The sequence below is a fragment of the Astatotilapia calliptera genome, chromosome 7, assembly GCF_964374335.1.
Source record: "Astatotilapia calliptera chromosome 7, fAstCal68.1, whole genome shotgun sequence".
Taxonomy (NCBI): domain Eukaryota; kingdom Metazoa; phylum Chordata; class Actinopteri; order Cichliformes; family Cichlidae; genus Astatotilapia; species Astatotilapia calliptera.
In genome coordinates this window covers 15,996,077-16,118,594 of record NC_137428.1, presented here as the reverse complement: position 1 = coordinate 16,118,594, position 122,518 = coordinate 15,996,077, and the positions used below count along the sequence as shown (strand labels likewise).

Genomic DNA, 122,518 nt, shown 5'->3' with positions numbered 1-122,518 from the left:
CGGCTCCCTACTTTCCTGTAAAATTCACGAGTGCGCCGTTGGTCACAAGACATTTAATTAGTCACTGTAATGTTTCAAAACACAGCAATCGGTCTGTCCGCTGGTGAATGAGAAGTGAGACACACGCCACACAGCATTCACTCTAAATGTCTCTAGAACTTGCCCAATCTTTCTTTCGTCACATGCCTGTCTGAGTGAGTGGAGGGCATGTGATTTATTTATACTAGTTGTTCGGCTCTGTTTCTTTATTTGTATGTGTTGCAAATTAACCCGGCAAGGTCTAATGTAGGTACGCCTCGATATCTTCTGCTCCCCCCCCCCCCCCCCCCCCCTCCGCTCCCTAGACATCAGGCTTTAGACCACAACCCCATTCCAGATAAGATGTTGTCAGCAGGAACCACATTTGAGAGGATGTTTATTGTTGTGATGTAGTCTAAATGGTGGAAAAATGTTATGTTGTCATTAAAAAGTAGCTGACTTTCTCCATAAACTGAAGCACTGTTTGGGTTTCTTTTCGCCTCATTGTATTACATCCCTGTTTCCATAATATATTACTCCATATCCTCGTATGGATTTGGATGCCAGTTGAACATTTCAAAGTCACACATGTTGATAGTTCACATTTTATTTCCATCAAACTTTCTTTTAACAGCTCTCTGGGAGCATGTAGGAACTCAGGACCTATTGACATAGTTCTGAAAAAAGAGTATTTTGTGTACTTCGTTTATTCTATGATTGTGCTGCTGTTTTTCAGACCGCTAAGATCATCTTTATTTTACGTGCCAAATGTTCTCAGGAGGGCAGCAGGGTTCTTTGAGTCCCGTCCATCATGCAGAGCATGCTTTGGCTGAAATGAGCGAGCCGTCTTTGAGAAAGATGATGGATAATAGCATATGCTGCTACAAAACCTGTATGTATCATTTCGTATTAACTCCGTATTAAATGTTTCCTTTACCTTATCTTTGCCTATATTTCCTTACTGCCTCACAAATGCTTGCTTTTAAACTACAAGCTGATAAAAAAAAAAAACCTGATTGTCCATAGGAAGCAGTGTCCATGATATCTAAAAACTATTTCAAATTTTCACAGTCCACAGGACAGTTTTCGACATCAGCCTACTTAAAATAAGATGCTTAGAGAAGGCTCCAGCTCTTCTTGAGCTAACTTAATGTGTTTTATTTCTCTTCTTATATTGCAGAGTTCTAATTTGCATTCTCAGACGCAGCATTTGTTCATTTCCACCACTGTTCCTGAGCCCATGCAGACTGCAGAGTCACCCAGAGCTATGCAGGTCTGCTTTTCAGCCTTTTCCCTCGCATACAAGGATTTCTTTTCATTCTCTAAATCTTATGGTTGACTTTACATGACAAAAATTGCCACAAAACTATTTCAGTTTGATTTTATTTATATAGCAGACAACAGTCACCTCAAGGTGCTTTATATTGTAAGGTATAAAGCAACAATCAGATGACCCCCATAAGCAAGCAGTTGGCAACAGTGGGAAGGAAAAGCTCCCTTTTAACAGGAAGAACCAAGCTGGTGGGGGGCTGCGTGTGCAGGATTGAAGATACACTATGAAAGACATCAAGAGTTTAATAATAACTAACAATTAAATGCAAAGTGGTGTATGCACACATGGCAAAAAGAGGTGAGTAAGAATAAACTATTTGCTGGCCAAGTCTTTTGGTTAACCCCTCCCCAGCTTTACTTCTCAAAGATTCATCCTCTGTGGTATGCTCTTTTATTCCCAGTCATTTTACTAATTAGTTGGGGGGGGGGGAATTCCACCAGATGTTTTCTTCAGCGTTCCATAACTTTTCCAAGCGTTGAGTCCTTATCCTATTATGATGTGCAAATAAATAATTACTAGTAAAATTTCCATGTGACAGTGCATCTGATCTTTTTGTAAACAACCGTTAAACTGTAGGTTTAATAGACCTTCTGATTAATCATCAGAAATAAGAGCGAGTCCACTTCAGTGCTCTGCACGCATGGAGGGTGTCACACTTTGGGATCACTCATTTCTTCACTTGAGTTCCAACTTGTTGCACATTAGCCGGTTGTTACTAGTGAGTTACACATTACATACCCAGGTTAATGTAGCTGGAGTGTGATGCCACTCCACGCTGATCAAAGTCTCGTGGCGTGATGATTTGCAGACTTCTGAGAAACTCCCTCTGCTTGCATGGAACAGTGTTACACACTTCACCCAGTAACAACACACGATCTTCAGCGAGCAACGCAGTGAAATGCGTTAAAATGTTGCTGTTTTGCTTTGCTTTGAAAAGCTTCGCAATTTCCTCCTTCATTATTATTCTAAGGGACGGGTTGTGATTGGCTCGCAGTCTGACGTCACGCGAAGTGCTCGAAGCATGAAAAAAAGGAAAAGCTCCTCGCTGGTGCTCAGACCGTGTCTGTTTCTCCTCTCTCAGGAAAAATCCGTAAAGTTTAAACACTAAAAGAAAAAAGAAGAGTTAAACTCATGAAAGAAACCGGGCGAAGGAGCGAGCGTAGGTCGAACTCGTGTCACTGTTTTCTTTTTCGCTGTATGTGTGGGGTTTTTTAAAGACTTCAGAGTAGTTTGGGTTTTGTAAAGCGACTTTCCAGCTCTCTGGGATTGTCTCTCAACGCGAAGCTCCCGAGATGAACTTCGATCCGGTGGTCGGGAAACTTCATGTAAGTAAACACGACACTTGCTTTCTAAATACGCTCTTTGTTGAATGCCTACCACTCTGTTTGCGTGTGTCCAGTGGATTGTTGATTCATTGACGCTCCTAACTTGATAGTTTCTATAAAAATCATTTACCAAAGTAGCCTCTTAATTCAAGCTGCCGCTAAACGTTTATAATCTAAAAGTATATATTTTTTAAGAAAAGGCTTCTGTCTCATTAAGTTAAAGCGAAGAGCCGACACAGATAAGAGTGTCGTGGAAGCTGAAATCACGTCCAGGCCTGTGAACTTGAAGATGAAACAAGTCCGTGCATTGTCCCAGGCACAGGAAGCAACACTGTGTTTATTGTTGTTAATTATTAAAGTGTTTATTTCTGGAGAAAATGCAGAAATACTTTGGTTTTTGTGTCTTTGCTCTCTTCAGTGCATGTGCTGGATCATTCACTCGCTCGCCCCCCTCTCTCTTCCAACACTACAGCCACCATCTGTGTTGGACATCATGCGGTCACACTCCTCAGACATTCAGCATATGACGGCTCTCGGTCTGTCGCAGCGGATGTAGCTGGCCCTCTAGCCGCTATTAATGAGAGCTGTGCGGCCGTGGGCCTGCTGCCTCAAACGAGCTTTAAATCAAATTGTGTAGAATGTGAGAAGCATGACTGAATGTGTAATCAGAAAGCTAAGAATTCACCTTATCAGTTAGTCCATAACAACTCTCAGCTATTTCTCTCTTAGAGTTTATTCCACTCAGACCTTCACAGAGACGTCTTTTCATTCCTCCCCTGTTGTTTTTTCCAACTGTGCCGCCTATACTACCAGCACTGTGAGCAGACTGGAAGCCTTTGTCCTGCATTAAAAGTACTTTGATTAATGCAAAATACGCATTTGAATTAGAGGAGATCTACTTCCTTTGTCACAGTTTACTGGATTACACCAGGATAACGCTACACGAGATAAGATGTGGAAAATGATATGAGTTCCTAATGACGGAACAAATCAAGCGTTGGCATCTTGTTTAGCTGATGAGGGTAGTGGCGTTTGTCAGTGGCATTTCATCACACATGCCCACTGTCGCTCTGCTCACTGTACATGGAGCTGTTTAAAAGTAAATGTAATATCTTCTGATGGGCCTGGAGCTCCAGTGTTTGTTTTCCCAGTTGTCTGATCTGCGTTTTAAGTCATGCAGTGTTCCATTACTGAAATCCGATTTACTTCTCCGGGTGGCAAAGTCAATGTTTATCTCTTTTGTAAACCACAGTACATTCTGGAGGCCTCGCCAGCAGGCCTTGTTGCTAAGGGACTATGAGGAAACTTCAGCCCCTCCTCATCTCCTCCTCCCCACCTCTCTAATCCCCCCCTACACACACACACACACACCACCCCTCCAAATTGCCCGAGTGTACGTGCCTGGCCGTCCAGTAAACTTCCTGTCTTGAGTATACAGATTTGCTGATATTAGTGGCATCAATTTACTTCTTAGAATTGTCATGCCCATGCAAATGTACACTAGATTTTTATCTGTGATTGTTTACTGTGTGTCTGGGTGTTGGTTCACACAGGAAATAGTCCTCTCCGTCTCTGTGGACTACACAGACAAGGGCAGGACAGGCATCTGGGACAAGCGGAGGCCAAACTATGACACTGGGGACAAGCAGTGGTCGGCAACGCTAGTGTTCCTAATACTGTAGACACTGCTTGTTGCCGCTCTGCTCGGTGACCATGTGAACAGTTATAACCATGCCTGTGGCTTAGAGAAGCTGTAGAGAGGCCGAATGATGCAATGCAGCGCAACTCAGTGTCTGATACCAGGTGGCGTCTGTGCCTTTTAGTGTGGGCTCTTCAGAGAGCCCAGGATGTTTTATTGTTAGTCAATTGATTATCCTGTGTGGACCTGCAGTTGCTAAGGTGAATCACCCTAGTCTTATCAAAGGACTCGCTGACTCATGGAGGGAGTGCCACCTGTTCAGGTGCTGTCTACCCACGTGATGCATACCAACAGAGACGAGTCACCGCTCACATCTGGTCCCGAATTGAAGTAAGTGGAGATAATTGACTCCGTGTCAAACATCCCCACTATCAAGATAAACAGAATAACCTCATCTAGTTTCAGTTTGCTATGTTAGCTACTAATTACATCTTTCATACATGGAAAACATTCCTTTGGCTAACCCTGTGTCACATTGTGAGTGCTAAAAGGTAATCTTTACTGGAAGTCACTTTTTTTCATGTCAGAAAGTGCTACGAAGGATTGTTGTGGACATAGAAGCCTGTTTCTAGACTTTACCTGATATAGGTGCCCATTAAAACAGTTCATTTTTATTTATATAGCAAGAAATCACAACAACAGATCCCTACAATAGACCCTAAGATAATACAGAGAAAAACCCAGCAATCAGACGAGCGCGCACTTGGTGACGGTGGGAAAGACAAACTATTTTTTTAACAGGACGAAACCTCCAGCAGAACCAGGCTCAGAGACAGGCCGCTATTTGCCACCATATCCATGTGATGTTTAGTTATGCCTGTTTGAGAATAGCACATGTAATGGCCCAATGAATGCACAGAGACAAAGTTTTATTATGGATAACCTGTGTCATCTACGGAGGCAGTCAAAACAAAACGCAGTGTTTCATTAGTAAGGATAACCCTGGAAAAGGCTATGTCAGGACACCTGCAGGACACCGGCCCTCATGGACTGGGATTGGGGACCCCTGGGCTATGTCCTGCTGCATATTAGAAAAGGCAATGTCCTCATCTGAGTCTAATAACTGTCTGGAGTTCAAGTGAGAACATGGCTTAAAATAGCTAAAAGAGTAGAGTGTGTTGTATGAGCACATGGCACATAAGTAGCTGTTCATATATACAAGAACATCATGAAGTGAAAGCAGCACTGTGATGTGTCTCTCTCCAAATGTTGCTAACACAAATTTGGAATTTTCATTATGGATAACTCAGTCATGCAGTTACTCCTCCACTGTTTTATTGCTCTTTTCAGTCACTTTTTAAACACAGCTCCACATGGTCCCTGATCCTAGCTTCTGTGGCGTGACGGACAGTTTGGTATTACTGATTAGTGATTCCTTTTGGTTTTGTACTGGTTTAAATAAAGCTCGAAAATTGCTATACTTCTATTTTCAATTTTCGGCTTCCACCGAGTATAAAGAATCATTGTGCACTATTCTATTTTTTAATAGTGCCACTGTTGGTCTCGTGTTAAAAATTTTTACACTGTAATTATTTTTTGAATTTCAGAGAAATCCCCGAGTAAAATTATTTATTAATTTTTTTTAAAGAAAATCCCGACTGATCGAACTCATATTTTTATTTCTGTTTGTTTACTATGTTTCTGTTGCTATTTCTTTACTTCTTTTACTTGTTTGCCGATAAGCCAATATCAAGGTTGATATCAGCTGACAGCATTCCTTTTGATTATTGAATTATTCCATGATTTCCTTTCCTTAATAGTCAATAATAATCGATTAACGTAGTCAAAAGTACAGTCCTGGCCTAAAGGCACCTTTCAAACCTGACATACCATGAAGCCAGATCAGGAAAAGGTTTTGCAGCGGTGCTGTATCTTCTGATTTCCTGCTCTCCTGGAATGAATGAGCAGATTATAATAAAAGTGTTGAGTCTCGGAACAAGCTCAACCTTTGTCTAGAAAATGGAAGTCTGTTTACAAAGACATAAATCTGGTGCAAATTCCAACCATTGATGGTCACTTAAGTCCTTCTTGACCCGCTACACCAGTCACATATTCTACATTTTTTGTAGCGGTGTGTTTATAGAGAACTCAATAAACCGCCAGCACTTCAAACTGCCCCCCTCCCTTTTACACAAAGATGAGCTTTAGGGAAGCTAATGTGATTGTCTTTAAAGCGAGGTGATGGATTCCTGCTCATTCTTAAATCTGTTAGTCATCCTTTCTTTGCTCTCTTTTTTTTTAATTCCCTCCCTGCAGGAGTTGTCTTGTGATTCACCGCTTAGCTTTCCTGTGACAGGCCTAATCACGATTTGAAAAGGCCAAGTTAATCGCCCGGCAGCACACAAATGTGATTTGTGGATTGACATTCAAATTGGATGTCCGTAACGTTCTGTATGAGTTACAATGACGTGGAGTACACGTACGAGCAGTCAACCTTTACAGACCACCGAGACCACATCGACCTGGCAACAAAATGATTCGAACGAAAAACTAAAGAAGCGCCACGCTGCACCTGCTTACAACTGCGTGGAACCTTTTGAACTTTCAGCAACCCACTTTGTTTCACTCATCAAAACAATGCAGCCATTCTTTTGCGGTAAACATCAACGTCAGGGTATCAGTAATTTTGACAACTTGTGGTCAAGAGTCTCTCAGGAAATTCAATACAGCTGTCGTCATCGCGGATCATCGTTCTTTTTCCTTTTTTTTTTTTTCTTTTTCCCCTGGTAAATGTCACCAAACCTGCTTGTGACACACTGTCACCCTCATCTAATCAGTGGAGTGCACCTCCTGAGGAAACTCAAGAATTTGTGCTATGGAGCAGCAGCTTCCCTGAGTTATAAATATCCAACCTAGCGGATATGCTGTGGGTCTAATCGGGAGCTGGGCCTGCTCTAAGGCAGGCTGCTGTGCAGGGAACAGTTTGGAGCTGAACCCTGCATGAAGCCTCTGTATTGTCTCGAGCTTCCTGTGCTCCCTGAGAGGAGGGGGCAGCCGCTTTTCACACGCTCCCCACACATGCACTCTATGTGTGCTTGTGTGCTATATTATATGTGTGTGTGTCTGTGTGTGTGTGTGTGCGTGCGTGCGTGCGTGCGTGCACTGCGTATGCGACCTAACAATGTGGTTTTGAAACTGTTAGCGCCTTCTTGTTCTTAACTGTACTGCACTGACACGGGAGCCATTCTCTTTATTTTCTATCATTCAGCTTTATAATGATGAATGTGTGCGAGCTTGGCTGAACTTTGAATTTATTTACAGCCATGCAGCGAGTGTCAGACTTATTTCTCCTGACAGAAGCTGGGCTGTACTTGTCTTCATAATCTAACCCAAAATGTCAGCGTAATTTATCACTCAAGGAAAGTTGTGCATGATCAACCCCCTTTCTCCAGGCAATGCCAGGATTTATCTGTAAAGCACAGAGCGTTCACTGTCATGTCAAGGTCAGTCGTGGGGGATTTGAGCTGTACAATACAAAACAGTTTCATTAAGACCCAGAACCCCTTATTGTAACATGTAAAACATATTAAATAAAGTTTAATTTAGGACAGAGTATACGTGAAGATTCATCTTAAATTAGGAAATGAAATCACATTAAACATATTTTGAGTGATAATTATCAATTATATACTCATGACATTACAAAAGAAATCAGTATTTCAGTTCTTAAATGACTACATGATGACAGAGTAACACCAGACATCATGAATTACACAATCTCTTGATCTGGTAGATCACATGTTTTTGAGTTCATCGCCATTAACTAAATAAAAGCACTTTTCAAGTTCTTCTGCATGAGCTAAACAAAAGTGCAACTCGTCATACAGTAAGGACAGCGCTCTAGACGCAGCAGAGGTGCATCGCAGGGCAACTGACGGACAAAGCTACAAGCAACGAGCTACATGCAGAGACCTCCACTTCCAGTCAGAATATTAAGACAGGAATCGGAGCCAAAAATAAGCCTGAAGCTAAAGCAGAAGTAGGTCTCTGGCACACATTTGACTCCTTCCAAAGTTAATTGAGCAGATAGAAAAAGCCTTAAGAGGTCAACAGTCGCACCATATAGAACAACAAGGCGAAACATGCGCCATGTTGTGCTCCGAGTCTAGCTGGAGCTTTGTCCTCTTAAGCCTTGAGCCAAAATGACAAGCTTTTTAGTAAGGCAACCCTATGCACAGCTAATCATGTGATCTCATGAGTTCAGCTAAATCTGTGGGGAAAATTGTGGTTCTATCCCCCCAAAAATTGTCATATGATCTTTTGGCCGGTTTGGTCATCACTGTAATAAATTATTCCTTCAGAAATATGTTTAAAACATACGAGACAGTGAATCGGTTAGCTTGAACTCTTAACCCCATTTTATTGTTTTGGGGGTTTTTTCTAGTTGTTTGTTTTTTTCTTTTGCAGTCATATTGAAACCAACTACAGAGCTAGGAAAATTAATCACTTAATTTGAATAAATTGGGGAAAAAACAACCAGAAGTAGTTGAATCATCATAAATCTGACTGATATTCTTTGTGGTAAATGGAGTGGCTTGTTAAGTAGTGGATGATGGTAAAGGGCAGAAGAAGCCACGTGTTGAAATATGAAATTAAATTAATGTTTGAGTCAATTTTGATGTGCTGCAGAGCCTCGGCTGTCGCGTGCTGAGGTTCTCAAACGTTGTCAGGGTGAAATGAGTAAATTCCTGCATTCAACATGGAAATAAAGGAGTGGTGGTTGATAATCAGTGTTGGTTTACTTAGTTGCTCAGAGCCTCCGGCTGCTGAGCGTCGATAATCCAATCAGATGATTAGGCTGCTATCAGATCGAATAGAATAACCTTTTATTGTCATTTTACATGAACAACGAAGTTGTGGGTGCTTCACACCAACTGTGCAGGAATAAAGTAGAAATAGAATGACAGTAGAAATAAATGGCAAACAGGAGAACAAGTAGAGAACACAATAGAGAACAAGTTGCAAAGTGCTTGGAAGAAGTGCGATAGACTCGATCTGAGAATTACTCAAACCATCAGGCAGCCATGGGGTGTGTGTGTGTGTGTGTGTGTGGGGGGGGGGGGGGGGGGGGCGGGTGTTAACTGTCAAAGTCTAAGGAGAAAAAGCAGATCAACAAATCAGTGCAAGTTACTGTAAAAAAAACAACAACAACTTTCGATTGAAGTGATATGAAGTGACAACTACAACTGGTTTCCTTTAGACTACACCAAAGAAAAGTGTAGGCGGCTGAGTTAAAGGTGTGTGTTTTATGAGTAACAACATAACTGTGCTTTTTAATCTCAACTCTTTTCCTCGTCAGCCGTATTTTGTGCATGTAGTGTCCCTTAATTGATGAAAGAAATTTATTTTCTAATAAGAAAAGCATGATATGGAAAATCAGGTCCTGCTCTGGATGCAGGACTATAATGAGGTGCATGATGTCTTTGCTTATCAGTTGGCTATGATTGAAATCATCTGTCCGATATGAAATGAAGACGCTATCTTAGTTTGTTTGTACGTATTGTGCATGTCTGCGTGAGAGACGGGGCGAGAGAGAGACCCTCGCATTTTCTGTTTCTGCCCATCTTTATTTCTTTAATAAAGGGGCTTACTGTAATTTCCTCAGGAATACAGGGTGATCACAGCCGTCTAAATGGCCCATTGATAACCTGGGTCAAAACTGAAAGGATGTCCTGTCATTTAGTCACAAACGCATTCTCAGTGTACATGGCATGTGCAGAGTTTGTGCCAAGGCAATTTGGAGGAACCCGGGTGCTTAGAGGAAGTGGAGTGTTGCTCCTGTTGTCGATGCACAGAAAGTCCCTTATTATTGTATTGCTACTTATTAGTTTAACTTGCATCCACCCATGTAGAGTATTAACTTATCATACATGCAGACTGTATAACAATAGGACACTGTTTTAGCAAATTATCTGTAGCCAAGCTCTCTCATTTGGCAGGGGAGAGAGAAGGACTGGGCCACTTCTGCTGAAGTTGGAGTGTTTCCAGGAATTGGAGGGTTTGGAGGGCTTGCTACGCTGAGGTTACGGTCACTCCACTATTCCTCCTCACTTGGTTTGTGGAGGTTAAACCAAGCCACATTGTGGCTGCCCATAGTGTTTGTATATGCTCTACTTTTGTGCCAGCGTAGTTCAGAAGCCTTAGGATATTAGTGTGGACGTGTGGCCTTGTTTCTTTTCCTTGTGTGCAAGTAAGGCTGTGTTCAAGAAATACCACAAGACTCATGGTGCTGTGCTTGTAGTCCTGTAGGTGCAACGCTCTGTAGGTCCATGTTTGCACGTTGGAGCTTTCTGCTGTCACTTGGGTTGCTATGAAAGTTATGCGTTTGTGTTGTTGCCGGTCCTTTAGCTTGCAGCAGAGAAGATAGCAGTCATAATAGACAAAGAACATCTTTGTAGTGTGGACTAAAAAAAAGTGTTAAACACTAAAAACTGCTTTTCTTTGGTATTTGATGTTCCTTTATGCATTTCTTCCTCCTCATGGTGAACTCCACTATGGTTTCCTTTCCTGGTAAAGCTAACTTTTAAACCAGTCAATATTTGACTGACGCACTGCACCATCACTGTTGGGACTGCGCATGTACTGTAAGTGCATGTTAGCAGCTTCTGTATTATCTGAAACCCCACAATTGCACCAGTGCAGGGCCATAGATCCAACTTTAGAGAAAAGATTATATTTTTGATTCCGTCATTTAAACCCTTTATGGTTTGCTGAGCAACAATCAGTGAATAAATGTATTTGTTAGAGCTACTTCAGTGTAAGAGTTAGCTATTTTCTCGGTTTTACGCAACTGCGATCAGACCAGTAAGACAAAGAAGCAAGGTAAAGAAGCAAGACATTTGTTTGGACTGTGAAATTAAATGAAGTGGCAGAGTCAACAGTTTAAAAAAAGAAATGTTGCATCTTTTCTTGTCGTAACCTTGCCGATCATAACAGGTTAGCTACTGAGAACGGCTGCACCTGGGAGTGTTTGGAATCGCAGGCCTTGAAACGAACAAAGCCTGGAAATGATGTAATATCAGCACTGTCCGTTCATGTTTACTGTCAGAGAGGCACCCTTCAATGGGCTGTGCTCTGTAAAGACACTCTATTAAAGATATTCCTGAATACCGAGCACAGCTTCACAGTCTGTGCCTGCGTTGTGGGGTATAAGATTACCTTTAGCGCAGCTCCTTCATTTCTTTAGTTTCCTGTTTTCTTTCCACTGTTTTTGTCTGTAGCGTGCGCTTGTGCACAGATTTTCTCCGTCTCTCCACATCCCCACCCAGCCCACAGTCTTACACACAGTATATTCAAGTCTAAAGACTCACCCTGTGTCATGCAAGCTGTTAGTTCCCCCCCTCTCACTTTCTCTCCCTCTCTCTTCTGCCTCCCCCGTTCCCCAGAATGTTTGGATAGATGTAAATGGTGTGATTGTGACTGCTCTGCCGGCCGTCTGTAACTCCACGTCTGCTTCTCAGCGTCTTTGGAAAGTCTGACGTGAGCAGAGGGAGAGGAAGAAGGGAAAAGGCAGAGGGAAAGAGAGAGGGAGGAAAGTTCCTTTGAACAACAAGGCATGGCGGCCCTCCAGAGAGTCAAGTCTAGCGTCAGGAGTCGGTCTCTTCCCCGTTCCTCTTTCTCTACCTCTGCCTATGTGCTCTCAGCTTTTATTCCCCTCATTCTCCCACACTGTCCTTTTTAGAGTGCCTATTCCCTGTAGAACATCCCATCTTCAACCTGCTGTCTACAGTTTCTGCCCCTTCCCCCCCCCCCTTTCACTACTCAGCCCTTTCCACCCAGCCTGTCCCATATTCTCTCTCCTGCTTTAACAGAGGTCGGGGTGGGGTGGTTGTGGGGGTGTGCACACGGGAGAAGACAAAACCTCCAAATCTAGGACTTTCATTTACCCACGAGGTGTCGTGTTGCATTCGAGGCGCTTCATGTCGGTGTCGCATGTCCCGGCATTCAAAGAGTCTGGCTTTAAGAATGTGGGTCATTTGAAGTAGAGGCACTAAAGTGCGTTGTTTGCCAGTGAATGGGGCCTTCTCACGTTGACACGGTGAAAAGCGTGTGAATAAACACCATCGCCCGGGGGCCGCACTAAAGTGTTTCGGCTGTATTCTTCTCAGTACCCCACCTATACAAGCCTGTTATTATCCAGCCCATGAATGGATTTCTGAACCCGCATTTGATATGGGCATCATGCTGCTGTTAGTTAAGATACCTTATCAAACTCTGTCTTTTACATCCACAGCAGAGGAAGCAGATTCTCTGCCTTTTTTTCCCCTCCTTTTTTTTGAACTAGAGGAAAACCAGATCAAGGCCTAATTAAGTTTGGCTGCCTGTTGCGCTGCATGTAGTTAACGTGTAGCTCTGCATCCTGCACACACGAGTTTGTGTTGCCTCTAGTTCTGACCGGCTGCACAGCTCCCTTAATTGCTTCCCACGGCAGATGTTGAGATCAGATGGTTCAAATTAAGATGTAGATTGCTCACACAAGGTTTCCTATGAAGATAGATTCTCCTCTTTGCTTTCCTTTATCTTATGAGTTTGATTGCGGGTTAGTCGGCCTACTGTGGATGCACAAAAATAACCCGAATCTCATCTTTTCTTCTTCCTCCCTGTTTGTCTCCCAGACCTTGACGATGCAGGTGAAGGTGGCAGCACTCTTCATCTGGGTTGTGTGTCGTGCAGCAGAACCTCCAGCAGCTCAGTGGTCCAATGAAGCATACGTAAACCGAACACTTCGACTACACAAATCCTGCGTGGAGAATGAACAGTACTTGCACCAGGGACTCTGCTGCCTCAATTGCAATGCTGGTAAGGCGGATAAGAGGAGTTACACTCCCGTGTCACTATATCTACAAAAATGATACAAACATAAGACAAACTGACACGAGGGCAGTTTGTAGCCAACGTTTAGATTGGCATGGTGTCTTCTTTGTTTTTGTTTCTAACTCAAGGTAAATGTCAAAGCCATAAGCTGAATTTGATCCCAAACTAGTTTTTAAAATATTCCCCCAGCCTGATCTGGAAAGAATGTGTGAACCGCTCCGTCTCAGCAGATGAGAGTGAAGCAAAACGTGAAGTGAAATGTGCGGGGTGTGACGCAGAGGTTATTTTTAAAGCTGTAGTCCTTAAAAGCACTAATCCTTTTAATTTATTATGAAAAAAATTCAATAAAGCCGTTTTTTTTGTTGTCGTTTTTTTGTTTCTTTTTAAGTCTGAGCGTTTAGCTGAGACACAAGCACCGCATGGTTCTGCTAACTGATTGAATTATTTTATTTGCCACAGTGGATTCTAAGAAATGCCTTTTTTTTTTAAATATTCGATCAACTCCAGTTTTTGTTTATTTACATGAACTTAGAGATTCACAAATGATTACTTGTGAAAAAGCTGCAAATGTAATCATCACTGCCTGCCACTTTGAAGTAAGAGTTAATAGATTATCAGTTCACAGTTAATTAATATAGTAATAAGAGGTCGTCATTGTTTGACACTGTTCGGCTTGCTTGTGTTTGGTTCAATAATGTGTGATGTTCCTTCCTCATGCATTATTGTGTTTTCTCCTCTTTATCCCAGTTGCTCAGCTGTTACCACATGTTTTAAAGCCACAGTAACCATTTAATGGTGTGGAATGATAGCTTTCTGCTTCTTCTTGTCAGTATAAACTTTTATTTACGAGTAGGGCTGCCACAAACGATTATTTTGATAGTCGACTAGTCACCAATTATTTATGCGATTAGTCGACTAATCAGATCATCATCCACTGGACGTAAAACTACAGCTTATTGCACCAGCAGCATCTGCTCTTATATAACTATCATTAGCTTACAGCTTTAAGCTTTTAAGGTGCTAACTAAAAATAAAGACAAGATGATAGTTTATTCAATTTTAATGAAATTTGCAGATTGTTTCGGTAAAGTTTAATAAACTCCTTGCTATCTAAAATATAACAGGACACCGGAGTATATTCTCCAGCATCTCACACTTCTGATAATCAGCTGTCTGCTTGACGTTTATTCAGCTGTGTAAAAACTATAACTTTAATCTCAGCCAAACCGATTTACTCAGGAACAAATAAAATACTAAAAAAAAGCCAAACAATAACATTTTTAATTTATCTAAGTGACTCATATATATTTAACCTGAGTCGCGAAAGACGGCGGTGGGTTTGAAAACAATTTGCCGGGAGTCCGGTGTTCTCACGGCGCTTGTGACCTAGCCCCCGGCTAGCTATCAGCTAGTGGGTAACAGACGTCTCCGAAAACGTCGGAGCGCTTTTGAAAATATGTGGTGTCCTGATAAACTGAGCCGATATTTGAGGTTTACACAGCTACATTCTCTCCTGAAAATATGTTAAACGTTTATTTTGTGACCCAGAAAGAATAATAAGAGTAATATTAAAACTAACTAGCTACCGCCATTGTTGGAAACTAAGCTGGGCCGCGCTATGAATTCTGGGACACAGCTGCTTCTTCTTCTTCGGGGTTTAACGGCAGCTGGCATCCTTGTACATGCTGTGCTGCCATCTTCTGTTTCAGTCCGTTATTACACTCTTAAATCCTGCTATTATTCCTGTGTCTTTTGCGATCTTACAAAGCTTCAAACGACACGTCGACTATTAAATCAGTCGTCGACGATTTTGATAGTCGACGTAATCGTGACTAGTCGACAAATCGTGGCAGCCCTATTTACGAGCAAATAGATTTTTTTTTAAATCAAAAATTAGTTTTGGATCCAGTTAAGTATGGGTGAAACGGACTGCACTGTCTCTAAACCTAAGCACAATACAACGGCTTTATTTACTAGATGCTTAGAAAGTCCAACCACAGATGTTTTTTACTTTTTTTTAATTGATTTTTTTTCCTCCTGCTGTTTTTTTGCCATTCATGCAGCAAACAAATCCTGAAAACACATGAGAATCAAGTGGTCGTACTCACAGCGTGCATGAATCAAGTCTAAAACTGCAAAGCGTGACAGTGTGCGAGTAAAGGAGATCGACTTGATTCGCTGCAGTTCAGCAAATCTGTTCTCCTCCGAATTCCAGGAAAAAATGATGCAGAAATGTAAAATAGTGATAATCAGTCTCTGGGGCTTGGGTCAAGCTCTTTTTGTTTTTTTCTAAGACGATGCCTCCTTTGGTTTGCAGCTTTATGAACCTAACGCGTTGCTTTGTTCTGCTCTGACGTCGGCAGGAAACGCAGTGCGCCACTAAAAGTTGGCATTCACATATTAAATATGCTGTTTATATGGGCATGCAAAGCGTTTATGTTTTGGGCTAGTTATGTGATGTTTTTCTCCTTTATTTGCAGGAACATATGTGCATCAGCCCTGTGAAAGAGACCTAGAACTCGGGATCTGTCTTCCATGTGAACATGGACAGACCCACACAGAGCACAACAATGGGATGTTCCGCTGCTTGCCGTGTACTCACTGCCGCTCAGGTAATGAGACTCTCCTCCCCTGATAAATCAATAGTGAGGTCATTACTTGTATATAGACTATAAGTATACTTTGTATATAGATTGGTTTTTTTGGTCTACACTGTTTTCCCACATAGATGTTTTACATATTGTAAAAATTTCATAATATTAATTGCAGTATTATAATACTGAATGCTTAGACAATGTTATTGGTCAACTACAATATTGATCCTGGGCCAACATTATTATGATGGTATAGGAACAACACCAACACGGGCATATATATGTCTGTATGTACCTGTAAATATCACAAAATACTCAACTATTATTGACTGAGACGTTTTACTAATCATTTGCTTGACCGTTTATCCGCTTATCTAAGACATGTTTATCAGCAGCTGCACACAGTCATGACGTCAGGTCGGGTACCAGGAAATGGAATAGTCAAATCTGAGTACTGACAATAAATCTGAGGTTATAAATAAATACAGAAGGCTTTTTTTTTTAACCTTAAAACAAACATAAAAGTCGAGTGTTCTGTAATCCAGTTGGTCGGATATATCATTTTAGGAAATTTAATACCTTTTTGTCTGCGCCCCCGCCTTTCAGAGCCACTCATGACAATGTGATCTTATGATGTTACACCAAGTGGCAGGGCGTGTCTTTGTTGTTTTTGTTTTCGTGGGCTGAATGTGAGTGTGTTCCACGTCTCAGGAGATTTGCCTGTGTGTCTGTCTTACCTGACTGAGCTGGGTGTGGCTGCATCTCATTGTCTCCCACACTGCTGTCTTTGTGTCCAATGAAAGGCAGGAGCTGCAGAAAAGAGACTTCTGTTACATAGGATGTGCTTTGTGCTCATTCATTGCGGTTTTAGGAGAGTTTTTTTAATATGTGTGGGTGTGGATGGGTTTGTTTTGCTCTAGTTTTAACTTATTTATGACCATGTAACAATTAAAAGGAACACGCCAAAGGAAATGTGAATGAAATTTTTAAAAGATGCCTATTGTTGGACTACTTTTACTTAAAATGAACTGCAGTGTTATCTGGAACGCTTTAGAACTTGCTGGTCGGAAAATATTTCATATTGACAAGGCTGCTGTTGGTTCAGTGAATCATTTATGGAGTAAGATGGAACTTAAGTTGCTTGGAGCGGAGGCCGCAGTTTGGTTTTTTGTCTGTAAAAGTTATCGCACAAGTAAAAGATGTTATGCAATCGTTTAAATCAGGGGTTATCAAACTTTTTTATAGGGCCAAGCATCCTCTACAGGCAAAAAATGGCTTAAATGGCCACATTTTTGCACCGTTTTATAATTTATAGCAAATTGACCGTGTGTCCTTGACCCTTCCCTTTGTAGGGTAAGCTTTTAATAGTCAGTTTGGACCCATGTCTCTATCTGACTTTGTGGCGCAGACTCACACAAATGGTTACCAGTTTAATGAATTAACCAAAATCGAGAAATCACCAGCCTCTTGGTCTATTTTAGGCTTGGAATATCTCCTCGTATCTCCTTTGTATGTGATGATCTGTCACTATGCCGAGGTACTACAACACCATTGTTGTATGGAAAAAATTAGCCACAGCAACAGCGACTGCTATGTAAGGCTGCCACAAACGATTATTTTGATAGTCAACTAGTCACCGATTATTTTTGCCATTAGTCGACTAATCAGATCATGCATCTATTGGATGTAAAACGTACAGCTTACTGCACCAGCAGCATCTGCTCTTATATAACTATCATTAGCTTACAGCTTGAAGTGTTTAAGGTATGTGCTAACTAAAAATAAAGACAAGCTGATAGTTTATTAAAGTTTAATGAAATCTGCAGATTGTTTCGGTGGAGTTTAATAAACTCAGTCTCGTCTGCTCCTTGCTATCTAAAATATAACAGGACACCGGAGTATATTCTCGAGCATCTCACACTTTTGATAATCAGCTGTCTGTTTGAGGTTTATTCAGCTGTGTAAAAACTATAACTTTAATCTCAGCCAAACTGATTTACTCAGGAACAAATAAAATACAAAAAAAAAAAAGCCAAACAATAACATTTTTAATTTATCTAAGTGACTTATATTACATGTTTAATCTGATTAGCGAAAGACGATTTGCCGGGAGTCCGGTGTTCTCACCGGCTCTAGTGAGCCTTGAACCCTGGCTAACTATCGAGCTAGTGGGTAACAGACGTCTCTGAAAACGTCGGAGCGCTTTTGAAAATATGTGGTGGCTTGATAAACTGAGCAGATATTTGAGGTTTACACAGCTACATTCTCGTCTGAAAATATGTTAAACTTTATTTTGTGACCCAAAAAGAATAATAAGAGTAATATTAAAACTAACTAGGTGCGCCATTGTTGCCAACTGCTCTGGGCCGCGCTATGAATTCTGGGACACAGCTTCTTCTTCGGGGTTTAATGGCAGCTGGCATCCTTGTACATGCAGTGCTGCCATCTTCTGTTTCAGTCCGTTATTACACTCTTAAATCCTACTACTTATTCCTGCGTCTTTTGGGATCTTATAAAGCTTCAAACGACACGTCGACTATTAAATTAGTCGTCAGCGATTTTAATAGTCGACGTAATCGTGACTAGTCGACTAATCGTGGCAGCCCTAATGCTCTGTTGTCAGCCACATATAAAGTGTAATATCAGATAAAATCCCCATCACCAACTTGTTTAAAGTGCAACAAAGTCAATTTTGGTAAAGTGGCAATAGACAGGCTTTTTAATACCTTGTTTTGGTTGTGCAGTTGGGCTTTCACAGCTGATAGTTGTGTCACTCTTTGTGCAATTATGACACTTCACTCCGACAAGAAACACAGATAAATTTTCACCATTTTAAGCTGCTTTTGTATTTCAACTCATTTTAAAACTTCTCTTCTTTAACAGGAAAAGGTTAAGACCGTAAAAATCTTTGATAGTTCTTTTTATGCTACATAATTTCACAGTTAATCCCTTTTAAATATTTGTGTGCTCTGCCAGAATCAAAGCTTCTAGTGTGCCGTGGGGTTTAGTGTTTAACAAGCGTGCAGCAAATGATATCCTACCAGTGTCTTTTTCGTGCCCTGCCTTTAGAAAGGAATGAAACAGAACCCGTGTCGCTCTGTATTGGAAAATTGTAATTTAATTTTGATTGTTACATGTCATTAACATAATAACAGTGAAGCCTGTTGTCCCACATACTTGGAATAAGTAAGAGTAGATGTACTAAACTAAAATAGCAGCCTGTTTGTGTTCAGACTCTAATCAGAGAAATGCTTAAAATACAAAAAAGCTGTTTGTTGGTTTGGAAATCCAAACCTCGACTGAGAGCTTTACTTTTCCAACTTGTCTTGCATAAATGGAAAAAAATACGTGAAGCAAACAATCCAAGTTGTTGCATTGAGCCATCGACTCATCGACGACAGCAACTTGGTGCATTTAGGCATGTAGACGCGGTCAATAAGACCTGTTGAAGGTCAAAGTGAGCATCTAAATGGGGGAAAAAATGAAATCTGTGTGACTTTAAACATGTCATGGTTGTTACTGCCAGACAAAGCCGATTGGAGTATTTCAGAAACTGCTGATCTGCTGTGATTTTCCCGCTCAACCATCTCTAGTACGCCCCCCCCCCCCCCAAAAAAAAATCCCAATGCAAACCTGCATTGTCAGATTACATCGAGCTGATAGGAAAGCAAGGGTAGCTCAAACAAGGACTCATACAATCATTAAACAGGGGTTTCTGCAGTAACTGTGTGATGCAGTCATGTCAACATGGACCAAAATCTCAGAGAAATCTTTCCAGCGCCTTCTTAAATCGATGCCATGAAGAATTAAGTCAGTTCTGAAAGCAAAAGAGGGTCCAAACTAGTAATTCAATGAAATTCAGTTTTATTTATATAGCGCCAAATCACGACAGTAGTCGCCTCAAGGCGCTTAATATTGTACAGTAGATCGTACAATAATAGTACTACTAAGTTATTACTAATGAAATGGGAAATGAGTGCAGTCTTGCATCAGGGTAAGGTAATTTTTTTTTCTTGCCTAATCACATGGAGATCATTATGATCTTTACACTGATCATCATTAACACTTACGGCAGAACGCACATTTGCCTCTATGGGCAGTGTTGAAGCAAACAGAAAATAATTGTGCCATTTCAACTCCAGCTTAGATTAGTCACGATTGTTTAGTATTCTGTGATTTAAATAACTGCAACTAAATGCACCAGCAGAAACATCATCAGTGACCTGATGAAGGTGGCAGTTGTCACCTGTGGGAAAGTCGCCTTTATTTGGATCACATTAAAATATGCAGTGAATACGAAAAAAAATCGTCCTTACTTAGTTCTATAAAACTCTTTAAAATATCCATAGCTTGCTATAGAATGAGCTTAATCGCCTGTATAAAACGATAGGAAGGTTAGTGTGAAAGACAGTGTGCACACATTTTGCAAACCAACCTAACAAAGCCATTTTTCTTTAATTGGCAAGCATGAACATGAGATTTTATATGAAAGGGCATCCTGTGGAGTTGGACCGCTGGCTATTAATTATTATTAATTTTGATCGTATCCTAAAGGCCAGGGCTACCATCTATTTAGGTCTCATTTTAAGAAATGAACCGTGGCAGATTCTCCGTTCCTTATTATCCCGTTAAAGTGAAGCAAAATATGTCTCAGAGGGAGATAAAATTAGTAACCTAATTATCTAACATATCTTTTTTTTTTCTTTGCAAAAGATTGCCACATAATTGCCAGTGTCCAACCAATTAGTTGAAGGTCTTCTATTTGTTCCATCATGTAATGCATGCTGATGGTCGTGGGAATACGTTTTTTTAGAAGTTCACTTGTTAAAGTCTGTAGCTGTTTACGCAGTTTGCAACATTCAGAGTTGAGCTTTGCTAAATAAAAGCAGACATGATGCCATGTCTTGAATTTCTTTTTTTAATTGTTTTTTTTTAGCTGTTTATTTCCCATCGTGTCCTGTTAGGCACTTTTTGACTTTGTTCTGAAAGGTGCTACAGAAGCCTCTTTGTCTCACAACTTTCCTAACTGTCCACAGATCAGGAGGAAATTGCTTCCTGCACCACAACTGCAGACACCAAGTGCCAGTGCAAACCGAATACCTTCTGTGTTCCGGACCAGGCCTGCGAAGTCTGCAAGCGCTGTGTCAAGTGAGTGTCACTTACCTGTTTCCTGAAATTATTCTGGATTGTTTTTGCGTCTGCGTTTACCCTACACTCAAAATTTGGGACTCTGTTTTACTGTTACTTAAAATGTTTCTGTGCTTCAAAACTGCAGGTGTAAACCTCATGAGGAGGAGGTAAAAAAGTGCACACCGTTTTCTAACACAGTGTGCCGAAAACGCCCTCTGTCCCCCACACGAATCACTCCGTCCCTTTCGCCCACGTTGGATCCTCCGGCGAGCATCGGTAAGTTTCACTATCAGTTTCAGATTCTGCTGCTGAAAGTTTTTTAGCTATCATTGCTTAAATTAAATTTTTTGTGTTCGTTGCATTTGTTGTTGTTTCTTTCAGTTGTACCTCTGTGCATTTTCCTGGCCATCGTTATCATCATCATTATCGCACTGGCTCTGTGGTGGTTCATTTTCAAGCAGCGTTCATGTGAAATACCATGTGAGTTGATATCAAGTAATGTGCGTCTGCAGTTAATGTTTTGCTCATCAGATGTGTTCCTAATGCTATTTTCCTGCTTCCAAAATAGGCTTGAAGCTCCAGTGCGAGTCCAGTGAAATTGTCAAGATTCCCATTGTAAGTTGTTTGTTGTTATTTTACATGTTTAATTCAAACCATTTCAAATGGACATTGAACAAAGTGCTGTGCTGCTGAAGGAAGAAAAAGCAGATGGATCTGCTCAGTGTACCTCAGTGATCTCGCATGAATAGAGCAGGTTACAAGATCAGGGAGTTAAAGTGGTGCCACTCCACTCAGTGACTTAAAAACAAATATTGAAATCAATTCTAAAACTGAATGGGAGCCAACAAGGAAAAGCTAACGTAGTTGATCTCTCTTATAAGTGCCTGTTAAGAGTGCGAGGGGGTGATTTGGACCATTTCCAGTCAAGAACGTAAAGACAGGCTGACACCTGAAAAATGACAACAATAAAGTAATCAAATAGACATAAAATAAAAGCATGAATTGTGTCTTAAAGTCAGTGAAGAAAAAAGAGAGAAATGCTTTAACACTGTTTTATATGTTTTCATAACAAGATTCACAAGTGTTTCACATTAGCAGATTTTTACTTCACAAAACTTATCAAAGATTTGGGGGGGGGGGGCTTAATTCTGCCTGTGAAATCTATCTACAGAACACACTCATGGAAAAGTAAAATGAGTCATTATTATTAGTATTATGGCATGATAAAGCCTGGGCCAAGCATGGACCCCTGAGGCACGCCTCATGTAAGGAGATTTGATAATACGATAGTACACCCTGTGTCTGTCAGTGAAATGAGATTTAAAGCATTTATTGGAGTTAAATACCAGTCGAGCTTTTCATCCACTAATCAAAACTTTGATGCGTCAATCTTCAACTCTGTCCATTTATTACACTGTTTGGACAACATATACCATTGTTGTGTTCACGTTTTCTATACATTTCCTTTTTCCTGCTCAGGATGAGAGTGGAGCCACAGCAGAGGAGCGACAGAATGATCAAAACGCGGGTCTAGAAGGCGAGGAGTCCCGTCCAGACTCAAGGCCGCTCCTGCAGGAGACCCAGGCTGGGATGACCAAGGCCTCCCCGCCCCTCGAAGATGAAGACCGAGGATTAGGGGACAGCTTGCCCAACACCACTAGTTCCTCTCAAACTAGCCTGTCAGCCCTTCCCACGGCGGTTTCCAACACCCCACACCAGAGCCCCGCTACCTTCAGACAGCTGCCTGCAGATCTGGTGAGGAGTAGAGTCAGAATGAGCTCAAATGGGTCACACTGTATTTTAAAATTTTCATCACGCCTTAAACTTTCTATTTTGTCTCGTGTTGCAGGATGATCCTCTGCGATGTCGACTGGTGCCACTACAAGGTAAGATTCACACAGAGTCTTGTGTGTGTGGAGGGGGGAAGGGGGGTGTCCACTTTAAGAAACATTTTCACAGAGCTCTTTTGAATTTGAATAGCCTTTATTGTCATTGTACAAAGTACAACGAAATTGGAGTGCCACTCCCTTGGTGCAAAATGCAATAATAAATATAAATGTAAGTATAAAAAGTTCAATAAAACAACCGAAGTACTCAGACAATAATAAGTACGATATATACAGGATAGCAGCATTAATATAATGATAGTATGAATAGCAGCATAATATAGTGACAATGGCAAGTATGGTATAGTTAAGCAGGTTCAATTGTTTTGTGCTTATTTACTACAGTGATAGCTCTGGGAAAGAAGCTATCCCTGAATCTGTTTGTCCTGGTTTTATATGAACTATTACCGTCGGCCTGACGGTAATAGTTCAAACAGTTGATTACTGGGGTGAGAGTGGTCCTTGATGATATTGCCAGCTCTGCTGAGGTACCGAGAGTTTGCAATGGCCTCCAGACTGGGCAGAGAGCAGCCAGTGATCTTCTGGGCTGTGTTGATGACCCTCTGCAGTACTTTTTTTTCCCCACTTGATTTACCCTAAGAGCCAGACAGCTTTACATAAAAACAGTACAGTTTAATGCTGTTCATGGCAATCCAAAGGGAAGTCACAAAATCTCCTCCAGAGCTCATCTTTGCTGCTTGATAGATTTATAATCTCATGATAGTCAGGCCATATCTGAGCCTCTAGGGCTTCGGAACATGCAGCCTTTTTTACTGTTGTTTTGTTCTCATGGTGAATTAAAGAGGACACGGCTTAACTGATTTGTTTGATCCTCTGTTAATAGTATTATACATGCCTCCCCTGACAGAAAATGTATTGAAACTTGCTGCTTGTTCCTTTTGTTGGAACAATGCCTATACTGTTATGATTTGCACGCTAGTGTTCACAGTCTGTTAGGAGCAGTCTGTAAAATAACAAGATGCACATGCATTTTACACGTTGTGGCTTTCTGTTTTCACAGTCGAAATTCTTCCCTGTCTCATCTGTGTGTTTTGTTTGGTTTTTTTCCCCCAAAAGGTTCTGAAAAATCCCTGAGGAAGAGCTTCGATTTGTTCGACGAGTACTTGGACGTGCGGATCCACAACAAGTTCTTCAGAATGATTGGAGTCAGTGACAACCACATTCGGCTTGCGGAGAGCGGCACTTCCAGCGATAAAGTGTATGAACTGCTGAAGAACTGGATGCAGAGGCAGGGACTCCGAGCCGACATCAACGACCTGCTAAACACTTTGCTGACTATGGACCAGCGACGTTCAGCCGAGAGCATCGCCTCCGAAGCCCTCCGAAGGGGCTACTACAAACACGCAGACACGCCCTGAAAAGCAGCGGGGACTTCAAATGAAGTAAACACAAAGTACTTAATACAAAAAGACAGCACACAGACACTGCCAGTGGACGTTGTGTCTCATGAACAGGCTTACCTCTTTTGTGGCTGATCGGCCACGTATTCAAAAGCCAGTAGTTTAAAAAAAAAAAAAAAAAAAACAAGACAAAAAAGATAAAAGCAAAAAAGGGGAAAGTCAAGCTGTTTTGATGAACGGTCTGAGGATGCTAACCTCTTGCCAAATGCTGAAGCGTAACCATGGAAACAAAAAGCCTGGTGTAACAATTTAAATTTTTTCTTTTTTTTTAAAAAGAGCACAAGAACATGAAGTTGTCATCTTCCGCAGGCGCTGCGGCTGCATGGTTTAAGCTGTAGAGAAGCGTAGCCAAGTACTGAAAGCTAAGACGTTTCTGGCTTTGTGTTGGTCATCCGCCCGGATGCTAACACACTAGCGCGAGACAAGGATATATACACTGGTTTGTAGGAGTGGCATTAGCTATGTCACAAATACTGTGCCGTATCGATGCACTGACCTCAGGCACATGTAGGATTTAAAGCAAAAAAGTCACGCTCTGTCAGTTGTGCTGATTTCAACTTCTGTATATTAGTCCATGAACACTTTTCCGACTAATGATTGGAAGATAGCCTCCGTTTGTTATAACAAAGGTTAACTTGCATCCTTACTAATCACAAGCTTGACCTTTGCTGCGCTGTTTGAATACCTACATTTACTTAGGTGTCTTTTTGTTATTGTTTTCTACGACCTGGTCACATCACAAATGGCCTTCCTCGTCATTCAGTCCTGTTCGGTGTTACTACTCACACATAACGCTGAAGAAGGAGTTTCACCAGCTCTTTCTGCTGGGACGACGACGAGTAGCTTAGTAAAAAAAAAAAGTGTGTCCTTGTAACTTGGAGAATTTCAAAAGGTCATTTTATTTATTGATATATTTATTGTAATAAATAAATAGTTATCTCTTGTTGTTTAATGCCATTGCCAAAGTGACCCCTGGAATACACACGCAGTATTAGTGCTGTCGGGGTTTGTAGCACCAGGGCAAAAGGACTGAAAACAAATGTTTCAGGTTGTAGTTTCAGCTCGTAGTGTTTTCTTAGAATCCGTTCGGCTGCGGGCGTGTCAGTGATTCGGTGCCATTTCTTCCACCGAGACCGCGTTGGGCACGTTGTCGAAGCGTCCGTGATGCCCAACGCTGAATGCGTCTTTTCAAAGTGAGCCGACTGACCAAATAGTCCCTTCATATCAGCAGTGACGCAGGGTGCAGGTACGGATTGTTTTGTCTCACAAGATGAAGGAAACCTTTTCTGGTTTCAAAAAGAAGACTCCTCCCCCCCAATTTTCTCGCATGTATATGTGTAGAGAGCATAGAAGTCTCACAAACTATATATATGTATATATGCAACTATATTAACAGACTAAAATGAATATAGTGACGTATGAAGTTATTGAGGATAAAAAAAATATTTTTAACTAGATTTTGTTTCGCCCATTTTTCTGCAGTTCCTCATGTATAAAGAAAAGAGTTACAGAGTTATATATTGTTGCTAAAGAATGATGCTACAGTGCTGGCACTGCCATCTACTGAAAGACAATGAAAATACAGCCTGCATCAATTTCTAGGGACCCTGTACGCCCTTTTCATGCTCCATTTGGATCCAGTTTTTTCACCTGATAACATTTTAGTTCTTTTTTTAATCCCCCTCAGCCTTTCCTGGTGTTGTATAGCAGTGAATAGGCTTCAGTGGATGTTCTGTTTACTAAGACAAATCATGTTTTTGTAATATTTCTGTGGTTTTACATATTTCATTGCAATTCCTAAGCTGTTCACAAAACTTCCTTGTATAAAAAACCATTCTGTTCATGATTTCCATTAAGCCATGTCTCCTTAGTTATTGTTTGCTCGTCGTGGATTTCAGATATGAATGATGCAAATACATCAAAGCTGTTTTTATGTCTATTTCAAATAAATGTTTTGTACAGACATTGAAATGATGTTTTCATTGTTTTGTTTTGTTTTTACAGCAATGGCTCAGTGTGGCTTTCGGGGATCTGCATGTTTTTTTTTATTTTTATTTTTTTATTATGAGTCATTCATTGATTGTGTAAATTCTGTCTTCATCATTTTTACTTTTTCTGATCTGACGATACATTACTTTAAAGAGCTCTAGTCTCACGGGTCATTCACTAAAGTTGTGCTGTTTCCTAAACACCCAGTGCAAGCCGTTTCATTAACAAGCTCAAAAAGTAAGGCGTTAAAGATCGGTGTAACTGGCAGCGAACTGTGTGTAACAAACAGTAAATACATTTTTGCACTTGATTTAAACATTATCTTCCCGATACTGCGCCATACTTTGTGCCTTGACAAAGGAAATACGTATGCACCGGGGTCAGTGGCAAAAAGTTCCCACCTCTTACTGCACTCTTTTTGTAAATACCCTCAGTCCTTTTTATTTAACCCAAAATTCACCCTATGTTGGTGAATCAGGCTCATAATGTCACAACTTAAAATTTTTATGTTACATTTTTCAAGTCATAATACAGCATTTACATATAAATCCTGGCTTCAGACTATGGTCACCTAGCACACTCTGGCAAACAATTACCAGTATTTCAGCTTACAAGCATCGTGTGCTTCCCCCTCATCATGCTTCCAGAGGACAGCCAATCAGAAGAAAGTGGGCTTTTAGCCCTCTGGAGTCTATACGTCTGTAATTTAGGATGACCTAGCAGCAAGACGCAGCTGCTGAGTGTCAAAAGTGTTGATTTCAAACTATGTTAGAATTAAAATCTAGTACAATCTAGTTATGTGGATTTTATCAATAGTGTGATGCATGTAAGTCCTAAACACTTTTATTTTAAAATAAAGCGCTAGACATGACCCTGGAGGTAGCCCTCTTTAAATACTACATTGACTGAATATGATCAGCCTGAATTTATGCATTATCATTAACTCATTAATCCAAAATAGAAATGTTTGTAGTCATCATGCAGCAGTGAAACAACATGATAGTTATTTTTTATGGACAGTTTGACTAGGAGATACACAACACCATTAAAGACGCCCGACCATTAAGGTGTTTCATTTCGCCAACCAGGTGAGAGTGAAATAGAAATACAGTACTTAAAAGACATTAAGGTTTTCTTAGTCATGTACAGATGTTAAGGCCGATATTAAATCTTTTTCTTGTTGTAATCACGCCTCCTGTTCATAGATCTTCTTTAACACACTTTCAGTAAAAAACATGAAGGACACGCAACATTACAAATACATTTGTGAATCCTAAGACAGCGTTTACGAGCTGAGTGAGCAGTTAAAGGGGGGGGCAAATTATTATTAGAAAGGCTGTAGTTTTTAATTACTTCATTGTAGTCAAATTACTGACACTCATGGCTTTAAATTGTTTAAATTAACAAACTCGCAGTTCACAGAAAAATCTCCAAATTCAGCCAACAAATACTAGAAATATCCAGTCTAGACAATTTATACACAGTAATTGTTTTATTTTGTGTTCCCACTTTCCCAGTACATTCAATCACTACAGGTAAAATATCAAAACCACAAGTCATGTACAAAGGCTGTGGTGAAAATAAATGCTCTGTTTAGTTCTGCTAAACAGAAAGGCTGATTAATTATATTATATGAATTAGAATTACTCTGTGAAGTCTTTTATAATACATAGTGCAAACTTCAGGCCCTCTTGGCTTGTGCACAATTAAGTGCATCAAGTCAAAATGTGAACACGTTTAGGCAAATCTCTCTACATTCTTATAAGTTATATTCAGAGGTAGGAAATACATTTTTTAACCAGTAAAATTCAGGTTCACAGTATCTTCACTGTGAACTTCACTTTCTGTCCTGTTAGTTCCTCAGACTGTCAGTAATTAACTGGATATAAAGAGAAGTTTTGAATGATCCAGCATACTTGCTTTCCACTTGCTGTCCTGTGGATAAAGCTCTTGTTATTGCATACTTTTTCGTTCAGGTCCTTTGGTCACCTTGTGGATTTCACTTATTTTCAGACACTACTGATCATGTCTCTAGAAATCATCTTCAGCACCTAATCTTTTGAAGTCACTGACCCCTATTCCTTAACGTAAGTCGCAGAATATAACTGAGAAGATTTTCACGAGTGTCTCTTTTTTGTCTCTCTGCGGGAACGCCACTCTTGTAGTGAGGGTAAAAATTGTTTTGAACTCTTTTGAGAACTCCATCAAAATAATAGAAGTGTTCGTTTTCTTCATCATTACGTCGGCTGTTGTCATCGTCTCTGATAGGGTCTGTCTGCAGTTCACCTGGAACCATAGGATGCCTTGAAGCAAACATCTTTGTTCCTCCGAGTCTCTCTTTGCAGTGTTTCCAGCCAGCTTTCGTGCGATGTATTAAACCTGTGCAGAGCGGCACAGTGTCCCCTGAAATCTGTTGAGAAGATCTTTCATCAGCACCGTCATTGTTGTTCATCGTGTTATACTCAAAACAAAATGAATGCCCAAAATAGTGAGTTTAAGACATTTGAGTACATGTAAATTTTCGATGCAACGTTATTACATAAGTACAATGTAAAATCTTAAATATAATTCAATCCAGTCAAATTAAATTCACTTGACTGATATACATTCAGTTTATACAAACCACATTTTCCTCAATGATTAATTATTTAAATAAATAAATCTTTCAGTTGCATTTTACTCAAAACTATTACTTACAACTTTATCAGGGCTAATAATCATTTTTGGCCAAGTATTTTCCAACCCCATTTTTTTCTTTCAAAGGTAAACATTTACTTGGAAAATACTATATAATGCAATAAGCTATCTATTTGATGGCCTTCCTGTCCTGAAGGCTCACCTATCACTTCATTGCACTGCAAACCAAAATAAATTTGCAGGCCTTAAAAAATTTATGCAACTGAATGCCTTATTTTTCTTAAGTTGTAGAACTTAAAAGTTGAAATACTGTTGGATTAGTATGTTTAAGTACTATAATCGCAATTTTTTTTTAGTTAAGGTTACTTAGTATTCGTTCACCTCTCAAATTGGATTAACTCTAACTTTTCATTTCTGCAAATATCTGTGAATAAAATCATCATTAACCCATCAACCCACTGCACCCCTGGTGTCACTGCTTCCTCTGGCATGGAAGTAAATAAAACAAATTCTCAGCCTCTAAAAAAAAAAAAAAATTGAGCAACTCAGTACGAGATGTCGGGGGGACGACAGTAAAAGCCAACATTAATAGTTAATGGTTAAAAATAGTTAACCCTTGAACTCAAATGATTTGTTGAGTTATTAAGACATTGTTTTCTCCTGAAAAACCTGATGTTTACAATCAAACTCATGAGGCCCTATGTGAGCAATAAATTGCACAAAAATATCAGATGTAGCAAAAACAATACAAATTAAAACGTATTTGCAATTCTAGAAATTTTTCTTTGTTTAATTACTTCATGGTTCAGGCATTACAGTGTTAATCAAAAATCAAAAGGGCGAATATCTCATAGGAACTCAAAATATTTCAATTGGTTGGATTTGAAAAGAAAAGGAAATTTCAACCCCAAAATTTGGGTTTAAAATGATTGTTTTCAACATTTCTGTTTTAATATAGTATTTCATTACTCATGAAATGTAACTAATTTAAATGATAGTTATATGAATCTAACAGTCAAACGGGACATATACTTCCGCAAACATTCAACTATTTATTTAATTGAATCTTGAAGAAATACTTACTTTTGCATGCTTGTGTGTGGGCTCCACTCGTGGATGATTTTGATCTTCCTTTCTTTCAGTTTCTGTCCTGCTTTTTAAAGCTTCTTCTTCACTCTGTGCGTCTTTCAGAAATTTGGTTCGATTTTCTAGGACGTCTTCTCTCATCCTGAGGCTCGAGAATGGCTTCACGGTCGTTGCTTGCGTAGTTTCTGTTTCATTCTTCAAAAATCCTGGCTCAGTGTGTGCCTCGGGCTCTGGACTCGCTCCAGTTGTTGGTCTCCTCTCTGCGCTTGGCTGTCCATCATCTTTGTGTGTGCTGCTTTGAGTGATGACTTCCGTACTTATTGTTGTGTCTTTAATCTTTGTGTTTGCTGTAGTTGTGTCTGTTATGTGTTCTGTTGTTATCATTTTGAGCGGGCGAGGTGAGGGTACGACTGTCTCCTCTGGTTTCAGATTTCCTTCGTGTTCAGTGTGGTTTATTCTTGTTGTTTCATCGTATATATTAGTTGTTTGTGAGTTCTCTGGTTTTTCTGTGGTTTCCTTGACTTGTTCCTTTATAGTTTTTCCACGTTTCACTGCTTTCCTATCTAAGCTCTCTATTACGAAGATTTCTAATAAACATATTCTTCCTTTCAAACATTTACATTTTGAGTCGTATTGTTTAATAGCGATGTCCTTTAAAGCTTTAGTGATGGGTGGCAGGTCACCCAGCTCAGGAATATTCACTTTCCATCTAAAGTCTGTGTTGGAAATAAGCTTTCTTTCAGATCTTGGATCCGTTTGTATCTCCATCACTGCTTCTGGCAGGAAAAACATGATTAAGGCTTCTTCTCCCACATCAGACAGCATTTGTTTTTCATTGAAATCATGAATATCTGTTTTATGCGTGGAGCGTGTTCGTAGGACGTATGCAAATCTCTTTTGGTTTCCATTTTCCATAGGATTCATATTTTGTTCTGCTTTACTCTCTCCTACTGGGTGTCTGAGCTCTGGTTGTTTTGTGATCATTTTCCAGCTAAATAATTCATTATTATCATCCTGAGTGGGCCTCGTCTTATTCAGTGGTCTATTTCTGAATCCTTTCTTCTCCTTCGATACTAAGAGGGGTTGCCTCGTAACATCAAATCCACCATCATCCACACCAGATGCTGCTTTTAAAGAAAGTTGTTTCTGAAAACTTCTTTGGTTAGTGGAGTCTTCATTCAAGTTCAAAAGTTGCTTTTGCTTCACTAGAATGTTTTCATGTCCTTGTGTCTTTAACTGTGACACATCTGACGTTTTCCTTGAAGAGGTGCCAGAGTGCAGAGTAGCTGCATGGAAAATGTCACGTTGACCGACTGAAGCTCTCAGAGATCCTCTTTGATTGTGCTGCATGAGAATTTTAATGTCCTTTGGTGCATTTAGTTTTGTCTGTAGTGGTTCAGACTCTTCCTTTGAGGTCCTCCTGATGTTCATTTCTGCAATTTCACTAAGTTTTGGACAGCAGGAAACAATCATAATTGTAGTCACACAGATTTGCTCCATCTGCATTTTCTGCAAATGAGCAGTGACGGTGGCTGCCCAGCCCTCGGGTTTCTCCAGTAAGAGAGCCTGAAGGTTTTGTCCTGAGACAATGGAGCGGTGGAGCACTAACAATGAAGGTCTAGAATCAGGGCTATCTTTAATTATATCCATGGCAATGTGACTGGTTTGACTAACAGTCTTAGTTCTTGGAGTATCGCTAATATGAAACAGGGCTGTGTTTGACTTCATCGTGAAAGCTGGAACAAGTTTTCTTTCACCACAATGAAGAATGGCCTAAAGTGACAAGAGAGGAAGACTGAATTAGTTATAAAAATGTTTCCAGATAAATGCGTGAGCCATAAAAACAACTTCCATCACCATGACTGCAGTCCAGATGGAAATATCCATCTTGGAGACTTGGACACTTTGGGCACTTGTTCTTCTGAATGAGACTTTGTTAGTGAGGGGCAACTCTGACAGACCGCAAACACTGCACACGCATAGAACAATTACCATGTCGGATCAAATAAGACTTGAAAATGTAAGCTGCTCAAAAAAGTAACACTTTTTGATCAGAGTATAGCATTAAGACAGTACATACGTAGCAGAGGGGGTTGTTGTTTCAGCTGCTTTTGGAGTTAATGAAACAGATGCACTAAAGGGGCAACAATGACACAACCCCCAACACAGGAATGGTTTTACAGACGGAAGCCACTGACATTTTTTTCCTTTTCATCTTTTCCAACAGTTTTTTCTCTAGTTTTGCATTTGGCCAGGGTCAGTGTCACTACTGGTAGCATGACGCGATACCTGGACCCTACAGGGGTTGCACAGGTAGTCCTAATCCTCCAGGATGGCTCATGAGTATGTGCCACTGCCAGAATGTTTGCTGTCTTTTTTACTTTGATTTCTGAGGTGTCTTTGAAGTCAACCCTCACTAGTTTGATTATTTTCTTTTCCAACAAACTGTCATGGGCTTGTTGTGTGGCAGTCAGTGAGAGGACCAAAAATAAAGGACCTGGCAGACAGGCTTAACTTAAGGCAAATGGCTGATTGAACAATATAAGAAGCAGAGCTGAACTGGAGTAAACTAACTGAAACCACAAACCTTGAGTAACAGACATGACAAGGAACAGATGAAAACTAAGGACCTAATTACACAGGATCACGAGAGGATGGGCAACAGGTGGAAAACACAGCTGAAACAAAATCTGACTGACCAAACAGAGGAAGCAAAGTTAAACGTAATGCACATGAGACTAGGGACTGTCAAAATAAAACAGGAAGTAACAAGCACTCAGAGAGTCACGTGACATGCCAAAACATGTAAACTTGACACTTGGACAGGGGATAATAGATATGGAAACAGACCGGGGAGAGAAAACAGACTGGACCAAGTCCATAACAGCATAGAAATCTACCATGATTTTTTTCCTCACTGAGATCTGCTTTCTTTACCATAAAGTGCATTTGTGTTTTTTGCAGCACTGCAAACACACAAATATGCTCCAAGCACACGCCCGACTGTGCAGCACATCCATTGTTAACTGAGCAAGTAGAGGGAGAACAACTGTTCGAACTGTTCTTCCATGAAATCTATTTTTAATATGCCTGTTTAACCCAGTTGGTCACAAATTGTGGGGCAGGCCCCACTGGTGGGTTAGATGGAGCACACATAAGGAGGCAAAAAATATTAAATAAGATTAATTAAATTTGAAGGGGAAATAAACCAACAAGCATTTATTTATGTAAACCTCAGTTTGGAACATTTTTATTGTAAATGGTCGAGTGGCGTTACGAGTAAAATTTTGACATCTGAAGTGGGGCACACGTCTTCTATTTGATAAATGTGCAGATTCTCTGGAGTAAATATTAAAATCACATGCTGAGTCTGTCACGGTGTCACGCTTAGTTAAAAGCATTACCCGAAAAGGCTTTTTCTCTCTAATAAATATTGTTATCTGGCACAAAAACACGCCACATGTCAGATATTCTTATTATCAGCAGCATGAAATGGGTGTAAAAATAAAGCAGCTTGTGACTGAGTCATCAGCTTCGTGCTTTTTAGGTAGTGTAATGTGGGAGACTCTTGGCTGCTTTGCAAAATGTGACATTCCCACCTGGTATGCTGATAATTCATGCACAGAGGAGCAGCATAAGAGGGAACATGTATAAATTAAAAACAAATACAGTTGATGGTGGGAGTAGTTTTCCTAATGAAGAACAAGACATAAAAAGGAAACCTTTTTTTAACAGCATTACTGAATAAAATAAGCATACCAATACAGGAATCTGGTCCCTTTGCATTATTCTTCTCAAGTCTTTGAAAGACAGAGTGTGTCCATGGTCACTGTGGACTGTGAACGGCCAGCAGAAGGAGTAGCTCCTCTGTTTGTGTAGCAAAACAGCATACATGTAGTTTCTTTTGAAGCATGTAGACTCAGTTTGGCTCCGAAGTATCTTCAGCCCTTTGGGAGCCATCTGTCCACCGAGGATCAGTTTTCTGCACAAAGTCCAGCTGAAGTAATCCATAACCCAGTTCCCGTCTCCTGGGGGAGTCAGGTCAGAGACGAGCAGAGACAGCAGCAGCCAGGGCCTCATTGTGCTGAAAATAAGTGCTGGAAGGCAGCCTGAAGCCAGCAGTTATGCTTTTATCTTTCCTGCATTTCTCTACTTTGTGTATGCAAAACACAGAGCAAATAAAAGATTCTGTTCTGTCTCTAACAATAGGCTGTAATTACACAAAGGCAAGTTTTCATCGTCTCACACTTGTAGAAGTGTCAGGTTATTAAACCTTAGTGGAAACTGTAAGCAGTTCTGTAGTTTCACAAATAAAGTGGTGCTGGCTATTTTTGCATATATGCACTCAGATAGATGTAATACTCTTTGTTATATGTATCGTTATATCTACCACATTGCAGCAATAGAGGTCTGAGGATAAGTCTGTTATTCTAGATTTCTTCCAGTGTTCAAAGCCCACTGTGAAGTAAACCTACTGTTTATTTCTCTGCATCTAAGACCTGACAGAACTAATTCCTGTGCAGTGCCAGCCTACATCGTTCTCCTACTTTCGTCATTCTACTTTTGGACTAGACTAAAATGTTAAGTGGAACTTGTGATTGCTATTGCATAATTGTCGTTTAGTTTACATTTTTCACATAAAAAAAGCTGAAAAAGCTTTTTTTTTGTATGTGCCACTTTAGTCTTGGATTATGAAAACATTACACCCGGTGCTTCTAATCTTTAAAAGCATACAGTACGTTACCTCATGTTCATGTCTTTTCATCTTTTTGCATATTATCAGACTTTGTCCGTAAGACACGCACAGCTCAGGTGAGCAGCTACAGTAACAGCTCATTATTGTCACCTGTCCTTCACTGAATCAGCAGGTAAGAACTCAGTCTATATTTGATTTGCTTAAGAAACTGCAGAGGATAGCTTATTTTGGTGCCTAAATTGAAAGCACTTGAGCATTTTTAAATGTATGAAGTTAAAACAGTTAAAGCATTCCTGGCTGTCATACCAGAGATAGTGAAATAAGCGTAAGTGAAGAGACATATCATAGAGACTCAGAGTGCAATAAAGAACTACAGTTAGAATAATTGTCAAACTGTTATGTTTAAACAGTTATTGTGAAAGGAAAAAAAATATTATTATATCCATCTTAATAAGGTCGCATAGATGTGCAAATTTTGATAGACTTAGGGTTAGGTTTATTTTTTTTTTCTTGTAAGCTAGTAAGGGAGAACAGTCTTTATTGTGTTTATATTGGTAAAATAAAAAGAGGAGAGCATCAGTCATGGATGTCACAATGAATAAAGATGTAAAAATGTCAAGATTAATCCACTCCATAATACCAACAATACTAAAATGTCATTACCTAGTGCTTCAGTTACTTAGAGCATAATATTTTATTAGGTTCCTGTAAGAACTTGACCTATTTCTGGTGTGTCTATCTTTAATTATGTGTAGGCAAATATAATTACATTCTAATTTCGAATAAAATACATTTAAATTCTGTTTAATTACAGGGGAATTGTGGTCTTGGTCATGGGACATATTGTGAAGTGTTAAAGTATTATGAAGTTTTTGATCACAAGCTTAATTTGTTTAAAAAAAACATATTTAGGAACAAAAATGAAATATAAAGAATGAAATATGGATCAATACTCCCCACACATGTGGGTTTTTAGATAATGAGATGCTCAGAATTTAAGCAATATGTCTGTCTCAGCTTCCACTCAGCCTCCTGACTAATCACACCTTTGGAAAAATGGGCAACATCAGCACTGCGTGTCAGTTGAGCAACAACAGCAAGAGGAACGTTCGAGTGTTCATCACAGGGAAGGCTGTGGAGATTGATGCCTTCATCGTTTCCCAGTCTGATGACGATGCCGATAAGGAGACGACTCCCTCCGTGGTGAAGTTCACCTTCAAGAAAGACATCGACTGCATCCGTGTGCTGGCATCCGAGACCAAGGAGGTGCCCTGGAGCCCTCAGCACTTTCTGTCTGTCCTCGTGGAGGATGAAGACGATGAAAAAATTTGTTCTAAACAAATCATTCTAAGCAAGGCGTTGAGCGCTCCGGTCGCCGTGCTGCTTTATGACGTGTAGACTTCTATTCATTACCGTCTGCACGCATACAGATAATGGCTTAAATGCAGAATTGTCATGTTGTTGTCACAAGAAAGTCAAATTGAATAAAGAAAATATCAAATTCTGCTGTTAACACGTCTCTTGTGATGCCTTCAATAAAAATGCCACTCAGCTTCATACTCTTCTGGCCTTTTGTCATTGCAAAGGAAGATGAGCTCATTTTGTGTCAGTCTGCTTGCATGACTGGTCCTCTGTGATCATCTGCTTCAGTCCAAGCCGCAGGATCGTTTCTACACTGCAAAGGCTTTATTCATTTTGGAGTCCCATGCTAATTAAAATGGCATGTCACACACTCTGTCACAGTCATATTGGTTTTTTTTAATTTGTTTCAGTCAACAAGTTCAAGTTCTAAAAGTGCACAAATATCAACATGTTTTAGATGCTGGGTGTTATAAATAACAAGTAGCTCTTGACTGTATACTTGCTTGATGATGCATCATAAATCATTCTCAACTCGAAGACGTTAATTATTGTGCTTGTGATTTGCTGCAAAAAGAAAACAAAAGTGAGTTCAAATTGTATGGCAACTGATTCGACATCAGTTCATGTGAGTAAAGTGTTCACAGAAAAAACTGAAACAAGTTCTCAGCCGTGGAGAAGTAATTCCCAGAATGCATTTCCTCCTTATACCCAGCAGGCCCAGTCTCTGTTCCTTCCCTCCCTCTCGCTCTGCCCTTCTCTTTTCCTGTCAGGCTTCCATCATCTCATTGCTGCTTTGTACTGTCTCTTACCTCCATTTTCTGCTGAATTGCTGTCACTCCTGTGATGTCTACTTTCTACGTTTTGTCCTCTTTTCCTAGTTTCTCTATGGTGTGTGTGGCAGTCAGGGTGCCATTGTCTACCCTGTAGAGGTCTGTGTGTCCCTCCATGGATATGCCTCTCCAGACAATCACTGATCCCATCACCAAACCAAACTGGTCATGCTGAATAATGTTATTGGCAGCATAACGTTCTCCACGGCTTCAACAGAGTTTTTCAAGTCTGTCACATGTTCAGGGTAAACCTGCTCTCATCTGTGAAAAGCACAGAGCACCAGTGGTAGACCTGCCAATTCTGGTATTCTGTGGTAAGTCAGACTTCATAGTGCCCAGCAGTGAGCACGGGGCCCAGCAGAGGAAGGGGGCTCTCAGGCCACCCTCATGAAGTCTGTTTGTGACTGTTTGTCAGAGAGATTCACACCACTGTCCTGCTCATCAGATCATTTCGTAGCTCGGGCAGAGCTCATTCTGTTCCTTCTTGCGCAAAGGAGCAGATAGCACTCCTGCTGGTGGGTTAAGGACCTTCTATCCAGCAGAGTCCTAGAGTAACTGCCTGTCTCCTGGAATCTCGCCCATGCTTTTGAGACTGTTAAGAGACATATCAAAACTTCTGGCTATTCTGTATTGATCTGGCATCCTTTTTTTTCTTTTTTTTTTCTTTTTGCCTGTCCTGTTTGGCTCTTTTGCCATCAGAATTGTTGTCTAAAGGCAAAGAAAGATGCCCAACGGATTTACTTTACCAAATTGACCATCCCAGCCTTGCCGTAATGGTCCATTTGATTCACCTTTTATTGTTATTTTTATTTTCACTTGCTGAATACGGGACAGACTTGACTGGGGGAAAGAAGGGGAGAAAGAAAGAGAAACAGCTGAGAAGAGGGACGGGGGAGAAGGGCAAAAGACAAAAACCAACAGAATGAGCAGAAAAAAAAGAAAAAAAGAAAAACAAATGCATATATCAATCACCTGGATCACCTGCTGAGAAAGAAAAAAGAAAACAAGCAGAAGAGAACAAGAGTAATAGAATAAACAACATCACAATGATATATGGGAATATGACAGTAAATACTAAATATTAAACATTATTGTGCAGCACATAAGATCAACAGAACACAGTGTGCTTTGAGGTAGGAGCCAAAAAGGGTGTAGTTTGTGGGTGTGATCACCCGTGTGTACACCTGTCAGCATGGACGCGCTTGTTTTGTTTTTTTAAAGGTTCCTTCATGTAATGATCTGCTAGAGGGTGTGGGGGGCCACAGCCCCGTCCTCCAGGGCATGAAGCAGGTATGGAGGAGATCAAAACTCCAGACATCCAGAGGCCCCCAGAACACAAGAGACCAAGGAAGACCAACAGAGGGGCAGCCGCGCCACTGTCCCAGAAAGAGCTGAGGAGAGTCCCAGATGAGGGCTCACTCAGCAGCCGCGGAGCAGAAGCCAGGGGGAGTTGCAGTGACGCGCCCGTGAGCTCCGCCGGCAGCCAGCCGTGCCTGAGTGACCGAGCCCCAGGCCGAGAGGCCGGGGGCACCCCACCTCCGAAGTGGCCCGAGCGAGCCCCAGGCTCCAGGCCCCGATAAGCGGCCGCCAAGGAGTGAGCCGGTGTGTACCTGGATGCCCATCCCCAGACACAAAGAACCACCAACGCACCGATGTCTGAGGGGGTCCGCCACTGGCAGGGGAAGTGGTGGTAGGGGGAGATAGGCCTCCAAACCTTGGAGGGCCTGAGATGTCCCCAGAGAGGTGGCGCCTGACACCCAACCTGACATATAGACACAGACATACAGGCACACACAGATACAAACATCCATTCCCACCCTCATGCTCTCATATGCACTTACTCCACACTCAACCAACGTGGAGACAGACATATAGAGACGTTGTACACACGATCACACTCCCCAAGCGTACTCTACAAACCGGGTCTAGGTACCCCCGCCCCTGGAGGGGGGAACTGCACCCAGACCCAGGTGGTGTTACCCTTTTCCCTGCGGTGGGGGGAGGCAGACCGCCCCGACTCCGCAGCAGCAGGGAGGCCCCACACTCCAGACCGCAGTCGGACAGCCAACTCCTCCTCCTAGTCCTAGCCCCCCCACTCCAGCAGGCCGCAGAGAACGGAGGTGAGAGAAGACTCCGAACCTCCCTCCACCCGCTCATTGTAATGTTGATGCATGTGTGTTCTAAGGTGCATTTAAAACCCAGGAGGGCTTGGAGCTACCTGCCAGAGAGCAGCAGGTAAGCGCATGGTCCCTCCTGCTAGCCCTCAATGTTTACGTGTATTTAAAATTGAGAGGTGGGCAACGACCCCAGGGGTGAGGTGTACACCCTGATGGTAATTTGGACTCCGTGATTGTGCCCTATATGATCCTATATGTATGTGTAATGAGAGTGTGAATAATGTGAATGTCTAAGTTGTGGGATAAAATTGAGGCAGAGGCAGCCAGAAGGGGACAGAGGGGGGGGGGGGGGGGGTAGCCTCCTCTGCACCCTGGTGACATACCCCTACTCCAAGGTCCTGCATATGTGGGTGGTTGTGGTGGAGCGGGAAGAGGGAGGCAGCTGGAGATGTGGAGGGAAGGAAGGGAGGGGCAAGTGACCCCTCCCTGGGGCCAGCTCCCCCGCTGACCCCAGTAGGCACCCCCATACTCCGCGACCCGCCAGGGAAAGGGGGCCCAGGCCCATCCAGACCGGGGCCCAGTGCAGCAGCGCCTCCCGGCCCCACAGAGCCCGGGACAGTCCACCCAACCCCACCACAGAGAAAACTGCACCCACCCCACCATCCATTCATCTTCCAGACTACATAAGACAATAAACACCCAGGCTGAGATCTTCCTCCACCTCTCCTGTATCTCCCCCTCCTGCAGAGAGAGCTCCTGAAGAGAGGAAAGCTCCTGCAAGATGTAACAATCTCCCCCACCAGTTGAAGAGCCCCCCAGGTGGCTCGATGCACCGGCGGCACCCTGCTCCAGGGCTGGGCCCCCATGCACCCACCCGCCCACAACCCCGGCAACACACCAACCAGGACCCAAGCCCCCGAGGCCCGGCCCGGGCCCCAGCCCAGAGACGGAGCTCCCCCAGAACCTCACGCCCATCCCGGACCCACCCATCTGGCATCCTGAAGGAGTTTGACTACCTGTGCAGGTATCTCCTCATTCTATGAGTATTAACACTAATCCTAGCCAAAAAAAGAGGAAAAAAAACAGTCAGAAAATATGATGAGGGAAAAATGTCAGTGACCTCCACCTGTAAACCCATTCCTGTTTTGGGGGGTGTCTCATTTTTGCCCCTCTAGTTCTGCTACTGTTTCTGTATTTAACACCAAAGTGGCTGAAACTTATTAACAACTGCCTCTTTCTTAACTAACTATACTGTCCTGTTCCAGGTCTCACTCACTGTGGGGTCTCCTTTACCAAAGAGTCCTCAGAGTGGCCCCTATAAATAATCCTACTCTTGCTTACCAACTCCAAATTCTTGTTGAAGTTCTCATGTTCCTAATAAAGACTATTAAACTTGTGACTGTGTCTGGGTCTTGATGTTCTGGTCTTTATGACTATGGATAATTTGAAAAGTGGTGGTTCATACAAAATCTTGTATTTGTTTGCAAAAACTAAAGTTCTTTGTCAGTGAACAGTTTATTGAGCGCAAAAGGAAAACTTAATTTGAAATTATGTGAAGCAGATCAAACTGGTATGGTCTTTGGTCAGAATAACAGCTGATTTGAAGTGTGTCCTCATCTTTAATTTCCTTGCCTGACGTGACTTCACTGACACTGAACGGCCACTGTATCAAAGTCTGTTCTGTAACAACGTGAACATGACTCAGCTGCTTATGTCAATAGCACAAGGTTCTGCAAAACACTGGCTTTTGCATGAATTGTGATGGTGGAGAGCATTTTTGGTCACACAACTAAAGTAAAAGAAAAATTACTGCAGAGAAGAAAACATGTAACACCAAATAGTGCATAGTGTGCAAAATGAGCCTAATAACAAAACAGTGCTGAGAATTGTTCGATATCCTTTCACTTCTGTGCCTTATTTTGTTTTCTGTTGACACCACAAGTGTTTCCATGAACACAACTGTTGTAACTTTGTCACGCTAAGGCTCTTTAAATATGTTTTGCAATAGTCATAACTAACAGCAGTACACTTGGCAAGTTTGATAACAATGGGGAGTATTATTGTGCATGTGAAGATTTACAAAGTGAAAGGATGCTGGCATGTTTTGATCTATTCTAAATAAGTGGAGGCAATATACAAGGAAACTTTATTCAAATTGTTCACCCTTGCGCTTAGTCATTCATGTTATCTTGTGTCCATAGGAACTCCACAGGACATAAACTCTATATATACACCGATCAGGGATAACATTATGACCACAGGCCTAATATTGTGTTGGCCCCCTTTATGCTATCTGGCACCAAGATGTTAGCAGCACATCCTTTAAGAGGTGGGGCTTCCAGGGATCAGACTTGTTTGCCCAGAGCATCCCACAGATGCTCAATTGGACTGAGATCTGAGGAATTTGGAGGCCCAGTCAACACCTCAAACTCATTGTTGTGCTCCTCAAACCATTCATTTTTGCTTCGTGGCAAGGCACTGTATGCTGCTGACAGAGGGCACAGCCATCAGGGAATACCGTAATTAATGAAAGGGTGTACATAGTCTTCAGCAAGGCTTAGGTAGGTGGAACTTGTCAAAGTAACATCCACATGGATGGCAGGACTCAAGGTTTCCCAGCAGAACATTCTCCAAAGCATTCCTCTAACACAGGGGATCATGGTGCCAGTATTCACCTTGTCAAATCCTTATGCTTGCTCATTTTTCCTGCTTCTATCTCATCAACTGTGAGAACAAAATATCCACTTGTTCCACAATATATCCCACAAACTAACAGGTGCCATGATCAAGAGATCATCAGTGTCATTCACTTCTGTCTGTGGTCACGATGTTATGCCTGATCGATGTATATATGCTACATAACCATTATCAGTGAGAAACTGCGCAGTAAATGCTCATGCATTCACTTGATGACAGCACAGTGCCTTCTTTTTTTAAGAGGAAAACTGACTAAATCTCATATCATCTTATTTGACACTGGAATTGTTGCTCTATAAATCAGAATGCTGACAAATTTGTAGCTTTTCTGCAGCTCAGCTTCTCCGTTTGCTGCATGCAGATGAAAACACTGGTGCTGCTTACAAGCCGTGCCCGTGGAAGCAAAACTAACAAATTTCTATTGCTATTTCAACACAGCAGAGGTTATGGCCGAATGTAATGCCTCTTCTCACCGCTAGATGTCAGTGACGTTTATCATTAATATCACGTTTTATCTATTTATTCGCGGTTTGGATTAGGAATAAAACATATGGTAATATAAATTAAATTGTCTAAAGTACAACTTATCAACGGTGACGAAAAGAAAAGATTCTCTGTTGTTGTAACGCCCATCTCGCACTATTGGAGGCAGTATAACATGTCAGGGGTGTCCATCCTGTCCCTAAATGACATGACGAAGAAGAAACTGCCTGTCACATAAGCAGCTAGCAGAGTGGCTAATATCACCCTGATTAGGCTGTTTTCACTGTCAAAATGGATGTAAATCAGGCGAAACAGGAGCACCTGCTCGCATTAAAAGGTATTTTACTGTTAACATATATGTTGTGACTACAGAGGTTGTCTTCATGGTTAGATGTGTCAGTGTATCGCGCTGTTGTCATTTGCTGCTGCTTCAAGTTGCTAGTGGCGCTAGCTAATGCAATATCATGCATTTACTTTTGTGAAGGTGTAAACAAGGCTGATGGCCAGTGGTGCGACTTTAAAGACTTTTCTTTTCGTTTGGGGCGCTTAAAACATATATTAAAGACCCTGTTTAGCAAAGTGTAGCTTAAGGAACTGTGTCATAGTGTAAGCTAACTCTCTCTTGTGCTCTTAGTTGTTGCAGCTAATTTATTTATTGCACTAATTCGTTTTTTGTTTGTTTGCTTGGGTTGGACTTTTTTTCTCGAGGTAACATTTTTTTTTTGCTTCTACTTCCTCTAATCTGAATCTGAATCGGACTCAAAGAAAGAACTCTGGGAAGTTAAAGTGTTCATTTTCCTGTTTCTTTTTGTTAGCTTTCAGCTCACCACCCGCAAAAAGAAATTCTGAGCATAAGTGATATCCTGCAAACTGTGCAGCAGTCAGAATACTAACGGTATTACTCAAGTATTAGCTACTACAGCTACAGGTTTTATGCAGTAGCGAAGGGAAGATTTTATTCCCTGTTTTTAGAGCACTTCATGGACCTGGGCTTTGACATTTGTGTGAGGACTGCAGAACATTTTATCTGTTAGGCAGTTACAATTTTTTATCAGTGAACAGCGTGTAAGAAATGCATCTTACAACAGTTTTGAGACTATTAAACAAACTTCTGGAACTTTAGGCTTACTGCATTTACCTAGAGAGGGAGTTGTAAAAGTTGCATTCAGATAAGGTAACATATAGTTGTCCTTCACACAAAACCTGTATAATTTGTGCGTTTTAATTTTAATGTCAGACCACCACTTTCCCACTCAGAACTTCTCTTTGTCAGCAGATTCTTTGTTGAAATAATCTTTAGATACACCCCTGTTGTGAGTGATTTCAGTAACTGGTAAGCATTCATTCTTGAATGCAGGCTCCTGAATCCATGTGAAAATATCAGCTTGGTCACTAATTGGCTGCTAACCAGTGTCACTTTACTTTACAGTGATGCGCTTAACGAAGCCCACTCTCTTCACAAACCTGCCGGTGACGTGCGAGGATCGAGATCTGCCAGGTGAGCCTGTTTAAACTTGCAGACAGAGTTCCACCCACCGAGCCTGAAATGAATTTCACTCCATATTCTTTAGCAGAGCTGTAGCAAATGAGAACAACAGGGGTCAGGTCTGTGAGACTGAGCATCATGATATTATCAGGGAATCCAATTAGCTCAGTTGATGTTAATCAATCCAGTGCAGGACGTGGGATAGTAGGAGGAAACCACAATGGCTGAGCCACTGTACCACCACTCATAGTAATGACAGTTTATTAGTCAGAGGTCTCATACTCATGTTTATCAGGACGCAGAAGATCAAATAAGACAAGAACAGTAAAACAACAGCCTTGTGTCCATGGTATAATCCCTTGCCTGTGGGTTGTTTTTGTTTTTAAATTGGTAGTCTAATGCTTTTGTTTGCATTGTGTAAAATGGAAAAGTTAATTCAAGGAGAAATCTGTTTGAACGCTTAAAAGCTTCTTGTTCATTAAATCTCCACCTTTTTACATGCATATACAACAATCTGAGAGATTTTTCCCAACCTCTGTGAATTCATGATCGTGTTCGAGAAGCTCACAGTCAAGCATTGTGAAGCTGAATGATAAGTGGGTTTTTTTTGTTGTTGATGTTTTATTTTTTTTAATGCTGTTGTTTTTCAGAGGTCCACGTCAGCATTGCACTCCACTACAGGAAATAACACAAGTATTGAGGCCAAACTTGGTCAGGCAGCTTCCTCAATTTTTTTTTTTACACTCATTTAAACATCCTCTGTGGTTGCACCAGGAAATCCCACTCAAGTCAGCTTACAAACGAAAACAAGATACTGTGTCTGCAATAGAGTCCTTGTTGGGCAAGAAAAAAAAAGTTAATATTTTCATGTTATCAAGCTTGTCCAAATGCTATAAAACAGAGGTAGACACATTAAAGTTGTTGTTGTTGTTGTTAATTTATTTCAAACATGGAAACGATATACAGTTACATTTAGTAAAGAAAATAAGAGAGAGAGAAAAAATACTATACAAAAGTCAATACATTTCAATATAGCTACCGTTCTGATTCATTTACATGTTGAAAGGGAGTGGGAAGAAGTACACACTTATTTAATCCCACACCATTGCCATAAGTTATCAGTTAATATTTAGTCAGTTCATTACTGATATAATATGTAATAAAAATAGTGAACAGATTTCTGATATATCAGAAGTTTCTGTTGTTGTTTTATTATTCCCTATCAGCCACTGAGTTATGTTTTCTGAGTTTGCCCATACAGTGGATATAAAAAGTGCTAGGTTTTTGTAATGTTAAAAAATGAGACCACAGTCATCCAGTCCAGCTCTTTGCAGTGTCACTGTCATCCCATATTTTCTTCACTTTTTTGATGACGCAGTCTTTACTGTGCTCTGTGTTGTGGTATTTTCAATGCCGTGGAATTTATTTCTGTAAACGTTTGGCGACTGATAAGATCAGTGTGATGCTTTGCAAGCTCTCTGCGAGGGTGCCAACCTTTTCCTGTAGCAGGCAAGTGAGTAAATGTCAGGCGAATCCTACTAGAACGCTTGAACTTTACCTGGGGGCTAATCAGTCTCTTTAACTGATGTCGAGTGTGTACCCAAGAAAACTGAACGCTGTGATTCAATAACGTGAAGTAGTTATGAGAGTGCACACTGTTTTCTTTTTTATTTTTTTATTTCTCCTCGAACAGATTTGTTTCTTTTTTCAAATGATTGTGCAGGTTAAGGTGGGAGCATTTTGAAATCATTTATTGTTGTCTAATTAACATCACAAAAACCTGGAATATTAACAGGTGTGTCTGTGTTGGGGTGGGTGTAGTAGTTAATAGTTAATTTGCTAATTATGTCAAAATTTTTTGCAAAAATGTCTAAAAGGATAAAAGTGACAACTACAAGGTCAAAGGTTAGCTTTGTAGCTTTGCAAAAATTTAGCCAGATGTTATATTTGTGACAATAATCTTCCATCTTTAAACTACAGTTATTTAAGACCTTTTCTGCTGCTGGGTTAAAAATGTGTGTGCTACGCATCTGTTTCTGGCATTTTTGTAGCAACATCCATATTTGAAGGATTGCCTGCTGTCATTAGTTAAACCTTTATTGGCCAAACATCAGTATAGTTTATATCTTCTTATTAAACCTCTTCAGAATCATCATTATATTTATTAAGTGAGTTACTGACTGGCTGGCAGAGGCATTCAACAGCTAAGCAGTAATTCTAGTTCCTTCTGGTTGAATGCAGCACAGAGCAGTGCAGTGGTAACTGAAGTCCATATAAATCAAAAATGTGCTGACGAGTCTAGGTTGGACACCTATTTCTGTAAGTAGTAGGGAAGTTATAGTTTATTTTTAAAGAGATTTAAAGATGAATTGCATTCGTATAAAAACATCCCTTTTTCTTGGAAACTTGGTGGGTCAATTGAAAAATCAATCGGTACCTTCAGCTGACCCTTTTAAAATTAGCAGGATTTTTTCTGGGACCATAACTTTAGTATATTAAGTAAAAATTTACCTCAATATTATAAATAAGTCTTTTTACAACTGCAGCTATTGCCATCTGGTGGCCTTCAGATAGAATACAGGGTTAAGGTACTTCTGCATTGGCTTCAGTGAAGTAGCATCTGTATGATGTCTAATGTTGACAGAAACACATATTGGTACTCTCAATGTTTAATCTATTTATTAAATTTCACTGGAGGAAAAACTTGAAAAAATGTTTTTGAGCATATTTTGGAAGGGTCAAAAACCCATGTGGAATAATGGTTGCTCAAAAAAAAGTAACAGTGTATGAAAGATCTCATCTGTTAGGCTCGTTTTGACACCAGGCTCGTCTTCTAGCTGTTGCTTTCTGGTCCATATTTATATTGTATTATCTTACATTATACATATGGACCAACAGGCGACTGTTGTTGTGATTTGCTGCTATATAAATAAAATTGAATTGTAAATTTAATCAAATTATTTCTGTATTATAATCACTTTCTAATCTAGTCCTTTTCTAACACACATAAATGTATCCTATAGCTGTGAAATGGAGAAACACACTGTTCTATGTAATAGTTTAGTTTAACTCTCTTTCTTTCTTTTTTTAAATCCAATATGAACACACACATCACTGGGTGATCTGAGTATCAGCAAGGGACACTGAACTGAACACAGGGGCTGGATGTCCCCATTCAGAGTTGAGTGAAGTGAATATGCCAAAAAAAAAACATTGTCACAAACTGTGAGTCCACTGAAACCCGAGACCCTCTGTGATCAAGCATGTAGGAGTTGATGTGAAACTGATTTGGTTACAGTCTTAAAATGTATTTTTCAGTCCTTTTAGAAGTTATGACAGTTTAAAAAAAAAAAAAAACTGTACTCAAAACATATTAATAATATTCAGGGTAGAATCTTGCATGTCTTTATTAAATACATTAAAGTTAATGAAGAGAAAATTATTCTCAGGGCATCAGGTGGAAACTTATATTAAGATGTTAGAACCTGTCATAAAACTAACCACAGTACATATTATTCAGTGAATTGAACACAAGATGTTTGAGGCGGAGTTATTAGAAGGAGACGTTGAAACCTAATGGTTTTACCTTTCAGGTTCAGTCTGCTTTGAAACTTCATCTTCAAAGCGTCTTTCTTTAGCTTTCTCATTCTCCTTGCAGCAAACTGAGCGCTCACCTTGTGCAGCGCTGCCTTACAGCATCAGAAGAGCATCTGCCTGTTAGATATCCATACATTATGTTTCTCCAAAGCCAATTCTGTTAGTGTGCAGGTAGATGTATATCTTATTGTTTTCATATCACTTATCCTCTAAATAGTAAATCTTTAGTGAGGACTCAAATTTCATGTGCGGGAGCCAAATTTTGGACTACATTATACATATCCATGACACCTACCTACCCATGTTTTTGTCTCCACAGGGGACTTGTTTGGTCAGCTTATGAGGCAGGATCCCTCCACCATCAAAGGCGCAGAGACCTTAATGCTGGGAGAGATGCTCACATTACCACAGAACTTTGGGTAAAACACCAATCAGCTGTAACTCTTTAAAGTTAAAAACAGCAGCAAGTGCTTTTTAAAAAAAACAAAAAACGAATTCTTGTCTTCACATCATACAGAAATATATTCCTCGGCGAGACCTTCTCCAGTTACATAAGCGTGCATAATGACAGCAGCCAAGTTGTTAAAGACATTCTGGTGAAGGTACTGTAAAGAAGGAATACCTGCTCAGTTCAGATTGTGCGCTTTGTCTTCCATTCGCACGTAATCACGATGTGGTTCCCTATGTAGGCTGATCTACAGACGAGCTCGCAGAGGCTGAATCTCTCCGCATCAAACTCGGCAGTCGCAGAGCTCAAACCCGAATGCTGCATCGATGATGTCATTCACCACGAAGTCAAAGAAATTGGGACACACATGTGAGTGTTCCCACTCCCGAAATGTTTTCCCAACTCACCAGTAATAAAAAAAATAAAATAAATAATAATAATCCTGTTTGTTTGTTGCTGTTTTCACATTTCCAGCTTAGTTTGTGCAGTCAGTTACACCACCCAGCAAGGGGAGAAGCTCTATTTTAGGAAGTTCTTCAAGTTCCAGGTAAGTTATGGCTCAGTGTTCTAATTAGGAGATGGTTGTAAAGTCACGAGTAAGCTTAGAGATGAGTGGAGAAATGCCACAGAGCTACAACAGATTGCCTTCCTCTGTGTGGGTTTGGTGTCAGGCAATCTTCTGCCCTCAGTTCAATAACCAGCTGTAGCCTTGCTGCCTTTCCTTTAGATGAATTTCTGTCACTCTGATTCCCACTTTCAGTAAAACTCCAGTTGGACTAAACAGTGCTGCATGGAAATATTATTTTCAGCTCGATGGCGGTATCTTATGAGAAAACTTCAGTGTTCAGCTTGCAATCTATTTTTAATCAGGTTTTGAAGCCGCTGGATGTGAAGACGAAGTTCTACAACGCAGAGGTAAATTAGCTCTTCTCAAGCAGCATTGCGAAGCTCTTATTTCATTTTATAGTCAGGAACATTTACAATAGAGGCAGTTAGCATTAGTTAGGCCTCCATGAAAACCTGTGTGCCTCCAGGTGAATAAATGATCCTGGAGATAAGTGGTTTTCCTGGATAAAGGCATTAAGCTCCCCCCCCCTTTTTAAATTTTTTTTTAATACTCATTTTCATATCAGTAGCTTCGTGTATTGCAAATATTCATTGTCATCAACATTGGCATGTAACTCCATTTGTTTACTGTGTCTTGTCTTGTATTTTATTTTCTCCATTAGAGCGACCTCAGTTCTGTGGTAACTGTTTCTTCTGTTATCATCACTGAACATTAGCTTCTACTAATCATTTCTGGCGATGGACACTCTCTTTCTTTCTGAGCTCATACAAAGGTGCAAAGTAAAAGAATGGAAGAAAGTCTGAATATAGAAAAGATCTTCAGTGACTCAGTTGTTTGTTACCCCTTGACATAAACTTCCATTCTTTTTCTTTTGCCCTCTCTTTGTTTCCTCTTCTTTCAAACTGATCCTGCACGGTGTTTGTGGTGTCACATTGTTGTGAGTGGGTATGGCATTGATTGCGGTTAGCATCACAGAAGGTGCTATGATTAATCTCGTATCTATTCGTCTATATGTGAATGATTATGTAGTAGCGCAAGTTCAGCGCTGCTCGTTTTTAAAGTGGACCTATTACTCTTCATATGCTGTTCCTGTTAAACACCAACAAAAAACCTCTGCAAAAGCACACACAACGGTAAACGGCTAATAGCAAGCATGTATCTACACTATGATATGAATCATGTGATTAAAGCGCACGTTACTTTACAGTGTTTTTTCTGTTAGCTGGTGTTTCCTTAAGTTGCACTCCATTTGACCTTTCAGGGCTGCCAGTGTTCAAAGATCACAGGCTTTAACCTGCTTCAGTTTCACACAGGTTTTTTTCCTTTGTCATAGAGAGTGGACATCCCTAATGTGGCCATCTAATCAAACAGCTCAGACTATAAGCGCGGAAGCCCCACCCACCTGCTCTCCAACCTTCTGTTTGCAAGGGTCAGCCAATCAGAACAAAGTTACTTAATTTGTGCTGTGAATCACGAAACGCTGCCCTAGTGCAGTCTGAGAATAAAATATTGAGCTACAAAAAGCAATTTAATAGGTCCACTTTAACTTTTGTATCACTACAATTATGCTCTTAATAGTTAAACAGCCAACAATGACAGAAGTCTTTCACTATAAGCACTAAAATGTGAGGTTTGGCTGATTTCACACTAACTTCACTCAGAATGATCAAGTCACTTATGAATAACAGGCACAAACTTATCCACGCTTCCTTCTTTTTGTTTCTCACTTTACAGTTGTGGCTGCACAGACAAGTTTACTGTTGTAAAGACATCTGAGTGTTGCTCAACCAGAACATCAAGTAGCTTCCTAATTAAAATAGGAAAGCAGAACATTCTCCACATTTCAGGCATCTAAATTCTTTCTATGTGACAACCTAACTTTCTCAGGGATTAAGAAAATACTCTGATTCTACGTTTGAGATGCATTTATTATGCCTCTGCACAAGGAAATAACTGTACTCTTAACCGGTAATGATTGCTCTCGAATATTAATAAACTTATTGTTTTACTTACTGCTGAGCGACTGAGTAGCAGTATTGAATTTGGCCTGTTACTACACAATACCAATACTTTTAACCTTTCCAAATGGTTTCATTTTTGAGCTGACCAATTTTATATATTTATAAAATCGGTGTACACTTGCAAAAGTTTTATTTTTCTATTTTTTTGGTTCTAGTTTAAGCTTTCTAAGAACCCATAACTAGGGTCGCTCAGTGGCCCCAGAAGTATAGTTGTACACCATAAGATCTAAACTGGTAGAGCCAGACATTTACTGCCTGGCGTTACCTTGCTCCACATTTCCTGTCTTGACAGTACTGAACAAATAAAGTCAAACATTTCTAAACATACTTTCATAAGCCAAACTGCTTGATGTTTGATAAACTAATGTTTCACTGTGCAGCCCGTACTGTGCACCTGCCGACCAACAATTGTACTAATATGTCCTCAAAGGTACACTGAGCAAACTTAATAGGATTCAGTTAAAGTTTTTCTTTTAATGCCAGTCTTCTCATTGACATTCAATGTATAACTCCTATATGACCAAAGAAATTTAAGGTTCACATTTAAGTCTGTCTTAAAACACCTCTCAGATGTCTGTAAGAGTTACAGCTTCCTGTGATCTGTGGTGTCCATGCTGGCTGTGAGAAACTTCCATACGTTTCCTAGAAGAAAACAGAAAAATCTGATTGCTCTCTGTCATTTTCAGTGAGTCGAACATTAATTGCTTTCGAGAGCAGCACTCGCAGCATCTGTGGTCTGTCTTTTCTTTTTACACGGCGTCAGAAGTTATATTTTTAGTATCATTCCTCAAAGTCTCAGAGCACATTTGTGACAACAACGGGTCACAGATGTGCTCCCCAGTAAATAAGTAGCGCGTGCTGTGAGAACCAATGAAGCAAGTGTGCTTGCTGGATCAGGAGGTTTTACCCACTTCCCTCGGGGAAATAACCACGAGAAACTCTAACAGCCTCTGTGAGCATGTGAATATCGTTTTAAGACAAACTTTAAAATATGAGCTCATCCTTTTGAAGCTGGCACATTGGCAAAAGCCCTAACCCAGCTGTTAATACCTGACATGTTGCTCAGTTCACCTTGGAGATTATGTAGCTTGTTATAAAGGCTAACATCAAATAGCCTGTTAGTGTGACGCTGTGCTTCTGCGCTCAGACAGATGAAGTGTTCCTGGAAGCGCAGATTCAGAACATTACCACCTCGCCAATGTTCATGGAGAAAGTGTCTTTAGAGCCATCCATGATGTACAACGTTACAGAGCTCAACACGGTCACACAAGCAGACAAAGGGTAAAACAAACACACATGTGTCCTTATTTTTGATAACATTTTACACTCAATACTCAGCTGTAACTTTTCCTCTGCAGAGAGTCCACATTTGGGAAAATGTCCTACCTGCAGCCTATGGACACACGGCAGTATTTGTACTGCCTGAAGCCAAAGCCGGAGTACGCAGAGAAGGCCGGCATCATCAAGGGAGTGACGGTCATAGGCAAGCTGGACATTGTATGGAAGACCAATCTTGGAGAAAGAGGGAGGCTACAGACCAGTCAGCTGCAAAGAATGGTATTTTGATCTGTTAGCCTACTGCAAGAACAGAGGCGCTCATTTCACTTACTGTATCCTCTTATGAACGAAAATACAGTTTAATCCCCACGTGTCCTCCAGGCTCCAGGGTATGGAGATATTCGGCTGTCTTTAGACCTGATTCCTGACACTGTCAACCTTGAAGAACCTTTTGACATCATCTGTAAAATCACCAACTGCAGGTAGAAACCCCTGAAAAATGAAATCGCCCTCATAATACAACCCTTAGTATTATTCAGTTCACTGAGGGGTTGAATTAGCCCATAATAACCAGCTTTTCTCTGCTTTTCTGATATTGCAGTGAAAGAACTATGGACCTGGTGCTAGAGATGTGTAATACTAGTTCTATCCATTGGTGTGGTATATCAGGGCGACAGCTGGGGAAACTTAGTCCTGGCGCCTTCCTCTCACTGCCCCTCACAGTCCTGTCTTCCGTCCAGGGTCTGCAGGTACGATCCAGACTTTACAATTGACCGTGTGCTCAGATCAAAGTGCTCTTTACCGACTTACTCGTGTGTTTGCCTCTTTGTTTCAGAGCATTTCTGGTTTGAGGCTCACAGATACATTTCTGAAGAGGACGTACGAATACGACGACATTGCACAAGTGTGTGTGGTCTGCCCGTTTACGAGCAACGAGTGCTAGGAGTTTTCTTTACCCTTTTTGTTTTTGTTTTTTTGCATTTTACATATGAATGGACCAACTGCGGCATTCTGCACATGACACTATGTTTTTTGCAACTTAATGGAAGAATATTGTATTTTACAATTAATTGTGAATAATATAAATCACTTTCTTTGAAAATAATGATGTAAATGTGCATAAATGTTAATAAATCTGTCATCTTTGATTTAATATTGCTTTTAAAAAGGTGCTTCATGGCATCTGTGTTGGCTTTTGTTATTAAAACTCTTACAAAGGCACAGACATGTACTGACTTGATCAATGAGTTTTTGGAAACAGCAGGAGCTGTGTGAGGCTACTAAAGGCAGGGCTATAACATTTTTCTGTCATCATTTAGATTAAGTCCAAGAGTTGTTAGGTGTGGATAATTAAATTATAGTTTATTGCAATAGCAAGTTGTGCCTTGTTCTCAGATGGACAGCAAGTGGAGAGTGATATATGAAATGATGGGATGGAAGGAAGAAGAGAAGCAAAGAGTGATTCACAGGCAAGACATCCAAGCGCTGTCACTAATCTTTGCATTTTGTTATTATCTCATGATACTTGTTTAATCAGCTACCATCTCTCCTATGGACTTTTTAATGTCTAGAGTCTCAGATCAACACAGCCCTGCCCTCCAGCACTATCAGCAGCAGGAGCAGCAGAAACCCCTCAACAGCAACATTGTACTGTGGCTGTAGCTCAGGTGGCAGAGCACTAATCAGAAGGTCGGTGGTTCGATCTCTGCTGCATGCCAAATATCCTTGGGCAAGATACTAACCCCATGTTTGCCTACTGGTGGTCAGAGGGCCCGGTGGCGCCAGTGTCCGGCAGCCTCGCCTCTGTCAGTGCGCCCCAGGGTGGCTGTGGCTACAATGTAGCTTGTGTGAATGGGTGAATGACTGAATGTAGTGTAAAGCACTTTGGGGTCCTTAAGGACTAGAAAAGCGCTATACAAATGCAGGCCATTTACCATGTACCCATCAGGTAAAACATCGGTGACGTTTGCTTTGCCTTGTTGCCCATATTAGATTCTTGATGAATGTGTGTTGTTGTTATTCAGTCTGGTTCAATGTGCCCCTTTTTAACTTTGAGCACCCGCCCCTTTAAACCTCTCTGCACGGCCCTGGTCAGTGGCTTCTATCTCCTCCTTTGGCCAGCCTATTACCCCAGCAGGGTACCTGATCACGGGCAGGGCGTACGTGTTGATGGCCCGGATCTTGTTCTTACCATTCAGCTGACTCCTCAGGACTTGCCTGACCCTCTGCAGGTACTTGGTGGTTGCAGCTTTTCTAGCGGCCTCTTCATGGTTCCCATTCGCCTGCGGGATCCCCAGGTACTTGTAACTGTCCTCTATGTCTGCAATGTTGCCTTCTGGTAGTTCAATCCCCTCAGTTCTGACTACCTTCCCTCTCTTTGTTACCATCCGACTACACTTCTCCAGTCCGAATGACATTCCAATGTCATTGCTGTATAGTCTGGTAGTGTGGATCAGTGAATCGATGTCTCATTCACTCTTGGCATACAGCTTGATGTCATCCATGTACAGGAGGTGGCTGACAACTGCTCCGTTCCGTAGTCGGTATCCGTAGCCAGCCTTGTTAATGATCTCACTGAGGGGGTTCAGGCCTATGCAGAACAGCAGTGGGGACAGAGCATCTCCTTGGTAGATCCCGCACTTGATGGTGACTTGTGCTATGGGCTTGGAGTTGGCCTCTAGTGTTGTACGCCACATCCCCATTGAGTTCCTGATGAAGGCTCTTAGGGTCCCATTGATCTTGTACAATTCATATATAAATATAAAAAATACACATACATACACAGGTAGTAGAGGATGTCGGACTCTCGGGCCACTCTCATGAAGTCTGCTTCTGATTGTTTGGTCAGACATTTACACCAATGTCCTGCTGGAGGTGATTTTGTAGGGCTATAGCAGAACTCACTCTGTTCCTCCTTGCACAAAGGAGCAAAAACCGATCCTGCTGATGAGTTCAAGACCTTCTCTGGCCCTGTCAAGCTCTCCTAGTAACAACCTGTTTCCTGGAATCTCCATGGTCTTGGGACTGTGCTGGGAGACACACAGCAAACTTTCTGGCAGTGGCACACACTCATGTGGCATCCTGGAGAAGTTGGACTACCTGTAGGGTCCAGGTATCCCCTCATGCTACCAGTAATGACACTGATCCTAACAAAATGCAAAACTAGTAAAAAAATAAATAAATAAAACAGAAAAGATGAAGAAGAAAAAACATTCCTGTTTTGGGGGGTGTCTCATTTTTGCCCCTCTAGTTCTGCTACTGTTACTGTATTTAACACCAAAGCGGCTGAAACTTATTAACAACCGCCTCTCTTACTTAACTGATCACATCAGTATCCCACAAGTTCAACTGACTCGATGCTGTACTCTGATTAAAAAGTTCCCTTCATTTTTTTGATCACTATACTTTCCTGTTCCAGGTCTCACTCACTGTGGGGTCTCCTTTACCAAAGAGTCCTCAGAGTGGCCCCTGTAAATAATCCTACTCTTGCTTACCAACTCCAAATTCTAGTTGAAGTTCTCATGTTCCTAATAAAGACTATTAAACTTGTAACTGTGTCTGGGTCTTGATGTTCTGGTCTTTATGACTATGGATAACTTGAAAAGTGGTGGTTCATACAAAATCTTGTATTTGTTTGCAAAAACTAAAGTTCTTTGTCAGTGAACAGTTTATTGAGCTCAAAAGGAAAACTTAATTTGAAATTATGTGAAGCAGATCAATCTGGTATGGTCTTTGGTCAGAATAACAGCTGATTTGAAGTGTGTCCTCATCTTTAATTTCCTTGCCTGACGTGATTTCACTGACACTGAACGGCCACTGTATCAAAGTCTGTTCTGTAACAACGTGAACACGACTCAGCTGCTTATGTCAATAGCACAAGGTTCTGCAAAACACTGGCTTTTGCATGAATTGTGATGGTGGAGAGCATTTTTGGTCACACAACTAAAGTAAAAGAAAAATTACTGCAGAGAAGAAAACGTGTAAACACCAAAAAGCACATAGTGTGGAAAATGAGCCCAAGGGTATAGCCGTACTCATCCTGTTCCTCCTCACACAAAGGAGCGGATACTATTTCTGCTGATGGGTTAAGGACCTTTTACAGCCCTGTACAGCTTTCCTAATAACTGCCTGTTTTCTGAAATCTCCTCCATGCTCTTGCAGCATACAGCAATCTTTCTGGCAGTGGCACGTGATGATGTGGCATCCTGGACAAGTTTGACTACCTGTAGGGTCCAGGTATCACCTCATGCTACCAGTCATAACACTGACCCTAGCAAAATGCAAAACTAGTGAAAAAACAGTGGCAAAAGATGAGGTGGAAAAACTGCACCTGTAGAACCATTGCTATTTTGGGGACTGTCTCACTGTTGCCTCTCTAGTGCACTTGTTAATTTCATTTACACCAAAGCAGCTGAAACACATTAACCCCCTTCTGTTAACTTCACAGACCCGATCAGTATCAAGTTCAAAACACTTGATCTTGAAGTATCCTTGGGCAAGATGCAGAACCCTGAGTTACAAGTTGGGTGTGTAAATGTTTTGTAAAGAAAAGTGCTCAGGCACTGAAAAATAGCACAGTATGAATATGTGTGTAATTACCTTCATGTAATAAAAAAGTGGTTCACTGACAGTAAACAATGATTCTTTTCATATAATAATGACATTAATTCAAAGACATAAAGGCGCATGTGAGTAGTTTCGTTTCAAGACATTTATTATTTATATGGTTTGACAAAACAATGTGCTGCCTTAGCATACCTGTGTTTCCATAAAGCATCTGATCTCAAATACCAGATTCAACAGCATGCAAAATGAACAATATGAATATGCTGTAAGTAGTTAATCAGAAATTAAATAGGCTTAAAGTTAGGATGTTAATTTTAGCTAAAGTGCTGTAACAACATAATGCAGGCGGCAAACACTGGTATACAATTAGACTGTTGTCTTAATTAAGTTAAGTAGTACTCACTGAAAACCACTGATGTGAGTCTCAGGAACGAACGGTGTTCATCACCCAATAAACAAGTACAGTGCATTCTGTCTACAAAAATAAGACTAAACAAATCATATAAACCCGATGTGTATTATTATGAGGGAAAGCCGAAGTGCTCTCCACAATGCTGTAAAAGTACATTCCTCTCAAACCCTCCATTTATCATGACTTGACAGAAGGAACCCCTAAAATCACAACATGAAGAGGGCGGTCATTTCAGCACACAGAAAACATGATCTCTGAAGGACGGAAAGAAGTTCTGAAGAAAATAGTTACTCGTATTCTGTCGGTAGGCTGAATGCATTCGTGGCTCTTTTTTATGGTTAGTGTTTACATGTGTTGTCCTAAATGTGTGAGATGCTTCACTTCATGGTCCAATCTCCAGGCTCTCATATCTCCACTCCAGAGCCTTTAGTCACAGTAAAGTGCCTAAAACCCCATCCTTGTCTCTTTATTCCAGCTATGCCGGGGGCCTGACTTTAAGAAATGGGTGTAGAGATTGTGATCGCGCCATATGGATGCCCTTCCTTGGAAAAACAAAAAAATCATGAGGCTGAAATAAAAACATTAAATGTTAATAAAACAAATATGATCCAAGTTTGTTTTTTAGTTAGCTACAGGTTTGATTTTGAAATATTAAATAAATACCTAAATAGAACATGAATAGAACATTTTTTAAAAAGAAAATACCTGACTAGATCATGAGTGCTCCTCGGCGCTGCCGCTAAAGGAACGGCTCCGGATGTGGTTCCTCAGCTGTTCAATGAGCTCTGGGTTCTGCTGCTGGATCTGCTGGGCAAACTGTTGTCCTCTGAGAGAAAGATAACTTAGCTGAATTCTTTTCAACGAGAACAGGAACAGCATGACGAATTGTTCTGTTCTTAAAAAAAATAATGCCTGTTGCCTGGTCATGTCTCTTCACAATATGTATGATATTGTACCAATATGTGTATTGCACACTAAGTCAGCACCACTGTGCTGCCCTATAACACTATATAGTAATAGTATTATACTATTGTACTATAGTATTATGTTTGCCAACTTTCATATGTTTAACTAAAGAAGTGGGAACAAATTCTGTGTTTTTGTGACAGGCTGCTAGCAACAATCTTTCCTAAGTTATTTGTTGAGTGTTGACACAACACTAGTTTACCTCTTGAGCTACAAATCTTTTTTATGCTTGAAGGTCAGTGTTAAGTAGCTTGAAGGTGGTCAGGTACAAGGACGGGAAAGAAAATGAGTGAAAACACAGCCAAAGACCTTTAGGAGAACTACTGCTCAAAACCAATTTAAAAATTAAAAGAAAGTCTGGCTCGTTGGAAGCAAAATATAAAGAAATTAGGCGTGGCTCGAGGCTTTTGCACAGTACTGCAGTGCAGCTTTTTGATGCCGAGTTCCCAGTTAATGAGTGATGTCTGTTTAGGATTCTGTAACATGAAAATATCACATCAGTTAGATTGTAGCAACTCTAACAGCTGTGCCTTCTGTCCCTGCTTTAAAATCCTTTCAATCATTCAGAATCTGCAAACAGGTACTTTAACACCCCAGAGTGGGTTTGCACATCCAGACAAGGCAACAGGGATAAAATATTACAACCAATATTGTCAAAACTGCAAGTATTGTTTCAGAAAGGTTGAAATAAATCTCGGTACAATTTGGGGAATTTACTGCCCAGCTGTCCCTTGCCAAGAGTCAGATCAATATCAGTAGCTACAGTAGCTGACACAAAAAACACTCATAGGTAACAAGTTCTCCTTAAATCCTCTCTACAGCTGACAAGTAAACACATTTTATCCGGTTTGTTGAATGTGTCAAGTTGATATGGTTTATCTGGGGAACTGTACAGCGCATTACTCTACAGCGAGATGCAATATAAAGACTTTACAAAGAAACTGCCACATCTTTCAGTATAAAAAGTACATATAAAAAGGTCATTTAGCTCAACTAAATAATGGTGTAATTAAGTAATGCTTTTAATTTTTCATTCAGTGTACTTACGCTTCAATCAAGCTGGAAATGTCTGAGAGCCCTCCTACTCCTGCTGCAGGGCCTCCCACTGCATTAGACATCATTCCTGACATGCTGAGCACAGTGACACAGTTCGTCAGTTCACGGTGGGACTCGTCTTTTGAAACTACACTTGAATGCTGAAGTAAATGCATAAAGTTCAACTTACAGCTGTTGTACCTGCTGGTTCTGCATCACGCTGGCAGCCTGCAAAGAGAAATCAACAGCAATTCTTGATGTGTTTCTCACGTACATAATAAAAGGGCAATTTATTTTTTATCACACTGGCAATTTTGTCAGAAGAACAATCTACCATCTAGCGCTGTGGGGCCTGAATGCGCATACACAGCTATCGGATTTAGATGTGTCTTGTCCTTGATGCTGCAATAAAATCCTGGCGTGCTCGGAAAAAACATTCTCGGCCAAACGCACGCTCCCGTGTGTCATAATTTAATGAGCTCGGGTTGTCAGGCTCTCATTTCTACTAGACAATTACTGCGGTTGTTTAACAGGCTAACTATCACTCATGGGACTAATCCAGTAAAAAATAAAACCAATCCTGAGGCTCCTGAATGGAAGCTGCGCCTGTTAGAACTCATGCTCTTACCATGCTGATGAAGGCTGGGTTGTTGATTAAACTAGCCATGTCAAATCCCAGTCCAGCTGCTATCTGTGGCAGAGATGTGTAAACGACAGTCCAATAAGAAAATATCAACATTAATCCCAATTACATTATGCTACACATGTGGAGAGGATTAAAAGCAAGAGGCTTGTTTCTACTCACAGGGCTGGTTGCTTCTTTCTGCTTCTGCTCTGCGATTTTCAGGTTGGATTTGTACGTGTCATTCTCGGGGTCCAATACCAAAGCTTTCTTGAAGTAGGTAATTGCCTCTGGATACTTGTTCATAGCTGTCAATGCCAACCTGAAACCACAGAGGAAACAGTGAGCAGTCATTTTTGGAAAATATTATGGAGAGAGCAGTTTATTTCAAAATGACTTGTTAATAGTAAATGACCCAACCCCATCCTCCCGTATGCTTTGCTGTAGGTCGGATCAATCCCGATGGCTCTCTCACAGTCACTAGTTGCTTCGGTATAATTCCCCAGCTTACTGTGAGCTGCAGCCCTGCAAGTAATAAATTCAGAGCGCTGTGTAATGTTTGTGTTCAGGTGGGTAATGAAAAAGGGAGGGAATCGGTCAGCAAGCACTTTCTCGAACAGTTCAAGCATTACATCACATTTGGCTCTGCTTTGTTTGTCTACTGTCTGCTATTATATTAAACAAATGTGCAAATCATGATTAAGGGACAAAATTAAGTTCAGATAAGTAACAGCGTAAAATATCAGTTCAGTAAATACCTGTTGCAGTAGTACACAGCATTTCTTAGATCCAGATCAATGGCCTTTGTGTAGCACTCCACTGCACTCCTGTAGTTCTCCTCCTTCATGTGATTGTTTCCTAAAGAAACAAAGTGTGTAGTTATAACAACAAAGTTAACATAAAGCTCATGACTGGTTCAGTCAATCTTATGGAAAAATAGGATGACAATTCAGCTTTAGGGTGATAGATGTGTCTTTTTTTCCTTTTCTTGAGCTTTAGAAAAGCATTGGCAGGTTTTTAAATCTTGTAGGTGAAAGCAAATTGACATGTTTCATGTGCCACCAGCTACAGGTTCAGAAATCTGAACACCACCCTCCACCTTTTTTAAACTTGTGAACATACATGCATAATCCTCTCCAACATCCAACCACCAGAATAAAACCCCGAAACTAAACACTCAAGCAAGGACAGAGAAACAGCAGAAACATCAGAACACGCCTACTCCCATCAAGGCCACCCAAATCATCAGAGAGCAAACACCCATACACCCGCCCAGAAACCCCCAGTCGCCGCAACCAACAGCAAAGACAAAGTGGCAGTGGACGCCAACATGTCGACACAGAAACATGCAGGAAGGCCTCCACCAGTGTCTGGAGCCCTCACTATGACCCAACAGAGGCCAGACAGCACATTCCAGTCTCCTGGCAGCATGTACAGCCAGGAATAGGATCCCACTGCACTGATGAAGCCTGAGCTTTTGGCTCAATGAGGCCTTTTTAATATGAGCCTCCATCACCTTAACAGTGTATATATGATAGATAATGAGGAAAATAACACAAAATTAGATTCAAATGCACTTGAGAAACATCAACTGAACTTGCACTGCTACAGAATCATTTACATCTCGACAAATAGAATTGAAACTAATCATAATGCCTCCAGTGATGATAAATGTAATCAGTGTGGTCCCCACCCACAACAATTTGACAGCACAATTCAATAAAACATTCCAAACCCTGTGGAGGATGAATTTACAAGAAAGCAAGAGCAGACACAGAAAGGTAGAAGTTTAGGGATTATTTCAAACTTTGTCCATGTTTAATATGATCAACAAAACAGTGATAATAGGAAATTATAAATTAAGTACTAATAATACAAAATAAGATAATGCATACATGTCCACTGAAGCGCATCAGAGCTGATGCAAAACATTTAATATAGAAGCTCACCATATTTATTTATGAACCTAATGTAATCAGATGTGAAGTGTTTCAAGATTACCTTCATTCTTAAGCAGCTCTGCTCGTTCGATGTCTTCAGGAGATGGGGAGCTCTCTGGTATGGTTAGATTGTCATTCTGTGAAAATGAAAAATAAAAGAGTCAGTGAATAAACACACAGGACATTCTGACTTGACACAAAAAAGCAGCGGTGTAATTAAGTCGGCATAATTGTACTATGTATTTTACAGTACTTTAAAGTGTTCACTACCCACCTTGAGCAGGGCATTGAGGAATATCTCTCTAAGTGACTGTGGCACTGCAAGATGACAGTCACTGGAGCTGATCTTGAAGGTGGTCTCCAAGCACTGTATAGCAACTGTGGTGGAGAATCAGCCAACATAATATGACAGAGTAGTTTCGAGTTAACTGGACAATCATGTTGAGTCAGAACTTGGCTGTACGCTCAGAGCAAGTTATTTGAATAATTCTCTTCAACTGCACTGCTTATCAAAGCCTGATTTTGGTCATGTTTTCTTACTACCTTGACAGTCCTTAGCTTACTATCAAGAAAAGGGACATAATGTATGTACAGTTTGTGCAGATTCAGAACTCTGAAATGGATGAGACAAGGCAGAGTGCCCAGTGTTTGCACAGACACTTTCTAAGGCATAAGTGCAGTGAGTCGACCTACCTTCGAGGCTTTCCTGCTCATCAGAATTTAAAGTACCACAATGTGTTTGATCTCGTAGGAACTGCACAATAGAGAATGCCAAGCGCTTTTCCACAGCCATTTTTACCTAGAAACTGGTAGAGACAAGAAGGGGTTTGGAATCAAATGGAAAGGAAACCACTCAGTGGTGACTGAATTACTAATTCACGAGGTGCCATTTCATAATAAAAATAACAAACACATGCTTAAATAATGCATAACTGATATATAAGTCAGTATAAAATACTGTAATTGTGCTTATTTAATCAAACTCAGACAGACTCTATGCAGTCCTCTGAAGTACACACCTACTGCTTCCATAGGAATTATGAGGGTAAGCAGCAGGCAGATGCGACTTATCAAATGCACTTGATTAACTTTTGCAGCTTGCTGGTCTGGAGCATTTAGATGTGTATTCACCTCAAGGCCAGACCATGCAATGCTTAGAGAAATGGCAAAATACCCAAGAGCTACATCTCACACTCTACAGGGCTCAGTAAGCATTTTAAATGGTAAATTTAATGACAGTACACTTAGAAAAAGACTAAAATGCTTTGGAAGGCTTGCCATGAGAAATTTTCTTCTCTCTAAAAAGAACATGGCAGCATAGCTTTAGTTTGCAAACTTGCACATGAACAACCCACAAGACTTCTGGGACAATGTCCTTTGGACAGACAAGACCAGAGTGTCGAATTTAAAATGAGCACAAACACTTTTTACCAACTGTCTGGTGGTGGGCTGATGATTTCGGCTTGTTTTTTATTTGATTTGTTGAGCCAAAAAACCTCCACAGCAATGTGAGAGAGTGACACAGTTATACATTAAGGTGGTTCTACAACCTACTGAATTACAGCATGTACTTAGTTTTTCACTAGAGTGCATACAGTCCAGTGAAAACGTTCTTTTTCAAGACTGTATTTTCTGGCTGATATAGCAATCAGACAATTTTATTGAATGATGCTGTTCTGCCACAAGTATATAAATAATGTAGAATATTTAACAAAGATTAATAAAGAATAACCTTTTACTTTTTCCAGTTTAATTTCTGATTTATGAGTTACATGTTTATATTATTGAATATTTTTTACCCCCAAAAAGTCAATACGGGCATTACAATGCAAAAATTCAGTATCAGTGTGACTCTATTAAAAGTGGGCACTACTTCAAAACAAAGAAGCTGGCTTAGGGAGTAGATTTTTGGTGCTTTTAATATATGCATTTCATTTTTTATTCAACAATACATTACTTTTTATATTCTCAGGTTTAGAAGAGGCTGAGATAGTAGTTATGACCTAATTATAAACCTGGGCTCAACTATCCCAGGTTATTTTTTGGGTGCCAGTAGTAATCTTGCATTTGTTAAGGACTCTGTAGCAGTGAAGGAGAATATCAAACGACTGCATTGCATTTTGATAGTAAATCTCTACAGCTACAAAGTTGCACTACAACTGATACTGGCGATCTGCAGTTTCGTGTCATTTTATTGCCTATAACAAAAAAAAAAAACCTTGCCCATCAGAAGGCTAGTTACTGCTTGATTTTTCCAAGTCGGACTGAGGCAAAAAGTCTGTGGGGAAACTGGGGCAAAAAAATAAAAACATGGCCACAGAATCACAGTGCGGGATGCTACAGACACAAACACTATTGCCTCATACGTCTATCACGTGCTGAAACCAAGCATTATGCTCATTTGAGTCTAGCTAGCACAGCTACTCCTCCCTTCGTGTGTTGACACACGTAAATGCAGTGATGCAGAAGCTGTGATGTAATAGCATAATGGGTGTTTTCATTCACTGCACTGACTTTATACATTTATTTCAAATAAATGCTAAAATAAAATTATAAATAATTTAGCCAGTGGCGCTGGCAGGTGTTTGTCTTTAAAGGAAACCTACACCCTGACGGTCCGGACAAACAAGGCTCGCGCGCTGCTTGTGTGATGCTGGCTAAAACAATCACAACCCAAAAACAAAACAAGACAGGAAAACAGGAGGAGGAGAGGAAACAGAGGTCATCCTCGGAGCCCTACAAACAACACGAAGTCATATTAAAAATAACACTCTATTAAAGGATGCTGTTCAGTGTGTGTCCCCCTCCCGCCCACCTACCTGAGGTCTTATCCAGCTGTCTGCTGCTACCGCGTCATGAGGAGGGCTCGAGTCGGATCGATCGCGTCCTCCTCCTCTGCGCCTGCGCGTTAACAACGGAAATAAGAAGCGGTTCCCACGCGAGAAACGGGGAGAGATACCGTTCATTGCGGCGACTACAGGGACTGAGCCACCGTAAGGGAGGAAGAAAGGGGTTCATTTTTATTTTTATGTAATTATATATTTTTTTTTGCTGAAAGAAATCGCACGATACTGCTGGCATGTATCTGCTAACAGCTATAGCTTGCCGAGCACATTTGAGGTATGCCAAACATAGTCCACTATGGACTAGTCCACTAAATTGAAGTTGTTTATTACGTATGTGTGACAGATTGGTAAACTACGTTCAACAACTTTAAATTGCTCTCTTCTGCTTCCACGGACACCGGTCCACAACTAAAAATAATTTAAATTGACAAAGTGTCATCTCCTGCTTATTGGCACTTTAAGGATAGCTGAGCTGTTTTGTACGTTTTGGCTGCTTGACAGTTATTCCACGCTTTTATGAACTTCGTTTGAAAGGCTTCCGCTCGCACTGCCATGGCATGAAACTCTACACTGATGGATGAAGGAAAAATATCACCGGTTATAACATGGAAATAAGTGTGTCGAGTGTGTCCATGAAGATAGTGCTTACATTAATACCACCTATTCGAGCGGATCGTTTTCTTGACTATGGAGCAACAGAAAATATTGTACGTTTGGGGGGCGGCGGTGGGTATTAAAAGGTCCGGTTTTCTTACAGGGTCTGTAAACATCTGAGAATGACCATCGCTAGTGGGTCAGTGCTGTCTGCCAGACACTGCGCTCAGGCAGGACATGCAAGGAACACACTGAGGTGGGACCTGTCTCCAGATGAGATCAGGACTATGACAGACAGCTTGATTGCCAGAGTAAAGAAGGTCTATGACGACGTTGGATCCCTAAATATAGAAAATGTCTCTGTTGAAAACACCCTGATGACCTTGGCTAATGCTAAGATGGATTATGCATGTAAGTCTACTGGTGTATTCTGGTTTACAATTCCATGAAACCAACAAACCCAACAATGTTTGAATCCCACTAATGAGTATACACAAGTTAACTATATGTTAATAACATCAGTAAGCTATACTAGGACAATGGAGAGCATGTTTCCTGATCCCTTCACTTTCAACTGAGTCAGTCAGTGTGGATCCATCTTTACAGGGAAAATGATCCCAGACAAGTACACACACACACACACACACACACACACATATATATATATATATATAAATAATTTAACATGCAAAGTACTGCACATTACATGGACTCTGTATCAGGGTATTGGCAGGTAAAATGCATCGGGTATCGGTGATATCACAGGGAGTTATGCTGCACATGTGAAGATTCTTTACTTCTTGCAGCAATTTCTTTGCTTACATTACTCCTAGCACTGTCTGCAGCATAAGAGTAGCATCACACCTGAGCAGACTGTGGTGTGGAGTCAAGTTGTGTCTTCCTGTTACACTTCCTGAACTAATTAGTGACATTTCCTATCCAAGGCCTGATGAGTTTATATAATGGCGAGGCATCCATCCATCCATCCATAGCTCACATGAATGATTACTGCTCCCACAGTATTCAAAGTTACATGCAATGGTCAGCTAATAGAGCTTCACCCAATTTGTGCTCAAAGTCAAGGTCACGTTTGTGGGTTTACAGGCAGTAACATGCAAACTGTGATTGATCATGAACCTGATGAGCTACTACGTCACTCTGGCATGTATATGTGTTTACACATTTTTTTAAAAATTAATTGATATTGGAATATTTTACGCCCTTAAAGTATGTACCATTATCAGAAATCTAATTTAGGTATTCTCTTCTATTTTTTGTCTTCATTAGGAAGGAGTACAAAGGCTTTTAGCTGAATAGAAACCAACCTATTCATGGATTTGAATTCTTGCATAAAATGTTGTTCTTGTTGTTGTTTTTTATTGTTCTATTATTTTTGTAACGTTCACCGTTGCTTTTTTTTTTTTTTTTTGCTTTGCTCCCTTAGCATCACACCACGTTCTCGCCTTCCCTCAGTATGTTTGTCCTTCTAAGGAGCTGCGATCAGCAAGCACCGAAGCTGACAAGAGACTGTCTGAGTTGGACGTGGAGATAAACATGCGGGAAGATGTGTTCAAACGAATCACTGCCTTGCAGGTATGACTCGAGCCACATTCACTTCAAGTAAAGTGAGGACTTTTGTAAAAACTGATAACTTTATGAGGCCACACAGATAATGACGTGTTAAAGCAGTCTTAATCATAAGGCTAGTGTGTGAGGATTGGCTGCATTTAAGAAAATCTTAAACTTTTTTCACACTTCATGTCAGCCAGAGGCCAACAGATCATAGAGGCGCAAGGACTACTGGTTCTTAATAGCCTGGAAATGAAATGTAATCTCATCTGATCAGTGGCAGCCAGTGCCATATGTTATTTCATGCTGTGCTGGCTCCCTGGCATGCAATATATAAATAGGTGAATAAATTTAGCAGAATGCCTGCTATTCTACCTGTATGAGAAGATGTTTAGTGTTATGATTGTGTTTTGGTAGAATAAACAGAAAGACAACCTTTCAGCTGAGGAAAAAAGATTCCTGGACAGACTTGTTACACTGGGCCAGAGGAAAGGATTGCACCTGTCTAAAGATATACAAGAGGTAATGTAATGTGTGATCTGATTATTAATATGGAAGTCGTTTGTTAAAGTTACAGGTTAAAAGAGTTTAGAGATTAATTCCAGTGTTTCATAATTGAAACGAAGAAGTAAGCAAATAGAATCACATAGAAAGTGCCTGTAAATCTTTGCTTATCTTATTAGATAGTAAAAAATTAAAATCTCTGTGATGTCTTTTGCTCTGTGTTCTCTCTCCTAAGGAAATAAAAAGAACTTCCAAGCTCATCAGTGAACTCTCCATCGAGTTTAACAAGAATCTGAACGAGGAGAGCAAATTTCTTATTTTCTCTGAGCACGAATTAGGTGTGTTTGATACGTGAAACTCATGAAACGCTGCCTTGAGAGCCACGCTTTAACCGTATTCACTGATTCTCTTGTGCCATACTTGCTCAGGTGGGCTAGCTGCCACTTTTCTCAGTGGACTGGATAAGACGGCTGAAGGACGGTATAAAGTGACCCTGGAATATCCCCATTACTATCCACTGATGAAGAGGTGCCATAATCCTGAAACAAGGAGAAAGATGGAAATGGCGTTTAACAGCAGGTGCAAAGAGGTAAACCGCAGGCTGATGATTAATATTTATACCCTGTAACGCCAAGCGGATCATATTTGATATATGAGTTTCTAAGACCTCTAACCATCTGATTCTTTGGCCACTTATAGGTTTTTGTTTGATTAGGATAAGCATACTATGAACAATAATGCTCATATACCAAAAATGATACAAACTCTTTCTTTTTTTTTCGTTTTCTGAAGGTTCAATAAACACTCCAGTTTAAAATAAATAAATAACTACAAGTCATGTTGATGTTGGACAGCTATGGATCCATACACATGTGCAGGTGAAATGAGAAAATGTGTGATATAAAAAGCTGCGGACAACAGGCCCCGGTGTTGTTGTGGTAGCTACTCAAGCCACATTGGGAAGCTTTTTCCTTTAATTTGTCACCTGCTCGTATGTCTAAATGACATACAAGGATACAATCAGCGATTGCTGTCACTTTAGCACATTAATGAAACAAGCAATGTTGCATATCCCATGTCTTTAGTGGGCTGAAGTTGCAGCCCAGAGAACCTGCTCAGTGAAACCACATATTACTGCTGGTTACCAAATGTGTCACAGAATCTACTCAGGCTGGAAACCCTAAACATTATCATTCATTTTAATAAGCCTAAATGATTTCACTGATCCGCGTCTCTCGTTTTTTCCCCCCCAGGTAAACACGGCAATCTTAGAAGAGTTGATACAGCTGCGGGCGAAGGTTGCACGCTTACTTGGTTACGGTAGCCATGCTGAGTATGTGCTGGAGATTAACATGGCTAAAAATGCAAGCAACGTGTCTGACTTTCTGGGTATGGTCTCTTTGACATCTGACCTCGCTGGCACACACATCCACATGGAAACATTCCCTGTCATTTAAGATGAGCTCTCCCGCCTCCTGATAACTGCCTTAAAGTAGGAAAAGAAACTCAATAGGACAGATGAATGGCTGTGCAGCTCCACACGCAGTCACATAATATGCAAGGTGAAATGTAATCAGTTACTAATGACAAATTACACAACATCAGCTTTTTATAATTAGTAGTATAATCATCGGCTGTAATCAGGTTGAACAACTAAAAGCATGTCTTTAATCGCAAAAACCAGAGCCCACAAAAGGACCACAAGAAGCACTAAAATTCCAATCCAACAAAGGAAAAAGACAAGACTGTATACACGCACAGAGAGATGCTCAGTAAGAAGAAATCATAGAATAGGAACAAAAGCAAAAGGTTAAAGTACACGAGGCACAAGGAAAAGTTTTTCCCACAGTAAAAACAGGAAGTGTAAATTAGAAAGACAAGGGAACTAACTAAAGAGACAAAGACAAGGAAGCAGTGGGATACTACAGAAAGAAGAAGAATAGAAACATAAGAAATGACATAAATAGAATCAAAACAGGAACCAAAACTCAAAAAAATATCACACAGGAACCCAGAGCTGCAGAAATAGTTTTCAATGCAAACAACAAATTTTGAATATTCAGCATCTGCAGATTTAAAACAGATTTCCTCTACAAAAATGCTCAACTTTCATCTTCTTTTTTTGAGTGTGCAAAGGGAGTTAGTTTGATTTGGGCTTTAAAAAGTAGACAGCAAAAGGTTCAAAGAAATTGCATGCTTCACATTACAACTAAGGAGGTTTTCTTTTTCTGCCTTTATAGACAAGTTCCATGAAGCACTGAAGCCCGTGGGAATCAAAGAGAGGAAATACATTCTTGCGCTGAAGAAGAGGGAGTGCCTGATGAAGGGCTACCAGTTTGATGAGAAGATTAATGCCTGGGACTTGCCCTACTACATGAATCAAGTGGAGCAGCGCAAGTTTGCTGTGGACAAGGACAAACTGATCGAGTATTTCCCTCTTGATGTGGTGACAGAAGGGCTGTTTGGTATCTACCAGGAGCTGCTGGGTCTCACATTCACAGAGGTGGAACAGGCTGACGTGTGGCATGAAAATGTCAAGCTGTACTCAGCCCTGGACACTGAAACGGGGGAGGAGATTGGTCAGTTCTACCTGGATCTGCATCCAAGGTAGATTATGTGTCATTTTTTTCAGAGACAAGACAAGATCCTGTGTTTGATGTTTTTATGAAGTGTGAGCTCACTAACATTGACCAGAGCTCTTGATCTGTGTGATAGACTTCAGCCTGACTGTGACATTTCACCAGGGAAGGAAAATATGGCCACGCAGGTTGCTTTGGGCTCCAGCCTGGCTGCGGAGGCCCTGATGGAAAGCGCAGGCTACCGGTTGCAGCCATGGTGGCAAACTTCACCAAGCCCAGGAAAGATTGTCCTTCTCTCCTCCAACACCATGAAGTGGAGACCTATTTTCATGAGTTTGGTCATGTCATGCACGAAATCTGCTCAAATGTAAGTTGCTATATTCAGTCAGGAAGTTAGTGATATTTGTATACTGTGTGCTAATGAATAAGAATGAGTTTTTCTGTGTATGTGTCAGACCGCTTTTTCAGAATTCAGCGGAACAATGGTGGAGACAGACTTTGTGGAGGTGCCGTCTCAAATGCTTGAGAACTGGGTTTGGGAAAAGGAGCCTCTGAGAAGAATGTCCCGTCACTACAAAGATGGCACCCCCATCCCAGACGAGCTGCTCGACAAACTGATTGCCTCCAGAGTTGCTAACACTGGTCAGACACTCAAACTTTGCACAAAGAAAGTCTGTGTAACATTTATGTGTAAATGAAGAGCCTCTGTTGATGTGTTCACTTCAGGGCTTATGAACCTACGTCAGGTAGTCCTTAGTAAGGTGGACCAGTCGCTTCACATCAGCCCACGTGCAGACACTGCGGAGGTGTTTGCAAAGCACTGCCAGGACATCCTGGGTATTCCTGCTACACCAGGTCAGCTTTAGCTTCAGCTATTTAGAATATATTTGAGAAATTATTGCATTAAGCTTTCTATCAGTGATGAGGATTTACATTTTATAATAAACAGTCCACTGTGGGCATTAGCAGTTTGTATTCAGTTTTTTGTATGAAGCACATAGACAATATCATTTTTCTTTTTTGGAGTTTGTATTAGTGATTTGTAACAAAGATCTGCTCTCTGCAGGAACCAACATGACAGCCAGTTTTAGCCACTTAGCTGGTGGATATGATGGTCAGTACTATAGCTATCTATGGAGCGAAGTCTACTCCATGGACATTTTCTTCAGTCGTTTTAAAAAGGAAGGCATTATGAATCCAAAGGTTGGTTTTCTGGATGAACATTTCACTCTAATGATGTGTCTTATTTTCCTTGAAACTGTCTTTATATGTGCATTTATGCCCTAAACACAGGTTGGAAAAGAGTACAGAAGAGTGATACTGGAAGCTGGGGGCTCTGTGGATGGGATGGACATGGTGAAAACCTTCCTCGGACGTGCGCCGTGTCAGGATGCTTTTTTCCAATGCAAAGGACTGGTTAACTCACAAGAAGCATCAATGTAAACTCATGTTCTCTTTAACTGTTTTTGTCATTATTATATTATATCTGGATGCAGGTACATTTCAGTTGAGAAATGGGGTATTATTACTATCTTCAGGATTTCACGCTAGAGTTCTGTCTGCCTTTGTTTAAATGTACAGTAGATCACGACAGGACCTCGTCATGACATGTTCAGTGTATTTTACAGCCTTTTTAATTCGTCCTGGTGTTACTAAAACAATAAACCAGGGATGTCAAACTCATTTTATTTCAAGGGCCACATACAACTTCATTTGATCTTAAGGGAGACAGACCAGTGAAACTTTCTGTCAGGGTAAAGAAGTTTAACTACACATTAAATCCATCAGATATCTTCATATATGAACAAGAAGTGCAGTTTATCTACATGATAAAAGAATTGTGCCGTAGGAAATAAAAGGCATCTGCCAGCACAATTCTTTGGGCTTAAATGGTAAGAAATGTATAAATTTACAGAAAAGGTTCTGGTTGCTCATTGCCAAGACTGTCCTGTAATTATAAGGCAGAAAGCTTTTGTTAGTTCAGAGAAAATTATCTGTTTCTCTTTATTTTGTCTTACTATGAACCCATTGAAAAAAAACATTTCTATTGTAGATACTGAAAAATGGGAACTATTTTTTGTCATTTAAATGTTTTTCTTTTACATAATTACTTTGGTGTTGTATGGATGACCATGGTGGAGTTATTTATAAGTAGGAATTGCTGTAGAACTCATGTCCATAATTTAAGCCCCCCTTCACATTTTCCAAAGCCGTCCAGTGGGCAGAGTTGGAGTCCTTCCAACGATTCTGGCCCCTGGGCCTTATGTTTGACACTCGTGCAATTAAGAATGGACATTTCTTTATATTAAAGAATATGAATAATCTGGTTTCCACAATAGTTCTTTTTGGAAACATACATTGTCATCATTAATTTCATTACTTATGCCATCACTTAAGCTGTGACATGTCAGAATTTCCTTCAATGCAGTGATCAGATACTATGTCAGTGGTACAAAAATACTAACAGCAGGCTTTAGTTACAGGTATCCAAGCATAGAAGCTAACATACCCTTACTAGATTCACAATATAGTTAAAATCCTCTTTTCAACTGTTTCTTTCTGCTGCGTCATAATATTACATTTATCGGCTACCTACTCTTGGTGGCCTGACAATTTCATTAAGTCGTTTAGAGGGTTGACACTAGAAGTTAGACTGTTCAAGCCTTTTACATTGAACACACCTGTTTTTAAGTTTCAAACATTATGGGGGAAATTCTACGCTTGAAAGGCACTTGGCTATTTTAATGGATATATCTTTGGCTATCTTTAAATCTCCATTAAAAATAATTAGAAAAAAGGCCAATATTATTCTATTTAATTTAAATTTCCAGTGAAATGCAAAAAACTTCTACTTACGCCAGAGGGCGCCACGACATAACAAGAACGACGAAGGCTGCTGCAAACCGTACAAACACCTTTTTTTGTACGTTATATGTAAATGGGTTAATAAAATACCTTGTCGGTCTGGTTTGTATACGTGTTTGCAGTCTGTGTGAATATCCTGTAGCCTATTTGAAAGGGAAAACAGTGTCAATAAGTCAATGCACAGAGGAAGATAAGCGGAATCACTAGTAGTGTCTGGGTGAGATAGTGAAAGCGTCGTCCACGGGGCTCGGTGAGGCTGGAAAGGCGACTACTGGTGGACAGCTTTCTCCATGTACCCGCGGAGGTCACAGAGAAGAAACTCGCCACTTCGTGCTGTTCCCCACAGCCTCAATGTAGCTTCGGTCCAGTCTGTAGAGCTGCGCCTATTGTAAATGAGCAAAGACCTGGAAATTATGAGCGAAAACATCTGGGTGCGGCACACTTTAGAGGAAAAGGTTTCGCTGTGCCGGAGGTGGTTCGCAGTTTTGCCTTTTGTATTTCCTTGCTGAATGTAGTGGACATTTTGGATTTTTTTTAATGTTGTGTCATTAATTTGCATCAGTTAAGGACCATTTTTGCTCTTGTCTTCGTCGTCGGTCAGTCTGGCAGTGCCACAAGGCAATATTTTTATGTCTCAAAACAACTGAGAGGGACAACGTTAAACTTGAGGGCGGCTCGCTGAGGAGAATGTACGCACTGGGCCAGCTTCGAGTTGCTCTCTAAGTAAGGCAATATTAGCTAGCTGCTAACACTAGCCAGACCCAATTGAACTGCCGTGAAGCAAACCAGTGAAACCAGCTAATGCCCACTTCTCAAGGTGTTTGTTGGGTAGTATCAGCCTGCACATAAGCTGGATATCATTAAATGAGACGCTGACCCGACAGTAACTCAGGTAAGTGTCTTTGTTTGCGCAAGTTACTGCTTCTCTGCGGGGCCCCACACAGCATGCTAACGCTAGCTCTAGCGTTGTATCGCTGAGGTCCCATTCTCAGGTTGTCCCACTTGAAGTCTCGCATTAATGCGGTTGATTTTAAATGTGGAACTATACGATAATGTATTGTCTCAGTGCTTGCAGTTTAGTAATGGCTGTGAGAGCATTGTTGGTTTAAAACAACAGGTTTTGGACTGTATTAACAGACTTGAGCAGCTGTGTTTTCGGAAGGTTTCGCATCATATGCTTTTGCCCCTTTGCGATGTAGCTCGCTTGGCACTAATTTATTCGCTTTAGAAAGCGGTGTAGTACATTTCAAGCTGTCAGTCTATAAGTGTTGATACTATTCATAAAACCAGCCATTAATAACTGCACCGCAATAGCAACACTCGCATCTTTTGTTGCGCCTACACCGTATAGGACGGATTAGCGCGCCATACTTATCAACATATTGGCGTTTTCATTTTCTCGCCGCTTCATTAATCAGATTAGTGTCCTCACTTAACTCCACTGTAATTTAATCCCGTCAAGATCCGGGATAAATTCAGGACTACTCTGAGGAATTTCAGCAGGTCTGTCCTAGCCTGTCGACTTGCTGTTAGTGTTCGTCATTCACCGCTCTGGGAAATGGTGTCAGGAGATGCAATCAGGTTGAGTCTCAGGGCACCATGAAGGCAACGCTCAGGTAGACAAGCAATAAGACCGGGATCGAGTGTCGTTAGTAAAATGCCCTAGATTAAATCCGCAACTTCTCACTGGAACGTAATTGACTATAAAGTACAGTTTAGAGGTGAATCGGAGATATTTATGCATCTGTGTAGATTATCTTAGATTTCACAACATAACTTTACAAACTTACTGAACCAGGTGGAGTGTTGTCAGAGATAATATTTAGTAGTAAGTTGAGATACTAACTATGGATGTCATGATAACAGATTTTTACTTAATGAAAAGTATTATTTAAACTCAAAATTCACGTGCGTGGAGGTGTCAAAGGCTACTGCAACCATAACTGTGCGAATACATACACAATTGCGGTACAATTACACGTTCATTTTCAATACTATACGTCCATTTCGGGCACAGTGTTTTGCAATTGAATTTTTCAATCTCACAGGTGGTGTCAGTGGCTGGCACATGAATGTCTTCCAGGGTGATTTAAAACTGAACCGTTGAATTAGGTATTAGAGCTGTCAGTCAAGCAAACAGAAACCTTATCAGATCGGTCTTTAAAGGCTCTCCCAGCTGTAATAAAATGTAAACAAAGACTAGGCTCCATCTTCCCCTGCTTGTCAATGCTATGGGCCCTTTATCTACCAGCTGATATTCAGCTGTTTGGAGAAGATTATTCAGGTATTGGTAATGAAACTGACTCAAAGTATATATAGTGTAAGCAGAGAATTGCCAGAATTTTGGATGTTTTCCCAAAGGTGTTTGTGTACACTAATTTTGTATTCTTGTAGATACAGTTCCACTCATTGGGAGAAGCTGTGTATTGAGTATTTTGTATATCACTAACAGAAGTGTGTATAGTATTCTTACAGTACACTGGTTTCATGGAGGTATTGAAGGCCTGTCATGGCATTTTGGTTATCAAGTTCCTCATGTGATCATTTACAACAGACCTTATCTAGAACTGAAGATAAGGTTCACTGTAACAAAGGCTCTTTCCTTTACTGTTCTTTTCTCGCACTGGTGTCAAAGAAGTGTTGTTCCACTTGCCTGAAAGTTTGTTGTGTCAGTCGGAGACAAGACGCTGCCAAAAGCAGTAAAACTGTGTTTCTTATCTTATGGGTATATCATGTTAAAAGCTTTTCTTAAACAATGAGTGATCCTGCTAAACTCACAGTCAGCGGTATATCTACTGATGGAAAAGTGGGTGTACAGGCTTATCTATTTTTGTTTACATCTGGTGTTGGCTGTTAAACAAGTACGTAACATGGTGCTTTTCATTGTCACTGGATCTTAACGGGTGTCTTTTCTGATGACGCTTTATACCACGTAGGAAACCTTTTTTTTTTTTTTTCTTCTTCCCCCTCCTTAATCTTCTGCTTCTGTGACCATACAAGTGCTTGTTTCCTCATCAGTGTGTCTAGCCTTGATCTGACTCGTATCCTTATTTCTACCTTTGTTGTTAGTAGGTAACATGTAGTGTGCTAGTCCAAAGAGCACATGTTCGGTGACTAACTGCGCATGTGATGTTGTTGACGAGTTGGTGGCTGACCAACGACTGAGACACCCTGTGAGAAGTGTTTACCACGTTAGGAAATTAGCTGATCCTTGCTGTGACAGACTTTCCTGTGTGAATGTGGTAGAATTTATGTTGTGTCTCTAATAAATTGCTCCTGGCAGGTGACTGAGTCATCATGTTAGAAATGTAGAGTTGAGGGGAAATAACTTTCCTTAATCTAAACTGTGTTTGTAGTGGTTACCCGAGAAGTGTTTTCACATTCCTCATCATTCATTTACATGCAGACTATATTGATTGATTCAGTGCTCTTGTACTTGTCCCATGTCTTCAGGCGTTTTGTGAAATAACAGAATGCAGGGAATACTTTGTCAGCATGTACAAGGATTTCTCCAGTGTATTAAAAGTCCACTTGACCATTTTTAGACATAGAAAAGTTAGTAAAGAACTTGTCTAAAATTTGACTTAATGTTTTACCTGTTCAGCTCATAAACAGGCCCGACAATTTGTAAAAGAGGTTAAATATGAAGTGCTCGCCTTGTGGTATAGAGACATCTTACCTTGAATGCGGAAATTAGAAATGAGTGTTTGTCTCTCTCCGCCTCGCACTTCTGTCCTCCTGTGAGTAAAACTACACACACTCTTAGCAGCCTGTAGGTTTTGTGGTGGAAACCCTAATGTGGGAATCAGTGGCATCATTGCAGAGATGTGTTGAAAACAGTGTTAGAAACCAGTTAAGTTTTGGGATTGTAATATTAGATCAATATGTATATATTTTTAAACTAGTTGATGCAATTTATGTAGAAGTTGTTGTTAGGTTGGATGAAAAAGCTGAAGGAAAAAACGGGTAATGCTTACAACCTAAAATGACGAAAAAAGTAAATGTTAGACTTTAATTGTGATACTTTGGCAATTTAAGCTTGCTGATTTAAAAACGAAGACAAGGACACTGACAGATGGATAAATTAGTATAAATTGGTGGTTTCAGATCCACCAATCACATGATGAAATTCAAATGACTAATGACCCATCAGTTGTCAATTGTTTCCACCTGTGTCAGCTAAGCAGCAGTTGAAGTTGCTATGCTGATGGGCTTCTGTGTGACTAACTGTAACCAGCTGTGAAAATTTCTCTAATATGGGCTGTGTACACCACTTGCAAAATTGCTAATACACTCCAAAGCATAACTGTTATTGATCTAGACTAAAACTCATAGCACCCCAAGAAGTTGCTATACAGATGTGTTTTTTTTTTCTTTGTGTGTGTGTGTCTATGTATGTGTGTGTTCCTGGTGTTTAAACATGTAGTCACTTGAGCAGGATGGAGGTAGTTTCTGTGTCTTCTTCAGAAATCCTTGAGAAAGTTCTAATTGATCTCTGTGGGGTAGTTACATGGCTCTTCTCTCACTAAAATGCATACAAATGAAAAAAGTGTAAGCCTGCTGGCTTTAGAAAATAAGTTGTTGAAAGAAGACAAAGTTCCTAGTCGTGGATGATAAGATGATAATTGTAAAGTCAGGTCAGAGAGAAAGTTTTTTGATTTTTCTGCTTCACACTCTCTTGCTTGAAACATTTTGCTTATAAAAATTAAGTAATTTATTTTTTCATTTCAGTTAATGTTTCAGAAATGGTAACAGTGCAGAAGAGTTGATAGCACACATTAGGGCTGTGCGATATGACCAAAATCTCATATCCCGATATAAGAATTCTATCGTCCAGATAACGATATAAATCACAAAAGTGTAACATTTTCTGTAAATTTTGTGAATCTCGGGCAGCTCGTTTTGCGGGACGTGTTTCCAGCTGCGCGTCATGTAGCTGGTGTCGAGTGTTTTAACTGATGCATGAAACTATACATTTTTTAGACAGAAGTTGTAAAGGCCGCCGTTTTCTTTGAGTATTTATTACACAGCGCGCTGCGGGGAAAAGCCTGTTCTAACGTTTGAGTCTAAGGTTTATTTTTTAGCACCTAGCGGCTCTTTTTTTTAATTCTCATCCGTAAATAATCTGCTCTTTCACGTGATTCAGTTTATTTTGAAAAGTCTCAACAGGATCTTGAGCTTTATTGTGAAAGGTTTATGTGGAACATAAACAAGCGGACACGCGATGGTTTTACCATTGTTGTTGCTAACCACAACGCATGAAAACAGGCGCTTGTCCGTCTGTAGTGTGGTTATATTAAATATAAGAGAAAGAGAGAACTTTAAGAAATTAATATAGCCACTACAGTGACCATCAAAACGATGAAAAAATATTGCCGTAAACAGTTTATTTTGCGACATCACGAAACAAACGATAGCGTAAAATGAAACAATAGACGTTTTTATATCGTCATTCGATATATATCGTTATATCGAACAGCCCTAGTACAGATCACGAGCTGGTTGTCTTGGTGTATTAAAAAAATGTTTTCATGGTAAGTGGTGCGAGGCTAGTTGTGTTCCATCCTTTTAAGAACTTTTATGTTTTTGTAACATAGCGGGGCCTTTACTTTGCAGCAATCCCAATAAGGCCAGTTAAAACATGATGATCACAACATAGTAGTGATGAACTTAATTCCAGTAATTTGTTGAAATTGTTGTTGGTATCAACCGCTGTTTTGTTTTGCTATTGCATTATCCAGAGGCACCTTCACTGTTATGGCTTATAGAAGTGTTTTCACTTCCATGTGGAAGCTGAAGTTAAAGCTATAGGAGTCCTACAGCCAGAGTGTTAAATGTCATCTGTGTGTTTATTTTGCTTTAGACGTGACTGACAGGGAGACGAACCGCTTTCTATTTTTCATGTGGGTCACATATGTATGTGTTTTGTTTTGGTTTAGATTTTTTGTTTTATGACCATCAGCCTTTGGGCCTTTGCAGTTTTCCAGGATAACTGTGAATCCCTGAAAAGACCAGTGTTTTGTTGTGGTTTTTTATTCTGCCAAGAAATGCAAGAAAAGCACGCGAAAGCTTGTACCAAAGTGGGACAAAAATGGTTGATTTGATTGAAAGCACGGACCACATGTTTGAGGTTAGAAGTGCAGTCACGTAACAATGCAAGATCATGGGATTCGTGCTACCGTATGTGAGCCAGTTGTGGTTAAACTGTTATCATACTTGTGCAGAATTAGAGGATGACAGTGAAAGAGACTATAGCTGCAGATGTTTCTTTTTCAAACATGGTAGAGGATGATTTTTATGGGGATGTGCATGTCTGTGCTGATGATTGCATGGGATTAATTGGAGGGAGTGTTATCTGTGACATGCTCTTCATACAGTAACTGAAGCAGCTAATTTGATGTGGAACAGGCTATATTAAGACTAGGGATGTCCCAAGCTGATATTTATAATTTATGCCAGCTTTTCAGTCCAACTGACCTAGGTCTAGCTGTATTAAAAAAAACACATGCACTTCTCTTCAAAATTAACTCTAGAGTGATATAGAATTGGCTAATTTGTTATGATTGCTGTTGAAGATGCATCAAAGCATTTAAGAAAGAAAGTTTTTTTTTTCCCCTTTGGGCACCTTATTTTGACATCCTAAAGAAGGATTTTGGGACAGTGGCAACATAGCATATATAGTCTACATTTATGGATTTCTTTTTTTTCTCTCCCCTTGGTCTGATGCCCAGGGGTTGTTAAAAGCTGGCTTAATAAAATGGGAAGTAATGCAATGCCTCTAGACATCAATATTTAATGAATAGCCTATAAAGTAGAATGTAGGCTTCTCATAGAGTGGATGGATGGTCCATAACAAGTTCAGTGAGTCTGTGTATTGACTTGTTATGTGTGAAAAGTGTAAATTTGCATACCATTTGGCATGCTGGTGTGTTGGCTTTAAAGACATCTGTGTATTCAGCTTCTCCCCCAGTGATTTCTCTGCTTCTCTGACCCAGTTAGCACAGCGTATTTCTGCCTCATTCAGTCTTTGTGTTAATCGGCACAGGTATGTTTAGTGAAATGCATCTTTAGCCATTGGTACCTAACCATTAAATGCTCCAAGTTGCCCTAAAAATATATGGGGGGGAAATGGCATCAGACTTCTTAGTGGTGTGAAAATGTGACATTCTTTGTAGAGGAACTTGTGTAATGGAAACATTTTGAAAGGGGTTTGTTTATCAAATGGAAAAGAGGAAAGAAAGAGGTTCTTAGAAGTAAGTCCTGCCATGCATGGTCTGTTGTAATAATAGCTACAAATAAGCTTGGTATTATTGCCATAAGCTGCCTTTATAATGTACAGTATAACTGATGTGCAGTAGGCAGAGCAACGCATTGTTTTCAGAATGTCTGCATATGATAAGATCCTTTGCGTTTGGTTGAGGAAGCTGTACGGCTAGTGTCATGCATTAAATATATCTTCCACACAAGACGCTGAAATATTAATGCACTAGAAAAGTATGATATAAGGATTAACGATTGGTCGATTTCAAGGCACACAAAAGTATTAGACACTATTAAAAATGGTTAATATATACAATTATTTGTGGATAGGAAAGTCAAATGTTGTGTACCCTTTCAAAATAAACTCACTGAGAGTTTTTGTGTGGCTTGATAACCCGATTAGGCTCTTTCCAGCTTGGCACATTCATATTCATGAATGAGTAATGCTGCAATGCATGAAGACAGGAAAAAGAAAGAAATTATACACTTATAGGTTCTCGTGAGTTTTTCTCCAGTAATCCTTACTTGGGGGTAGAATGTGTTTCTTTTGCACACCTCTTTCTCAGCTAATCACGTTGGTTTTGTAACTTTAATTAGGGACTTCTCCCAAGTGACCAATTTAGACTTCTCCAAATTATTCACTGTATGTTGCCAAATAGCTTCCACATATAATCCAAAGTTTTCTCAACATTGAATCGGGATACACTGCAGCTCATTGGGTATACAGCTCATGCAGCTCAAATGACTTAATGTTATCGCTTCTTTTTCCCTAATTAATATTCAGAGTAGTGCATATATTATCACTTATGTTTTTTGTGCCACAGCTGGGTATTAAAGATAAACTAATGTGCACTGTCAGTATTGTAAATAGAATACAGTTTGTCTTGTTTATTAATCATGTAATGGAATGGTAATGATAATACAATAATGACTCACCTGCTTACAAATACTACAGAATTATTGTTTTTGATCCATTTATATCTATATTAACTGCACACATCTGTATTTTAATAATGTACAGTTAACAAATTCTGATATGATGACCTAACTGCTCGGTCTCAGATGAGATATCAATAATGTGAAACTCAGTTTTATTTGTTTGCACAGGCAACGTTTGGAAACGAGAGAAACTGAGTGTATGGGTTCCAGTCACCTCACTGTTTTGTTATTTAAGAACACAGCAGAGGCTGACTTTGATCACTGACCCTAATATACTATAGTCTGCCTACAATGTCATATGTCCAGCTACAATTTTAGTTGTTCTTTTTGCCAGTTAAGCACACACTAATTAACCAGCAGTGCATCCTCAAATCCTTGTGTTCGGTCACAGTGTCATATTTGACAGCAGACTGAGGACCTGCTAAATTTGATTTTGGGTTAGTTCTCCTTAGGCTGATAACAAATTAGACCAGCAGTCAGATCTAATGATATTATTTCCACAGTAAACAAAACAAAAAAGTGTCTCTGTAAATGGGCTCTGGCTGTGTGATTGACTTCCCATGGAACTGCCCTCTGTAAGTCTAATGGGGAAGTGAGACAGTTTGTGAGACAGTAAACTTTTTATTGTACTACTGGATACTGTTATAGTGTTTCCTGTAATATCTTGACAAAGCTTTACAGAACATAAATATATAAATGATTTTTCTGAGGAACAGTTTGAGGGTCCACTATTATTTGCAGTATTTTATTTGAATTGAAAAATGTAGGTTAGAGCAGGAAGAGATTAGTGTGAGAAAGTCAAAGCCACCCATTGCTAATCGTTTGCCAAATGTACTCTCGTGATGTATCTCATATTTATTAATCAAACTTAATCGTATGCTCAATAGGACTTCAGGAACTTCAGCATAAAGTTTTACATCTCAATATATGAACTGATACATTTAAGTATTTCCTCATTTGCAGGTGATTTCCTAAACCCACAGTGGCACCAATGGCAATGTTGCTTTCTGAATGAAAAGTAAAGGGGGATGGAAAAATGCCCAGACACGCCCCCTCGATCCCCCACCCCAGCCAACACCCCCAATTTGAAACTGATGCTTCCTTTGCTTTATTGAAATGTGTGACAGTGGGAACTTTTTTGTTTAGCAGGCTTCAGTATCTCTTATAGATGTAATGAGGATAAAGGCACCCAAAGGGGAAGTGGAGCAGAAACTAATGAGTGTCAGTGCAGTCCAATGTGTTTGCAGCTGATTGGGAGATGCTATGAATAAGTCAAAATCCCCCTCCTTTTCCTCCCTCTTTCCTGCTCTATAGCTCTGTTGTGCTCAATGAAGATAGCGGCGGGATGATCCGATCTTTCTAGCTGGCTCAGTTTGTCTCAGATCAGCTGGCAAGGCTAATACTTTTCCAGCCATGCATATACAACAGTGTTGTGTTCTGACCTGAGAAGCAAGATCATGTTACATTTGTTTTTATTGTTAGTCATACAGGTTTTCCCTAGTTAAAGAAGAGTATTTTCAATGAATCTTACAGTGTGTTATTACCTTAACATGAAAACAGTTGCATCGTTCTTTTATTAAGACTTTAAGATTATTGTGACAAAACATTGTGCAAATGGTTTTTTAAATATTATTTTATCATCTGATCTAAAATTGAGTTGTGTGTTGCTGTCTCTCATATGAGTCCCAAGGCAGGAAGAACCTCTTCAATATGTCCTTTTACTAAATTAATAAAATGTTACAAAAACATTTGCTGAGGAAGCTGCTTACCCCCCCCAAATGAATATGATGAACATCACTTCCACTGCTGCTAAGGCAACCCCTACCAAGCATGGTTCAACATAATGACTGAAAATAAGAGGTTTTGTTAACCTGAATTTGGTTACTTAACATGCACCATGATGCCCCTTTTAACAAGCCTGGCTGTTTCCAATGAACCTTTAAAAAGTGTTAGACAAATAATAAACACAGCAGTGGTACTTATATAAGAAGTCGTCTGGTGTGCACACATTGTGATGCTAAATAGATGATTGCCTCAACGTGTTAAAGGGTACCTTACTGCCTCATAAGGACGTAACAGTTTTGAATTCCAATGCCTATAAATCTAAGAAGCTTCTCGTATCTACTGCTATTGGCTAAAAAGTTATTGCAAGATTGTTTCACAGTTATTCTGATGGTTAAATCACAAAAGGAACAGTTCACTGTCGGACCATTTATTTACTTTTTTCAGTCTTTTATTTATCGTGAAAGTCATTGCATGTTATATAGTAGTTTGTAGTGTTTTCACCTGCTTTATGTCAGCGTGGTGGCATCCCTGTCCATTGTTATAGGCAAAGTTCTGACAATGTCAGAAATCTCTGTAGGATAGGAGACGTGATACACCTGCCAGACTAGCTCTGTGTGCATTTAGCATTCCCAACTCAAACAGGTCAGAAAATATACCAATCTTAGGTTATTAAACAGACACATTTAAGCTAAGATGCTTATATATTACCTTGCAGCAAAACATCTGTTTTGTTTTGTTTTTTATAGTCAAGTGTATGGCAAGTGTTTAAAAAAAATAAATAAATAATAGCTGCAATTATCATCATGTACCTAATGTTCTGTTAATTTGGTGGCAAATTGACTTTGAAATGGTCCCACTGTGATGTCATGGGTACAGGTTTCACTTACTCTGTGCTGAGAGTAAATCCCACCAGCAAACATTGTAAAGATGCCTTTACAGTGATTGTTAACAAACAACTGTCTTTTTTTTTTTTTTTCCATGAAATTCATCCAGTTTCACAGGCTTGACGAAGGTCTGACTTTGACCAACAGTAGAGCTTCTTCTATGTTTTAAATACAATAAATTGAATTTGTATTTTTTTTTTTTAGGTGCTCCATAAACGATTATTCAGTTTGTCTCAAGGACACTATGAATGTACAAGTCTTGCGACCTGAATAGTGATGACAGGTGACACTTCGTAGCTGGTTTCTGTATGAGAACAGGTTTGACGTTCAGGGCTTTGTCCGAAGTGCAACATTTACTTGTTTGAGTGCTTGGTTTTTCCCACTCTGTTTGCATGCAGGGCTTTTCTTGAATGTGCATTTGATACCTGTAACCTAAACCGAGGTCAGCAAACAAGTGTCTAATTTCCGTGGTCATTTTCTATCCATGATAAGTACATCAAATCAAATTCAAATTTTATTTGTCACGTACACAGTCATACACAGTACGATATGCAGTGAAATGCTTGGACAACTGCTCGTGACCTAAAGAGGGGAAGAAAAAAAAAGAAAAGGAAAAGGCTATGAATAAGATAGGAAATAAATATGACAAATTAAAAAGGGTAAATTTAACTAGGAAGGAATAAAATATAAATTAAGGTTAAAAATGAAATAACTGTACAACACAAATTAGAATGAAGGGTAAATTTAACTGGGAAAGAATAAGATAAAATATATAAATTAAAGTTGAAAATAAAATAACTGTACAACAAAATACACAGTATAGAACTATATAAGAATGTATGAAGAAATATAAATAAATAAATATATACACAATAATAGCAGCTGTACAAGTATTAACTGGAAATGAAGAATATAGTGACCAGTGTTGTGCAATCCACATTATGTCTTGTGCAGTGCAAATATGCTTAAAGTGATTTAAGTGATGAAGTGAAAACAATGTCCAGAATGTCCAGTGTGTGTGTAAGAACTATATATGTTGGTCAGTACTGTGTGGTGGTGTGATTGAGAGACCGTATCGCCTGCGGGAAGAAGCTCCTCCTCAGTCTCTCTGTGTTGGTCTTCAGGGAGCGGAATCGCTTTCCTGACCTCAACAGAGAGAACAGTCTGTTGTTGGGATGGCTGAGGTCCTTCACGATCTTCCTGGCCTTGGTCCAGCACCGCCTGCTGTAGATTGAGTGCAGGTCAGGGAGCTCGGAGCGGATGGTGCGCTCAGCTGACCGCACAACCCTCTGTAGAGCTCGTCTATCCAGCATGGTGCTGTTCCCGAACCAGGTTAAGATGTTTCCCGTCAGGATGCTCTCTATGGTGCAGGAGTAAAAGTTCCTGAGCACCTTGGAGGGCAGTTGGAAGTCTCTCAAGCGTCTGAGGTGCTAGAGACGCTGACGGGCCTTTTTCACCATGATGTTGATGTGACAGGACCATGATAGGTCCTGTGTGATGTGAACTCCGAGGTATTTGAAGCTGTCCACTCTCTCCACTGGGCACTCGTTGATGACAGGGGTCTGGTAGTTCCTCTCCTGCTTAGTGCTGAAGTCCACTATCAGCTCCTTTGTCTTACTGACGTTTAGAAGGAGGTTGTTCCTCTGGCACCAGTTCTCCAGATTCCTAATCTCCTTCAGGTAGGCCGTCTCGTTGTTATCAGAGATCAGGCTCGCCACGACGGTGTCGTCAGCAAACTTGATGATGGTGGTGGAGCTGGTAGTGGCCACACAGTCATATGTGTACAGAGAGTACAGCAGGGGGCTCAGAACACACCCCTGGGGGGCTCCAGTGCCGAGAGTGGTGGAGGCTGAGACATGTCCGCCCATCCTTACTGCCTGTGGTCTGCCAGTTAGGAAGTTGGAGATCCACTGACACATAGATGAGCTGAGTCCCAGATGCTCCAGCTTGGTGGTGAGTGTGGAGGGAATTATGGTATTAAATGCAGAGCTGTAGTCTATGAAGAGCATTTTAACATAATTCCCCCTTCTAGTGTCCAAGTGAGTGAGTGATGTGTGGAGGAGATGAGAGATGGCATCGTCTGTGGAACGATTTGGACGGTAAGCGAACTGTAGTGGGTCCAGTGTGTCTGGTAGTGAAGAAATGATGAAGTCTCTGACCAGGCGTTCAAAGCACTTCATCACTACTGAGGTGAGGGCTACAGGGCGATAGTCATTGAGAGAAGCAGGGTGGGGTTTCTTCGGGACAGGAACAATGATGGACTCTTTGAAGCATGTGGGGATCACCGACTGAGATAAAGAGATGTTGAATATCTCAGTGAACACAGGAGCTAGCTGGTATGCGCAGTCTCTTAGGATACGACCTGGGATGCCGTCTGGTCCTGCTGCTTTCCTGGTGTTCACTCTCTTGAAGGCTCTCCTTACTTCATGCTCGGAGATGACGAGAACGTTTCCGGTGCTGGCAGTATCTTCCTGTCTGTAGCCGTTAGCGCCGCTAGCACTAGCATTGTTGGAGTCCTTAGCTGCAGCCTCGAAGCGAGCATTTACAAGGGACAGAAGGCTATTGATGTAGAGCTGCATAATGATGATGGAGCTACTGTTTAAGCAGCCTTTCAGCACTGTGATAAATGCATGGTATGTCAAAGTTTGCTGAGGACTGAAACTATTGTTCAGTAACGAATTAGAAACGGCTGCTTACTGCTTTTAAAGGCACATCTACTAAGTTCTTTCACTGTGTATGATAACACCTTAAGGAGTATAACATATTTTGAAGAAATTATATAGGCATTGATTGACAACTTTTAACATTATATAATTTTTTTATAATCTATATTTTGATGTACAGCTTCTTTGGCATTATCTTTTCACTTACAAATGTGTTTATTTGAAATATGATGTGAACAAAGTAGAAGTACCATTCTTCTGTGAATTCAACTTGTTTGGCAAAATTCACTTAAATTTGAGTTTCTTATAGAAAGAACAGCTGTAAATGGTGAACTACAGTTGCATTTGTCCTTCAGCATGTGATCCGGTATCTTGTAGAGCATCTGCTTAGTTGTGCTGTTTTCTTTGAGGCCACTTTTAGACCATCAAATTTGTCTGCAGGATCCTGTACAGTACTGGATTTGCAAGATAAATCAACTAGATGCAAAACGCCAGGCTTCTGCTTGACAGTGTGTTTCAACAGCTTGGTCTTTTGTGGTTTTTATATTGTAGGTAGAAATGTTTGAAAAGGAAGTCTACAGCTAGTCTGTTCTAGTAACTTTGATATTCTGTATTTTGCAATCTCACCTTTATACATGATCTCATACTTGTTTGTTTTTTTTCAAGGGGGAAATGAGCTATTTTCTTTTTCTTCTGTACAAGATAAACTGATAACAGTGCTTTGCACAAGGTTAAGCTGAGCTAATGAGAGTAGGGGAAGCATGTATGTTTCATTTTAGTCTATCCTCAGTTTCATAGTTTACTGGGTTTCTGTTTTTTGTTTTTTGTTTTTGTTTTTTGGGGTGTTTTTTTTGTTTTTAATGGCATTTAATGATCAGACTTTTTGACTTTTAAAAAGACAAAGGGGAATGTTATCCACTTCCATGCTTTGCAGAAGGAAAATGCGGCAGTTGTCTACATGGATACATGGCTCTGACCTGAATGTGTCTGACCTGGTTATTGAGACTTGGCAGACTGTATCACCCTCCCCTTTTTTCCCCTCCCTCTCACATGGCTAAATACAAACAAAGAAGTGACTATAGTGGATACTTACCTTGCCTTAGCCATGTATCTGTATTTACTGTGGAAGTACCATTTTTCACTAAGTTGTTTTAAAAAAAAAAATGCCATAGATGTTCTCAGTTACTGTGATTGTTATCACTGCATTAAAGAATAATAATTCACTAATTCACAGCTGCCTAGTATATGAGCAGATAGCCCTCCTGCTTTTCATGAGTTGAGCACAAGCCAATGTTGGTCCCATAGCACTTGAACTCCTTGTTCAGTCAACATGCTAACTCTAAGCATCTGCCTGTACCTCATTGTAAACCAGATAAGCTAGTGTAGAGAAAAAGGTAGCCATATGTATTCAGACTGTCATGTGAGATTTATCTTTGAGTACAATAGATAGTTGGCATAAAAAGTCCAATACGTTGGGCCAGAGCGCCGTGTGTCTCCTGCTGTTGATGTCTGTTCTTGTGTGTCACATGCTGTTCTACAGAAAAATGGTACTTAAGCCAATCCAATATACATAAAAGAAATTCCAATTTTTAAAATGTACATTTGACTTGCGTTAAGTGTATTTTGCATGAAGAAAAAGACGAACATGCATAGGTTTGTTTTTTTTGTTGTTGTTGTCAAGAGAGTTTGTATCAGTATTTCCTCTGTGCAAAGGATCTCAAAGGTTCATATTTAGCTGGATATCATATTTAATTAAATACTTACCGGCAGACAGGATGTTGGAGCAGGCAGCTATTTATAACCATAAGGATTATCTTCACATGCAAATGCATTGATCTTTGTAAGAGTTTTCACATGCTGTGCACAGGAAAGAATTACCTCTGTTGTCCAGTTTGGATTGTATTACATTTATGCAGCCATCTAGGCAAAACCTTTAAGCAGGTCAGCGGTGGACCTTTTTATCTTGCAGCTCTTTGCTAATCTCATTCTGGTCTTAAAATTGAGTAGTTTTTGCTGATTTGTGACACAGCCACATCATAAATGATCCTGTAATTGTTTTTAACAGAGTTATAGGCTCCAGTAGAGCAAACATTAAAAGGAGAGATGATCTAGAAAGTGCTTCTTCTCATTCTGGTTTCTTTGCTTGGGGTTAGACCTCTCAGACATTATGTGTATTGTAGAAATGGGGTATCAAGTAATAAGTGGGGATACAAAAATAATATGTTAAAAAAATAACAATTACAAGCAATTAGATGGAATGTCATGCAGGTGATGCTTAAGAATAAGCTGTATTTAACTATTTTTTTTACTTTATTACATTTGTGTACTAGTATACAGATGTGACTCAGAAATAGTCTTTGTTCTCATTTTAACAGTAACAGTTAGCTGCAGTTAAAACACTTTGTAGTTTTAGTTTACTTATTGTATTAGACAAGTCTGCTGTAGAACTTTTGCAAATGGCGCTCACTAGGAAATCTTGCACTCCGTGGGCTGGTATTGCGTATACGGTGAAATAGAAACCTGACGTCAATTAACGACTGTGGTGAACCCATCTCACAGGATACCCACGTTGTTGCACATCTCAGCAGAAATGTTGTCAGTCTTTATGTTGCCAGGAAGTGGCTTCCAAAGACACAACAAGGTAGTTCTTAAAAGGTTGTGGCTTTTGTTCTGATTTTGCAACTTGCATAATTAACTCAAGAATTGTTAGATTGTAATGTAACATGTCCATATTTTGAACTTGTTAAAATAATACAGCTACAACAACATGAAGAAACAAACGAAAATACACATTTAAAAAGAAAAAAAAAGACTTGTGATGTTAGCTACTCAATTACTATTGCTTATCATTCAGATGCTCTATCCGGGGTTGTTGTTGATTTGCTGATACATGGCCACATCATGTTTCATCTTGTACTCGGTCAGAGCAGAATTACAGTCCTCTGTAGAGGACACTTTTAAAGGAGAGATGGTGTAAAAGAGTGTCCATTTTCTCATTTGTTGTCTTTTAATCTCCTTAAAGATCTCAGCTTATATATGAAAACACATTTTCAAATCCCGGTCATACCGTCTCCTTTCATTCATTTATTTATAACTCTTGTGTTCTTCATGTGCCCACACCTAACTGATGCCACGCCTTCCAGTTCTTTCAGTTGCACAGTTAAGCCATATCTTAAGACTGTATGACATCACCTGATGAGTGTCCCAGAAAAAATGGGAGGGTAAACAACAAAGTTGTCTGGCAAAAACACCATGCACACAACTTCAAGAAGTCTGGGATTTGCTGTATTTATTTGATCACTTTTACACTCCGTTGGCAACAAATTGTATTACTTTCTACACAACGGCTTCATACTAAACTACACTGAATATCTTCTCAGGGGCAATAAGATTTTAGGACTTGTCATTGTTTAATTCTAAAACATCTTCATACATTTTGTGTATTGTTATAAATTTTTAAAGACTTGGAAGCGCAATAATCATGATGATGATATGTCAAACAACCTGCTAATGCAGTGAAACCATACCTGGGCCTAAAAACACACAATCAAACACTTTTTTTAGTCATGGATTGGCCTCCCAAGAGCCCAAACATCAACTGTATTAAAGCAACGTGGGATAATCTGAACAGAACAAAACCCAGCTCACATCTGAGAGAAGCTTTGGACACTGGAGGACTATTCCTGAAGACTACTAAAGAAATGACAGGAAAGAGTTAAACAAAGGTGGTCATACCAAACAACATTGTTAGAATTGTTTTCGCCTTAGATATTGTATTCTAATGTATGAAAGCACATTTCAAAAAGTCACTGCACCGTTTTCAATTTTCCGAGCAAAATATAATGAAATGAGGGAGGAATTGAGACACACTACTTGACATTCTAACATTTAAAGTGAAAAAAAGCAAATTGTAGGACAGATTGTTAGTAGCTTACACAGAAGGCAAGTTTCTGAACATGCTTCTCCCCTGTGTAAGGCAGAGAAGACACCATCTTTGGACGCGAGTTACCTTTTCCCTGATTGTCATCATTCTTCTGGAGATCCCGCCATCTCTTTAGTTCTCAGTGTCTGAATAAATGAGTTGAAATTAAGGCTACCTCAAGTACATCTCCATTTGTATATTTAAAGTATTTTTTTGCGTGCGTGTATGTGTCATTTAAAAAAATAAAATAAATAAACTTAAATCGACACACGGGGCACTAAATGAGGATGAAACTTGAAGGGATTTGCCATCCCAGAATGACACCCATTAAAATCAACTTAAATGCTTTCTGAGTAAATATCCTAGTGGACTTAGCTGGGGTGGAGGCATATAGCTGTGTAACATAGCATGTGGGAGGATTGCATATTTAAACAGTGTGTTGTTAGTCAATAGTGCAAATTGTTGGGATGGTTGAAGCAAATAATGGCCTGAGTTTGTGCAAATTTTTGTCCACTGCAGTCATTACATATATTTAAATTCTTTAGTTTTCTTGAGCAGTTTTGTGTCGTTTACTATAAGCACGTTGTTTAACAGCTGATTCACAGCTAAGTGTTCCCATTGAGTGTTTTCCTTCTAGAGCTTCAGCATGTTTAGCAGTGATAATGGACTGTTACATTTCCAAAGCCTTCCAGTATTCTAATTTTGAGGAGTTTTTGTTGGGCGCATGCCAGTGTTGAGATTGATATGCTTCTCGTTAGTATGAGTGTATTCTGTCAGAGCCAATCTGTTTAGAGGAGAAAATTGGGAAGATGTTGTAAAAGCTCTTTGTTGGAGATCAGGTTGCACTGCCTCATTTCACCAGAAATTCAAAGAAAACAATCACGGTTTTGTTTTCAGTTGTCACGCAAGACCACTGAGACCTAAGATCGCTGGTGAGAACCAAAAGCAAAGGGGGAGCAAAACTGGAAGTTCAGGTTCCACTTAGCTGCTACAGATACTGACAACAGGCTTACCTTTCTACCTGTCTCAGCTGTATTTCTAGTCTGTTGTTGTTTTGTGATTTGGGGGAAAAAAAGTACACTTTTTCTTGGATTAAGAATATGTGGGGTAGAAAAACTTGACTGTGTGTCTTAGTCAGCAGCTTGATTTTTGTTGTCTTAACTCATAGGTGTCAAACTCTGGCCCGCGGGCCAAATTTGGCCCGCAGCCTAATTACATTTGGCCCGCGAAGCCATACCAAATTACTATTAGAGCTGGCCTACTGGTATTATACAGCTAATATATATATTGTTTAGTATTAAGCTTTGCTTGTTCCATATTCAGTTTTTCAGCAAAACTTGTTTGAGTCCATAAGAAAAGATTCATTCTTATATCTAGAGGAAGATTTTTTTTCAATAAATATTAACGTTAGCCTGCGACTTTGTTCCAGTTTTGAATTTTGGCCCACTGTGTATTTGAGTTTGACACCCCTGTCTTAACTCAACATCTATCTGCATTATTGACAAGCAACACTTCTCCTGTTGTGCCTGCTGGATTTAAATGTAATGTTGTTAATGAGGTGGCCTGAGGAAAGGAAATCTCGAGGGATTTTATTGTGGTGTTTCTTCAGTAAAGAACACAGTTTTACCGTACCAACTTTAATCTCAGCTGTACTTCATAATATAAGTTCATTGTAATTTCAAATTTACAGCTAACAGAGGTTTGGGGTTTACAGAATTAAAATTGAAAGGAGTCTTGCTAGATCTTAGATCAAGTTTCACCGTATTTTGCAAAAATTGTGAACTAAAAATTTTTCTTTGATGGTGTTGTAAATATCAATATTAGTGATCATCTTGTTTATGTGTCTATATTTATACAAGCATGAGATCATGACTACAAATCCGAGTAGTCTGCATTTAGTCTACAGATGTAGAAATGTTTTAAGTGTGGTTTGAATACTGAAGTTGAATTTCACCACAATTTGTCTCATGCTAGTATGTGCTTGTTCATGTTGAAATATACAAGGATTGTAGTTCTTTTAAAGGTTGTGCAACTTGACATTTGGGAAAATAAGCATTGTGTAAATCTCGCAACTTGCGTTCTGCACTTTGTTTTTCCACTGACAAATCGAATGGTAAAGAATAAGATTCAGTTTCAAAAGGAGTTAAAGTGGCATTTTAGAAACACATCTATAAATGACTAGCACTCCTCCCCAAATTAAGGAAGTTACTTTTTCCCTTTCCTTTTCCATCACAGTGAGAAGCAGTTCAAATGTATCCCATGGGGTCTGCGGGTCATTATGTGCCTCTTTTCCTCGCTGCTGTATTGTTTCTGTCGTCATAATCTCTAATGTAAAATTTCAGCTGTGGCTCAGAAATCATGTAACAGTTCCCTGCAATCTGGATCAAAAGCTCCTTTCATAAGGCAAGAGCTACCCCATACTAATCACATTCTGCCATATCAACCAGACATGTACTATAAATAACACAAGCCGTTTGCTGCCGTCAAACACTATACTTGCACTTCAATTTAACCCACGGTACTTACAAATGCACACGAAGGTGCATCAACAATACCTTCTGTGTCTATTTTGAGAGTTGATGTGCTTACAATTAATTTGATTTCCTATTGTTGTTTAATTTCTCTAGGAACTCAAACAATGACTAAGGGCTTTAAAAGCTCAAAAAGCATTGCTTCACTTAAATGAAAAGAAAGAAAAACCTTTTTGGAAAAATATAAAATGATGAGAATTGGTCCGAGTGAAAGTTGAAAGTTAGTACGTGAATTATAAATCATAAATGCTTTATTTTCTAATTATGTTTTCAATAGAATATCTAAGTGCAGGTGCACAACCTCCGTTTCAGCTGCCATTGTGTTTGTGTTCCTGTAGGCGTGGCAGGAGTGGAGCTTCCGTGATTGGCCCTAGGTTGTTTTCCATAGACGCGTACTGAGTGAGGCTTGCTGAGTAACAAAGTAGTGAAGATGACTCATTGAGTCTTGAGCATCAGCATCTTTGGTTATGATAATGATTTCAAAATGTCCATCATCAAATCATTTTTCTTAGAAAACTTGTGAGAGTGTTCTTGTTGTTTCTGTGTGAAAAGAATGAAGATTTCATCCCATACTGTGTACTAGCTGAGCTGTGAAGCCTCTGTTTCCCAATCTTAGAGTGTGATGTACTTGTCAGCCTATTTCTCTTTTTATTCCTGTTAAAGCTAGTTACGCATTTCTGTGAGAACCGTATTTCCGTACATACAGTTGGGTGACGTTCAGCTTTCTGGCAGTGTTTTGCAGAATAGCCTTTATGTCACAACAGGAACAGTCTGAATTTCAGAATAAACTCATCAGATGTTTTGCAGTTTCATTTTCAACACTACAGTGTTAATATTGAAATGAAGTTAAGGATTACATTAATGCTCACGATCCTTAAGCAACGATTCAAAGACAGCTTTTGGGCTGACTGGCACATAATGTAGCTGTGCCTCAAAGTTTGAAGTGAGCTGCTCAGTTTGTAAAATGGGTAGAGATGCTAATTTGACAGAGGACAAGAAATGAACAGAGCATGCCATGGAGGTGAGAAAAGTTAGTCACCAAAACAAAGACAGACGGAGCACAAGTTACTACAGTGTGGGTACTATATCTGAGCTTAACTGCTGGTTACCTCAGAGAGTATAAATCCTTTCTGCGGAAAGCATTTGATGGGCAATTACCCCAATTATTTTCAATTGGGACTTATTAGTCACTAAAGCAAACTACTGCTACTACTGGATAAACTAGAAGTTGGCCATTGAATACTTGTTGGCCACAGTGGAAGACCTTGGTGACCTTTTACAGAATTCACACAGATATTTCTGGCATGAAATGGATGGTAAAAACTGAAAATGTGCCATTTTCACAGTTTCATTGTACAGTTCTCTTGCATAGACCTCTTTCTGTACAGCCGTTTCTGTATTTTATTAGTGAGACGCGTTCCACATACGCAGTTAATAAGTGAGTTCAGCTGTGTGTTTTGTGAATGACTTTTTATGTCTGAGAGCTGCTTCTACAATTCACTGTAGTATCTATAGCAACACCACTGACCCGGGAGGCACTTAAGTTGCAGGGAAAGGGTTGTGACAGGGAAGTGGGTTTTTTTTTTTTTTTTTGGCTCTGAGTGGGAGAACTAAGTGGGATTCTGTGACTGGCTTGCCCTCTAGATTGTTTCATTTACTGTTACACAGAAAGTGTGCCTGCAAAGTCACATGCTGACTATTCACACACACCCACACAGTTTGAAAATCTATGAATAAATATAGCTAGTGTTGTTTTTTTTTTTTTAAGTTTTTTGGTTGTTTTTTTTTACTTTTTAACCTTTTCCGTCCCATCAGCCTAAGCACTTACTAGCACGATGGTTCAAGTAAATACTTTGCCGAAATAAGTAGGCTAAGAAAGAAAATGTCAGTCAGTCAAGAGCTTAACATGTCTGGAAATCTCCGTTGCATGTCTTGAATTTTCTTAGTTAAGTCAAAAGCTCCTGATCGACTGAAGTTGGGTGAGTGTGGTCAGTCATCTGTCCCGTAACATGTAGGTCAGCGGATAAACCGATCTGTTGTAGACAGTACGGTTCTCATTAGTGTGCTGCTTTCCAGATTACTCTTTGGGCCAGCCAGCCCTGCAGTGCAGCATATCTTGTCCATTTCTGTTCGTCTTCACATCGAAGCAGCGCACCACCTTGAATAATAGTGTTATTAAAAAAAACTGTTTTTACGTGGCAGTACAGCTCTTCGGCTCTGATGACTAACACTCAGGATCCATTAAAAAAAAAAAGGTTTTGTTTAAGATACAAAACAAAGTTTTTCAGGTATGTTGTCATAAATTCAAATACTGTAAATACCGGTATTAAGTAAAAAGTCTCACTGATTGCCTGACCTTTTTGTTTGTTTTTTGCATACCTTACATTAACTCATAATTACTACACCTTCTCTGTTAATTCATGCTGCATTCCCTCCTCCCTCTCTGACCACTCTTAATAGCATGCATCATACATGTGTTTATTTCTTCTTGCTTGGGTTGAATGGAGGCAGGCCCTCTGTCGTCTCCTCTGCTGATGGCCCAGATTACTCTAAGTACTTATACATGAGCTGGCCTCTTCCATAGAGAAGATTGTGTGGGAGGCTGACAGCCTTTTACATGTGCATACTTCATGTGAGTGTGGGTGAGTGCATACATGCAGCCATTATTAATGAGTGGGAAATGGAAGAATAGCTGACTGGTTCTGCATTTGGGACAATTGTGGACTGAATTGTCACAAAAGCTGTGGCAAACAAGTAGATCATACTGCCGTCTCTACTACTTTGCACTCTCTAGAAAAAGAGGTCTGTGTTTTACTTTTTATTGGCCCAATATCACCCCTAAAATAAGTATGCTGTTGCTGTTTGTAGCAAAGTCTAACGGAAATACTTGCTCTCACCCACATAAAGCATGCAACGAAAATTTTAAGTCTACCACACTTCGGCGGCTCTGTCAGCCAGACAAGATACAGAGCGGATGAAGTATTCTGAGATGATTTTCTATGACAATACTCAGATTAAGATTAAGGGGGAGGGAAAGTCGCAGTCTCTGCATGGTCCAAACAAAGCCCCTGTTGACCAAAGTCACATTCAATAGTGTGTACTGCACTTTGATGAAAAATTGTGTAGATTTGATCTATAGAAAACATGCATTTAATTTCCAGCAGTGCTTAACAACACCCCTCCTATCCACCTTTTAATCTGTTCATCCACATTGAGAGCAGAAAAGATTTTCTGTCTTATCGATATCAGTTTATTTTGGTGTAGAGAGCTTTGCATGAAACCAGTCAAGGACAAGGATTTCCAAAATAATGGCTGACTCATGGCTTACTTTTTGAATTTATATCCTCCACTTCATTGAACAGCATCACATTTGGCATATTTATGGAAAGTTAGATGTGAAAATTGGCTTTTCCCAAATGGTAAACAGAAAGAGTCCATCTTTTCCAGGATATTTACTGAAGACCTAAAATAAAAGTTATTTTTGTTCAGTAAAAATCTGTGTGACTGGCAGTGATTATGTGCAGTGTATGCAAATTTGAGGAAAAAACTGGCAGCCCATTCCCTTGGAAGAAATAATAGTATTGAGTGTGCATGATGCAGCTTGCCAACTGCTTTGAGAGGTCCGTCTGCAAAAGTGCCTGGAGAGCCGTTACACACCAGACAGTGTACTGTGCTTTGGGACAGATTTTGGGCTGCATTATTATTTTTAAGTGTAATTCTCTAGTAACAAGTATTTCCATTTAAATTCCAGTGTTTGTTTGCCTTGTCCATTGTGACAGTTTTACCCTCCTCCTCAGATGTGGAGATGAGATTTACAGACTAGCAAGAGACAGCCTCCTACAGCTTTCCGGGGAGGTTAAATTTATCCGATATCGCAGACTAAAGTAAGACGACCAAAAGTAAACATAGCCGGCAGCCCCGTGGCTATTGAAAGAAACAGAATTGTAAATCAAATGGGTACTACTTCCTCCTACTTCTGTGCTTTATTAGAAACTGTGAGAAACAATAATGACTAATAGTCATATTGGATTTAAATGTGAGAGCAAAGGTTGACAAATGTTGAATTTTCCCTTTTATGATGATCTGAGTGATTTGTGGAAGTCGCACCAGAAGCTAAACATGACCGTTGTTTCACATCCATTTTTCTAATCTATTTAAGTCTTGATTGTTACTCTACGGGCTGATGCTGCTTTTTTGTTGTCATACTTATTCAAATTAAATGTGCGATTTTAATCATTTCCATTTCATTAAAGTTGATCAAATGTCAACATCCTTGTGTTACACAGGAAGTGAAATGTGAAAGTAGCACTAGTCACCAGTCTGCCTCCTTATCGTCCTAGTCTCCTTCTTCATATCTCTCCATTTTCCCTCCATAGTGCCTCAGGATGTCCAAGCGGAGCCTGTTTGTTCGTCTGGTACCATGCCGCTGCTTGCGGGGCGAGGAGGAGATCGTAACATCGCTGGACTACTCCCACTGCAGCCTGGAGACTGTTCCTAAGGAGATCTTTAACTTCGAGAAGACCCTGCAAGAACTCTACCTCGATGCCAACCAGATCGAGGAGCTGCCTAAAGTAAGGCATGCATTGTGATGTATAGAAACCTTCAGTGTTTGTACATCTTTGTTGCTAGGAGTCTTTGAGGGATACAGTTGAGCTTTATTAAAAGTCGGGACATTTGTACATTTCTCATGAGACTGTATAGGTGAACCACATGTTAAACCACATGGTGTTTATAATTTCTTTTTTTCCCCCCTCCTCATTCTACAAGCAACTGTTTAACTGCCAGTTACTCAACCGACTGAGCATGCCAGATAACGACCTGGCAGTGTTGCCAGCAGCGATCGCAAACCTCATCAATCTCAGGGAGCTTGATGTCAGCAAAAACAGTAAGCAGGATGATTCCTTTGTAGAACCTTTTTGCTTTAAAGCCTGAAAACTTTCCTTTGAAATTTCAAACGTCGAAACTGTCTTTTTGTTGTCATGACGGCAAGAAAATATATGAACGCATTAATACCTTGTTTAGATTTGCTTTTTCAAAGATGAGACAAGGCGAAATGCCACAGCATGTTTAATTTGCTGTGTTTACGTCACAACATGACTCAAAAAACCGATCAATAGAGCAAGTGGACAAGCCCAGACCTGCAAGCAGCTAGAAACTCTCTCTCAAGTGAAATGGAAAAAACTGAAAGGGCGATATAAAGCTTCTTTGAGCTGGTTCTCTCACACACACACTGTAACAAAATATCTACAGGGTGAATTGTCAACTGTTTTGTAGAGTCGGAAGCAGCGGCATTTGTCAAAGTTTAACATTTACTGCTATGATATTAAACATTTGCACTGTTGAACATGACAGGGCTTTGTACTTGAAGCCCTTTAAATGTTGCCTGTTTGATGAAAGCTTTCCACAGACACACTTGGTGCTCTTCTAGGGTGACATTTAGAACAAAAAACAGGTGCAGAACAAAGTGTGTGAGGCTGCACACCGAATCAGTCAGATGACTCTGCTGTTTAAATAATTTCTGCCTTTTTAAAAAAACAACAACAAAATGTATATTCAGTTTTTATATCAAATACATCTGCAATAAATTGACACAGTTTTAGCCTCCGTATCACAATCATTATTTGTAAAGTAGACTTTTGTAAATTGAAAGAAAACCAGTACCATGCAGTAGAAAAATTAAAAAGTATGATATTAAACAAGGACAAATGAACAACAACAAAATAACTCTGACAGTTTTTAAAAAACATAATGGATGACTTCCAGTTTTAATTCAAAGAATGTAACAAAAATATTGCATTAATTGTCCATTCACTTTCTACATTTATCCATTGAAGCGGGGCTGGAGCCTATCCCAGCTGTTATAGGGTGAGAGGTGGGGAAGGACAGATTGACAACCCTGGACAGGTTGTCAAGCTGTCAGCCAATTAACAGAGAGACAGATGGCCACCCACACTCATGTGTGTGTGAGCTCCATGGTGGTGTTAGCACTATTGCCTCACAATAAGAAGGTCCTGAGTTCTAAACCAGTCTGTGTGGAGTTTACATGTCCATGTCTCCCTGTCTCCTCTGGGTACCAGCTTCCTCCCACAGTCCAAAGACATGAATGGATTTGGGTTAATTAGTGTTTCAAAACTGACCACAAGGCGTGATTTAGACTTCTGTGGGGAATCCTGCAGTGGCTACAATGTAACCTAGTAAGTGGCAGACGTTGTTGCCAGTATTTATGCTTGTGCTGGACAATTATATTTTTTCCCTCCTTGGACACTTTGTTGCGGTGGGGTTTTGGGGGGCAAACATATTTGTCCTTCTTGTTTTTCCGTTTCTTAGTACATTCACTAATATCCATTACAAAAGTTTCAGCAGTCTCCCTCTAGGAATTTGCTGATGTTTATAGGTCCTTAGATCGGTGTTATTATTTTTCCTCCCTATATTGAGGCAATGGTCATCACTCGATCACTAATAAATTCAAAAACTGCCAAGAAAAAGCCAATAAATGCACAGCAGTAATCAGTCATTGTGTAGTTATATTTCTAGTTAGGATGTAACAGAGGTTATGTGCACAGATTCCCCACCAAAACATAAATCCCCAGCAAGTGTGAATGTAAGTGAAAATTGCATTAACTGGCTGGTAATTACACCCATTTTTAAACGGTCTCTTCATTACTTGCAGCTCAGAAGTAGTTGGACATTTGAATAGTAAGCTGCTCCATCAGCAGGTGTGGTTCCCGATTGTTTCCTCATTGTTTAAAATAAATCTGGAGCTGACTCTGGGGTTTGACTTTGCATTTGGTAGCTATTCATATGAACTGTCTGTGAAGGTTCTCAGTCATCCAGGTCATCGTAGTCAAAGGAGCTTGCAAAGAAAAGCGTCTGGACTTCTTTAAGTTACTTGAAGACGTTTCACCTCTCATCCGAGAAGCTTCTTCAGTTCTAAGGTCAAATGGTGGAGAGTCCCAGATATAACCTAGTGGGAGTATCCCCCCACAGAGGGACAAAAGGACCCCCTGATGATCCTCTAATCGCCTGAGCCAAGGTGTGAAACTGGGTGTGGGTCCCAATCAGCCCGAGTTTCGGGTGAGTTCATTGTGAAACCTGGCCCCACCTTATCATGCGAATTCCTGAGATCAGATGGCCCAGGATGTGAGTGGGCATTAAGGCGTCTGGGAAGGGATCTCAAAACTGGATTATAGATGGCAGAGAGTTGGTGTCGTAAACCACCGCCTCTGTTCAAAGATGGTCGCTCACAGTGGACATAGATGGCTTCTTTCACTCCTCTTTCAAACCATCTGTCCTCTCTGTCCAAAATTTGAACATTGGCATCCTCGAAAGAGTGACCTTTATCCTTAAAATGCAGATGGACTGCTGAGTCTTGTCCTGTGGAGGTGGCTCTTCTGTGTTGTGCCATGCGCTTGTGAAGTGGCTGTTTGGTCTCTCCAATGTAGAGGTCTGGGCATTCCTCGCTGCACTGTACAGCATGCTGTACAGTGCAGCGAGGAATGCTCACATTTTGGACAGAGAGGACAGATGGTTTGAAAGAGGAGTGAAAGAAGCCATCTATGTCCACTGTGAGCGACCATCTTTGAACAGAGGCGGTGGTTTACGACACCAACTCTCTGCCATCTGTAATCCAGTTTTGAGATCCCTTCCCAGACGCCTTAACACCCACTCACATCCTGGGCCATCTGATCTCAGGAATTCGCATGATAAGGTGGGGCCAGGTTTCACAATGAACTCACCCGAAACTCGGGCTGATTGGGACCCACACCCAGTTTCACACCTTGGCTCAGGCGATTAGAGGATCATCAGGGGGTCCTTTTGTCCCCCTGTGGGGGGAAACTCCCACTAGGTTTATATCTGGGACTCTCCACCATTTGACCTTAGAACTGAAGAAGCTTCTCGGATGAGAGGTGAAACGTCTTCAAGTAACTTAAAGAAGTCCAGACGCTTTTCTTTGCAAGCTCCTTTGATTCATATGAACTCTTAACTAGACCAAGGTGTGGTCAGTGTAATTTGAAAGGAAAACAAAAGGCCTTCCAGTTCTGGTATACCCAATTTGTACCAGGAAGATGTTAAGAGAAAAAAAACATATACAAAAGGCAAGGAAGAGCTCATACTACATCCTCTTTCAAAATGACATGGCATGTACTGTATGTTTGCCAGAGGAACTGGTTCACTAGTGTTTCTAGATAAAGTGACTGTTGAAGCAACAGGATGGATTTTTAAAACTTATAGCTTACACTGTGCTGAAAAGCTGCAAGACTAAAAGGCTGGTGCTTTACAGTGCAGATGGATAATGACCCCAAAACCCCAAAAGTTGTTTAAGGCAATGAAAGGGAATGTTCTTAAATGGCAGAGTCACTCACATGACCTCAGCTGAGTTGAGATGCCTTTTAGTGAAAGCAAAGCTGAAAGCAGAGAGACTCACAAAGAAGCAGCAAAAGCCTGGCAGAGCATCTCGAGGGAGGACATGCAGCATTTAATGATGTCTGTGGAAAGGATTGCTACAGATTCCCATTTAAGTAATAATAATTATATTTATAATAATGCTAGTTTGTCCAATTACTTTGGCCTGTGTAAAAGACAGGACTGTAAATTATTAAAGGTGAATGCAAAAAATTGATTTGCATCTTGACTGCTTCATTTTAAATCCATGAGTGTTGTACAGATCCAAAGTTAGGGAAAATAGCCTGACTGTCCATACGCTTCTCTACCTGCACAGTCGGCAAAACCCTTTCAGGAACAGAGAGGTTAAAAAGGTACTTGGACTATAAACGAGTGTAAAAGCAGCCTAGATTAAACAGACATTAAAGGATGTAGTGGCATTTTCATGAACCGGAGCTTCATGTCCCGTGTTTACATTAAATGGAGCTTATCCTTCCACACAAAGCACTTTAGCCTAAGTGTTGTGGGCATAAAAGAAAGTAGGTGGAAATAAACCGTGAGACTTGGTCACAATGCTCACCTTGCTGTGAAGGTTTGGTGAGAAGTTGCAGACTTCAAAATAGATCCCTCACCTTCTATTTTTGTTTTTGCTCTTTGTTTCCTGCTCTTTTATTATGTAACCGCATGCAGTTCTGCACTTTTCTTCTCTCTTTTCAGTGAAGACAAAAAATAAGGGCGAAGAAAGGTGCAGAGCTGCTCTTATTATACCACGATCACACTCTGTTCAGTCAGAGAACCTTTCTGGTTGTTTATTTGTGTTAAATAAGATGTCTTTCATTATGTTTTATCTTTTTTTCATTTGACGGGAGTTATTCATTTTGTGTCAGCAGTAACAAAGCAGCTGAGATACACTGAGCAGATGTAGCTTTGTAGTCGTACTCCTGCCCTGCTGATGATAATTTTTGATGACTTCTGTTTCTCTCCAGGCATCCAGGACTTTCCAGAGAACATCAAGAACTGCAAAGGCCTAGCAATTGTAGAAGCCAGTGTGAATCCCATATCCAAGTGAGTTCGACTTTCCCTCACCTAACACATTTTAGTTTAATGTTCCCTATAAAGTTTGGGTTCCTAGTGTTCTTGCAGAGGCTTACGAGGCTGCTTGTGTGTTCTCATTCGCGTTCTTGCCTTTGCATGTGTTATCAGGCTCCCTGAAGGCTTCACTCAGCTTCTGAGTCTGACGCAGCTCTACCTGAACGATGCCTTTCTGGAGTTCCTACCAGCCAGCTTCGGCAGGTCGGTTTCTTCCCTGGTTTGTCACACGCTGGACTTGATGGAGTCATGATACTGATATTTGAATTTTCTAAATGCAGTCAAGTCATTAACAACCGCAGAAATGCAACACAAAATGATGCTAGCTCGATAAGATGACCCAGTAGAAGTGATTTTGATTCATACTGTGGGCTACACTTGTGCTGTGTGGCACCAGGACCAAGTACTACTTATGTCATGTCAACAGCACAAAAGTGATGCAGCGAGCATACACAGAACTATTATATCTCTCAGACCTGGCTTACCATTAATTCTTTAGCATTTACATTTAAGTCATACTGGAGAAACACACAGCTTTAAAAAATTATCACTTTATTTAAAATGATCATGTTGTCTTCTTAACATTTACTTACTATACTTTTCAATATATAGTTAGGCTACACAGATTATTAATCACTTTCATTACTTGCGCGTTACACAAAGTTTGTGTTGAGCCTTCTGAATGCAGAAAACGTGATGTGATCTGGTGCTGATTCCATCTTTATATTTCTTCCTTTTAGTACTAGTTCTATACAAGAGAAGATTACATCAGACTTTTTTTGCTGTCATGTAACTGCACATCATAGCTGCTTAGTGAAAGATAAGCCGGCTGAGAAAATCATGGCCGCTAAGCTTCAAAAGCCATTTCACATAATATCCCTTTTGGGGAAAATCAACTAATTATGACAATGATTTTTTTTCCTGCTTGCAGGTTGACTAAGCTACAAATCCTGGAGCTGAGGGAGAATCAGTTAAAGATGTTGCCAAAGTAGGTGGTTTTTATTTAGCAAACCTTCCAAATGTGAAATATGAAGAATGTTCATTTTAATTAAAAATAATAATAAAAGCAGAGTCTCTCTGAAATTAAGTTGCTTTATGAACTGCGACAAGATTTATTTTTTATTTTTTTTAATCCCTACTTCCTCATTGTCCTCTTCCTCTTGCACCCCCTGCTATGTCTGTCCTTTATCCTTTGTTTTAATCATAGACTCTTTCTCTAAACCTCTAACTGTAGTATTAAATTCCACTGTGTTACATAAGAGTCCCCTTTACTTGGCCACTTGCGCTGACAGGTTTTATAATCCTCTACTGAGACAGTGGTGAAGGTCTTTTTGCTATTTGAGAAGTGTGCTGTGAGACTGAATGTCCCACAGATATTAGAGAAAGCTCCAGGTGATTTTTGGGGGAAGTCACCGTCTCCCTGGTTTCTCTTTAATTTCTGTCACACTTGACTAGCTTTACCATCTTACCATGCTTAACGATACTTGCCTTTTTTTCCCCTTCCCCCCTCTGTCTGAGTTTCCTTTTATAATTTCCCCTTTATTATTATTATTTTTTGCATTTATTTTTCACTGACTGATGTTCCAGCCGGTGTATAAAGTGCAGTACAGTCAGTGCCACAGCTCGGAGCGGATCCCTTTTTTCTGGCTGTGTTTATGTGACAGAGGCCAGACCTGTTAAAGTCTGGAGGCCTGACAAAGAAAGGGACTAATGATCGGGAGCGTTGCCAGTGCAACACACAAGCATTTCAGAGATGTAAACAATGTGTGCAAAGGGGTGCAATAGAAGTCTTCTCAGGGCTTTCATGTAGAAGCTGCTGCCTCTATTCTCCATCTCTCTCCTCTGGTGCACAGACACACACTGAGCACATGCATAAACCAAGTGTTTTAAAGAAGGCTGCAGTGTTCCTCGCTCAGGGTCATAAGCCCCTTAGTGCTGTTTTTTTAACTGGTGAACTCACTTTCTAGATTAGCCAAAACAGCTCTTTCTCACCCTTTTTTAGCTGTTTGGTTTGGTGTGGGGTTTTTTGTGGTGTGGGGAGAAACTCTGTTCGTTCCTTGGTATCATTTCTGTCCCACAAGTACATTTCCACTAACACAGTTTTCACGGTGTCTTGATTTGCTTTAGGGTTGGGATTATACTTTTTAATCAACTTTTATATTCACATTGTGAAATTGACAGTCAATGGAAATGTTTTATTTTTATTTTGCGTTTATTTGCGCATGCGCGTGTCTGTGTACGTGCTACGTTTTTGTTTTTTGCTGCTGGCAGTAAAGGACAAATGTCCTCAAAGGTGTCTTGTTATTCGATCTGTGAGGAAAGAGTTGTTCTTAATCACTAATAATAAGCCTCTATGAAAATATTTTCTCTCCAGTTGTCTGTTGTGCTGTGGTCAGTTAAATCAGTGTTGTAAGCAGTGCGTGTTTACAGTGTAGGGGAGAATGTGAGCCTGTGGCCTGAATGTGAGAGAAAATTTGGAGCAAGGCTTAGGGCACATTTTCCATTATTTAGAGCATATTTCTATCACGCCTAAGCTCTAAAAGGTATTTATTTCCACATAAAATTATTCAGTGACAGGAGCGAAGGCGGAGCATGTGTGCTTTCCAAATCGAACAGCATGAAAACTGACTGATAGTGGCATAGAGGAGGAATTTTCTTATGGCTGTTTTTTTTCTTCTTCTTTAATATGTAAACCATGAAATTCATGTGTTTTTGTTGTTTTGTTTTTTATGTTTCCTTCTTGTGTGTCTGCAGAAGCATGCAGAAGCTCACACAGCTGGAGAGGTTGGACCTGGGGAGTAATGAGTTCACTGAAGTGGTGAGTATCTTTCAGTCAGTCTGTCACTGCTCGGGGCTCTCACCTCGTCCTTCCTTAATCTGTTCCCTGTCCTATTTTGGTTTTTTAAGCACGTATGTTGAAATTTTTCTTTTCCTTACACTCTGAACCGTCATTTATACATGATAATGTGATTCATTTTTTTTAGCTTGCTCACAACTACGTGCTTTCTCTTTTCTACATGTGCAGCCTGAGGTGGTGGAGTGGCTGACTGGACTCAAGGAGCTGTGGATGGACGGGAACAAACTGACCTTTTTACCTGGGGTATCATATACGCTCATATTCCCGTTCAGTGACTGCTGCGTCTTAACACATCATCTTGAGATTATTTCCCTCGATTCTCCCCCAACCCCCCAAAACTGTGTGTCTCCTCAAGTCTTCATCAAAACGAGCTGCAGTCAGTTTACATCAGACTTTGAGCTCTCTAAAACCAGCAGAGAGGGCTGCGCTTTGAACGCGATTCTGTCGTAGGATGAACTCGCACAACAAAATGCATAGTTTTGGGTTTGCATATGTCCCCCAGAAAAAAATCAGCTATGAATGAATTCTTATGTCGGTGTGTTGACAGTCAGGATTTGTTAAATGAGGCTCTTCTTTCATCCAAATGACCAGCTTGTTTGTAAGTGGGTCATAATTAAAGCATTAGTTCTGCTGCCAGCATTTCAGTAGCATCAGCTGTAATCACAATCTGGCCTTTTATAAGCCATGACGTCTGTGGAGTATGAAACAAACCATTAAGTGTTACTCATTTTATTAGCAGAACAGTGTTTTCAACCTAAAATAAGTGTGATATTGTCTCCCACTGTGGGATTATATCATGTCTGCATATATAGTTATTTACTTCACTGCAGAAAATGTTAGTTAACTGCTTGTTTGTGATCATTTTAATTTACTGCCACAGTTTGCATCTCATACTGCTGCATAAATTAAGGGTGACTTTTTATTTTATTTTGTGCAGATGTTGGGGACACTAAAACAACTGGTGTATCTAGACGTGTCGAAGAACAACTTGGAGATGGTGGATGAACAAATCCGCGGCTGTGAGAATCTACAGGACCTTCTGCTCTCCAACAATGCTCTCACACAGCTGCCAGGCTCCATCGGTAAAGATCTGACACACACACACACACACACACACACACACACACACACACACACACCGTATTAGAAGACCTGTTATGAAACACCTTAACTCTCTTTTAGCTGTTGCCAGCTTTTAAATCTTTCCAAGCCCTTCATCAGTGAAAAAGCCTCTCTTGTCTCTTTCTATGTCTCTTTTAGCACTTGCAGTGTGAGCCGACGGGACAGTACTACCACAAGACTTTATTTTTCTGTGTCATTTTCTCTAATAGAAACTGATCTATATATAATTGCAACAGAGCATGAAACTGATGTGCTGCATAATAACCTTTTACTTATTTTTCAGTATTCAGTGTTATTTTTGGTTTTTGATGAAACCAAATTATGCTAACAATATAAAACTGTAGTGAAGTACACAGTGAGATACTCATAACATATTGTGATGTCTGTAACAGAAGAAATACAATTATTCAGATATTTCTACAGCTCAGGATTGCTTTTACCCAACCCTTATTCATCTCTAATGAATTAGGTTCCAATTACTCATGTATTCAAATGTCACGGGTATGAAACATTTAGCAATATCAATGCAGCTTACTCATTTATGATTCACTGCGTCGTTTTGTTTTTCTTTGTGGACAAATAGAAATAAAACACCATATTCAATTTGGGTTACATTTGTGACAAGTTGTTAAGTGACCAGTAAAAATAAATAAATTGCTCAAAAATTAAGAAACTGATATTTAGTATTATACATATTAAGAATAAAGTTATTTGTGTAAAAAAACAAAACTCCACAGGTTTTAAACCAGTGTAAAGACACACATTGGCTCACAAAGGTAAATATGATTTAAACATGAGGTTAAAAGTTCTGTAAAATAAAATCATTGAGTACAATAATGTAGACTTATATTAGATGTTCTGGGCAAGCCTAAAAAAAGCAACCTGGATCAGCAGTTTTCTTCCAGCCATGAGGGACACAGTTAACTCAGCATTAAGGCCTCTGTCGCACAGACCTACAGACCAGCTAGCAACCATCTGGAAAATGTATGCGCCACTTGGTGGGGGTTGCTGCCAATTGCTATGAAACCAATGAACCCCATTCCATTCAATTTCAATTCAGTTTTATTTCTATAGCACCAAATCATAACAACATTCACCTCAAGGTTATTTATAAAGATAAAGACCCTACAATAATAGGGAGAAACCCCAACAGTCAGATCACCCCCTATAAGCAAGTGGCCAGAGGGGCCGATGGCGCGATATGGCAGCCTCGCTTCTGTCAGTCTGCCCCAGGGCAGCTGTGGCTACAACTGTAGCTGCCTCCACCAGTGTGTGAATGCGAGAGTGAATGAATAGTGGTATTGTAAAGCGCTTTGGGTGCCTTGAAAAGCGCTATATAAATCCAATCCATTATTATTATTATAGTTGGCGACAGTAGGAAGGAAAATCTCCCAAACAGAACGTGTCAGTGGCAGCGATGCTGCCCCATTAACCCTCAGCAGTGCAGAGCCCGACAACTTCTCTGTGCGACTGGGTGACAGACGGCTGACAATTGTGTTGGCTACTTTTTTTTCCCTTTTTCAAATGTTAATTTTGACAAATAGGTGCCTATTTTTCGAAATAAATTGTAAAGCTACATTTATAATATTTATTGACAGTCATAATTTTGAATGGCATACTTACTCCCATCCCTTTTGCAAAAAACAAGACTAATAAAATCCTTTAAATTCATGCAAACACTGCTGTTGAAATCATGGTTGATGACGACTGCTATAGCCATTACTGTATTGACAGTATGAATTAATCTAATTAACTGGTGTGTAATGGATCTTCCTCTTTGCTGCGTACCAGCAAGTGATAGTCAATAACTGATCTGAGCTGTTGTCGACGCCTTCCTGATCCTAGCTCTCTGTTCCTTTTTTTTTTAAAGGCACCCTGAAGAAACTGACTGCGCTGAAAGTGGATGAAAATCAGCTGATGTACTTGCCAGATTCCATTGGAGGGTGAGCATCACAGCAATAGATTTGATAACAGCAGAGTAAACCCTGAGCTCAGTGGATTATTGTGTCGTTTTTTTTATATCTGGAATCCATTGATCTGATAAAACGTTTTTCTGGAAAAAGTAAATATCCCCATTAAAGAGAATGCAACCCCTGCTCGGTTTGTTTTGGTCTCGCGCTGATGATTGGTAGCTTAGTAATGGCTATGGCTATAAAGAGTGGTTATGAATGTCAAGTCTTTGAATCTGCCATAGCGATTTAAGGACAGTTCATCCATTTGCTTCAGTGTGGAAGGGCTGCTGGTAAACACTGGTCTCATGACCCTCATAGACAGTAATGATATGAAATCCTGTGTTACTATTCAGAGGTTTTTCTGTCTAATGTATACAGGTAAACCCTCAGTCGCCAGCTGCTGAGTACCGAGCCAGGTCCACACGCTGATCCTCTTTCTACTCTGAATCATTGACACACAGTTGACAAAGATTAGGTTCCATTTAATCCATGCTTTTATTTTTTTAATCCATCCCCTCCAACATCCATGAGAAAGACAAATCTACATTACCTGATAAAAACAATTGTATCTGTGCAGTTTTTTATTACTGTTTTCAAACACCCTCAATTGCCCCTTATGTTAGAATGTGCCGCCTTATGTACTTTGACGTAGATTATGTGACAAAGCCTATGGTTTAACTTAATCCCATGCAAGGGTTTTAGTTTAAGCAAGCTCATTTCCTCCCCTATTTATATGTAGCTGGTTTCGTTTTACTTCGCCACTTGTCCACTGGGGTTTTTTTGTTTCCCTGGTGTATTTTTAGTAGACAGGCGTCAGATCCTTGTGGCGTTTCATGGTACTGTAGCATATGAGCTTTCTGGACGTGGGGCTGCTTTGCATTAATATGAAACCCAGCGTGCATTTACATTTTTCACTCAGCAAAATTCCGCTTAAAGGATGTCCCATGAAATATTTGAGATTTGCATTTGCATCAGTCTATTTGTGTTTCACCGTCACTGTACAGTAACATTGATCAGAGCTTTTCTTATTTACAGTGGGGCAAAAAAGTATTTAGTCAGCCACCGATTGTGCAAGTTCCCCCACCTAAAATGATGACAGAGGTCAGTAATTTGCACCAGAGGTACACTTCAACTGTGAGAGACAGAATGTGAAAAAAAAATCCATGAATCCACATGGTAGGATTTGTAAAGAATTTATTCGTAAATTAGGGTGGAAAATAAGTATTTGGTCACCTCAAACAAGGAAAATCTCTGGCTCTCACAGACCTGTAACGTCTTCTGTAAGAAGCTTTTCTGTCCCCCACTCGTTACCTGTATGAATGGCACCTGTTTGAACTCATCATCTGTATAAAAGACACCTGTCCACAGCCTCAAACAGTCAGACTCCAAACTCCGCCATGGCCAAGACCAAAGAGCTTTCGAAGGACACCAGGAAAAGTATTGTAGACCTGCACCAGACTGGGAAGAGTGAATCTACAATAGGCAAGCAGCTTGGTGTGAAAAAATCAACTGTGGGAGCAATCATCAGAAAATGGAAGACATACAAGACCACTGATAATCTCCCACGATCTGGGGCTCCACGCAAGATCTCATCCTGTGGGGTCAAAATGATCATGAGAACGGTGAGCAAAGATCCCAGAACCACACGGGGGGACCTGGTGAATGACCTGCAGAGAGCTGGGACCAAAGTAACAAAGGTCACCATCAGTAACACACTACAACGGCAGGGAATCAAATCCCGCAGTGCCAGACGTGTTCCGCTGCTGAAGCCAGTGCATGTCCAGGCCCGTCTGAAGTTTGCCAGAGAGCACATGGATGATACAGCAGAGGATTGGGAGAATGTCATGTGGTCAGATGAAACCAAAGTAGAACTTTTTGCTATAAACTCAACTCGTCGTGTTTGGAGGAAGAAGAATACTGAGTTGCATCCCAAGAACACCATACCTACTGTGAAGCATGGGGGTGGAAACATCATGCTATGGGGCTGTTTTTCTGCCAAGGGGACAGGACGACTGATCCGTGTTAAGGACAGAATGAATGGGGCCATGTATCGTGAGATTTTGAGCCAAAACCTCCTTCCATCAGTGAGAACTTTGAAGATGAAACGAGGCTGGGTCTTCCAACATGACAATGATCCAAAACACACCGCCCGGGCAACAAAGGAGTGGCTCCGTAAGAAGCATTTGAAAGTCCTGGAGTGGCCTAGCCAGTCTCCAGACCTCAACCCCATAGAAAATCTGTGGCGGGAGTTGAAAGTCCGTGTTGCTCGGCGACAGCCCCAAAACATCACTGCTCTCGAGAAGATCTGCATGGAGGAATGGGCCAAAATACCAGCTACTGTGTGTGCAAACCTGGTAAAGACCTATAGTAAACGTTTGACCTCTGTTATTGCCAACAAAGGTTATGTTACAAAGTATTGAGTTGTATTTTTGTTATTGACCAAATACTTATTTTCCACCCTGATTTACGAATAAATTCTTTACAAATCCTACCATGTGGATTCATGGATTTTTTTTTTCACATTCTGTCTCTCACAGTTGAAGTGTACCTCTGGTGCAAATTACTGACCTCTGTCATCATTTTAGGTGGGGGAACTTGCACAATCGGTGGCTGACTAAATACTTTTTTGCCCCACTGTAGTTACTTAGCTGTTCATTATTTAATAGTCTCTGTGAAGAATTTAAAGAGATCAGAATGCACTGACGGTTGTAAGCAATGAAACCAGATGCATGTTAGTATGCTTAACAAAAAGAGCCACCTAAATGTGGTAGCAGCGCTGTGTTCAGTTTCTTCTGCATGTTTGAAGCCCAGCAGCTGCCGTCTGAAAGAGCTTTTTCAGAAAGAGCAAAACTCCAAGTGAATCTTGTGCTAACATCCTAGACATTACATGGCTGTCTGCTTAACATCCTTCAGCCATCCTGAGCTTTCTAGTAAGTAATAGCTTGCTTAGCTACAAATCTTAATATTGTTATTGAAGCCCTGTCCATTGGCCGTTCCTTTGGAGTTGATGTTGCTCTTGGTAATCTTCTTAAATATTTCCCACCCTGTTATGACTGTCTGTGGCAGTTTAGCGCTAAGATGATCTTAATTTAGTACCTGCCCACTTGGTGGTGTTAATGGCTTTTTCACCTGTTAACAAATTGATATTGCAACCAGAGAGCCAAGAAATTGTAGCACGTAGGAACAATAATGTACCACAGACAGGGATCCTACCATATCATCCTTCTTTCCATCTCAACCTAATTTTCTGTCTCTGCAAACAGTGTAGGATATGTGACTGTGCAAAGGACCGCAGAAATAAATTCACCACGTCACACACAGTCTAATCCCAGATTGCGCGCATTGATATAATTTACATAAATTAGATAAACACGTTTACTGTATTTAATAAATAGGTCTCAAGTTATACTGGGGTGTGTGTGTGTGTGTGTGTGTGTGTGTGTGTGTGTGTGTGTGTGTGTGTGGACATGCAGATGTCCAATCAGAGATGAGCAAAAACGAAATTAAATTAAAAAAAAAAATGTATTGGTGTTCTCCATTGCAGCAGTATGTTCAGTATTTCTTTGCTTGTAAGTGTCTGGCTGCTGGTGGTAACTTCTTGGCAATTTAACTGGGAAAAAAACTGCCATTAAAGTGGATTTTTGCCATGTCTCTCTGCATCAGGCTGACATGCATTGATGAGCTGGATTGCAGTTTCAATGAGATTGAAGCGTTGCCAGCCACCATTGGCCAGTGTGTCAATATGCGCACCTTTGCTGCAGATCACAACTTCCTTGCCCAGCTTCCACCCGAGGTGAGTGTGCGCATCGGTTTGTAGATTTTAATCCGTGTGTTCACTGTCTGCAGTGAGAGTCATTGGTGTGCTCGCTTCACAGATGGGCAACTGGAAGAGGGCAACTGTGCTGTTTCTACATTCCAACAAGCTGGAGTCTTTGCCCGAGGAGATGGGCGACATGCAAAAGCTCAAAGTCGTCAACCTCAGCAACAACAAGTGAGCCTTCTCTGCTTGTTGTATTTTTATTTTTTTTGTATTTTTTAGAAACTCTGGCCTGATTTTAAATATTATCTAAATCCAAACACGCAATTGCTGTAGTCTTCTGTTTTTTGTTGTGCATCAGATCTATTTGCAATTATTTACTTTGTTCAGACTAAACAAGATGTTAACTATGAAATCTACACATTTTGTTCCAGATTTTATCAGAATTACACAACATAACTGACAAAACAATTGTTAGATTAGTTGATAAAATTAAATGATATATATAATCAATTTTACGTACTTTAAATCCAGGACATTTTAAAAGCAGTGATTCCTTCACTATGTAAAGCTACCAGTTAATAAAAGCAATCAAATGTCTTGTCTTACGCTTATTTTCAAATGTGGAGTTTGAAATTGTACCTGCTGATTACAGTATTGTGATGAAGGCTTATTAGAATGAAAAAAGGGTAAGGTCTTGATCGTTTCCTTTTTTTAAGAAAAAAGGGACATTTTCCAGGCTTCTCTTTTATAGTCGGCCTGCTTAGATCAAATTTGCCTGACAAAATGAATTAAATTGACTTTTTTTTTTTAACTCGCCCAGGAAAGCAGTTTTAAGCGTTTTGGCGACTGAGTTTTGTTTTTTTGTTTTTTGTTCTACTTCAGGTTGAAGAATCTTCCGTACAGTTTCACCAAACTGACTGAGCTGACTGCAATGTGGCTGTCTGAAAATCAGGTAAGGCTGCACAAGTATTAGGCATAAAACAATAAGGCCTCTGGGTTCAGAGGTGTCAGATGGGGACAGCAATAGCAGGAGCATCTGTGACTCGCACTAAAAATTCAGCTGTAAATCAAGAAGCCTTCCCGGTAGCTCGCAGGAAGGTACATCTAACCACTTCCAGGACATCTGATCTAATGCAGGTCAGATTGGATGACCAGTCTTTCAAACAGAGTAGAGGTTTCTGGCACAAGTTCATTTACAGCTAAAGAGGTTGAAGCACCAGTAACACTTGTATTATAAAGAACCTCTGTATTGCTTGATCAACACATTTGGGTCATTCTGTATTTCAAATTTAAAAGGATCCTAATGATTCTCAGAAAATGCCCCCTTAATGGTTATTTGAGTGGCAATCTAGACAAGAAACCTTGCCCACTGAATGTGTAAATCTGAATGACAAGGAGGGCATTTGTAAGACGAGACTGCAGCAGTCAGACGGAATTAAAGTGGTGTTCAAAATTACCAGGCAAGTTGAGGTGCATGAAATTTGGACTTCTTAACAGGAAATGTCTGGTCGGCTCACATGAGAGCAAAAGGTTTATAATCCCAATTTGTCACAGCAGGGTGACTTTCTATTGTAAAGGAATACTTGACCTGGTCATATTGTCAGTATACAGAGGCAACGAAAGGATGGAGAACACTCTGTGGGACACTGTGGATTCAGTGTGTTGGCTTTTGTTCAGCTTATTTCCAAATTACAGTCTGACTCTGACTGCATTCTCAAATCAATTATTCATGCCTTTTCCCCTCTCCTGGCTAGACTGTCCCAAGGTTCTGTTTGGGTGCCTTAACAAATTGTCCCCAGGAAACTGCAGCTGTTTGAGAATGCTGCAGAGAGAAGATGTAGAGTCATCCACACAGCATCCATCACTGCTGTCCTGCTCTTATATAAACTGTCTGATTTGTAATGAATAAAATCTCTAAAATTTTGTGGTCCTTATATCTTTCCACAATCACTTTCCTACCTAAATAACTCCTAACAAGGACACTGCGAAGACAGGCAGTCTGCAACAGCTACATCAACACTAAGACACATGGATGCAGTTGGACAGGTGCAACAATGCAGACGGGGGCCTAAGGCAAGCTTAGAACAGCCTCATCAACAAATGGATGACAGGAAGAGGCACCCAGATGTGTTAAAGTAATGTGAAAGCAAATTAGAAGTGAAGAAAGTCGGCGTGAAATAGCTGTGTAGAATTCGGGGAAGACGGGTTGAATTTATCACGGCTCCATCTTGTGATGTGTTATTTTCCCCTGCGGTTAAGTGTTCTCTTCCATATTTACGTTTTTGATGTCCCATGTATTTGTCAAAGAGCTGCTGATTTTACATGGCACTCAACCCCATATTTTGTCCACACAGTCAAAACCCCTGATCCCACTCCAGAAAGAGGAAGATCCAGAGACTCAGAAAACAGTGCTGACCAACTACATGTTCCCCCAGCAAATTAGGATTGAGGAATGTGAGTAACTGCTCTTTGTTTGATATACATTTCCAAGCTGTAAGTGGCAGACTATCAAACACTTCACTCACCCACCTGGGTTTCAGCATCAGGACTAAGTACTACTAGCACTGACATAAACCCTAAATTCTCATGGACATTCTTAGGTGTTAAGAAGACTATATTGTGTTACCCTCACAAAGTTTGATGACCTACAAGGATCCCTAAATGCATATTTTATAAAAGACCTTGTTATCTGAGACTGAAGCAGGGGAAACACTAGCCATCGTCTTCTTGTCAAGCACCTGTTTGTTTGGTTTCCTTTTACAGCAGACGGCTCACACTGACAGTGTTGTATCTTTACTTTAGAGTAATTAGTGGTTCGTGGTCGGCGTGCTTGAGCTACTGAAATGGTCACGAGTCTTTTTTGAGACGTCGGGGATTTCTGTCACAGCCTGAACAGTTACGGCCCTGTGGCGGGCTTTACACCATTTGCCGTGTTTATTAGCTAGGGCTTGTTTCCGATCAAGCCTTTTCTTTTGCTTGGAAGCTGGAAGTATTCACAGCCTGACTGCAGTTAACATGTTTTACAACTTGTTGATATGGAGAGTACACAGCAGGTGACTCAGCGGGTTCACCGTGACTTCACGCTGTGGGGTGTTGTCAAGTGAGCTACAGTTGTGTGTGTAATCTTTTGAGCTGATGTTGTCAGAGAATTAGTCAAATGGGATCTCTTATCAGAAAATTCTACTACACACCTTCACACTTAGTCTCTCTATTGCTAAATCGAGAGCAGTAAGCTTTTTACAACAGGAAAACCACACTGACTGACACCTTCACAAATATTTCACAGCGTCTAATTGTCTGCTTGCTTCATTTCAGGCAAGTCGTACAGGAGTTATGGTGAAACAGAGAGACTGAGTTGAATCTTTCATGCTTTTTTCATTACCGATTAACCACAAACTTGCTTCTTTGCGTTTACGGTGGAGTATTCATACTGAAGATTAGTACATAGTAGCAAAATATTCTCTTGGAATTTTTGGATGCCATCATAGAAAAGGAATTTATTGCAACATCAGTTCCAGGGTTTAACAGCCCTGTTTGGTTCTTTTTGGAGTTTTTTGGGTTAACTCCCAATTTTCAAGTTCCTCCACAGCTCCCTTCAGTTTATTGGCATTCCTCGTGTTTCCTTTGCGCCATCTTGTGGTCACATTTATTATGTGACAGATTTAGGTTGAATTAAAAAGTCCTAATTTGGGTGGGGAAAAAATTCAAAAGACAAATTTTGATTCACTGCCTGGCATTTTTATTTTTCCCCACAGACATTCCAAACTCTGACTCTGAGAGCTTTAATCCAACTCTGTGGGAGGAGCAACGCAAGCACCGAGCTCAGGTGGCCTTCGAATGTGACGAGGACAAAGATGAGAGAGAAACGCCCCCGAGGGTTAGTGCTGCACATTTGTTACTGCTTATATAATTGGAAAAGGAAAAACAACAGTGGCGACACGAATTACCGCAGCAGCAGGGGCTTTTTTGGACACAAATCTTCACTTTGTTTCCTCCTCTGCGGGGATGGGGTCTTATAAAATGGGATGTAATTTCTGCTTAACCCTGTCATCTCTAGCATGAAAGCAGTCTTATTTATTTCAGCGTGTTACCATTTTTGGTCAGCTTTAATTTTAAACTCTGTGTATTCAAACTGTTGTAGGAGGGAAACCTGAAGCGCTACCCTACACCATACCCAGATGAGCTGAAGAACATGGTGAAAACAGCCCAGTCGGTGGCTCACAGGCTCAAGGAGGATGAGTCGAGTGATGAGTCCAGCAAAGAAGCAAAACCTGTTGAGAGAAACCACATTGGAGTGCAGGATGTGGGGGTAAAGGTCAGTGAAGGGCTCCACTTGGAAAGAAACCAGCCTCTTTCATTTCTGGTGTCATGTTGTTGGATTCATTTAAATTCCCTTTTTAACCTCTCCATAAGGTTTTAATGCATAACTAATCACCTGGACTGTTTTTGTGCAGGTGATTGAAGCCCCCTGTCCCAATGGTGTAGCGTCAAACATGGAGGCCCAAGTGTCTGCCGACGTGTGTGGCCAAAATCTCTCTGCACCCGAAGCAAAGGACACTTCTGAGTCTTACAGCTCCCAGAAAATCCCCCTCAAGTCTTCAGAGGACTCGATGATGAACCACGAGGACACACTAGAGGTAATCCAAATAATTCAGTACTTCAGATTTTTAGGACTTCTCACAGTTACACAAACAAGAAGTACAAAGTGCTTCCTCTGTCTTTAGGATTCTGAGGAGCTGTCAGATGAAGAAGACGAGATGAAGATTGCAGAGCTCAGACCCCCTCTTATTGAGATTTCCATCAACCAGCCTAAAGTAGTGACTCTAAGTAAGGATAAAAAAGGTAACTATGAAGGATCTAAAGTGAAAATTGAAATGTCTGGATGCAGAACACTGACAGTAATTTCTGATTAACAGATGATGGGAAAGATGCAGATTCTTTGCTGGATGACACCGTGGCTAACAGTAACCAGAACAACAGTAACTGCTCATCTCCATCACGCATGTCAGACTCTGTGTCTCTGACCACAGACAGCAGCCAGGACAACTCTTTGTGCACACCTGAGAGAGAGGCAAAGATGCCTTTCCTACCAAAAAGCCGGTTAGTGCTTTTCCGTATGGTAATATACACTAAAGAGGGGAGTGCTCCTCCTGCTCTTATTTTACTATTTCAGTATTTGTCCTCATTTCAGGCAAGAAGATGAGAATATGAACCAGCCTAAAGATACCACCCCTCTCCTCCATAATGGCAATGGCTCTGAAACGTCCCTCCAGGCCCTCTTAAAAACCCAGCAGGCACCACCAGAGAAAATGGGAGACTACGACCTGTCCATGGAAGCCAGACTGGCCTTCATTGAGAAGGAAATAAACAATGGTATGGGAGACACGTACACCAAGTGGGACCAGATTAATATGAATGTGACCAAGCTGCCAACTGACAACATGGTTCAGCTGGATGAGCTGGATAAAGGCAAGAATGGTTCGTTAGCTCAGGAGGAAGTGGACAGCAAAGAGGGTTACGATAACATGGATCATTTACAGAATGGAAATCGACAGGCAGGTGACTGCAACGATAGTCTGGGGAATAAAAGCCTAGGGATGAGAGGAGAAACAGCTGCTGTGCACGTGGCCTCGACAGGCGTGACAGCCTGCAGTGACATGTCTCTATCTCACAGCACTGAGGAACTGTCTCCAGAGAAAAGGTGCCATCCCCCGCAGGTGTTGAAGTCTCACAGCATCAGCAACATAGAAACAGGGGCCATGAGGTTGTACTCCTTTGATGGAGATGATGACTCAGTGGGGACTAGGGTGGCAGGGGCCGGGCCAGGGCCAGGAGCTCAGGGCCAGAGCATAGTCAGGAGCAAGTCAGCCGGCCAGTTGCTCAATGATCAGACTCTCCTGGTCTACCCCAACTCCTCTGCGTCCTCTTCAGACCTGCTCTCCTCTTCTAAGCTTCCTGCCAACACAAGCAGACATCCAGTCTCCTCCAGCATGGCCATGGGAACCCCTCCTCCTCAGTACAACATACAATACACAAACAGTGACATGTCTAAAGAGGGTCTCTGGGGGCAGAGGACAGCCATGGCTTCAGAGCAACAAGGCTACCATCCTGCTCCTCCTCCACACTCACTAGCCAACACAAATTACTCAAACCGTAATCAGGCGCCTCCTTACCCTCTGCAGCCCCAGCAGAGAGGCCCTGCGATGGCTTCCAAACCTTCTGGGGAGATGTGGGCTATGGAGAGACTTCATTCTGCTGCAGGCCAGCCTAGAAGCAGCACCCTGCAGAGGCAAGGCAGCACTAGCTCCACAGCTTCCATGTCTGACCCAAGGCGTATGCAGTTGTCCGAAGGAGACTACATGACATACAGGGACATTCACACCCTCGCCAGAGGGCCACTAGCAATGAGTCACGCCATGCAGAGGCCCCTCTCAGCTCGCACTTACAGCATCGATGTACCCGGAGCTTCCAGGCCTCACAGCAGCAGGCCACCGGCCCATGAGCTTCCAGAACGGACCATGTCTGTTAGCGATTTTAATTACCAGCACAGCAGCCCCAGCAAGAGGCCCAACACCAGGGTGAAGTCTGAGCACTCACTCCTCGACGGGCCAGGACAGATGCAGGGAGGAATGGGAGCAGGGAGGGTTCCAGTAGACTGGAGAGACCAGGTGATGCGGCACATCGAGGCCAAGAAGATGGAAAAGGTAAAGAGTTTTATTATGAAAAAAGAACTTGTGTGTGTGTGTGTGTGTGTGTGTGTGTGTGTGTGTGTGTGTTTTCATCCATCCATAAAAGCCCACCAGCATAACATGACCACAAATGAACTCCTAATATTCTTTAGGTGGAAGACACTTTAAACAACAGGATCTCACTCTGCACATAGTTTTGGTTTTTGTTGGTGCTTCTGAATGCAAACAGAATTTAAGACTGTAGTGTCAAATAGAGGCAAAGAATACATAAATGAAAGCAACCACCATCACCATAAAGAGCCCATCCCTACTTTGAGTCACCTCAAAACCTGCTGAAACAAACCAAAACCTAAATGTTTGTGTGAATCAGCTATTTAGGTGTAGCCTACTAACCCAGCTATATGCAAACTATACGTGATTCACTGCATGTTTGTCTGTATATGCTTTAAACCTCTTTGTTGTGTTTTTTATTATGTCATCACTCATTTGGTGCATTGCATGGCCACCACTGACTTGTTGGTGCTGGATGTTCCGTGTCATCAGAACGCGCTGTCTCGCTCCTATAATTCCAATAACGCTCCACTGAGCTGGTCTCACTACGGCAGCTGTAGGGATATGCATGCCAGCCAAGGGTCCCTGGTCTTTAGTGTCAGGGACGGACAGCCCTACGGAGCTCTGGGCTTCTGTGTGAGTACTGTCAACTCGTAGATCGCTCCTGCAGCTCATACTAAAGCCAGGGTATCCAGTTCCTGCAAGTTTCACATCCTTTACAAGAGAAGGAAATGTCTGTTTCCTTCTCTCGCCAATGTTGAAGTGATCACAGATGCTCGGAAGCCATGTTTCACTTGTCCTTTTATAGGCAAGGGAAAATATCATTCCCAACATATGATTTTCATGACCATGATCTCTGTTAGTGCCTAAAATATCAGAGTGAAACATGGATGAATTCTGGTTTTTGTGTTGTTTTTTGTGGTTAAATACAAGTAGAGCTGTTTAAAAGGGGTCTCCTTCTTTATTTGTACCATCATTAGTTGGTTTACTTGGTTTCTCATTTAGAAACTTTACTACATCTGTGGTAGAATGAGATTAGTATAATTTCATACTGAATTTTGATAAAAATTATTTGGAAGTAATCAAAGGTGAAACTGCTTCCTAACAAAATTTAGAGGCTGTGTGAGGAAAAAAATATCGGACAACATGAAAACAAACTTTGTTTTGTTCTCTCTAAGAAAAGTCTACTTTCATTTATTCCTGAATATTAAGTATGGTACAAAGCAGCTCCTTTTAAACCTACCAGGCTCTTGTACATCAGAATCAATATCGCCGTGCGTCATCTGTCTTCCTTGTTGCTCTTGCATTTCACAAACCATTCATTTTCTTCTCCTTTAATTGCACTTCAAATGCTGCTTTTGCTCGTCTGCCACCTTCTTCAATCCAAACTTTTGATCACTTCAGAATCGCTTCATAACCTCTCACGGTGTGTGTGTGGGGGGATGAAAGCTATGTTTGTGGAAGGTAAGTAGTCAATGTGTGTGTCTAAATGATTTAGAAAGGGGGTATTAGATCTGTAGAGGCAAAACTAAAGCTGTCTGAGAGTGTTGTGTAACCACTTTACTGCTTAACATTCAAGATTCATCTCATCTCCTGGTGGCTAATGTTCCAAATTATATTCTGCTTGGTGTTTAAATAGAAGCTATGCAGACTTTAATCTCAGTTTTTCGTGTCTTAGTTGGTGTGTTGATCGCTCTGTGGTGTCGTCTAAATCAACAGCTTGTGTGATCCCAGAGTCTCAGTAATCGATGTTTTTTGTTATCCTTGATTGCAAATGGGGTTAAAGTGGGCAAGTCCCTAATGGTGTCCCAGCACCTTAAATCCAATAGGCATGTCCTTCCAGCTGACTGCATGGAGATACTTGCTCAAGAAGAAAACAATGACATCCCTCCTACACCTTCGACACATCCTTTTTTCTTCCCATCCTTGTGATGTGTTCAGGGTGCAGATGTAAAGTTGTGGCCAAGGTACTTTAGCGTCTAGTAAGTCATGTAGAAGAAGAGTGTGCATAAATGGACGGGCTGGGGGGGGGCGGCATGCTAGTGTGGACAAGAGAGGAAGATGAAGTATTATTTTCAAAGGTAAGGACTGCCCAGCAAGTGAAATTTTATAAGAGAAAAATTGGAATTTTACTTGTCATTTTCTAAAATCATAATTTTGAGAAAGGATAATCGTCATATTTGCTAAATCCACAAAGAGAGCGAATATCAGAGTAGCAGTTGATCAGTGTGTACACACAAAGAAATCAGCTGGAGCTCACAGAGCTAAAGTAAGTCTTTCTACCATGCTGCACGGCTGCTGCACCCAATCTTAGGGTTTCCACTTTTGCCAAATCTCCACTTTAACCCCTGGTTGCAAATCGATTTCAGTGGATTGAGGTTGAGTGCAATGTTGGTAATCGTTCCTTTCTTCCCATCCAGGATGATGTTTTTGGTCCCCAAGGGATGCAAAACTACACTTTGGACCCTGCCAGAAAAGTAAGTCTACTACCGCCAGACTGTGGTTAGCAAATACAAGTTTGTTTAGAGTACACAAGATGTTATGCATCTTCTATTCATCCAAACTGATAGTTTTGCTACATGGGAATTAGGGATAGAAATTCCAAGCAATAAAACCTGCTGATTGTGTGTGATTATTTCTTAGGTGCCTTTGATGAATGGTCAGATGGGTCCTTCGGCTCGTCCTCCGATGAGCCAGTCGTCCATGGCACGTCACCCTTCCAGAGAGCAGCTCATCGATTACCTGATGCTCAAAGTCTCCCAGCAGCCCCAGGGGCCTTCACGAATTCCACTTGAACCCATCCAACAAGAGGTGAAGGATGGATTATTACTCAAAGAAATATGCGATTCAGTATTTAAGGGAATGACGTATTTTCTTAGAGAAGCCTCTTTCCATTAGCTGAGGTGTTGTCATTATGCCTCATCGTGACTGGCCCAGACATTTAAGAATATCAGACCGATTTGATGACTGGCTAAATTCCATATTGAGCTTGTGCCAGCCCCTTTTTTTGCAACTTACACTGCTGTTCCAAGTTAAGCTTGTTCCTACTCCCACAAGTCTGAACTTGGCGTTCTCAACCAGAGACGGTCCAGTAAAAATCCAACTGTAGAGCCTCAGGTTATCGTTTCAGTTTTATTTAGTTTCTCCTTCATCCTTTGTGGTAAACTAAGCTAACCGCTAGCTGCCTGCTGAATTGCATTAAATAGGCCAGATGTTATTACACTCAAAGAGTCTATGTTAACCTTTTTAGCATATTGCAGTTGATGTGGTCTGAAAGTGACCTAGACTTCTGCACCTCCTCTGAGCTGTGATGGTAGACTCTGACTGTACTCGTCTGGTGGTTTCATTAGTTCTTCCCCTGCCACTTGAAATTAGTTCAATGTTCGCTGACATTGAGAACCTGATATTCTTGTTCACGCCAACGGAATTTTAGTAGCTTTCTTTCGTTTACATTTATCGTAGCTGACACTTTAAGTCGAGAAAACTTTCTCCTTTAATTTTACGACTAATGTCAATATATTGTATCGTAAGAGTGATCATGCGTAATGAAAGTGTGTGGGTGTGTTTCAGATCCGTGTGAAAGTGGAGAAGAATCCTGAGCTGGGTTTCAGTATATCAGGAGGAATCGGAGGCCGGGGAAACCCCTTTCGTCCTGATGACAATGTAAATTAATACCATATTTTGTCCCCCTCTTGCAAAGAAGTCAGTTCTTTTCTAAGATTGTATATCTTATTGTTATAATTTCAGGGTATATTTGTAACAAGGGTTCAACCTGAAGGACCGGCATCAAAAATTCTTCAGCCTGGGGATAAAATCATCCAGGTACTCTGCTGTCTGTAGGAATCAGTGTTTTGAGATTAATGTCTTTGGAATATTAACCAATAATCTAATCTACCGTTTTCTTCTCCCTCCTCAGGCAAACGGATATAGCTTTGTAAATATCGATCACGGGAACGCAGTGTCCCTTCTGAAGACTTTTCCAAACACTGTGGACTTGATTATTGTAAGAGGAATCCAAGCATAGACTGAAACTGACCTCAAATAGAGTGTGACATATGGGAGAAGAACTGAAAAGCATACGTTGACTTGTCATATTTTTGTACTCAGAAACTGATCCATTGCTACCTATCGGGACTATTTATAGTAGAGATCATGGGAGCCTTGATTAAATGGGGAAAAAACCACTGAATGTAGTGGATCAAAGTGAGACGGCAGAAGAACATCTGCAAGTACGAGTCCGAGTCCTCAAAAGGCCATCACTGTGGAATATATATACATATATATATATATTCTTTTTTTTTTTTTACAAAAGAAGCTGAAGATATGACGTCACTTACTGTGGTCTCTGTACAGGTCATCTTTTTTTTTTTTTTTAAACCCCAAAACTCGTCATGAGTGGATCAGGAGTTTGATTTCACTTCTGCAGATGGATATTAATCTGACCACTAGGGGGCAGAGCTCCTTCTTTTCTGCCATCCAGTTTGCCTTTTTTCTTTTCTTTCTTTTTATTTAAGATGTTGAAACCATTTTCCAGTCTGCTTGCGATCTTAACTGGAGGACAGTGTTACGTGCTTGCTATGTAGAGACGAATGTGGATCAAGGAGGCGTTTGGCTTTGTT

General features: G+C 40.5%; 6 protein-coding genes across 12 annotated transcripts; 5 read left to right on the top strand and 1 right to left on the bottom strand.

Annotated features, from left to right (window-relative positions):
* The first annotated feature begins 2,379 nt into the window (after positions 1-2,379).
* tnfrsfa (tumor necrosis factor receptor superfamily, member a) lies at positions 2,380-24,378 on the top strand. Its single transcript, XM_026173233.2, has 10 exons — positions 2,380-2,676; positions 12,991-13,174; positions 15,670-15,801; positions 20,820-20,931; positions 21,059-21,189; positions 21,295-21,393; positions 21,482-21,528; positions 22,393-22,668; positions 22,763-22,799; positions 23,877-24,378. Exons 1-10 carry the CDS (start codon positions 2,644-2,646, stop codon positions 24,176-24,178), a joined length of 1,353 nt encoding a protein of 450 aa, XP_026029018.1. The 5' UTR covers positions 2,380-2,643; the 3' UTR covers positions 24,179-24,378.
* A 10,316-nt stretch (positions 24,379-34,694) lies between these two features.
* LOC145429683 (uncharacterized) lies at positions 34,695-36,141 on the top strand. The gene is made up of 2 exons (XM_080303503.1): positions 34,695-34,800; positions 35,646-36,141. Exon 2 carries the CDS (start codon positions 35,685-35,687, stop codon positions 36,024-36,026), a length of 342 nt encoding a protein of 113 aa, XP_080159629.1. The 5' UTR covers positions 34,695-34,800; positions 35,646-35,684; the 3' UTR covers positions 36,027-36,141.
* Positions 36,142-42,294: 6,153 nt separating this feature from the next.
* Positions 42,295-52,668, top strand: trappc13 (trafficking protein particle complex subunit 13). 2 transcript variants are annotated; one of them, XM_026173229.2, is made up of 13 exons: positions 42,295-42,454; positions 43,547-43,615; positions 47,520-47,619; positions 47,718-47,802; positions 47,890-48,017; positions 48,123-48,195; positions 48,519-48,563; positions 48,878-48,895; positions 51,385-51,518; positions 51,596-51,794; positions 51,897-51,997; positions 52,117-52,264; positions 52,351-52,668. In XM_026173229.2, the coding sequence occupies exons 1-13, from the start codon at positions 42,409-42,411 to the stop codon at positions 52,456-52,458; spliced, it is 1,254 nt and encodes a 417-aa protein (XP_026029014.1). In that variant the 5' UTR covers positions 42,295-42,408; the 3' UTR covers positions 52,459-52,668. The 2 variants fall into 2 exon arrangements, with proteins under 2 accessions (XP_026029014.1, XP_026029015.1); XM_026173230.2 differs by lacking the exon at positions 48,878-48,895.
* Positions 52,669-56,211: 3,543 nt separating this feature from the next.
* On the bottom strand, positions 56,212-63,967 carry sgtb (small glutamine rich tetratricopeptide repeat co-chaperone beta). Of its 2 annotated transcripts, none has more exons than XM_026173231.2 (12): positions 63,876-63,967; positions 61,750-61,862; positions 61,331-61,434; positions 61,118-61,193; positions 59,875-59,974; positions 59,537-59,641; positions 59,300-59,438; positions 59,123-59,185; positions 58,685-58,722; positions 58,507-58,590; positions 57,199-57,319; positions 56,212-57,061 (listed from the first exon to the last, which is right to left on the bottom strand). In XM_026173231.2, exons 2-11 carry the CDS (start codon positions 61,847-61,849, stop codon positions 57,208-57,210), a joined length of 921 nt encoding a protein of 306 aa, XP_026029016.1. In that variant the 5' UTR covers positions 61,850-61,862; positions 63,876-63,967; the 3' UTR covers positions 56,212-57,061; positions 57,199-57,207. The 2 variants fall into 2 exon arrangements, with proteins under 2 accessions (XP_026029016.1, XP_026029017.1); XM_026173232.2 differs by having other exon boundaries at positions 56,212-57,035.
* nln (neurolysin (metallopeptidase M3 family)) lies at positions 63,967-71,470 on the top strand. The gene is made up of 13 exons (XM_026173226.2): positions 63,967-64,176; positions 64,660-64,907; positions 65,941-66,089; positions 66,483-66,587; positions 66,805-66,907; positions 66,998-67,158; positions 67,823-67,958; positions 68,810-69,176; positions 69,314-69,515; positions 69,604-69,790; positions 69,875-70,003; positions 70,215-70,351; positions 70,442-71,470. The coding sequence occupies exons 1-13, from the start codon at positions 64,136-64,138 to the stop codon at positions 70,589-70,591; spliced, it is 2,115 nt and encodes a 704-aa protein (XP_026029011.2). The 5' UTR covers positions 63,967-64,135; the 3' UTR covers positions 70,592-71,470.
* Positions 71,471-72,293: 823 nt separating this feature from the next.
* erbin (erbb2 interacting protein) lies at positions 72,294-122,203 on the top strand. Of its 5 annotated transcripts, none has more exons than XM_026173222.2 (26): positions 72,294-72,905; positions 96,374-96,568; positions 96,765-96,882; positions 101,366-101,444; positions 101,583-101,672; positions 102,400-102,456; positions 104,223-104,286; positions 104,494-104,568; positions 105,263-105,407; positions 107,318-107,390; positions 111,063-111,192; positions 111,275-111,390; positions 112,042-112,111; positions 113,514-113,613; positions 114,915-115,036; positions 115,301-115,474; positions 115,614-115,796; positions 115,884-115,986; positions 116,076-116,259; positions 116,351-117,863; positions 118,392-118,535; positions 120,320-120,376; positions 120,543-120,710; positions 121,470-121,562; positions 121,647-121,721; positions 121,816-122,070. In XM_026173222.2, exons 2-26 carry the CDS (start codon positions 96,383-96,385, stop codon positions 121,921-121,923), a joined length of 4,227 nt encoding a protein of 1,408 aa, XP_026029007.2. In that variant the 5' UTR covers positions 72,294-72,905; positions 96,374-96,382; the 3' UTR covers positions 121,924-122,070. The 5 variants fall into 5 exon arrangements, 4 of the variants coding, with proteins under 4 accessions (XP_026029007.2, XP_026029005.2, XP_026029008.2 ...); XM_026173220.2 differs by having other exon boundaries at positions 115,884-116,001; XM_080303500.1 differs by lacking the exon at positions 72,294-72,905 and adding an exon at positions 72,986-73,005 and having other exon boundaries at positions 115,884-116,001.
* The last annotated feature ends 315 nt before the right edge of the window (positions 122,204-122,518 follow it).

Coding starts and splice junctions, on each gene's coding strand:
- tnfrsfa (XM_026173233.2), top strand. CDS start 2,644: ATGAACTTCGATCCGGTGGTCGGGAAACTTCAT. Junction 21,529..22,392: donor AAATTGTCAAGATTCCCATT/GTAAGTTGTTTG, acceptor TTTCCTGCTCAG/GATGAGAGTGGAGCCACAGC. Junction 22,669..22,762: donor GACAGCTGCCTGCAGATCTG/GTGAGGAGTAGA, acceptor CTCGTGTTGCAG/GATGATCCTCTGCGATGTCG.
- LOC145429683 (XM_080303503.1), top strand. CDS start 35,685: ATGGGCAACATCAGCACTGCGTGTCAGTTGAGCAACAACAGCAAGAGG.
- trappc13 (XM_026173229.2), top strand. CDS start 42,409: ATGGATGTAAATCAGGCGAAACAGGAGCACCTGCTCGCATTAAAAG. Junction 47,620..47,717: donor ACATTACCACAGAACTTTGG/GTAAAACACCAA, acceptor CACATCATACAG/AAATATATTCCTCGGCGAGA. Junction 52,265..52,350: donor CTTCCGTCCAGGGTCTGCAG/GTACGATCCAGA, acceptor TCTTTGTTTCAG/AGCATTTCTGGTTTGAGGCT.
- sgtb (XM_026173231.2), bottom strand. CDS start 61,849: ATGGCTGTGGAAAAGCGCTTGGCATTCTCTATTGTGCAGTTCCTACGA. Junction 59,975..61,117: donor AGAGCTGCTTAAGAATGAAG/GTAATCTTGAAA, acceptor TTGTTTCTTTAG/GAAACAATCACATGAAGGAG. Junction 59,186..59,299: donor AGAAAGAAGCAACCAGCCCT/GTGAGTAGAAAC, acceptor TCTCTGCCACAG/ATAGCAGCTGGACTGGGATT.
- nln (XM_026173226.2), top strand. CDS start 64,136: ATGTATCTGCTAACAGCTATAGCTTGCCGAGCACATTTGAG. Junction 66,090..66,482: donor AACGAATCACTGCCTTGCAG/GTATGACTCGAG, acceptor GTGTTTTGGTAG/AATAAACAGAAAGACAACCT. Junction 70,352..70,441: donor AAGGCATTATGAATCCAAAG/GTTGGTTTTCTG, acceptor CCCTAAACACAG/GTTGGAAAAGAGTACAGAAG.
- erbin (XM_026173220.2), top strand. CDS start 96,383: ATGTCCAAGCGGAGCCTGTTTGTTCGTCTGGTACCATGCCGCTGCTTG. Junction 96,883..101,365: donor GCTTGATGTCAGCAAAAACA/GTAAGCAGGATG, acceptor GTTTCTCTCCAG/GCATCCAGGACTTTCCAGAG. Junction 101,445..101,582: donor AGTGTGAATCCCATATCCAA/GTGAGTTCGACT, acceptor ATGTGTTATCAG/GCTCCCTGAAGGCTTCACTC.